Genomic DNA, 144179 nt, shown 5'->3' on the forward strand with positions numbered 1-144179 from the left:
TTAAAATTAATATAATAGTAAATACAAACATAACATTGAAAACACATGACAAATTTAATTTAAATTAAATAAAAAAAAAAAAGACATTTTTAATCACACTAGTTATAAACAGACAGTCCTAAGCCTGTAAAAGTGAGAAAGAAAATTTTTGAAAACAATCTTAAACGTTATTTTTGTTAATGGTTTTAGTAGATTTTTGCTATACTTTATGTACGCAAACGAGTCCTACGTTTTGGGTCATTTATCACAGGTATTAAAAATTCGTGTGCGCAATCGAGTTATACATTTGTACGCAAACGAGTCGCAAAAAAGGATAAATGTGCGCAAACGGGTATTGCTCATAAGCAGACAGTGAAAAACACAGCTGGTACTCGCAGTATAATCGATGTGTCCGCATAAAAAACACTATATCGCATACATCCATATGCAACTTATCGTATACATTTTTTAGAAGATTAAAGACGAATTGATCAATTCAATTATTTAGTAATAATTAAATACGTTTTTGTTATTGGTACAGAAAACGTGTCATTATCGTAATATAAAAATAACCAATACGATATCTCGTTACCACCTTAAGCTTGCTGCTGGTTTTTTTTTTATATTCAGTTTGCATTGTATATACACCTCAAAAAGCGGATCGAAATTATTGGGATCGCGTGGGTCGTGCTATTAACAGGGGTCGTTCATTTCAAAGTTTATAGTATGCAATTATTAATTTTTTAATTAAATCACCATTTCATTTAATTTCAATTATGATTTTTTTAAACTTTTTAGTTTGGATTTATACGTCTTCTTTGATTTTATTACTTATAAAAAAAAGTAAGTAAAAATTAATAAAAAAAAAAGTGTGAAAATTAGTGTTGGCCGGTGCGTAGGTCAATTTAAAGGAACTCAAAATCACGATTTTTTTTTTCATAAACAAAATAAGAAAAAAGGTACCTATACTGCGCATGTACGAAATGTGCACTCGTTTCTTTTTCCAGAAAATTTAATAATACAGTTCTTCTTAATCTAAATTTTTATGCATACATAATATATATATATAGTATATATTTATGTATCGGACATTGATTGCTGTAAGTACAAGTACCTATATGATAACTGTTATGAATTTATGACATCGAACAGTTCATGTGTTATGTGTAACTGCATCGCTGACAAATGATCGAAACGTTCGAATGTTCGACGATCGTCACTAAACTGCAATATCACGAAATTAATAATAATTATGTTATATTTGAGTGAAATTTCGAATTTTAAAGAAAACTTTTAGTCCTACAACGTATTCGAGTTGGTTCTCGACGCGTCTGTCCATCATCAGTAAATCGTACACGGTCGTGGGGTGCACGTAAAACCACCGAGTTAAGATTATGATAGTACTATACTCGTAATATTAATAATAATAATAATAATAATAATAATACGTTCCGAACGAAACCCAACCTTCCGCGCCCCAAAATAATTCCCTTATCGTCGGCGAATCGATGGGAACAAAAAAATTATGCTCAGGTTTTACGACCGAAAATTAATAGCTTTTATTTCGTTTACGATATTTTTATTATTATTATATTCGTCCGATGAGAGTGTTGTTCGTCCGACCTATCGGCGGCGGCGGCGCGATTAGATTATAATGTTATATTAAAGAACCGGGCGTGTACCTGTCCGCCGTACGCGTAATATACGAAATATATAATATTATTGTAATTATTAGCGATAGCGTATAGTGTACCTATATAAAATAATAGTACCTACCTATATAAATATTATAGATCGAATTTAATAAACCAACTATGGACTCGCACTGCACACGCGGTACGGATGGATAGGTGGAGGAGAGGTATTTCCTTTCATATTTATTTATGAACGTGTAAAAAATAATGCGTAACAATTCAATTACAGTTCTTTATTTTACTGCTGCGACCCGACACACAGCTTGTTAATCTTTCAAGAATATCTTTTTTTTTCAAAACTATTAATTATAAATGAAACAATTCTACGAGAATTCTCCAAAACACGTTTCATTAAAACCTGATTACTTTAATCGGTCAATCATTTTTGTCAGATAACGCGTATAAACCGTAACTATTCGTTTTCAACGTCAATCCGACGACTTACTGTCGCATTACTATTTATAATATAAAATAAAGAATAAATATTTTAGTCTATATTATCTACCTATATATATATATAAATATAATGTATATATATTGTATAGGGACTGCGTCTTACGCGCCGACCGGTGCATTTATTAACATGCGATTGTGCAGTGAAATCGAATAAAAAAAATCATGGACGTCGTCTTCGTGCAGCGTAAAACAATTTGCTTTATTTATTACTCTTATATGAGCCATAGGTACGTATATTCTAAGATTTTCGTATCATTCATATTACTTACATACAGAAAAAAAAACATGCCAAAATATCATAGCAAATTTATGTGTAATAAACAAATTTTTTAATTTTTCGATATTACCTAAACGTTAAAAAGAATAAAATAATAATCACCAATTTAAATCCAATAAATGTCCGTTGGTTTGGAGAGTCAAAAAACTAGTTTGCAGTTGTATCGCTTGTTTTGCTGACTTACGCAACGAGCTCACGATAAGTGTTTTAAGTCTATAATGTCAAAAATTGTGTTCTACAAATCAAAAGTGATCTCGAATAAAATGGTTCAGTAGGCCACAATGTTTTCACTGCTCGTCTGTATATATAAATCTTGTACAGGCGTGTGATATTAGACAATATTTATATTATAATAAGTAACCTACTACATCAGACTGCTGCATCTATGTTGACGTTGATGAATCAATAATAATATTATTTTACCGGTCACATAACATTCACTTATTACCGAACAGAAAAGAATCGTTGACAATAAGACGTGATATACGTGCTGTGGTTCGCCAATTTCAGACAATATTTTATTTTCTCAGATTCTGAGCAGTATATAGGCCTTATATTTTTAAGGTCGAGAATCTTCTTGATTAAAGTACCTAGGTATTATTATGCATTTATAAGTATGATTGCGTCTTCTGATCTATATGTGCCTACGATTGAAGTCTGTACTGAAATTCACTATTATTTTTACTACATAACAATAGTATAGACCGTAATTAATATTTAACAAAGATTTTTCTGGAAAAAATTCTGAATTTAAGTATCTCGAACTTGGTGTATATTATAAAACTCTTTACTCCATTAAAACAGAAAAAAAAAACTAAACAAAACTATTTACCAAAACAGTTACGCCCTACACCACTTGGAATAATATTCATCCATACAATAATTATTATGTGTCAACTGCCTTCGAATATTTACAAATATCGTTGAATATTCGCATAACATTGGTCTACAAAATAAATTATAATACAAGCAAAGGGTATTCGGTTTTTAACAATAATTATTGTTTACAAAATATTACTTTCATCTATATGATTATATATTATTATGTTGTAATGCGACGAATATTTTTAGAAAAAACATTGTAGGCTTCATATTGTGATGAGTATATGGAATGAGATGAGGTTTAGCTTTTTGGTTGATAATATCAGTGAAGTTAGTAGTTGTCTCCTGATGTACCTGGATTATAGACGTGAATGTCAATAACGGATGGCTGTAGCAGTTCTCTTCCTTCCCCTCAAAGTACTCAAGATTTGATACGTCAAAAAATTATTTTTTAAGATTTTTGTAATACCAAAAAAGCCTCATAAGAGCCCGAACCTCAAATATTCCTCCTAAAACAAAAAAAAAAAATCTCAAACACTATTAATAATTAACTGTGTCTGCGAGTATGCGTATAGAGTATACAACTATACGAGAACCTAACGTAACAAAAAAGATATATAGATAAAAGAAAAACCTTTGCTCGCTGACGTGTCTTCTTTTCGACCTTCGGAAATTTTTCCTCGATTAGGAGCGATACGGAGAAACAACGGAAGGAAATTGAAAAAAAGTCTTCCTCGAAACACCCTCCTGACTAAAGTTCCCTATACCTTTGAACTGTTCAAAAGTTCTTTTCGAGCTTTCTTCCTCCACCAAGCAAACTGTTTTCGAAGAAAAAAATTGTGAACAAAAATCCTCGCTTAGAACATAAAATATATTTTATAAATAAAAAGAAGTCGGGCTTCGGAGAATACCGATAGACGAGAATAAGTGTGTAGGTACTCTCATTATTTAATATGATCGTATTATTATCGGAAGCTGATACTGATAAAAGTAAAACTTTACAACCACTGATATAAACGCTGCAGATCGCATTACGTACGAACGCGGTGCTGTGCATCAAAAATAATAATATAGCCGAGGCGAAATATCAATAAAAAATAAATTCCAAGTACGACGGTTCTTAAACATTTCGCGTCCTAGTTCCGAATAATAGTAAAATGTTTGTCGTACCAGCTATATGTAAAACATATAAATATTAAATCATAAAGAATTATGACATTTATAACGATACGTACGCGTCGTTGTATCGACAAAGCATTTATATTAAACCGAAGACGCTGCAACAATGATGATGTTCTTCGCAGGTTCCGGTGGGCGATGACTATATTAATTCCCACCAAAAGTGTAAAAAATGCATAAACCGAGGGGTTTATTCGATTGCGGACGATCATGTGCCACGGAGATTTCACCGAAAGACACGTCTGTTTGTTATTATTGGACGTTTTGTACGATCATATATATATGTATATATATATATATATATATATGTAGATGGCAGGTCACCTACATATTATTTTATAATATAATGCGCGCACGTAACCGATGCGAGCTCATTAAAATAATATAATACATACAGTTCGACGATAAAATACGTAAAGGTAGGTACTCCCGAGAATACAGAGGTGCTTTTCGTGTCACGGCGGATATCGTATAATCGTATATCTATCTCGAACACCGCGAGAAACTTAAACGCATAAATTAGGCGTAGGTGCTGCGCCCACATAATATTTACAACACACACACACAAATATATATTTTAGTGACGATAACCCACCGTTAACTTTTCTTCGATCGCTTTCCTTTTCCGCACTATAGCGTCTTATCTATATAACAATATTATGCGCGCAATAAGAAGTTCGTCTATGAAAAATTAAATTTAGTTTCGATCGTGTGCGCGAGGTCTGAAGCTCCGAAACTTTTCCATCCGCTCACGAAACTATTACCTATATAGATTAAATATTATGTATACAAACGCGTCCGGTATGTGTGTGTGTGCGTTACTATTTCAGCACTGAGCACAGCCAACGATACTGTCGTCGCTTATAAATTAACAATTAACGCGCACGATATAATAGTAATAATATAGCGATGACAGTGGTCTCAAATCGAGATAAGTGATTTTTAGGTACCAATACATAATACTATCATGTTCAGAATGGTACAGCGTTAAAATAATTATTTGCGTCTTTCAAAATATTTTTCCTACGTACAATGTATAATATTATGCCTACGATGGCATTACAAAACTATACAAAATATTCACAGTTTTATCGTCAGACGTCTAAGTGTTGAACTACTTCTCGTTCGAAATTCGATATTTATATTGACGTCGAAATAAGTATCTATACAGAGTATTAGACATGATTAGTACGACTACCACATTACGGTATACCAGTGAGCTTCGAATGTTACTTGGGTGGACTCGCGAACGATATTGCGTAGTTATATTAACCTAAAAAAAAAAGCTGATCGATGTCAGTGTGTAAAACCGACCGGAGGAAAAACGTTAACCGAATTAATATTATTAAATGCTCACGAAATCCACACTGGTGGAAGACCATCATCACTGATGTAGATTGTAGGTCAACTGACCGCGATTACAACGCACAATAATATAGATCGGGGTGTTCGCTTCGACCGTGTGATAAATTCGGTGACGACGGTACACTGCTGCAACATTATGCGTAGGTACAACTGCAACAGTAAAATACTAGCGAGTTGGCGACCGCGAGGATGATTTCCGTCGTCTGTTTGGTATATACCGCGGTTTGGTTCAAAACCATAATTTTACGCGTGGCACAAAACACTCAACTCGGTAACGTCGGGTCACGTAATATCGTTATAAAATGTACGACGAATATGAACCACAAAAATGCGGTGCGTAACTCACCGCGAGTGTCTATAGTGCCAAAAACCATAAACGATTATGCGTCGATATCGATGTAACAATTCATTATTATATTTTTCAGTGAATTAACATTCTGGTCGGCACACGAAACGCACGTGATTCGGACACTCCAGGCTTGGACGTCCATGATGTGTGGTTCCACTATATCGTCACCTATATACTTCCTGCGATTTATAATATTTTTAATTAGCCACGTGTGTAAATGTCCCCTCGAATCGACAGTGTATAAAATAAACTTACATTGTTGAAGTCCAAGCGTCGTTCTGTAACAAACCTTTTTTTTCGAGAAGTTTAAATCGGTTTCGTCACTGTGAAGTATTGTCGAGTTCTCAAATATTATGTACTAAGAATGATCATTATTAATAAGTAATAATGTATTAATTGTGTTTATTTTTTAATGAGTTAGGTGCTCGGCTATATTGAAATGAGTAGAGAAACAGTTTTTAAAATAAACAATAAGCTGATAATAATATGTTATCATTTATTATTACATAATGTTATTGTCATGGTACCATGAATGTTTTAATTACATTAAATGCAATAAAAGACTTACACTTACTTGGAATATAGAAGAACATTATTATCCACTATGATAGTCGACAGGCTCACGTCAACGTCATTGTCTGGAAAGAGGGTGACGTGTTCCTTGGTCGGGGAAACGACCAGTTAAATATAAAATAATATCCAATGAGAGTGATGGTATATATATAGGACTCTGTGGATATAATTACCGTAGCCAGGGGTAGATGTGGATAGATTTCAGAATCGTGAATATATACAAAATTATTACCTATAACTATTCTATTTCGGTTTATTGTTTTACTATAATATTAATAATAATAATAATAATAGTAATATACTAATATAATGCTTACAAATATTATGTACTTTACCTTCTGTAACAGTGACAATGTAACTGCAGCTTATATCGCGTAGTTCTATACGCGGAGTTCAGAATCGGCAGTGTGTTGTGTGATCTAAGGTGTTCGCTGAACTGATTACTGTCTTACTCATGTTTGGGTCTATATACGATCTATATGATGGTGTGTGTTGGCCATAGGGCCTTACAACTGTGTGACGTGTGTGTGTGTTAATATTATATACATTTATAATTGGCGCAGTACATAGGCGGATAGGCCTACCGGGCAACCGGGCATTTCCCGATGGGCCCCGCTTCGTATTTCGGTAATGGGGCCCTTTAATATCATATATTATTAAAATTTTTTTCATGTGGAGGCCCATTTTTAAAATTTTTCGGTAGGCCAAAAATGGCCTATCCGCCCATGCCAGTAGATATTTCGTGCGTTTACGCATCATTCACGAAAAATGCATTAAACGCTTAATTAGCCAATTTTATGCGGCTACAGTTTTGCGGGCATTATGCAACGTCATACATTCCGCGCGCATGTATGTACCTACTGCAGGTACCGAGTGGAAAAAAATTCGAAAAAAAGTTGTGACGACACGAACGCGTATCCATGTACGGTACATGATGTACCTATATGATACACCCGTTTCATTATATTGTATAGTGTGATGTGCTCGTACGGTTGTGCCTCCACCACAAACGAGCTACAAATATTTTTATCGATTGACTATGTATAGATATACAAACACTCTGTATGCAATAATAATAATAATAATGCGTATGCGTATACAGAGGCCATAAACGCGTATTATAATCATTATGGCTCCGGCTGCAGGTTTGGTTATACCTCTCTGGTATCTACCACATCATATACCAGCTATCTATGTATATATATACATATACCTGCAGAGTATATCGCGCGTACATCATGGAATTCGACGAGCATTAGTCGGCGGCGGCGGATCGCGATTTCTTCTTGTTTTTTTTACATCCATTCTTTACGGAATCGTTTTATTTTATATTATTATTATTACGCGAAAAATGACGAGCTGTTCCCTCTTACATACGCACGACACAACAATACACATACACAATGATATGATATGTGCAGTCGGCCAACACGTTATTATTATTGTGTGTGTGTGCGAGCTGATATTCGCACATAATATGTGCGAGCACAACGATCAGTCACCGTCAATTTAATGGATTTATATATTATATATTTTTTCTTCTTCTATTTCGCATTTTTGCTGCAGTACGGCCCGCCGACCCATCCGCACACACTCAGTGTCGTGTATATAGATTTTAATGATCGCAATAAACATATACCGTCCGGTACTTTGATGATGGCCTGCACATTATCCACGACACGCATCGTCCGTGTCATTATATTATTATGTTGCGTATACACTATACATATACAATATACATATAAGGTGCCTATCTCGTACCGGACCGGGATCAAAGACATGTGCGACAATCAATAACGACAATAATAATATGATGCAGTGATACAACACATCGTATATATATATAATATAATATAATAACATGGCGGGCGCTGAGCTACGCGTGGTGAATACGTGTATACGGACGAAATATTGTCGTAATATTATTTATTATTAGGCATGTCGTTCGTATCCGGAAAATGTTGTAAAAATAGTACCCATACACCGTATTATTAAACATATATTATTGTTATAATATTATAGAGACGTCGTTTTGTCGCGCCGCAGCCGTCGTGTCATCAATAATTAATATCGTGTGTCGATGGCAGAACGACATTAAAAAGGTACATATAGGTAGGTACCTACAATAATATAGCCCATAGGTACCTATACCTATATATTGATTCCGGCCGACCGGAAATGGTCAGTCGCTTAGCACATATTATTATATTATAATATAGTGTCACTATAGCGCCTTTATTCACCGCGCGATAATAGCATTGTTATAATATTATATAATACATGTTTAGATGGTCTACGCGCTTTTTTCACGAAACCAGACGGGAAACCTGAAAAAAAACAGCCAATCTTTTTCCAAAATTACGTACACAACGATTTGTGTCGATTCCTCTCAACGCGTATAGATCGGTTGGAAGTCTTTGCAATATATTTTATAAGACGATGGTACTAACTGGTAACTCTTCATTATATATATATATATATAGGACATGTAATTAATTATTATATGTGCTAACAGTGCAAACCAATTACACATCACATAAACTAATAATTTTTAATTTGTTTTTATCACTGGCCGCACTCCCATCTTTTTTTGGGAGAGTGCAATTGTTACTTCTAATTTTAAATGTTGTTCACGATACAATATTCTATTTTCTATGGATTGACCAATTAGTTATTTTGAATTTTTTCAAAAATATTTTAGTAACATTAAATTTTTTAATGTATGGAAATTTAAGAAATAAAAGAATAATAAATTGTGTGAACTATTAGTTGTGCGATCTTCTATAAATTATTTATGAAAAAATAATTTAAAATATCGATTATGACGATAGTTATTTCATTTATCAGCTAGGATTTCATTCTGTTACATATTGTGGCTTGTACGTATATAGTTTACCTAGGTGTCTAGAAATTATAATAATAATATAAACGGCATCAGTTTTTTAAACTAAATCTGTATTCAAGTATTCTGGCTAACCTAATATAGAATATCTCATTTGTAAATCATTTCTAAAAACATATGACCACTAACACGCCAAAGTTGAGAACATCGTGATAGGAACATTTTAATATCACCCTCTTGAAAATTAAGAAAACTGTCACTTATCCCCTCGGTCGATTAAAATTCTACGCAGTGAGTTATAATATGGTTTGACTATAAATCGTTACTTAAACTATATATTATGATGTCGTACATTATATGTGATCTGCAGTGGGTCAAATGTTTATATAATATTATATTGCCGTGCGTGTGAACGTGTTTACTTTTGTTTACTATTTTTTCGGAGATCACATCAAGTACCTATCTATACATTACGTTGTATACGATACCGATTTTAGTCGATAAAAAATATTCGAACTCTTCTGACGAACAAAACCCACGCGTGCGTACGGTGAAATGTCAACCAAATGCATTTGGCTTATGGTCATCGCGGTTTGATTTTCGACACCATCGAGTCGTAATTTATACCTAAGCTTGTACTGCAGACAGTTGTCGTACACAAAATATATCAAATAAAGTCTCTACACGCATTATGATACTATACGGTTCAGTTACTGTGTACAGGTGTAGCGTGTATAGTTTAAATTTGAATAATTTTTACAACACGAAATACAATATTGCTAGTGTACAGCGATACACGAAAAATGCATCCAACACGTCCTGTACATGAATCGTATATACACGCATAGCATACATATTTTAATCTCGCCCATTTTTTCACATAGATTGGTTAGGAATAGTTATTACTACCTATAGGTACCTGTATAATACGTTCTAAGTCGTTCGACTGTAATAAACGATATTATCGTTATTTCCCGAGCACAATATTCGTTTGAATTTAGGTACGCACAGTATACCAAACAACATCGCCCCTGAAAAAATTTAATAATATATAAATAATATTACGAGGCTTCAGGGTATTACTGGAATTCGCACAGCGCCAACAACTTTAAATTAGCAAATCCTAGCGGAATTCCCTACAAAAAAACATACAGTCGGGGAATAAAAAATTCTCAAACAAAGTATAATTTTTAAGTTTAATACTAACGACTGATATTAATACTAATTAGTAGGTGAGCCTAGCTCGCAATAACAATATTGACAGTATTTATTATTACTATTATTGAAATAACCACGTCATAATAATAGCTCATGTTAAAACGCACACTTTTCATCGGTCATGACTGTAATAATATGGTTTTTATATTACAAAGGAAAAAATAAAAATAAATAAATAAATAATTAAGTAACCATAGAAACTGTCATCAATGGGTGGCTCCTTTTATCAAATTATTTTTATGTTTTTCCTGTGGATGTACTAAGAGTAGACATATTCTTATTGTATTAATGATACAGATTGTATATTACTTGTGAAAATAAAAAAAATATTACAAAGGGAAAACAGTAAATTTTACGGACATACAAGTAAGGAGGAAAAAAAATTGAAAACCGTCGACCCGGAACAAGACGTCGAACTTGACGTTTTAAACTTTGAACTCAATTATTCACAACAGTCGAAACCACAATACGCTCGTACAACATATTATGTATCAAAACGTTACCGTAAAATAATACGAATTCCCCTGTGACGTGAACAGTCGTGTCGCGTTTTTCGACGATTTTTCGAGGGGGTGTTGTCCGATCTAGCGACGAGCCGACGAATAAATTCTCGAATCGACAATGGAAATTATCTTTACGTCAACATATACGTAATATATTATATATTATCATAATTAAACGATATTTATTAATGTGTAATTTGTATGGGAAAAGAGAGGAAAATTGTGAATTCATTACCTATTTATGTGATGCAATTCTGCCACCGATAATATTATACTTAACGGTCAAGGCATTGTACCACGAAGGGGGCGTAGTTTCGATTACCGTGACGTCATAATAGACCTCTGTGATATCAATATAATTATTCTGTGTCATAATATTATGTCTTATGTCTTTTCAAGCAGACAAGCAGTTGCTAGTTTTCTAACAAAGTAAGTACCTATCTCGTAGACATTTCATTTTTTATTATATATTATTGTGTGACATAAATATGACGTATCACAACTCACAAACTACGTATTATGGGCCGTATACATAGTCGATGCTTAAGAATAAATAAGCATCGCATAAAGCTATTATGTACTTATGACTCAAATGTTATCCATAAACGGAGACTATATGACTTGAGAAAAATAAAATTATTACTCAAACTAAGGTTGATAAAGACCTATACCCTATTACATTGCTTTTAGTTATTGTAACACATTTTGTTTTTTTTAATTATTAAAATTAAGTTAAGGAATACTTATTCGTAAGCATTTATTCAAAAGTTTTTAATGACATGATAATAATAGTTGACCCTATGTGACATAGTATCAAAATTATGTGTGAATTAAAATGTTAATGTTAAACAATTTAAAAAAAAGGAATAATTGTAAAAATGTTTAAAATTTTAAATTTGCCATCCTTCTGCAGAGTTTGAAGTTCTTGGAGTTCCGGTTAATGTCCTTGATGAAACAGACCACATTTCAGGAGGGAAAATTGGTTCATTCCTTTTCGGTGTTCTATTATTGCGATATCGCATTCTAATTTTACCATTAATATAGTTCACGTCAAAATATGATACAAGTTGCTGTTCATTTTCGTAATTGCTAAATTGCATTTTTAAATTACTCCAAGCATCACGTACCATATTAACAGGAAGAAATGCCAAAGCTGGTATTTGACGAGCAAGAAGATTAAAATTATCGTCATTTAGGTACTTATTGCTAAGACCAACATTTTGAATTTTTCGGTAAATTGATTGTGTAAAATGAAAAAAACTAGGTGTACTGTAGCTTTGTGTACCAACAGTTTGCAAGTAACTGAGAAAAATGACCTTAACACTTCATATCATACATTTCCTAAAGATAAAAAATTGTGTGATCTTTGGATTAATTGCTTGTCGACGAAAAGATCACTCTTAGATCTTTCATTATAAAAATTAGAGTGAACCTGTTATCAAATTTAAAGGTAAGGATATTATCTAGTGAACCTCATAGGTTTTTTATTGGATTTTAATTTTGAGGAAAGTTATGAATATTATAAAATTGTAAATTGTCTGTACATTTTAAAATAATCATTAGTTTCCTCAAAATTCAAATCCAATAAAAAATATAAATTCACTCTAATTTTTATAATAATAGAGCTAAGAGTGATATGCTAAGCAGTGAGCGTACATTTAGCCATGTTTTGGGTTTGTAAGACAGAGATAACACAATATGCGGGTATAGCGCACTCTTAATATATTTTTGACAAGATTTTATTATTATTTTTATAATGTATTTAAATGTATTTATAATTATTATTCATAATTTTTTGACCATTTAATTATTATTTTTTGGTTTGATCTAATAACTTTATTGTATACAGATATATATATATATATATACATACCTACATAGTTTTTCATTTTAAAAATATTATGCTTAGTATGATCAAAATGTTAATTTTTTCATAACTATTATCAAACCTATTAGTTACATTAGGTAGGTATATTGCTTAATAAATATTTAAAAAAAAACTATATTATTTTGAAGACATATATAAAATTTGAGATTAAAATATTGAAAAATAGAGTTCGATGCGTTTTGTAGAATGTTATCCTCTATAACTAAAAAAAAAATTTGTTTGATTCTACAGAATAGGATCATTATTTTCGTAAACCGTATTTTGTGGATTAAATTTTTCAAAAAAATTCAAAAACTACACATTTAATTATAAGACCTTGTAAATTGTAATGAATAGATTCAAATATTTAACTTTTTCTAGTAGATGGTGATCAACATAATATACTATATATTGGTATGTTTAAAAATGAAATAAGAGGACGCTACACCCTCATGTGTTGTTTCCGTCTTACAAGTACGTAACATTGCAAAAACTGTTTCGCGCGGGAAAGAACCGAGAAGGCTACATTCATAACTAAGAAACGAAATTCTCACCACAGATAAAAGGGAATTTCGAATGTGCAACGTTGTTTTTATTTTTTTGATATTAGAACTGAAAAAAAAAGTTATTCGATTTTGAAAAACGCAAAAATAATGAATTTTGAAACAATAAGAACTTTTTTTCTATTTGTGATATCGAAAAATTGAAAACAACGTTGCACAATAAATGTTCTCCTTATTATGTGCTGAAAATTTCTTTTCTTAGTTATAACTGCATCTTTCTCGGTTTTTTCCTGCGCTAAACAGTTTTTGCAATGTTACGCACTTGTAAGACGGAGACAACACATGCGGGTGTAGCGTCCTCTTAATGTGTTTATATTTTTATTTGTAATATATTTTGTATATCACATCGCGGGAATGATGGGACTAGTGTGACGTCATAACCAGTAATCGTTTTTGATTGGCTAACAGTGATTGGCTTCGACCGTTTAGTATATAATCCGTGCAATTCTGCATCGATATAACTCAATAAGACGACATGTTAAACATTTAAAAGTTTGAAAGTGTCTTCTATTATTGAAATCGTAAAAACAAAAAAAAATAATAATAATAACTGTACAAATTAAAACAAACAGCATACATCTTATATTTATAATTACAGTAGCAATAAAATATATTCATTGATTGATAGACGTCAAAATCAAAAATTCCAACATTGTGCAAGACACAATAAAATCTATTTTGATTAACGAGATATTCATTTTTGCGTTTACATTGGGCACGGCTATAACAAACAATTATTAAAGATATTCAATTTAAGATTAATTATAATTGAAAGAAAATGAGAATAATACATTTCGAAATACTATTAAATCTTGTAATAATTCTTAGTAATAATTTCGAAATAAACGTATTATGCGTTTTAGTTGGATTTTTTTTTTTTAATTTGAAGCTTACCACTCACCAAACACGATGTCTACTCGTACAACAGCTTATCGTTGACAATATTTTTGTTTATAACACAACCATATGGTTAACCATCACGCATATATAGCTAATGCGCTTGGATAAACACTCATCGCGTTATTATTATTATAATATTTGATTATTTTTTCTTTTGTTAAAATTGTTCATCATTCTTTCGGGGGGATTCTACTAATTAGTAATTATCACGACAGTTGGTGGAATAAATGTGATAAAAATAAAATAAAAATATTTCATAATGTCGGTCTGTATATTTATATTTTTGTACTCGTACCTACATTTTATAAGGGAATGCAATTGTTGAGCTGTCTGACGACCGTGAGCTGTGGTGGTACCTACATATTATGTACAACTGGACAGACAATATAATATAATTGTTCTAAGTGGCGGTGGCTTGTCTACTGTAATATATGGAGCATGAGGTAGACATGCCATTGTAGTGAAAGTCACCATATTTCTCGATAACGAAAAAATATTATAATAATTTCACTGTTTTTCGATATTTTTATTACTAAATTTTGAATAAATTTGTCCGGTCGGAACAACCCATAGATACCTACATGAATTGCTATTCATGGTGTAACGATAAATAATATTATAATTTTCCGTTTACATTTTCGCTTTCCGAGTGCAAAATTATGAGCATACATGCCGAATCCACTTCCTACGTACAAATAATATTTTTGATCTTATGATGAGTTCTTATCGAGAACATGACATGATCATAAAATATCTATATTTAGTTAGTAAGTAATGTCATGCTCGACTAAATAGATAACCAACTAGACTCTATTTATATATTAATAATATAAAAAGATCAACAAAAATTGGATATATAGTTTTGCTGAAATTTATCTGGTTTGAAATCCGCTATCACAGATAATAATTAACGGTTTATAAAACCAGAATGTTGTGCTCTTCTGTAGCATTTTATTATTTCAATGCAGTAGTACCACGTAATATTATGACGAATAAATACGTTACAGTACATCACCCTCAGTATAATAATAATCTTATTGCATCAAATAATATCTTAGATCATATACCATGGACGGAGCCACAGCGTATTATACCGATACAAAAAAAAAAAAAAAACAAAAAAAATGATGCCCAAATTAGCCGACGAGTCAACGAATTAGGTGTTCGATATGCGCATGCGCGACGCAATTCGTCGTTTATTTACCCACATGTCATATTGTTATATTTTGACTTCGGGCATGGCCTATGAATAATTATGCGCATGCGCATATCGAACACCTTATTCAGAGACTGGTCGCTAATATAACAGAACAATATCGGCTTCGAAATAATACTCTGTAGCTCCATCCATAGTATGTATTATATTATGATTTAAGAATAATAATATGACAACGGTGTTCATGGAATTTGACGCGATTGCTGAATACTAGTGATCTGCATAGTTATGAATTTATGATCCTCGATAGTTAATCGCAAAAACTATTTTTCCAATAAACGCCGATACCGATATAATGCAGGTTTTGAATAGCTAATTGCTCACATTTCAGGAGAATTTCATAGGTAACTTGCATTCCAAGGATGTGCACTGTACACTATCTGGTTGCATATTATAACCTGTGCGGTTTCATTGGTATTAAACAGTTTCTGGAATTTATGGTCGATATGGTAAATTTAAAAATTAATCGATTATCACAATTAATACTAATAAATCAACAGGTTTAGATTATAAAGGAATACGATATCTACATGAATAGGTACGTCATATAATCGGTAAGAAGTAAGAACGACTTTTATTAATAACAGTAATAAAATAATTACAAAACTTGACGCGTGTCGGTTCAATTTACTATCCATTTTCACGATAGCTACCACGTTTTGGTTTAAAACACCGTAGTTGACAAATTCGGTAAATGTAGAATAGCAAGGAAAAAACCATCAGAGGCCTATAATATGTAGTATTGGCTAAACTGCAGCAGTCCATCGGATTTTAATTTTCTAATAATGGAAATTGCATTTTTTTTTTATTACCTTCATCGACGAAGAGAAAAATGTTAAACGTTTTATTTATTGTTATTTTTAATTACTAATTACTAATTAGTAATCTTAATTTAGATAGTCATTCATCATTCATGTATGAAATACGCCCCGATAACTTCGGTGGACGTAGAAAGATCCTTTTCGATGTACCTATAAAAATATTTTGAGTCCAAACCGTCAAAGTTTTACCGAAAACAACTTATTTAAGTACATGGTAGTGATTTTTTTTTTTTTTAATATCAACTAGTTAGTAAATTTAATTTTGTATTATATTTTTTAATTGCTTTTTTATATAAATTAAATACCTTTTTTTATATTTTAAATGCTTTTTTATGGACTATATTGCCTTAAAATCCGAACTCTATACTAATTAGCTACTTTTTGGTTGGTGATTTCGTTTTTAAAGCAGTGCAAATGGTCGAGGTCGCTCGGCTGCAGTCGATTTCCTGACAAAAGATGACATTTTTTGTTCCAGCGAGACGACTACGGACCCAAAACGATGACTTATATATTATGAGAGGTAAAAAAAGAGCCTCAACTCGGAGTGGTGCTGCGTCTCATCGAGCGTATTCACAAACGATCACTCACCCGGTCGGATAAAAACTATATGTCATAGTTGTGTTTGCGTCTCCGCCGCAGACGTGTGCCAACGAAATAGTTACTTCAAAATCAGCAACAGATTTTTCCTAAACGCAATCAGTGGTGAGCCGTCATCGTTTTTTGAGAAATCGAGAGGAGGAGAAGAGACTTCGCTGCTGCGGATAAAAATGGTTTAATTTTGCATATACGTGTTGACCAAATACAATATATTGTCGCCATATTTACCTATTTGTCGAAAATTTCTATTTCAATTGGTTTTGTGCGCATATTGAGGACATAATATACATTACGCGAAATAAATTATTTTCATCCTGCAGCAAGCCCGTATGACGACGGCGTGCCGATAATAGTTGTTATAAAGGTTTTGTCTTATTTCATTGATTCCTCGTGAAAGTTCAAAGTAGTTTAAAACAATTTTATTTTCGCAGGTATAATTACGGCAGTTTTAATTGATGCGCCATGATTTATATCACACATATACCTTGGCGTGCTATACATAACGTGTATAATGTACACAAATCACGTCATGTTATTTGAAAGCAGACGGTGGTTATTCTATTTTGCACATTTTCCACATATTTGGTTGCATATTTCTGCATATTTTTAATAAAAAAAACTCGTAGCATATTACAATCATTGCATACACGTAAAACGTAAGTTTTATCGTACATAATATTTTTGGTACCTAGTAGTAGAGAATGAAATAAAATATTATTCAACCGAAAAATACGCTAAATTGTAAATTTATAATTTTATAATAATCTAATTCTTATATCTTATCTCAATATTATTGTTAAATTGTATACTTTTGCAGCAATAGATTAGATTTAATTTTCAAGATTGTTTTAAAAACACACTACTTACCATCGCTTATAAATACTAAATAGTATTTAATAATATTAATATATTAATCGTTATAGATTGTCCTGTATTGCGAGTGCACTGTATGCGTCATTTGTGCATCAACAATTGTGTCAACAATTTTCCAATTTAGTTTTCTAAACCAATGTAAAATCCCTAGTATTAGTGTTTACTAGCAGTTTTACCAAATCGTAATATTTTTTTTTTTTGTTCATATTTTTGCATACTTCTAATAAAACCTCCAAATTCGATCATAGTTCACTAATTATTTTTATTGCAAATAAATCTTATAACCCTATAAGACGAATGTTTGTTTTTTCTTACTTTTTTCGTGTTTGTATACATTTTATTTGACTAATTTTGCAATTTCTTGTAAAAATTAGTTTTTAGATATTTTTTTCGGACACAATAACGCTCACCAGGAACGATAGTAAATTGCAAGTCGGACAGACGAATTTCAACGTCATCGTCTCATTTTATTTTGCATTTATTGAGTACAAAAATATTTGGTAGCATCTATGTTATGTATTTTTGGTATTGTCGCCAAAGGAGAAGAATATCTGGAAAGGATGCGGAAAAACGCAAATCACTAACCTCGAATTGAAATGTCTTTTATTATTTGTTAAAAATTAAAACAAATATTGCCTACTTTTTTATATAAATAAATAAATAAGTACAATTTATATTACAATCGTATTTAATGTCTATAATACTATATATTTAAATTATGTACAAAAGGTTTTTCGTAGTCTGATAAAAACTTAAAATAAAAACAAAATAATAATAATAATAATAATAATGATAATAATAATATAATAATAATTTATCGTAATAGTAACCTTGTAAACAAAATAGTAAATCCTACAATATTATAATATGATAGAATCAAAACACGAACGTAAAACATGGCAAAATATTATTTTTTTTTTTCAATAGAATATTGTTTTATAATCGTATACACGTATATTATATATTATTTATATAGGACAAATCGTTTTCGATAATAATTTACTTAACATGATTAATTATATTATTCGTATGGAAAATTTAAAATATTTTTTTTATTATTATTAAAAAAAAAAAGCATCAGCCACTATATATTATACAGTACCGGCTACATAATATGTTGTAGTAATGATAACGTAATAATTGCATTTTAATACGATGGATAACGCAACTAAAAGAACGAATCTAATGGAAATAAAAATATGTATACATTATATATAAACGGCACGATGACCTACGGAAATCTGTCGTATACTTAACACACGGCTCTCGGTTGGTTGTGGCACTCAAAGTCATAATAATATCATATTTTTATGGCCGCCATCCGTGGCTAAGAATACTATTTTTAATTATTATTATAGTGTTCCCCGTGAAAAATATTATTATTATAATAATAATAAAAAAAATTAAATTAAAAAGTACCTACGATACTTAACACGAAAAATGAAAACATTCCTCTTAAATTAAATAATAACCAACAAAACTAATAAAATTATTTAAATGGTAACTATTATGCTTACTGGCTGATTAATAATAATATTAGGTAGTATAACTATATAATAATACAAAAAAATCAAGTGCTTCGGGGAACGGGTTGAATAAATATTAAAATTTTAGTGTGCGAAACCGATCATTGGGTATAGGTACCGTCGTTTTTAATTATAGTTATTAATAATTGTTTTGTCTGTGGCCGAACGCAAACAAAATGAGTCGGATTAGGAACGCGACGTGTAATATTTTCAAAAAACAATATTTTAAGTATACATGTATGTTTTTTTTTTTATGGGGTTTTTATTTATGCTTAATTTTGTATATAATAATATAAATATTGTTTAGTTCAAAGTGGAATGGTTTCCGCGAGACGGAAACGTCTAACCGGAAAATGAATACATCCTTAACCTATAGTCGATTAAAATAATTAACTCTACACTTAAGCATTAATCGTTATACATAGTTGACGTGACAGCCTTTTAAAATGTTTTATCCTTAAAGTTACATCCGTTTTTAACACAGGAAACTTACATAGCGTATGAGCATAAACGTATCGTAAACGTAATAGTGTTACATATTATATCGTACTAAATAATTTAACATTTTTTATATATCATATTATTCAATAAGAGTTGCTAGTCTAACGACGCGGACAATAATATAATAATATTATCGACTAAACGCGTATACATGATAATATAAAGGACATCATTCGTTCGCGTATCTTGTTATAGTAATAGTAATAATAATAATATACAATATGTATATATATATATTATATTAATTTTCGCGAATTATTTTTCTTTTAAAAATTGTTTAACAAAATAAAAATAAAAAAACAACTCATTGTTTTTCTCATATTTTCCTAACGCGTATACAATTGTATTTTAGGTAATGGGTTTGACGGCACAATTCGCATACGTCATAAATGGAAGATTAAGTACATAATAATATTGAAAAATATCATTCTTTTTCTTTTCATCGCGCTAGACGTCTATAATTAATATTTAGTAATAGTAGTAGTAGTAGTAGTAGTAGTAGTAGTAGTAGTAGAAGTGGTTGTAGTATTGGTAGTCGTAGTTGTAGGTGGTTAGAGTAATAGTGAAGAAATTAAAAATTTAGACGTTTAATAATGTATTTTATGCGGGGAGAGTGTATATAATAATATAAACGTTCGGGAATCTTTATGTCGTATGTACAGGGGAGTTGTCGCGCGAGAACAATATTTTTGAAACCGATAAAACGGACGTACGTCGGTTATGATAATGTATAGTGAAATCAACAATATGTGTATGATACAAATTAATATTATAATATAATATAGGTACCGCGACGACGACGTCATCAATCGTATACACCGTGCTTGTAATAACGAACGCCCGTTAAATGTGCGTTGTCGCGTTGACTAGACGTATTTACTGGACAGCTGTTTGGCCAACTCTGTATATTTGAGGAATTTCGAATGCGGACTCTCATCGTAACCACCACCATTTTTGGCTTCGGGACTCTTGACGCCACCCGCACCGGCCGAAGTCGACGGCGACCCATTGTTGTTGTTATTGTTGCTGCTACTGTTGTTGTTATTATTGTTGTGATTTGGCGACGACTTGTGTTGCGAAGAGGAAGACGGCGAAGGCGAAGGCGAATGAGCCGTGGACGACGACGAAGACTGTTGGTGGCCGGAAGCGGCGGCGGCCGAAGACGACGAGGCAGGTTTCAGCATGATCGGTTCGGGCGTGATGCCTTCCTTGACGAAATGCACTTTGGACAGGTGATGCCGGTATGCGCCTTTCGATATAAACGGCGTGTCGCAAAAAGCGCACTTCATGATCGAGTCGGCCGTGACGACGGCGTCGTTGCACGCCCAGCTAAAGGCCAAGATCGCACCGGGCGCGGTGGCTCCCGTGATGGACGCGGGCGGCGACATGGATTGCGCGGGCGCCCCGTTGGTGGCGGACGCGTTGGACGACGAACGGCTGCTTGGCCGGTGGTGGTGATGATGGTTGTGCGGGTGGTGGTGGTTCTCCGTCTTGTCGCAGAGCTTCTGGAGAGCGGCCAGAGGGTGGCTGCTAGCGCCACCACCACTCTTGCCACCGCCTCCGCCATCGCCGTTAGCGGAAGACGACGAACCGCCGCCTCCGCCGTTGGCAGCCGATGTCAGACTCTCGAACATCGAAGACAGCGCGCCCAGGCTGCTGGACGTGACCGGCGTCTTCTTTCCGTTGTCCGTGGTGGACCTGTCACTGTCGGCCGGACTCGGCGGGCTCTTGACATTGGTGGGCGTCGGGCCCCGGCTCGATCCGTTCGTCTCGTCCGCCACAGAACCTTCGGCCGATTCCCGGCTCCTTGTCCTCCGTTCTGCCGGGCTCTTGGCCGCTACTTCGTCTTCGTCCACATATTCCTTCTTCACTTCAAAGTCACCGGTGACGCAACCTTCGTCGGGCCCGCCAGTCGGTTCGGCCTTGACTTCGACACCGACAGCGATCTCCTGACCTCCTTTGCCGGATGACGACGACGACGACTTGGGCGAGCTGTGTCGTTCGGGAGTCGACTTTGGCGTCAACGATCGCATGCGCTGGTAATCGGTTGGTTCGTATTTGCGGTCCGGCGTGGTCGAATCGCTTCGCATGGCTGCCAATTCGGGTGACATGGAGCTCGACTCACTTCCACTCCGCTCGTGTCGACCCAGTGACTGATAGCTGCGCAACAAGCTCATCGCTTGCACGTCCATTATGGGCTTTGTGGCGTCCACGCTCTCGTCAATGCCCAAACGCTTGAGTATGCTCTCGCCGATCGAAGCGCCCGTGGCCGACGTTCCGTAACGGAGCCTCGAGTCGAAGCTCTTTTCGATCAACTTCTCGATAGCGTTGAGCACTGACGGCGACGACGAACCGGTGGTGGCTGCGACTGCGGTCGGTTTGTTCATCGACAGGTCGGCCGCCGCGTGAGATCTGTCCTGCTCCTTCTTCGGTTTTTTCTCCCGGCCCGATTCCGCCACTGTCGCCGACATCGAGTTCTGCGACATCAACGCGGTCTTCAGTAGATTTTTCTGGTCCGTCGTCATCGTCACGCAAACCCGCAAGTGCTCCATGAAGCTGGCCACGTCCACTTTTTCACCGCACTTCTCGCAGATTATCCTGCCCAGTCGGTGGTTGGTATCGTTGACAGCCTTAAACCCACCACCGGACGTCGGATATCCTCCGTCGCCGTTCTTCACGTCGTGCTGAGCTCGTTCCAGCTCCAACAGTTTGCGCACCGGCAGTGATTTCTTCCGCTTCTCACGCGTCTGCCGACGCCTGTTGCTACCCTCCGTGATCGAACGCATCATGTGCTCCTTGTAATGTGCATTCTTCACCATGTGAACGCTCAACTCTTTGAGCGAGTTGAACGCTTGATCGCACACCTTACACGTGAGCACGGCACTGACGTGATTGGCGGACGTGTTCACCGAGCCGGCCGGCGAGCTTGTGGACGCGGCGCTCGCGTTGCTGCTACCTCCACTCGACGACTTGTTCTCATCCGCGGACTTCCACGATATGATCTGCTCTTGTGAAATGATGTTGGTATAGTGTTGCGTCTGTTGCATGTGCGTGGTCATCTCCTGTAGCGACCTGAAACTCTGGCCGCACCACATGCACTTGAGTATCTGTCGAGTCTGCTCCGCGCCCTTTCCTAGCCAGACGTCCTGGCCCCGCACCAACTTCCTGGGAAGTGGCATTGTTTCCTTGATCAACATGTTGAGATCATTTTTGTGTCCGGAAGACGTGGACACGGGCGGCGGTGGTGGGGGTGGAGGCGGTTGGATATTTTGAGCGGAAGCGGCGCCGTGTTTGGTCTCGGCTATGTGCGTCGACATGGCCTGCAGCGTGGGGAAACTCATCTTGCACCAGACGCACTTGAGCACGTCTTTGGTCTGGTCGGCTCCTTTGTTCAGCCAGTGCGACTGCCACGCGCTATGCCGTCCCGAACTGGGCGCTAGCACTGATCTCGGTTCGTCTTGAAGTTTGCTTAGTTCGCACATCTTCTCCAACGCCTTGGTAGCGTCGCTGGCCGCTGATGGGAACGATCCGTACGTCAGTTTGCCGTGTTTTCCGTTCCACATGTGAACCGTGTCGCTAGGCGGCGTCATCATCTCACCCCTGGATATGGGCTTGATCACCGGTGTACTGTACTGTGCCCACGGCCTGCTCATCCGGTTGTATGCATCAGCGGATGGCGATACGGGCGACGGGTCGAGTTTTATTTTCTTGCTTCTGATGGTTAGATCGATCGGCGAGTCATCGTTGCTGCTGCTGAAGTTCATAGCTGCAGGATGGGAAGAAGCCGGTGGGCTGGCCGGCCTTTTCGTACTGAAGTCCAGCACGTCCGATGACGGTGGCGAACGTCCGGGAGACACGGTTGCCAACAAAGGGACTTCGTAAGGCGGAAGACTGGACTCGCTCCTCGGCGATCCTCTACTCATTTTAGACGGACTGTTTGTTTCTCTGTGAACATAAAAATAAATACATTTACGTTTTAAAAAATAATCATCATCGTATTCACATAAAAACAATAAAACTATTACTCTAATTTAATTAACAAGATGTCGTGATCGATGTTGTATTAAGATGTGGCGTGAATATATCAAGGTGTGTAACACGCTTATTTTGGGACGTTGGATAACTTTACAGTAATACTCAAAAATATATTGAAAACCTGAAATAACACGAGACTAATGACCCGGTGACATTTAATGTCGTCTGAAAACGATACGCACAATAAAATTGACACGAATAGATTGACCAAATCCTTGATTTAATGAAGGCGTTTATCAAAATTATTTGATATTTTTTTCTCCTCTCCATTAATTGCGACGTGTTTTTTTTTATTATTACCATCTGCCAACTACACATTTCAGTTAACCGACTGCATAATTATTATTTATTTATTATTATTATTATTTTTTATTCAGTTTAATTAATGGAAACAATTAGCATAACCCGACATTGAGTTGGCGACAAGATTTCAATCCGAATGATTAGCACGCGGCCATTTTGGCTCTGTGCCTAGTGACTCCAGAGCATAATATTATTTACACACACAAACATACACTTTCGCTCTCACACACTAACGTATATATTATTCAGAATTTGATATAAGGGCCTTTTTTTTTGATGTGGGTTGGGACGGCGTGTAGTGGCGGACACACAAAGAGTGAGTGAGAGGGAGAAGGAGAGGAATGGATTTGCACGTCCGGAACTCGATCCTCCGTCGGCAATAATTTCCGGCTAACAAGACAGATTAATGAACAATATTTCATATTGGCAAGACTTTTCTCGCAAAAACAAACTCAGTCGAGTGCCGCATTAAAACCAATTTATGGAGTTTGCAGTGTCGTCTCCGGCGCAACCGGAATAATTGTAATATAATGCCGTCACGAATTCAAGTTGACAAGGTGTATCTTTCGGTAGCACGCGCGGAAGGGTGGAACGACGACGTTATCATGGTGCCCCGGTGGCGGCGGTATATATAGTCGAGTCGACGTGAGCTGCAACGGGCGATATATTTTAAAAATTATCGAATCCAAAGTACAAAGTTGACGTTCCCAGCGGGGAGGTCATAACAGTTTTTTCCCGCTCTCGCATTCGCCACCCCTATATTATGTAGCACCGCTCTACACACTGTCGGTTTCCACTCCGCACCCGGGGAACTTCCTTTCGTGTAGCGTAGGCGAAAAAAAAGAAATTATCCGCCGCTGCAGGAGAGGCGGCACCCGAGCCATTATCGTAAATCAGTCGAAGAGTCCCGCCATCTCTCCGCCACGAACCAAGACTAAATGAAAATTCAAATGAACGGGCAAAACCAACACACCCAGAGCACATTACGGGGCGCTCGATGAGGACGACACTAGCTGTTCATCGTCGTCGACATTTGGAACGGTTTTTTTTTTTTTTTTAATATTTTAATGGCACGATTGGGGCCGCCGCCTGCAGTATCTTGTGTATATATATATATATATATATATATATATATATTATTTTTTTTGAAGAGTTTTCGGACGAATTATTGTTATGTATATCGTCGCCCTTGGTCGAAATTGCATTACTGATTTTCACCGAGTTTTTCTTCATTTAGATTTCTTTCCGTTCAAATAATTTCTGAACTTGCAATGCAATATTATATTAATTTATGTGCACCACGACGTGATTTGATCATATTTTTGTGTGAACACGATAAGTACCGTTTGAATACATCATATTATAAAAAATATTGATAATACTTTAATGTAATAAATTTACTGAGTAAAAGTAGGTGCTTTAATTAACGTTCAAACACGATTCTCAAAGACATTTTTACATTTGTACATACATTTTTTCACAAATTCATCAAATTAGATTTATGATCGAGGCGGTTTCGTTTAATCGACGAGACGTGTGTGACATTGAGTAAAATTGGCCATTTTACCAGAATAAATTCAATGGCATTCTTACAGAGGATATAATGTCAAGGCCCAATTAAACGAACCGTATCGATGGTAATAATAATTATTAGGTATCACCGTCTTTGAATATTATATTTATAGAGCACAACGATATTATTCGTGGGTGATTAAATTATAAGTTTTAATTAAGATTGCGGTATATACGACGATCGAGATCAGAAAACGATCGCCTAAATAATAATAACAATAATATTAGTTAATGACTGTTGGAAAATTAATAATCTGTTGGTCGTTTTATAAATTATAATATAATATGTAGATCTCTTTGATACAGAACGACTGTAAATCGTAATATTATTATTTTAATAATATTTTTAGCGCGAAGAATATTATTATAACACAATCATTAATTACATTTTGAATCGGATAGTGTGTAACGTTCACACGATTCAAGAGACATAAATCCTAAATACAAAAATGATCGCCGCCGTAACGCATTTTCGTGTCATACAGGTGAAGTGCAGGGGGGGAAGAATTCACTTACTCACAAAGTCTCAATTATTTAAATAAACAACATCAAAATAATATATATATTATACATGTATCATGATAAAACGATAAATCGTAACTGTATATTATTTTTATGTTATTGGGTCCCTATATAAGATATAATCATAGATAATACATAATGGATAGGCCCTGTGTATATTAGTTACATAACGGGCATCGTTCCCGAATAAAGAAGAGAGACAGCAATATTAAAAACGTATCTTCATCCTACTCAGCAAAAAAGTTATCTTTTCTTCCAGGGTTTATGTGTTTTGCATGCGTGTTATAGCACAGAACACTAATAAGTGATAACCGATATTCTATATCACTTGCATTGTGGGATTTGAATCGTGAGTTTAACGTTGACTTAAGAGGACGCTACACCCGCATGTGTTGCTCCGTCTTACAAGTGCGTAACATTGCAAAAACTGTTTCGCGCGGGAAAGAACCAGGAAGGCTACAGTTATAACTAAGAAACAAAATTTTCACCCCATAATAAGGAGAACATTTACTGCACAACGTTGTTTTCAATTTTTCGATATCATAAATAGAAAAAAAGTTCTTATTGTTTCAAAATTCATAATTTTTGCGTTTTTCAAAATCGAATAACTTTTTTTCAGTTCTAATATCAAAAAAATAAAAACAACGTTGCACAGTCAAAATTCTCTTTTATCTGTGGTGAGAATTTCGTTTCTTAGTTATGACTGTAGCCTTCTAGGTTCTTTCCCGCGCGAAACAGTTTTTACAATGTTACGTACTTGTAAGACGGAAACATCACATGTGGATGTAGCGTCCTCTTAAGTCTAATTGTTATACGTTTTCTTTTGTTACTTAAAGTGTTAATTATTGAAGTATAACTTTCGTTAATAACCAGTCCATCGATTTAATAGTATTTTAGTTAATAATTAGTAATTACCTATATATATTTATGATTTAATTTTTAAAACAATTGTATCAATGTGCAAGAACTTAAATATATTTCATATACTTATAAGTTTTACATATTAATAAATAATACATAGATTTTTTATATACATAAAATAGCAATAAATAATTAATAGAAAATACAGTTAAATGTTTAAAAACATTAAAATAATACAAAATGTTTCATTTTTATTATTTGCCTGACTTTAAATAGGCATTTAGTCAAAATGCCTAGTCATTTTATTAAATTACTAGGCATTTGGCTAAGTGTCTATGCGGATAGTGAAATTGCACAAAAATTAAATTCTTTGAATATATGCCTGATAAAATGCCTGTTTTGACTATATGCCTACGGCATATTCACTTCTCTTATAAAAAATTCAAATTTAAATTAATTTTTATAGAAGGAAATTTTTGAAATATCATGGAGTGTAAACTCTTTTGCCGAGTGAGACAGAAAATCGAAGAACGTCTGATAACCAATATGGCCTATCCATTATGTATTATCTATGGATATAATAATCTAATTCCATCATGGTAATAAGTGTATAAACTGACCTCAGAGGCAAACGCTCATTAGCGACTGCCGCGTCTTGTTCGACGTCCGTGCTCGACGGGATTGGAGACCTGGGCGGCGAGCCGGACGATCCGCCGGACACGCCCTCCTCCTCTTCTTCCTCTTCGTCCTCATCGTCTTCCGGACATCCACCGTCGTCTTCCTGATAGCCCGCTGGCGGCTCTTCACCTTCACCACCTTCCCCTGTAAAAAAAAAAACCGAATGAATTTCGTGTTAAAATACGGGTTCGACAGTAACAAAGTATATAAATAATAAAACTTGGGGGGCAGATAATAAGTGATGAGAAAGAAGTCGACGCGATACTGATAATAAACTCGTATGTAAGGATCTACGTGCATGAAATCGTATTTGCAAGGATCGAGATGGTTGGCGGTGGAGTCTCTCGTTGTACATTAAAATACTTGCAAGACGTGTATAATCTAATATGCGTGTGTGTGTGTGTGTGTACCATGCACACAATAGAGGATCGTCCGTCCGATCGGCCCGTGCCCGTGTCGAGATGAGAGTCTAATTTGAAATAATGGGCTGCCGTCGAGTCGACGTTTAGATTAACTGTACGCGTTGTCGTCGTCGTCAAACACTCGCCCGACGACGACGGGTCGTTTGTACTTATTTGTACGGCATTGGCTGTCAATGATTTTTTTTCCGAACGATACGTGCCGAGTTCAATCCATTGCGCAATACAGTTAGGTCTGTACTACTTGCGATAGTTCTCTTCCATTAACGAGCCATCGCCGCTTCATCACTTAAATTATATTTATGTTATTATACTTAATACCGCCCCGCGAATTGATCGTAGAGGAAAGTTGTCACGGAACGAACACGCAGTACAAAACAAAACGAGCAGTACAAAACAAAATGAGCGCTCGAGCACTGCAGAAAATAAAAATTTACCAAAAAAAAAAATTTTTTAAAAAACGAACCAGAAAAGAGTTTATTATCTCCGCAGACGTTCGTCTTTTTGATCAACGCGTTTTATTCTTAGACGTCGCGAACGGGGTAAAAAATAAAAATAAAGTGAGTGAGAGAGAGAGAGAGAGATATATATATAGAGCGAATAATAGTAGTAGTAATAATAATAATAATAATAATAATAATAATGATATAATGGTATGGTATATAAGAAGAAAAAAACTTTTGCGCGCAAAGACGAGACGAGGTCTCGGTGCAGCGGAATTCATTATTTTTGTGCGTGGATTGTGCAGTGTAGTTAAAAGAAGAGGACAATGGGGGTCGCGAATTTTCCGGGCCGACAAACCCTCAAGATCGAACGCGCTAGATAACGATATAAAAACAATAAAACCTGCAGGGCGGATCTCTCGAACCTGTCCAAAGTCGTCACGACCCAAAGCCTATTGTCTTAACGCCTTGCAGATGGCCCGATAAAAACGAATGGGTTGTTTAAGAAAACTTAAAACCGTCGTCGCGGTCCTGCCAACCCTTCGGCCCGCGCACCGACGCCCAATCGGAATGATGTCCGCGACCATTGTGCGTACAGCGCAGCGTGAAAAGTCCGCATACACCGCCGCCGTGCGAAGAGCAAAATAGAAAATATGTGTAGTATTACGGTCACAATGGTGTACAAGTATTTCTATTATAACGTAATGAAATTAACATTTTAGAGACGACACGTCCAATAAACCACATCACGCTTTCCTCGATATCATTAGTCGCGAGTGCGTGGTTTTTTTCTCTTCTCTCACACTATTTATTTGTGCCGTTTAAGTATAATGATATTCTTCTTACCGAGACGTGCAGGTACTTGTTAATTTTTTTTTTTTTTGCCTTTTTTAAATCCGTCGCTGCAGCGGCGACGGTGGCTAATATATATTAATATAATAATAATACGTGTGCGCGGAATGCGGGGAAAAAGAAAATATCGTTTAATTGGTCTGATTTATCGTCTATTGTTCACGTGCTGGTCGTGATGGTCCGTTTTTTTTTTACTATCATTATTATTATTATTATTATTATTATTATATTTATGTCTTTCAGCGCCACCGGTCAGCGCCACTCCTAGTTGGTCATTACCCGCCGCCGCCGTTGCCACCGCATCTTATTACCGCCAAACCTATCCAAAGGCACACACGCTCACTATCGGCTTGTCGGTTATATTATGTATTATAATTATTGTATGGGTGCGCGTTTGTGTTATCCAGGGCCCGATCGTCGGTCGTTCGTTTCTAGTGGCGCACGCGCGACGCGTAATGTAATCTACGCAGAAATCGACGCAATTATTACTGCTGTACACATACATAATATAGGTAAGCGGCGTCATACGTTACCGCGGTCGCGGTAATGCCCGAGATACCTAATCAATATACGAAAACATGTTATAAAATGGCAAAAAGCGACCGCAAACGAGGGTAAAATATAACGCGTACATAAGTATATTATATACAATATTATACTATATGACGTGTTGTATATAGCGCATGGAACGCACAGCAGTCCGGTGCGGCGACACAATCCGCTTTCGAAAGGTCTAAATTAGGCGGTGACGGCGACGACGACGGGACCACCAAAACAAACAGACTCGTAAATTAATTGTCAACTCTGGTAACCGCACCAATTAACGTGATGTCATTAAACATTAAGTTGCCAGTGGTGGCGGCGGCGGCGGTGCCTGCATAACGTCGTTACGTTTTCTACCCTCCTCGACCCTGTAGAACCAGGACTCCCGCGCCCCATTGCTCGGGAATCGCGCGCGCGAGCCGTCTGTCTGTTTAATTCTCATTTGTCACCTCAAACCCCTTTTTCAGCCATCCCGCGCACGTTCCTCACCGCACCGCGACGCGCGTATACGTCATGTACTGCACATGATTGTTCAACACAATATAAACATAATAATAATCATAATCATAATAATAACAATAATATATTCTTCTGTCTCGGATACAGCAGCAGCCGTTCGACGTCAGTCCGTCCATCAGTCATACCGACACGCGCACGTGACTATAATATTATACGTAAACAGAGCCACTGCAGAGGTACCCATTATGTATCAGTGGTTTTCAAACTTTTGACTCGTGACTTAATTGTCTTGCCATATATTTTTTGCGACCCATGTCAGCTTTGTTAACCAAAAAAAAAGTTCGAATTGCTTAATGACGACGTCTTGGTATGCCATTGCAGAAGATTTTTAAAATTTTAAACAGTATAGACTTATCGCGACCAAAATTGGACATAGTTTGAAGACCACTGCTATACATTTAATATGCTGATTGCTGTATAATAAGACTACGATCGATAGATCGCGCAAGACTAGCCTACCGCTTGTAGTATTTATCTCGCGACGACGACGACGATTTAAAACTCAGGACGCATGACGACGTGCCTATACAATAATAAAAATAATATATTTTATATAAACGGACGGCAACGGCGACGGTACGTTGTCCTCGAGTCGGATCGAGCACACACACACACACACACACACACACACACAGAATAAAACAATTTTTTACCCAGCACACCGCTTCAGGTGTATATATGCACATTATAATAACATATCGGCCGCCCCTTTTTTTTCTCCTCTCGATCGCCATACCGTACAACGAACGCGGCGTTTGTATGCAAATTCCGTGGCACATTTGCATAAGTACGAGCGCCCGTGTAGCGGTATTGTCTCGTTGCATGTCGTCGTTAAACGCTTTTCGATTTTTGCGACGGACTATCCGAAACAATGGCCGCACTCTCATGTTGCGAGCCGCATTATATATACGTAACATACATCGTAGCTATAGGTACGCTCATATTATTATTATTATTAAAGATTGCGTGTTTATAGTTTTATACTGCATGGCAGATAGGTGACTGTCCGACGACCGCTGCACGTGAACGCGCGAGGTCGTGGCCAGTGCATTTCATATACTGCAGTTTAAACAGCAAGAGGAAGATCTACGTGAATAAAGTATGTATTATACTATTATCATAGGCGTGCAGTGCTGCACTCGTATTCGTCCGAACAAACGTGAGGAAAAAAAACAGGCGCGTAGCCTTAATTTTCTATTTAAATACTATTTTATGACTTGTAGGGAGCTTTAGACTCTATTGTAGGTAGTCATATACATTTTCATGCGTTACTACAATGTCATATGTGAAATATAACACCATTTGTCCATTTGAAATATATTTTTGTCATATAGAAATATAGTATATTGTAACAAATATATATTTTTCCATAATGATCTCAATTCTATAAAGTCACACTGAATAACAGATTCTGCCGGAACGTTCTACATACCAAATTGCATAAAATAATTTATAAAACTTGATTCATTCGGTGGATCAGGGAGAGAAAAAGGGCGCGATCGACACCAGTCCGATGACCGGACCATTAGCATTCCTCGGAGTATCTCGGTCGCGTCAAATTATTGCCCGGTGACTGGCGTCGCCGTCGATTGATTAATATTGCGACGACGACCTGCACCCTGCACGTCATATACATGGGTACAGTTCGCGTACCCAGTTCGGCCGAGCACAAAATAATAATATAAAACGGCCAGGTAAGCGAGTTATGGGGTATATATTATATATATATAATATTATACACGACACGCGTGATGGCGAAAATAATAAGAAAAACGTCCGGCCAAAAGGTATTATAAATGATGCGGCGGAAAATCAACAGGGGCACACACACACGAACGCGTATAATATAATACCTTACATTATATTATATTATTATTGCCTAAGGTGTGCAATAATAATAATAATAGTAATAATACGATCGCGCATATTGTGCAATCCCGAGACGCGGCGGCGGCCATTGTGCGCGAACGTTGTTCAAGAGTGCTGGCGGCACGTGATTTATGGCGGGGTACGATGGGCCCGTTCAAACTGGTTGACGACAAAAGAATATAAACGAATAAACGCGATATTTGACGTCTTATGTGGCGGCGACACGTTGTTGGTCGGAAATTCCTGCACCTTTTGTCAATCAGCAGCAGCTATCTTCTTCTGGTCGTCGATGATTTTTTTAATAAAATTTTTAATATTAAAAAACGCGCCCGGTCATCGGCAGGCCAAGGATTTTTTTTCTGACCACTTTCAATCGTCGTCGTCCACGCATAATATACGCACGCCTCAACCCCCCCGCACTCGTCGTCTCCACCAACCGACAGTTCGACAACCGACCGACACCGACGCCAAACCACGACGCGTCCGTCTACCGTAATGTGGGTAAAAAAAAAGAAAAAAAGACACTCTCGACAGACTTCCAGTATAGATGTGAATATATTATGTGATATACCTCATCTGTACGTATAGTATCGACGACCGTCACGGCCATAAATCTCCTGTACGCGCGCGATGGCTCGAAATTTATAACCCGACAGCGTGACATATATACATATATATGTGTATATATATATATACAGCGCAGGTATATATATTATATAGACGCGATGTTTATTACCGGCTCGCGTATTTGGTCCCATTGAATTGTCAAAATGAGCGATGACCACGTCGTCGCCCGGCCGCTATGGATTTGTTGCGCGAAAACGAAAAAAATTTTTTTTTAATACCACAACCTGGTCGGGAGATGAGAAATCTGGAGATTTCGGGCGGCGGTGGAGAGGTAAACTCCGCGTAGACGCGATTCTCAGCCGCGCGGCAAACCGGTCCGCACGAGATGAGATAAATATAAACCGTATGGATATTATATGTATGAAAACGATTCCACCCCCTTTCATCCGCCATACCGCTTTGCGATGACAGTCAATAATCGCCTTATCGGATGAACCACGGAGAGGAGGAACCTATCAGGCGGCGATAAATCGATTAAAAACAAAAGCGACGCGCCGATGTACCACGCTGCAGCAACAACACAATAGATGCAGCGCTGCAAGTCTCCACACGACACACTGCAAGCAGCATATACCTGATATATTGATATGTATATAATAATGTATAATAATATTATTATTGTGTATACGTTCGTATATAAACGACGCTTAACTCTCGGCGCAGCACCTCATTACCGATGCAAACGCCGCCACCGCCACCGGATCGGCGTGACGCGGTGGCGAGTGGATGAATACGTCTGTCCGTCCATCGTCGGTTATACGAGCAACGCACGGCCGGCCCCCCGCCCCAAATGGACGGGCCCGGGTCGGCCAATCGGCACAGGCCCCGTGTAAATATATAACGTAAAGTGTGTTTGTTTGTATTTAAGTGTGTGTGTGGGTTTGTGTTTGTAGTGTGAGTGTGTGTGTTTTTCTACTGGACAATCGTCGTCGTGTGATACGCGCCGATGGTGCGGTGGCGATGTATACAGATGTACATTGCACATATTATTATTACATACGACATGCGTTATGGCGCAGCAGAGAGAAATATATAATATCTATATATATATATAGGTACATTATATGCAATATTGTTGTGAGATGGAATTTTATATACGCGTCGCATACCTAATGTGACCGTCGAGAGGTCGTTTACGGGTAATCGAATTTTCATCCACGTAGCGTTTGCTGCAGCAGACATCACAAAATAAAGTCGTCGAGACTTAACTCGATTCCACCGAAGTTGTTGTCGATGCAGGAAATTACGGCTAATTATTATTATTATTATTTAACGTGTAACGTCAGATGGTCTCCCGCGTTTCGCGGAGAATGCGAATTTTCCGCCGGTTCAGCGAAGTATCAGTCTGCAGACCGTATACAAATACGATTATCATCGGCTTGAAACGAAACCCCATGTACGTATATACTGTACTTTATATAGGTACCTATGATTTTATACCAGACGGCTGTGTATAATATACGTGCTCAATAATCAACGTTGTTAAATCAACGGTTAGGTTAGGTGGTTATCTCGGGCGGCGGACGAGTGGAGGCAGGTCAGACGACGACATAACTCGGCTAATGAACACGAGCCGGTACACATATACATGTACATAATATGCAGTATCATATGCATTATTATAAGTACTAGAGGTATGCGCGTGCGCGGCAGGTAGATCGTGCTTTCTTTCGCGTCGGCTATACTATTAAAATATAATATTATATATTATATACATTTTAATGCGACACAAGAATTTATAATGAAACCGCAAATCGTTGGGTGCCCGACCGACTGGCTTCGAATATTGTTAATCGTTCCAAATATAACACATCATAACTAGCGCGTCCAAAGCTGTCATAGCTGGTTTCATAATATATTATATATTTATATATATGTACCTATAGCAAAGTGAGAATATTATTATTATCATTATTTTGATTTTGATGTTTCGCAACCGAGTCGGCTGCATTTCGCTGTCGGGGCATAAATCTTCGCGCGCGAAACAAGTCATATTATATTATTCGTGTTCGTCGGCCAGGTTGATTTATTTTGATTTCCTGCCACCACCGGCGCGGCCTGTCAAACACGTGCACACCAGTTAATTTTACCGACCCAATTCACCAATATTCCACAAACTTCTTGGTACGTTCTCAAAAAAATATGGAAAATAAACACAGGCACGCTCGGAAACGCGTTCATGTATATCGTATTGTGCATATTGTGCTCCTCTCGATAGGACGTCCAACTGCTAGTCGCCGTAACTCGAGGTAAAGCAAAAAATAAATAAATCGTCAGTAAATTATCATCATCGTGTGGCGTGGCGTGTTTTTCGTGTCATTTTTTTACGATTTTACTGGCCACCGCCGTGAACACGGTATAGGTACATGTATATTTTATTATTATACAACGGCGTATATTACACATCAGGTGAACGTCAAGAGAGCTCCGAAATCGTTTTTACCTTCTCTCTCCCTCTATCTCTCTCTTGCCATCTATCTTTCCTTTATAGTCTTCAAAAAAGCATCATTAAATATTATAACGTCCGGAGGACGGGAGCACCTGCGACACGACTAAAAACAAACAAGTGATGTGATAAAATAACAAAACAATGTCATACAACATAAACACATGGTTTCCTAGTGTCTTCGGCGGTGGTAGCGGTGGCAAAAACGATTATTTTTACGATGGACACGTAGTTTTAGTTTTAGTGTGTGTGTGTACACTGTACACTATTGGTGGCTGACCTCCTCTCAAACCGATCCGAGTGTACACTGTGCACATTAAACCTATCTAATATAATCCTAATACTATAAGCAAACGTTAAACACGTTGAGCAAATTCGATTACACTCAGTTTTTCCATTTAGTTGACAATATATGTCGCAGGGGAAGTATGGAGGACCAGAACCAAACGAACATAATAAGCGATTTGTAGAAGTAAAAATATGTAGGTACTTACAAGTCATAACGAGCGATAAACTGAAATTTACATCTACGCGTTTGATTAAGTCAGAAATTAATTTAAAACGAAAATTAATTAACATTACCATCTCTAAAGGCACGTACCTACCTGACGTATATTCCTTATCTCTTGAGAAGTCGGTTTTTTAATAAATACTTGAAAACGTACAGTCATTGACGCCGAATATGCGTGAACAACGTGGTAGCGATGAAGTGTATTATAATAAATACGGGCCAACTTGACACACGCGGGTAAGTATAATCGGTCGTTATCGGGGATTTCAATGGGTCGTCTAATTATGATCTATATAAAAATATGATATTATATAATATTATATCAATGCGTTTTATGCGTTTGAGGATTTCGGAAGGAAAAAAAATCGCTTTTTTCCCTCGAAATTCTATAGAATCACACGGAACCCCGATAAAACGGTGACGTCGCTTAAATATATATATTTATATATATATATATATTTACTCGATAATAATATATATCACGTGGGCACACACGATCGAGACAAAAGCGGCAGGCGCGCGCGTTATAACATACAGTAGTGCATTTGAAAATATCGTCGCGAGGGGGGTGTCGCGGGACGGAAAAAAATTGTGTAATTTATGTCCTATCGGTTTGACATCAAAAGATTGTACGTGTGTGTGATACAGTTGGGGTGAGAGCCCGCGTTATTTATGTAATTAATAATTTTAATGGCCATCCGTCCGTCGGGGTTCTGACGAACTGCTGCTGCTCGTACGGCGCTGATCGGCCGTGGCGGTGGCGGCGGCCCTGTCGAAAATATCCTCTGACTGATTTATGTCTTTTGCCGCAACAACGGGGCGAGAAAAAAATATATATATTACACGCACACACACACACACACACACACACGAGCGTATATGATATCATAAATAAACGGCTTCCCTGCCACCACCGCCGCCGCAGAAAGCTGCTGCAATAAAAGATCAGCTGTCAACCCCCCTGGTACACCCGCTCCACGACAGCGTGGCCCGTGCAAAATCCGAATGTACACGCACGTTTGTTATATTACATTATACATATATCATACGTACAGGGATTGACGTCGTATAGTCGTCGTCGTCATAGTCGTAGTCGTCGATGCATATGGCGGGAAAAAAATCGTTAGATCTCTGGACTTCGACGCACCCGGAGGCTGCACGACAATAAATCTATACGTTCTTTTCTGTGTCTAATCCGGGCCAACAGTTGGAAATCGCGTCCCGGTCGACACAAACAGATCGTCGATACGCAAGCACACATACATTAAACCAATGTATAAAAGTGTACACAACGAGATCAGTGGTCTCAAATATCCGTCTTTAACAATTCAATAATGATCACAAGTATGACAAGGCAATTAATGAAATGCTATTGAAAATTAGCAATCTGCACAAAATCACTATGAAAAATAAAACCATAAAAGAAAAAATTCCAAAATTGCCAATCATCTCTTATATATTATAGGAATATTATATTATAAAATAATATGATAAAGTACATAATATACCAACTATTGAACTATACCTATACAGACATGAACTTTAATACATCGTACACTTACGTTTGATCGAGATAAAATATACTTACAGAATGAGTGTTAACGAAAAATAGTAACCTAAGCGCCTTTACCTAATGTAAATAATGCAACCCGTGATCGTTACAGGTGCCAAAAAAATTTACAGTTAATTCATAAATATTCAAATGATATAATTATATGAAAATATTGTAAAACATGCTAAGCAATCTTGCAAATTATAACAGAAAAATGTCATATTTCACTGTAAGATATCGACTTTTGAATATTCTTCTTGTTTTCAGTTTGAGAACTTCACAAAACGCCTTGGATTTCTAAGAATAGGTCTAACTGTAGAGTGTAGGTATATATTATAAATGTATTACTGTTCATGTAAAAATTACTCGGTAGGACCACTTGTACAGCTGACCACCTCTCAGTCGATCCAAATTTGATGGATTCGGCGGAGAGACGTCACCAAATCACCTTATTTAAAATTCAAATATTGTATATTTAATTCATGAATGACATATTATTACTATATTATTTATTTTTATATATCTAAGTCATTACACATATAGATAACGTTATCCGTTCGAGAGACTACTGCTGCAAGCAGCAGAGTAGTACTTTGGCTTTGGCATATGATATTATATAAAAACGTTTAAATATCATCATCGCAGCACAGTGTATACACAGGCGAGTAAACTGTGACGATGATGTTGACGATGACGATGATGATACACACGACCTCCGCTGTCACCGCACACGAGGGACATCTGCCCCTCTTTTTTCCACTTTAATTACCATCGACATCGTCGTGTCTATAAATCAAGAGGTGACGTGTGCGCGCACACACACACACACACACACATACAAACGTATACGAACGTAATGCACTCTCCCGGTCTCTCTCCAATGTACACGCGAGTAGGAACAGAGAACGACGACAATATACAATAATAATATATACTATAAAATGTGACGACTGTGACTCCTCCTCGTGTACATTATAATATACATACCCGCAGCGCCGCACACACACATAATAATATTACGCATTTATTATTATTTTTATTACACGCGGTGAATTACGTTTTTTTTAGTTATTAAATTTATGAAATTGTATATTATAATAATATTTACGCGCGTACCCATAATGAAACTCAATTCCATCAGGAACGACGTGTGGCGAATATTATATTTTTACGATTATGTATAAAAAACAAAAAAAGTTTGTGCGTTTGTTGACGAAGTGCACCAAGCGCGATCCACCGAAGACACGAGAGCGGAATCAAAGCGTATATATGTATAATATTAATGTATTAATATTATTCTTACGGGGCCGCGGAGAGTGACAAAAGTGCAGTGTTTTTATAACATAACATAATGTTAGTCACTTTTCGGCCGGCGATAGCGGCACGGAGGAATCAAAAAACGTCACACACACGCGCAATTAATAACCGCCACCGCCGCAGTGTGTGTGTCTATGTGTGTGCACAGCGCGCGATGGACATGTGTTTGTCGAATTACACATATATTATACGGAGGCGCATAATAATGGCTGTCAACATTTATCACCGAGCGCCGCCGATGCGGCAGATGTTCGACGAGAAAAAATATGGAATAAAACGTGTATGCACTTACGTATACCTATATAATAATAATAAGAAGAATATTATGTATAATATAATGTGTACATACGAAGGGAATCCATGAGACGTCGAGGAATTATGGTGTTCGTCAATAAATTCAATTTTCAAAATAAATCGGAATCGGCCATTTTCCATCTGTACATCGGGAGAAAAAAAATTTCGCCACCGATCGCGTGTACACTAATGCGATAGAAACGACCACGTCGTAGATCGTCGCGTGCCTCCCTCATCCCTTCTTTGCGCGCTGCTGCCGACCTTACATGCAACCGTAATGCACTCTTATAATATACTACACCGACACATGCTCACGATGTTTAAACGGAGTGTGTGTGGTGCAATTATACGATAGTGTGAAGTGTGAGAGTGTTGTATATATATATATACGAATATAATAACATACCTTCTCGGTGCGTTTAACCCGACCCCGCCGCAACCCTGACGCCACCGCCGCGGCGCATTCGGTTGTCGGCGGCTAATTTGTCAAGAAACCCCTAAACGCCGCTGCCGCCACCGGAAAACAAACTACCGTTGAGGTAGTGAAATCGTGTGCGGTTCGATGTTATATACGATGAGAGCGGTGGTCGTGTTTACGTGCTCGGTATATTATGATGTGTATATACTATAAATCGCGAGGTTTTCGTCTCAGCATCATCGCATTGTTTTTGTTTTCCGCCGTCACCCCGTCGATTATTCTCGCGTTGTTGATATTATTATTATTTTTATTTTTCTCTCGTCTTTTCCCTCTTTATTTTAGATTACGCGCACTTTGCTCCTGGACCGCCCGCGGCTAAGGACATGGTGCCCGCGAATCGTTACATTTTTTGCGGAAAAATACGAGAGCTGTCACCGCCGCGGGACGCGCGCTGCAGCGCCTTGTTTTTTTTCGATTCCCTACTCTTTCTTCCGTCACTGTTCCCATCTCTCCGTTTTCTTTTTCAGCCTTTGCTTTTTCGTTTTGATGGACGCTGTCGATCAGCGACCGCCATGGGGACGCGGCTCTACAGGAGAGAAAAAAAACTGTATATTTAATATAAAAAACAGCCGACTACGCGCACCCCTACCTCGGACAATGCCATAGAATATAATTAAACGCACGCTAAACACTCTTCTCTCTCGTCCTCCCCGGTACGCAATACGTCGTGTAGTAAAAAAATAATACAGAATGATTCACTGAACATCATCACTCTCCATTTTATCCTGTAGTAAAGTTGAAGTTTATTCAAATTCTGATTATTAGAGTTCTGAATTACACACGTTTTAAGGATCATTTTTGAAATACCATTTACTATTGAGGGAGTATCCTGTAGCGATCCTAACTTGTTTTATTCAAATGAATACCTATCTATTTTTTAATGTAAATTAACTTAATATAAATTGACGATTTTTCTATAGTGTTGTGTACCTAGTTTTTGAGTTATTTAACTTTCAACTTCAAACTTCAAAAATTATGGTCTGAGATAATAAGCTTGAAGATGATGGGCGATGGCTTAGAAACTATAATAATTAGTACTACGATATAAATAATTTGTAACTTTAAAAATACACTATTGTATTAAGCTTTAGATAAAATGAAAATAAAAAATTTTAGTACTTAAAAGTGGGTTAAAAAAAAAAAATTAGCATAGACATTATTCGATTTTAAGATTAGTATATAAGAAATATGTGAGGACAACAAAAGGGTCAGTGGTGATGATCGTGTGACTCGATTATCACCAGATTCCGCGATTAATAAAATGTCAACATTCTTTGTTTCTTATATTGAATACTTTCGAGTAATCATAGTATACAATAGCACATAGGGGATTCCCTCTATATACTATTTAAATTCTACGACATTATGATGTTTGACGATCAAAACGGCGCAGCGGTAGAAAAATTGAAATCGAGTCGAATTGTATGATGGAAACTATTTTAATGGTTTGGGCGCCGTCGTGTGCGAATACCTATCAAGACGTTTCGAGGACGTTAATTTGTCGGTCTTTGTCTCATTAATATGTTGCTTAATGCTGGTGGCGGCTGTTCGCTCGTTCATGAAGAATAGATAAACCGTAATAATAATGCAAAGTCTCGTGTACAGACGGTTATTGTATACACACGGCTTAATATTTTAATAATATTCTGCAGTGCACTACATTATATAGAGGTACGAGCGCCGCTGCAGGACCTACCGCATTCGTGCTAATAAAGAAGGCGAATTATTACCTCGGGACGCGTTTACGAGCCAACCAATCATTATTATTATTACTATTGCTATTCGTTTGGCCATTATCCGACGTTTTTTTGTTTTGTTTTTTTGGCACATGTCTTATAATACCGCGCGTGTGATTAGTTTATGTGCGCCCGCGCGTGTTTCAAGGTTTTTAGCGAGTTCGCAGTGTACTGTACTCGTATTATATATAATGGTAGGTGCCCATGTTGAAAAATCGTATTTTTTTCTACAGGGCGTCCACCAAGACCAATATTATACACACCCGCCGTCAGTATATTAGATCTCCTATGGAGCCTGGAGTTACCCAATATCGAACGCGATAAATCTCCCTCATCCTCCCGTCACGTCACGTTTTTTTTTAATATTTTTGAATAACGTAGCTCAGAGAAAAGAGTGAGAGAGTGAGAGAGAGAGAAACCAATTGCAGAACGCACTCTGCAGCTGACCGCGGGGACGACTATATATAGGCGTGGATCGAAAATCCGACGCGCACAAACTACTATACATGTATAATATACATATATATATATATATTAGGTACTATTATCATCATCATCATCATCATCGTATTATTATTATTATTGCCACGAAATATGCACACGTGGATGGCAATAAATCAAGGTTTTGTCTGTCAGCCCCGGATCATCATAAACCTACTCTTTCCATCTTTCATTATTGTTGTTGTTATATTATTGTCATATGTAGCGTGGCCATAAAAAATAAATAATACACACACATATACATTATATATATATTATATGTTAAATATATAGTTTTGGCGTCGCGCATATCATTGTTAACACCACGCACGACTCTAATCCTCGGGCCCGATGCGCAATCATTAACAACGAAAAAATCAACACACACACCCGATGTCACATAATTTACGTTGGTTCTGATGTGTTTTTGTCGTAAATAATTGCAGTACATGGTTCGAAAAAAACATCGTATACACCGCGGTTAATCGAATAATTTTTTTTCCATCACACAGATGAAACCGTTGATGGGCGATGGCGATGCACGGAATTTAGTACGAGCGCTACACGAGATGAACTCGAAAACATCCAGACAGTGTCCGTGGTGACGGGGTAGGAGGATGCTGCAGCTACAGAAGAAGCCACTCGAGTGAAATTCGTTAGGAAGAAACGATTTTACGTTTTTCTCTTAGCGATGGCGACCGCGGAGCATTTAATAATAATATTATTATATTATATATATACGTCCAAATATAAACATTTTCATTTTGTGAAAAAGGTTCAGTGACTGGCGGCAATCCATGCGCGTGTGCGTGCGTGCGTGCGTGCGTGTGTGTCCGGTCGTCTTCGCCGATGCCGTCGACGTTACACAACGGTTGACAGGGTTGTTTTTTTTTTGTTTTTGTTTTTTTTATTTTGTTCCGTTGCAAGTGACGTTGAAGCCCGGCGCGACCTGTGCACGTCACCCACAGATCACCGGCGGCAGACGTACACATATATATGTATTCTCTCTCTCTCACGCACACACTCACAGAAATACGGCGTGACGGTGGTGGTATAGTCGAGGAAATTGCTTGTGGACGTCGTCCCCCGGAAAATTGGAAAACGCGGATTGCCCGGTCGACGGAAATGAGTGACAGTCTTGTCATGCGGCTTTCTTTCTTTCTATATACCTCTTCATTCTCGTCTACCCACCCCCTCTTCATCACAGCCGGGTGTATATTCTTTTCCTTTTCCCCGGTTTTTTCGTCTCCTTGTCCCACCCTTCCCCATGCAACCAACTAGTACAATATAATACTACTATACTGCTCGCTACACGCAGTCACCCGCGAGTCCTTCCCGTTTTTCTTTTCACCACCACCTCCACCACCACCACTACCACCCTACGAGTAACAGTGGCGGTCTCCTATTTTCCTATACTCGCGCCACATACACCCACATTTAAGTATATATTATATATAGAGAGACAGCTGTCCGCCGTTTTCCAACGGCGATGGCGGCGAATCAACAAAAGAATATCCGACGCGAACACGAGGAAATTCGTTACTACGAGTGAAAAAAATAGAAAAAAACAACGCGGCGTGCGTATACGTTGAAATGGCATATAAAGGAAAATCGATAGAAACGGGTCGTGACGTCTGTCTCATTGATCGATGACGAAAAAGAATAATAATGATGACAATAACGCACTCGTATTGGACGGTGAACTATATATATATATATTATTACGTTGATGTGTATATATAGTGCATAGACTACGACGCAAAACAGAGCGGGCGACAAAACGAACGTAATAATTCGAGTAAAGCGATATGATTGAAACGGTGGCGGAGGCGCTATGGTGGTGGGTGAGAACTCAGAGGTGGTGGAATATATATATATATAGAGAGAGAGAAGGAGTAGCAGGGGTCGGACGTCCGGTTGATGTACGGCAGGCAATGAGCGTTACGGATGGACTACCGACGACGTCCGCCGCGCGTTTATTTACCGCGATGCGCGGCCTTCGATCAACGTCCGCAGTCATAATATTTTTGCGCACCGGCCGGCCAACAGACTTATGGCATCCCATCAAATCGTGACGGGCTCGGCGGCGGATTTTTTCGACACCCACCCATATGTGTGCGTATATAATGTATAAATCCCATCTCAAGTAGATATACATATTATATATGTATGTATAGCTGTGCTGAAGTATATATAATAAAATAACGGCGAGAGAGATATAACACATAATATAATACAATATTATCATACATATATATGCTGTAGCTGGCGAGTGTATACTTTACACGCGAAAAATAAAATAAAAAGGATATTTTTTCCTATTTGTTTTAACGAGCTCGTTGCCGCCGAATGTTTTTTATCCTCTCTACCCATCTATACATACATACATATATATATATATATATATATATTATATGTATATAATCTCGAACCCGCTGTCACCTCGGTGGTTAGACGCGGAGACTATTGTTTTTCCCCTCACTGGCGGCGTAACGTTAGCGGTGACCCGTCTGTTCCGTTCACGCGCGCGTCCTCGGGCAAACGTCAGTCCGCCGTTCGCGTTATTGGGTTTCGGAGGAGGCGTTTTTGGAAATCGACGGGCGCGATAGACGTGCGCGCTCATTGAATATGCAACGGATGGCGGCGGCGGGAAAAACCCTTTGGAATGACACAACTGTCAGGCGACTGACAGCGTCGAGCTGCATACACACACCCTCCTCCGCCAACGCATATAATATACATAGCTACACGGCCGACCTACTCCCCCTATCACTATACCTCTGTCCCATGTTGTCTCTCTTCAAGACGGTTGACTTATCCGATTGTGTCCGTGACGTTTTGCCCGGTGGACCGACTCAAATTGACAAGGATTTTCTTCTGCGATCGACCGCACCGCCAACCCACTGCAGCAGCGATGGAAATTCCTGCTACCGCCCCACACCCGCTATCGTTCTTCAATAAGATTGTCGTACGACCCACCCACCCACTCCGGACTAGAACGACACAACGATTTCTGCTAGAAATCGACCGGACACGATTTACACATACATATATATTTATAAAATACACAAACACATATAAATATATATTGTAGTCGTAGCAGTCAAATCTCTTTTTGCCGACACTTTGTCGTTATTGCGGTGTGCAAGCGTCTACATATATACACATCTTATTATCTATACACCGACCTAACGAAATGTCACACCACGCGCGCTTTACCGCCCGCCACGCCCTGGGACCACCACGGCTTCGGTAGTGGTTTTCTGGCGTTTTATTACCGTCGTACCGAAAAACAGGGGGTTAATATTTACTAGCAAACGCCGCTATATAATACGCACACTACTTGTTATGCATGAGCACTGCGCCGGGCGTATATATTGCTGCAGCATCAGCAAAAGATTTCCTACCCCTACCCACCGCCGGAACAAGTATTGCATTTAAACACCTCATTGTGAGCGCCGTACCGTACCGAGGGTTAAGCAAGTTATGACCCCGGTCGGTTCGCAATGATATTTTCGCACTTAACGTTTACGACGGTCGTAGTCGTCGTCGTCGTCGCAGTCGTCTTCAAATGGCATCCCTCCATCTAACCACCTACCACCCATCCACTAGCCGTCCGCCGATTCGTCGGAAAATAATAAGAAAACTTCTTTGGCCACAAAACCCACGTCCAATTCACAGTCGTTTTGCATAACCGGACGCCGTCTCTAAAATTGGTTTTTTTTCCTATTTTATACACCCAAAATTTACTGCGCCCTTATATTCTTATCGCGCCATGACCACGATCGTATTGTTATTATTACTGTATACATATATTACATCAGTGGTGGATTTTGTTGGCACATAGGCATAGGTATATAGGTATTATATAAATAAATATATATATTATATATTAAAGTATATCTGCAGTATTCTATAATAGTGGTAAAGGGCTCGAACGAGTTATGACGGTGTGGGTACTTCGTTCCAGCTCTCTCATTTTCTCTCTCACTCTCTCTCTCTCTCGTCCAAGAAAATAAGTTTTTTCGACATTCAGCTTGACCGCGCCGCCGAGAGTTGGCCGTAGAAACTTAATTGGACCGACGGGGCGATTCATCAAAAGTTTCCACTGGGTTGACGGATTTGGGTTTTCTCGGGGATGCCCGTCCGATGGATGCAAGTGACACGTCCGCCGCCGAGCGCGTTTTGACGTTTGAGAGCCACGTCCAGACCAGATTAATTAAGATTCGGCTTTGTTTGTGGTCGCCGGCGAGCGCTTACCGCACTCTCCCGTCGCCTGTTGCGGTGGTCGGGCCAGAAACGACGACTTTATACACACAACACACATATACATAATATTATGTGCGCACTATTCTGCAGTATGCAGGCGATGAAGGCGCGGCGATGTGAGCGAAATGATTGACGGACGGTGACGTTTGGCCCTGCGGCAGGGTGCGAGGGGTTGGTCTCGGTTGATTGATATTCCAATTTGGCGAACACGGCAGAATGTGGGGTAGCGCAGCGGTTGACGTACGCCGCGCAAAGGGTTGACGACGGCTGCAGTGCGGCGGCAGAGGCGTTAGCCGGAAGGGCAGCCGCCTTTGATGTCAAACCCAGCAAACTTCCTTCACTCGTGCAGCAACAGCAGCAGCAGAGCAGGTACCTACCTCACGTACACATTTTACGTACCATTTCAATTATTGCCACATATTATTATATTATGATTACATAACATTATAAACAAAAATGGAGCCCTAGGCGCAAAAGGTGTGCCGCTATATTCATCTTTGCCACGCGTAGTCAGTACGCAAACACAAATAATAATAAGAACATTTATTATAATATAATATATTATGTATTATAATATACGGTCGTATATACTATATAGACGGCAATGCGGCAGTGTAGAATAATATATATAATATCTCGTAGGTACACGTGTGTATATGCCTACGCGACGTTTTATATTTGGAGAGCTAATCAGATTTATCTCGCTAGCAACCGCCCGAGGAAATAATAATACATCCAACACTGCAGATGGGGTGCGGCGTTTACCGCCGATTTCACGAAATATTGCGTCCTGAGTGTAGCGATTTTTTTTTTGTACAAAAATAACACACCACGTCGATCGCGACTCTATATACAGGCGAGTATAGGTACCTATTATTTTCTAGCGACGATAGATTTACGACCGGCAACGTCCAAGTCCATCACCACACCGTAACATAAGCCCATATATATATATATATATATATAATATATTATATAGACTATTGCTGCCCACGTTTCCGCATATATCCTGTCCCGTTTATCATCGAAATCGATCTCGGACGTATATATCAAACTGCAACAGCAGCAATCATCGCGGTGTATATTCTTGCTGTTCACGAACTATTATATTCACGCTCTCTTCGCTCGACGACCATAACAATAAATTGTGAGTTGTATGTGTGCGAAAAAAATCGGCTTACGTCGTTAAAGCCGCGTATTTCTATTATTTTTCACCGCTGCAATTTCGTGTGTCCCGGTCGTCGTCCACCTCAGTTAATTTATTTCCTCCCCGTCTGCGCCATCGCCGACTTTCTCTCGGCCAAAAGGTGTATTATAAAGACAGTCCGAACTACTACATACGCGCTTACACAAACGAATACACGAAATCGTGTCCGACCAGAGCGCTGGGGTAGGAGTAAATCGGAAACACGCGTGATATTGTACTATGGGGAAATCTCGGCGGAAACCGATCATCCGAACTGTATATATATGTATGTATGTGTGTGTGTGTATCACAATCGGTCAATTCCCCACAAGCCCATAAGGCTAAACGCGTGTACTCGTTAATTTCGACGTGCTGGCCGGCTGTGATATAGTTTCCACCTTATTAAAATAATAATATTCCTCCAACTGCAACAGGGAAAAATAATTTATAATTATTACAACAATACGCACGCGCTTGGTTACACGTGCTGCAGCAGTGCATACCTACGAAAGAATAACTATTTTTTTTTTATAAATAATTCCCATATACCTAGGTACCCACTAGTTAAAATATATTACAATAATTACGACGAGGTTAGGCGAGGTGTTCCGAGTCGAATCGGTTTATAATGAGTATACACGTTGAGTTATCGATGTTATTACCGCGACCCGCAGTGTGTGTGCTGCAATGTACGTATAGGTATTAGGTATGTTTGCCGATCGCTAAAAGGCCTTAACGTGTACCGACACGTATTGTTTATAATAATTTATCGTATATATATATATATATATATATTTTCATTTTCCGGTGGCCCCGACGACGTGCCGGCGCTAACGAGAAGAACCACATCAGCTTATTGTTTCCGGCGGTGGCGGCGTCGACTGACTATAGACTAATCGCGGTGCGACCATCGCCGCCACCGTTCGACCTCTTTGGTATTCACGACAGGCGCCCCGGAGACCACACGCGGGTGTGAGATCCTATGCATCGTCCATCCGAAGAGAGTAAGTTATTGACGCCGCACGTGACCGAAGAAAAAATCTAGTCCCTAGACGCGAGCCAAAAGCGTCGCGAGCCGGTCAAAACGCCAGCGGTTTACGCGGATATTGTATATATATATATATGCATTATGTACGGAATCGACGAGCAATATTACACGTGCCAAAAACGGAATTCGTTTCTTCCGTGTTCGCATTTTCACTGGGAGCTTTGAACGTGAAAAAATAAATAAGAAAACACACACACATACACATTACACATAATCGGTTTCCGTAGCTGTCGGGCTGCACAACAGAGTCCGTCTGTCTGTCTATCTGTCTGTCTGTCGGTTCGTCGGCCGTCGTCCACCACCGCAGCGGCGTTATAATAACACGCGTAGTGGATCAGTGTCAGTCACGAGTGTCATGAATGACGGAATGGGGCCCGGAGCAAGGTGCTATTTGTCAGTCGCGGTGAAAAAAATAAAAAACACGTAGGCTAAAAGAAAAAAAATAATAAATAAAAGAACTCTAGATAAAAAATAAACCCCGTGCGTCCAACTGACGTGCATTATAACATGAATGACGTTTGAAACACGTCGATGTCCGGTTTTTTCACGTATATGTATATAAGCATTTTTATTTTTTTGTTTCTTGAAAATTCATGAGTTAAATATATGTAGTTGTGTATTCGCTGTGTATACCGCGGGGAGATAAGATACATTTTAATAAAATATATTATACGGTTATTTCATACTACGCGTCCCGTATCGGAATACTTATCGAATAATATATGACCGACGACAGGTGTTCGTCAAGCGTACAATATTATCATAATTTACGTATATCATATAGCTGAAGCTCGTCTATCGATGGTCGTGTGTGCAATACAATATGAAAAGACTCCAGAGTCAATAGAAAACAACGATGGTGGAAAGCAAAGAAAGGTAGAAGATAAAATTTTAGGATCAGATTAACATCGAATGTAGTATTATGTGTAAGGTAAATTACGCAAGCTACGATATAATAATAACTTGGATGATCTGAAACTGAAAGTTAACAATAGTCAGGTGCTGACCATGCCCGGTTAAAACAACGCAACGAAATTATCATCAAATTATTTACACAATAATCATTATTATTATAAATAATAAACATAAAAATTTTGTGTAAACAAAGGGATCCTAAATATTTGGTTTCACAATTTATGTATAATAGATGCTTATTTTCATGATTAACGATCATTAATTGATTCTTGATTATAAAACACGAAATCCAGAAATTGTTAATATATTTTTAGGAATGGTTCTAGGTACCTAAATACACAATATTTTGAGATAAGCGAAAAATAAGAAGGGTAAACTTATTACCTATAGATTCGAAATAGTAAAATAGTGGTACGCAAAAATTTTCAAAATTTGAATATGGTTACTTAGATATAATAATATTAAGAGCCACTGATCAAGAGAGTTACAGGAATTATAAAATAAAATATAAAAATCACGGCGAATTGTCGAGTTTTAAAAGCGAGAACGATTATAATCAAAAAACAAAAATTGTCATCATAATGTTATACAATCGATACAACAATAATGTAATATTATGTCCGTCGGTTCTCAAGGGAGTTTTGTATTTTTCTCGCTGTGTAACGATAATATTATAATAAAGTCGCAAAAAACAACTCGGTAGACGTAGCACAGATCAACACACACTAAACACTACTATAATAATGTAGTGTCGTTGTCTCCGTGAGTGGTGTATGTGTGCGCGAGCATAAAAACAATACGTCCAGCACGACGGCGGTTGATTATTATAATATTCGTAGGCGCCTCTCGTCGTTTTGCATTTTATGTAGCTGTACACTGGTCGCGCGCTCACAGACTGACACACACACACACATATACACACTGGCACATAGTTTTAATGCCAACACAGTGTGTTTCGTCATGCAATGTGCATATTATACACGCATAATAAAAAAAACTGGCCGGCGACCGTACGGCGGCGGCCGAGAGCCGTTAAGTGATTTATGTGCGACAACCGGTATTGTCAGTCAGAGAATTATTGCGCTTGAATTCAAATGTCAACGAGCTGTGTGTGTGTATGTATGTGTGCGTGCGTGCGTGCTTGCTCGTACGCATATGCGCGTGTTTTTATTTTAACGCGTGTGCGTGTGCACCACGACGCTGGTGTGCCCGCAATCGCAGGTTTTTTAATTCGTAAAACAAACGCGTACGCGGATAGTATATTATTATACATTGTAGTATTATTGTATTGTAGGTGATATCCGTGCCGAGACGACACCCATGTGGTGTTGGACGAAGGAATAAAGGAAAACTAATTTCTTATTTTATACCATCTGCAGGCTGTTTTTCGGACACGTTAGATTCGAATCGATTTTATTTTTTCTCTCCATCGTGAAACTATACTATAATAATACTGTTTTAGTCTCAGAATAATGTATACGTTCCATATAAATTGACATTTTGTTTCCAAGTGAGTACGACATCGCAATGGGTACTAGCAGAACTAAAATCGGGCATGCGCATATCGTTTGATATTGCATTTTGCGAAAAAATTGACACGGCGATGAGATGACACGTACGGCGCGGCGACGTTATAACGTATATTATATACGATAAGTGGTGCAAAGAGATCTGTTGCAAAACGGTCGATCTAGCAAAAAAAAAAGCCCGGCGGAGCCAATAACGGCTAAGAGTTTTCTGGTCGTAATTTACTCGGGCGCGAGCGTTGTAATTTCTACCACCCCCTCCCCACGTCAACCAGCGAGTCGACGGGATACCAAACGAGCGCCACGGCCGATCGTAAAAATTCCCGCCCCCCTCACCACCACTTTCTTATCACGGCGGCTGATTTATGCCGGACGAACCCGTACGTACGTCGTCGTAACACGAACGACCAAAAGAAGTATAAAAGTAGGAGAAAAAGAAGAAGCAGTATATAGTCGTGGTATAGTGGAAAACGTAGGACCCCTGCGAACAACCCCGGGACGGCCTGATTCACGGTGGACACACGGGGTGGAGCAGGATATTTATTAAATACATCTGTTCGTCTTGACATAATGTCCCTCTATATATCGTTCACATTGTGAGCCTCCCCCCGCGCTCTTAAGTATATACCTCCCCGCCGAAGCCGCTTTATGTGTTCGCGATGCGTGTTCATGGAGGCGAGGGAGACTGACGGACTGACGACGGGGTGGCAGAGTGGGTGAACTGAGGTCCAAAAGTTTTCGCCCCGTCGAAGGTATATAGAAGCTCTAATGGTACCCGAGGCCATTCCGGGCGAGATATACGACCGTTGCCCGCAGTCGCCGTTGCGCAGTTTGGCCAGCCGTGAATGACAAACTCCGCCATAACTCTTCGCCGGATCTCTCGCCCCGCTCTCACCCGAACCACTCGCTTCAATTAAGCGCGACTCTTATCGACGGACGCAGAGTCGAAAATTTATTATTATTATTGCCCCCTTCCCCGCGCACTCGATCAGAGCCATTTATTTATTATATATTTATATATATACACATTACACGTGGTATAAGTATATACTATGTGTAATATACGATGAGAAGAAGAAATCTTGGTCGTTTTCGTCGCCGACCAAACGGCCCGGTGTCGACCGCACTGCACATAACATAATAACGACGACGACGACGCACACGGAGAATAATCGATTTCATGGTCGGGAGTAGTTAATTCTGGAAAGTTTGACGGGTCGCGTGACAACAACATTTCAGTATAGGGACCACACACTATATACATATTATAGGTACATTTATATATATAATATGTATATATACCGCTCTCACACACGCAAAACAGTACTGCACTCAGGACGGAGGAGTATAACATAATTAGGGGCACCCAGTCTTTTGTCAACGTCGTTCAACTCGGTCCGGCGAACGACGGTTTTGAATTAATTGCGTTTTATAATGTGACGTGTAAAGGACGACGACGGAATGTGACTAAATGCCGGCTACAAAGCTGCCCAACCCGCTAGTTTCAGATCCGTTAGGGTAGTGGTAGTAGTATATAGTGACGTAGTCGCGTAATACATGGTGGAAGTGGCGGGGACGGGGGAGCGACGAATAACAAACGAGACCCCATCAATTAGCGAACCGAAAGTTCGTCATTATATATAGAAAGATACGAAGGGGTTATAGTCGTATAGTAGCAGGTCAAAAATATATATATATACACATTACACATACAAAGGGTGAGTGGGGGTGGAAGTGAGGTGACAGGGTGAGAGAAAGGTACCTATAAGAGAAGCGAAAGCAACTGATGAATTGTCCTAATGACCGCGTGCCCCCGCAAAGTCCGAACGGCGACGGCGATTTGTTTGCAACGGGGCTAATATGCACGCGTGCGAGTCTCCCCATCTCCCTCAATCCCCCTACCCCCCACACCACTCGCGCGCTCACGACCGACGACGTGACTTTTGACATATACTCGCGCACTAGCAGTGTGCAGCCGGTCAGTCCGGCACCAGACACCCGTAATGAACGACCCGCTGGGGATTACCGTATAATATTGTCGGCCCTCTGTCGTTTTTCGACCGCCACTAATAATTCGTCTTGTCGCTCGAAAATAATATTGTCACACAACTTACCTGCAACAAAAAGACAAAAAAAAAAATAACATTAGCACACGCTCTGCAGATATTGATTGCAAGCTAGACAGCCACAGGCTGTATATAAGTATATTAATAAAAGTTTACTCGGGGTGTCACGCGTCACACAGCTATATAGCAGAGACACGGTCACCCATGTTATCTTTTAACGACAAAAGCTCGTTACGGAGTCGTACGACTGCAAAGACGGCGACACGGTTACTGGCGTGTGTGGGGATATGGCGGGAACATCGGTGACAGGGTTGGGGAGGGGAGTTGGGGGTTTGACGGAAACCCCGCCGCTGTCTATCACGATGTCACTTACGGGGTGGTACAAAAGCGATGCTCGTCAAACGTCAACCCGACGACGGACGTGCGTGTCACGCGAAGGTATATAATATATAGTACATATACCTAATACCGAGCACTGTCCCCGACCCGACAGTGCAATAATAATACGATATAATACTATATATATTATATAATACGATGAGCCTCTATTTAATAATAGATTTCAAATTATTTAATATGATACCAACATATCATATACCTACCTAATATACAATTTTATATTTTTTGTCTGTGCGCAGGTGCAGTAGTTGTTGTGATATGATAGGAATAATATGTATTAAGTATACAATATTATATTTATATTTTTTTCGGCACAACACAGTGCATACGGCCGTGTTGTATTGCTGCATAATGGTCGTCGCACGGCGGAGAGAAATAAAAGAGAACGCGTCGGCGGCGGTGGATTGGACGCCGACAATGGGCCATCACGAAGACGGGACTTAGAACCGTCGGTGCAGCGTGGTGAGGGGGTAACCGATGTGAGTAGGGCGTGGGGGGGATGCGTGACAAAGAGAGAACCGGGTGAATTATATGGCAGCGGCCCACCCTCAGGGACCATATCTCACCCGTTATAGCCGTCACAGGACAATCCCGGCCGCCGCCTACTCAAGGTCTTTTCGTGCCGGCGCGTACATACAAATATATATATATGTATACACATAAACCCGCCCCGGCCAAGACTTTTGACTGATTTATGTCAAACCGGACTAGGGCGAGGAGGACGAGACAAGGGGACGTGGATCAGATTTATGGGCCGCGCGCGGATCTACTCCGCCACCGTTGCCTGTAGCTTTTCGATTATTGCCTCACCCGCCGCTCCGACACACACACGCACGCACACAAACCGTATATTCATGTATATATACCAAATGGTCGATTTGCCGGGAAACGGGAGTTATTTTGTCGACATCGTGGACAGTGACGGGGGAGTAGGGGAAACCTATAAAAACGCAAACAGCACGCGGCAGCGGCAGTGGGGGAAATGTTAATCTGTTACAACTACTACTACTGCTACTGCTGCTGCTACTGATGCCGCTACCGGTGCTGCTATACTGTTGTTGTCAAAGTTGCCGGAGGGTCGACCGAGAAAACGGGGATTTGGCGCTTTACGTTTCTCTAAGTCTTATCGCACACGGGCCAAAAAAAAAAAAAAATAAAGGTATAAATAAAAAACAAAAACGAGTAAAATCTCTATCTCGATGCGTACATGATATAATATGCGTAAACAGGCGCCCGCTGTGACAACGAAGAAATTATGATTCAGATCGACAACGACGACTACGACACCACCACAGCCGCCTTACGCGTATAATCACCAGTGTTTATGGCGCGGTGGGGATGGCAGTGTGACGAATCGTGAAAGAAAAATAACGTCAAATATCGAGCATATTCGTCAAGAGATGATGAGAACTATAGAAAAGAAATAAAGGGGAAATACCGAGACAGAGAGGAGCGAAAAAATGAGTGAAAGTTTTTTTTTTATTATTATTATTTCTTGCCGCCTTAAAAGCTTCTCTGCGAGTTCATATCAAAAGCAATTGCCATCTTTTCACAACCCTCCCCCCCTCATCAACTCACACACACACAAAGCTTCGGGTTTCCCATCGATTTATTTTTTTCTGCAGTTTCGCGTACGCACACCACACGTATAGTCCTCGATCGTGTGTGAGCAGCGCGTGTAAATTATATTTATATATACATATACGTATACACTATATACAACACAGGCGCCGCGTCATGTTTCACATATGTACAAATGACAGACGGAAACTTCAAGTGCGCGGCGCATTTTCTGTTACGTTTATAGCCTCGTGAGTGACGTCATTTGTCAGTTGTCAGTCAACTCCGAGGGAAAACGCGAGCGCGATATAATCAATATCGGCGTCAAGCCACCCCCGTATATGTATACACATCGTGCGAATATATATACACGAAGTGTCTTTTAAACTCTATGCAGCACGGCGCACACTATAAATATATATAGGTGGTAGTGTGATACTATATATATAATATAATAACAACTGCACGCACTGGTCGTGTCCGAATGAACTCTTTCTCGGTGCTTGTGTGTATATATAGGTACCGCGATATTGATAGTTCATATATATGCAATATAATATAGTGCAGTACGCTCTGCTAAATAGACGTGTGACTGTATATACACGGCGATATAGAAGGCAGACACAAATCACAACCACACGACGACGACGACGGTCGAGATCGAACGAAATGTGCATATTCCAATTAATATAATAGAAAAACAGTAATATTAGATATATATGGTTATGTAAATATGTTCCGGGCTTCAGGCTATCTATTTTCGTTATTTTATTCTTAAATAAATTGGTTAGATGTTTCTCGTCTGTATTACTGACATGTAATAATAAAACGATGATAAATGCAGCATCAAAAATGTATTACACCAAACTATACGAAACAATGACGTGTATAAAATAAAAAAAACCTCGTCGCTGGATAGGTTAGGTGGTTAGGCTGGTAGCCTCCAAATGAGTTCGAGGAGTCTTTTATAAATATATATGACAGATAAGAAAAATAAAGGTGCCTAACAAACGTAATGTCACCGGACCTTAAATATATTCTGGATCGGCGGATAAAAAGCCTAGTCACGCCTAAGAGTAACTTTAATACCCAAGCACGTCGTCGTTGCGTTTTGTTTTTCGCCCATCCCTCAGTATTTCTTTTTGTATATTTATATAGTAGGTACGCGTGTGTGTTACTGCTCCTGCTGCTGATGCAGTGCGATTGAAGTTAAAAACTACGACGAAGACTAAGACGAGGAAAAACTGCAAAACAATGGCAATAGGTAGCAATAATAATGACAATAATAATAATAATAATAATAATAATAAAGAACAAAAAAAAAATAGAAAAGAAAAGAAAAACCTTTCGCCTACGGCCGAGGCTAAGGTGTGCGTGTAATTGGACCATTTGAATTCCGTATCGGACGCGGCCGTTGTTTTCATAGGGCAATTACCGAAAGACCGTTTTCGAGTCGACGGGACATATCTTGCTGCTACCGCTGCATCGTATACATATTATACGCCGGTCGGGCGTGGACCCTCGCCACCCCCCCTCCCTCCGATCAACATCAGGCGCTGAATTAGTTTAATGCGCCGCCGGGACCCCTCGACTGAATTAACGCTCGTCCGTGTTCCATTACGTTTTATTGATATTGCGTTTTGCCATCGCTCGTTTTTACGACTACGACGACGACGACGACGACGACCAGAACTGGCGGCGGACGACAATACTCCACTACCACGTTAAAAGCATCGACGTACATAAATATATATATATATATAGGTATACTAAACATATATTACTATATGTACGCATAATACGGGTGCGGAGAGGAGGCCGCAAACGTGGTCTAATCCAGAGTTATTGAATACGCAGTAAAATGCCTCGCGAAGTCGTTTGAAACGTCCGACCGACCCTTATTTAGACGATTCGGATGCGAGCCGACACGCTTATTTATTCGCCTTTCGCCGCGGAGTTTTGAAAAAGAGACAAGATAGATATATAATATATATCTATATGACGAGTTGGGCTCCAAGTTTCAGACTTGACCGCGTGTGTCATCATCATGTTATTAACAAGTTGTATTTCTATAAACGAACAGCGAACACTTTTATTCAACATTAAAATTATTGCACTTAAACGTCTTAAACCTGAACAGGTTAGGTCTCCGTATAGTAAATATTTCCAATCGTCAATATGGTTAATAAATATTTTTATCCGTGCGTGATTCGCGTTACAGGTTAGTAATCGTGACGACCACGATTGCAGTGCGAGTGTAACCTCTAAAGCTTAAAAAATATTTAAAATTGAAATCGAGAATGATTGAATGTCTTAGTAAGTTTAGCGATTGAATCTACTCTCCTCTGACAATCAAAATAGGCTAAATATCGGCCAAACTCAAGTATGTAATTCATTCATATCATTCAAATAATTTATGCCTAACACTATGGTTGGTGTTCAATGTGTTCATACCTACACGTATAACCCAGAAGTTCAATCGGCGGCTAAAGTTAACAGGTTCCGAAATGCACCTGAATTGTCATTTTATAAACATAATATTCATTATTTCTCAATATTTTTGAAATTATATAAATACGATAGTATATTTAATATTAAATGTGATACGTAGATATTAGCCAAGACGGAAAGTTTCTGTTTTTTTTTCTTAAACAAATATCATAACCTTTACAAAGATTTTAATTTTAACACGTGTGGCGATAGAGTATGGTAAACAAGTCAATTCTCAATGCTTTAATGACCCGGAGATAAACAAGCAATTAAATATATTTTTTCTGTTTTAAATATCTTATATTATATTATTATTATAATGTATATATCATATAAATTTATTATTTATACATAAAGCATATGGTTAGCTTACCATCACACGACCGGTATTCAAATCAAGAACAAATACACAATTTATTGCATTAATGTTCATTTAATGAGGCTGTTATTTCATATCAATCGAGATTAAAACATTCCAATATAATATAAAATTTTTCCATCTGAAATAATCAGGTTATTAATGTGTTCGTTGTCACAACTCACAAGCGCCCATATATATGAATAATTATATTAGTAAATACTGATCAATCTCGTTGCATTTACATCATATATGCATATATACGTATACACCTCGCCGGACATAGTGGATTAAACCGCGGGGAGTTGGATTATTATTTCTTAAGAATTCCTCAACTCAACATTACTTCAAATTTAACCGTAGAAACGGTTGATCATTTCGGGTTACGGGATAAATGGTTTTAAAAATTCCCAAAACTTTCTGCTGACAATTTATATTCTAATAACAAAATTATGCATGTCGCGCCGCGGCGGCGAAATACAAATAATATTTACTCATAAATTGTTTTTGAAAAGCAGACGGCTTTATCGGAGGTGGGCAAGCAGAAACCCAGTGAAAGCGACTGTTTCAATCATTATTATAATATGTCATGTACACCGAGATCCGGCAAATACAGAATAATATTATGTCTTTCTCGATCGACAATTATAATACAGCGAGAATATCGTGCGACCCGTACACACATAATCGATATCGGCTTTTGGCAACGTCGTCGTCCGTCGTGTACACGATAGTGTGATATGTATATATTATTCTAACTTATAAGGTACCTACGCCCTGTCCGCTATACCTACGCGTCGGAGAAATCCGGTACGGAGACACATGACAAAAGTACACGTAAAACGTCATATTATTATCGTGGCCGTCAGCACGGTATATATTATATTACTATTGAACACAAACACAGACAAGTGTCGCCGGAGAAGTTGGAAATAAAAGCAAAATCCACTTAACACGCACGTGGGCGCGTCAACGACGACGATAGGTGACAATATTTCCCTTCGAAAACTCACAGACGAAAACGAGTTTCGAGATTGATGGATGGCGGCAACGCGGGGAACTGGTTTTCGTCCGCCTGTATTTGGGTTTACGTGTATGTGTTGTGCGTGCGTGTGTGTATGTGTTTGTGTTAAATTATTGTGAAATCGTTAATGAACTCGCAACCCAGGCGCCGTCTGGATACTGTAGTGTGACTTTACGGAAAATTATTATATTACATTAAGAGAGGGCCACCGCCGCAACGGGTTAGTCATCGTTTTATTAGCGGTGTGACTGTTCAATATTGTGATGTAACTCGTCCATATATTATTATGCTACAGTACATAAGTTGTGTATATATGTACGAGACACGACGAGCATTGTCTCTGATCGATGGATCTCCTGCCCGGCGTCGTCGGTACAAATTAAATTTAATTGACATATTGATGGAGTAGTAGCCGCCGCGTGATGGCCAATTGATTGATCTCGAAATATCCAACGCATACACCACCCGCCTACCCTCACCCAGTCATGAGGGCTCGAGAGTGTGTCACGACTCACGACCGCTTCCGCGATACACCCTGCCACGACCGCCGGTCGGCTACGGCAGCATCTGTCTTCGCAGGAACTATTTTACCGTTACCGAAAAAACTTTTTTAAACGATATAGGTGGTTATTTATATATATAGGTAGGTAATACCTATCATATGCATCACGTAACGACGTTTGCGCACATCTAACGGGGTGTTGTTTATAGCACGAATCGCTTTTAAAAATGTTTATGAAAAAACATTATAATTTTATCATAGTACGAATAAATTATATTATTGTTGACGATACGATCAGAAAAATAGCCCAGTCGATTTCTCAAATGTTTGATCAAAAGTAAAGTTGTGACAAATTTATATTTTTCAGCATTATTTTATCATTAAACTGTCGAATTTAATTAGTAATCAATTTACAATCAAGATATAAATAAATAACCGTACTATTTCTTATTAATAATTTACTTAGAAATTCCAACTAGTACAGCTACAAAATAAGTCGAGGTCAACATCATAAAATTTGATAGATTGATTTAAATTTAATTAGAAGTTATAATATGGTGCAATTAATTATATTCTTATCATACACATTTACAAAATGCATTGGCAGGTAATGAGTTGATTTTTACAAAATTCTTATCGTGATAACAATTTTATTATCTAACTGTTGTTGTACTGGCGTTCAAATCAGGATAAAATATTAAATAAACCACACAATTTTATTTTTATTTCTTTATATTATGTGAATTGCTTATAAAGTTGAATATCCCCTGAATAGCCAGGATGTAAAATAATAATGAGTGGAGAAAATACTTAATTAGAAATGGATTATGCATAAATTTAATTTTTTATTTGGTGCAACGTTAATTTTATTATAATCTATAGGTAAAAGAAAAATTGCTTTAAACCGTATATTACTATTTTTGAGTTGGCTGTAATCATTTAAAAACAAACTGTTAGCATACCGCTGCAAGTATCTCGGGTCGAAGGAAAAAATAATTTTAAACACACGAAGACACGATTACGATTTTCATGCTGAATTCTCAACGATAATAGGTTTTAATTGAACACATCTCGAACCCAATAGACGTTAGAAAATGAAAAATATTACGCGGGCCCCAAATAGCTTATATCTACATCTCATCGATATTATGCATAACATGTGTTATCATATACAAAATATGGTTGAAGAACTACCGACCCGTTCCCTGTACAAACGACTATGCTTGAAACCTATGTGTGTATTATACGGTCGTTTACATACACATAACGCATATATCATACATATGTATATAACAATGCATATAATAATCGATTTTTTTTTCATATTGCAGTTTCGCACTGCACGGTCGATAAAGTGCGAACTTTATGAAACATGTGGGAATGAAAACTACGCCAATATCACGGAACGATAGTAAGTAGTAGTAGTAGTAGTAGGTATGTAGTATTGTTGGAGGCAGTATAGTAGTATTTCCCGGGGAACACACGTTTTACGGCCATAAGTCAAAGGGCTCCCTCCTCGTCCACGTATGGTCGGTTGCAGGGTGGTGCGGGGCCACGGGCAAACGGGACGGCATCAGTCAATCGTCTCTTGCTATACTTTTTCCACCTTCCGCTCTACCATCCACTCTTCAATCACCTCGGGCTGTCGATTGTGTGTGTACATAAAATATATACGCGTGAACGTGTGAGTGCGTTGGCGCACGCACACCCCCGTAAATTTGCTTCAGTGTGCAGTGACTGGGTGCAAATGTATATATATATATATTATATATGTATGTGAGTGTGTATACACCATATATGTGTAGGTACCCCAAACCCAGAAATAATAATATCTGTGGACGCGGAAGTGTGGGCGGGCGGGCGGCGAATGACGGTAAGAGTTTTTCATCCCCGTCAGAACGCCGCAGCGTCATATCTCACTCGCTCCGCGCATATATACCGTGCAGTGCATCATATACGTTCTGTATCTCTCACCGTCTCACCAACTCCGTATCTCTCTGTCCGTCGCTCACGACTAGATTTATGGCGTTAATATTTATTTTGGACGCGTTGTTTACCGCGCTCTGCTCTCGGTGGTGGGTGTGCCAGATGACGTAGCGGGAAGGAGGTGTATACGACGAGCGAGCAAATTTGGCGTTTTGGCAACGAAACAAGTTATCAAAGATTCTGCCACGACCCCTCCCTCCTCCCCAGGCGTATTATGATATGTAGTCGCGCGACCCCGGCCAGGCGTTATCTATCAAAAGTTCACGGTATAGGCGGCGAGTGGATTTGATTTGTGAATACATTTATGACGTGTATACAATATCGTATACGATCCGTCGTATTCGTGAGTGAACTGAGTGAGTTACTCACCCCCGTCGCATCCGATAGTTCTCGGCGTGTACACCACTGCAGTACCTACGCTGCACGCTCTGCACGAAATCGGTAGACTATTATAATGTCTTCGAGGGGTGTGTTTTTCGCATCGCGCATGCATATACGTGCCTATAACATGTATAAATCTACCTATCACATTTCATTGCATATATTATATATATATATATATGTGTGTGTGTGTATATATATACTCCGTGTGTATCACCGAGTAGCGAGACACCGACTCCGCGTCCGTCGGCGTCAGTGATTTACACGACAGCTCCGGTGGCGGCTGCAGTAGTCTCGAGGGAAATCGTCGCGCGCGCATGTATACATATTTATTATAATTGATTTGAATGCGCGTATATATGTATATACATTATACCTATATACATAGATCAGCAGGACATGATATGGTTCGTCGACGCAAATCAAAAATCGAAAATATTTTGACCGTTGGTCGACAGCGATTTATCGGCGAGCGCTGCGCAAAAGTCCATAACTTACATTTACATAATGCATATAGGTAGGTATATATGAGGGCGTATTATATATCATTATTATTATAAGGGCATATACACGGGGGGTCGTTCGTCATTTATTATGACACAAATTTTGGACGACCCTGTATATATACATATTATTATTATTATTATTATATGTGCAATTTAAATATATATATAAATATATATATATATATATATATATATATACCGTCGATAGCACGTTGCGTGGCCGCGGCTAATTTTTACCGCTAGAGCTCGGAAGTCATAAATCTGGCAACGAGGCGGCGGTCGTCCGTCGACTGCCTCGCCGCCGGTGGACTCGTAGGCTGCAGGGGCGCGGCAAAGTTCTTCGCGGTGTATATATACTCGGTGCTGAGGTTACATGCAAATGGGAATCGAGGAGCGAGTGGTGAATAAGTGCGGCGGTGGTTGTGCGGGGTTTAAGGGGTGGCGGGGAGACGCCCGTTTGTACGGTCGGCCGAGTGATATATTGTTGACGTGTGTCAACCGGTGATGTATTGGGCCCGTCACACACGAACTGCACAACGTCGGAGTGGTCGGTACCCGTCAAGTGGGCGAGAGGGAGAAGACGGAAGACGGACGGGCGGACTCACCTAGCCCGCCTGCAGTATAGGTATATGTATATACGTGTGTGTGTGTGTGTATAAAACTTTGGTCCTTTGCGCAAATCCCCGTAGGCCACCGCTGCTACCTTTTCCTGCCCGCTCGGTGACCGGACGAGCGAACCACCCCCTCCCCCCACATCATAAAGAAAAAGCACACGCGAAGGGATGAAAACAAAGCATTCGCATTGCACACGAGATTCCAGTGACGCCACGGGACGTGCCGAGGCAGACCAAATGATTTATACGCGTTCGCCGCACGTCAACTACGTTATCGCCACCGCGCGAAAAGCTTTTCATGGACCTCGTGCCACTGCCGCCGCCACCACCGCCACCGATGAATATTATCTCGGGGACGTGATGCACGCACGCCGTCACGTATCTATACACATGAGCCGGACGTGCGTCAAAAACCGAAGAAAAAAAATGAAAATATCTTTGTCCGTCCAACGCGTATTAAAGAAGTAAAGGTATAAAGTACGTGTTGTTTTCGCGGGTTAATACAACCGGTTTCGGTGTTTTATTATTATTATGAGAAAAAAAGTTGACAGTTTCCGTCTCGAGTTAAAACGTATACAAAACGACAAACGATTGCAATGAGTGGAAAGAGTTGAAAAAACAGTATATACGACAGATCAATCACTATCATATTTCAAAACCGGACCACGAAGGTGTAACCGGTTACACGGTGGCCAAGAGCGGTGTGGTGAGGAAACGTGAAGAGGATGGGGGGCGTCGTCGTGACGGACGAGACTTTTTAGTTTTATTAATATTTACTACCCGCACACGCCGAGTATGAATCGCTTAAAGTGTGTCGCGCACACGATGATAAGTTGCAACCGAACATTAAAATCACACGCCTTTCAATATTATTCGTAGTCAATCGAGGGAAAATGGAGATAATGATAAAACATAAAAATGTGAACGGAAAATGCAGCAACGACCGCCTGGCGTCAAAACTTTTTATTATACATCCATATAAGAACCATCTAAAGTTATAACATTTTCGAGTAACTGCAGCACACATGCACGCCAACGGTTCGAGCCAGCCAAACGCTGAAAGAGGGAAACAAATATTGTGTTTTCGTGTTCGTATAATATATTATATATTACTATAATAGGTATATAATGGAACATAAAATTGTACACGAATTTTCCTATTTCGTCCGCCTCGCGTTCGACCGAGTCGCAACATAGGTAAACATTGACGGTGATGGGGTGGGTGGGTGAACGGAAGGAGTGGACGAAGTGGTTTATCGGTTATCGTCGTGTGTGTTTACGTCCATTTACGGACATTAATTACGTGTAATGTATATATATATATATATATATAAAACTAGAGCAATGATAAATAATCGTGGGCGTCAGTGTATAACCTAAGCGCTTGTGAGTCCGCACAACAAAGGGACCAGGCCCGGGATTAGTTGTCCGACACGATGATGTCTGGAACGTGTCAGCTGATAATGGCACCCATCAATCACTCCCCTCCCCTCAGCATCTATCCCTCTCGGAGCATGGTTACATGCATATACCGTGACCGTATTTCAATCACCTAGTGACTCAGGCTCATCAATGTCTCCCCCTCCACCGACCTATACCACCGATGATCCACCGTCACGTCCGGACAGCGCATATATACCGGCTACCACGCGGTAATCGATTCCCAGTACTGCAGACCACCACCACCACCACCACCACCGGTAAATACACGCCGTCCGAGCGCGCGCGCTTGTATCGTACGCCATTAATAACTTTTCTGGTTACACCTTCGTATCGTGATCCTTTTTACCCGGCCGAACATGCGATCGCTATTTATTTCTCTTGCTGCTGCTGCTGCCGCTTCAGCATCAGTCTTTCGCATTAATTTGGGCTTTAACGATTATATTAAACCATTTCACTATATGCCCGCCGAGAGCGATCGTCTACCGGTGTCGAACACCACAGATAGTTTAAACAACCATAACGGGCTGCACATACGTGGATAGACGTTTCGTTTACAAATCCGTAGAACTAGTGCGATATAGAATGCACGCCGTGTTGAAACAATAACATAATAACATATATATACGAAAAACGGTATCATCAAATCCGATTTCGGCGTGCCGGCGATGTGGTCGTCGTCCTATACCTATCCGCTGGTACCTCGTCCTACACGATTGTAAACAAACGCGCTTTGGAAAATACGATTACATATACATATATATTATATACACGAGTACGTGTATGCGCAAGGGACGTCGTTTTGCGTATCCGAAGGAGATATACTTTCTATATAAATATGATATATATGAATGTGTGTGTGAGTGTGTATACAACACCGGGACGTTATCGTGTTGCGACGCCGGAATCATTAAACTTTTGTTTCGTTTACCGAAAATAATAACAGCGACATAAAAGAGATCGGCAGCGGCGGTAGAAAAGCGGTGGCGGCAAATCCTAGGCCGCGGGCTACGTTCTACCTCCAGCCCACCACCGTGATTCCACAAAGACTTCAAATCAATTACCCGGACCCATAACGAGATCCAGTAACGATGTTTTCGTCTCCACTACATCGGAGAGAACTCGGGGGTTGCTGATCAAAGAATACGCTCGGAGGCCTATCGAGAGAATATATACCGTGCACGACCCCGTACTATATATATATATAATACGTACGTCATATGTAAGTACACATACACGACGAAGAGAGGTACATTCGGCTAGTGCACACACATTACTACGCGTATACATAAATTGGACTAGCGTGCTTGTGTGTGAGTGAAGTAGTGCGTGTACACGGCAAAACGTCCGGGGGGTAATTTATTTGCAAACACGTTTCGCGTCGAGCACGTCAGAAACCGTCCGTATCCTTCCTCACCAGTTTTGCATTTGTCTTCCTGCCAAATTATAATGACGTTTATTAATGCGCCGCGGCAACGGTTTTTTTACCACTTCCCAACTCGACACTCGGAGGCAGCGCAGCGACGACGACGAATTATTTAAGACGTACATTTAGACGGTCGGTTTTCGTGCCGAAAACGCGCACACTCGATCTCAAAAGAAACGCAAATTAAAACCACCTCATCTCGACACGACGTACACACTCATTATAAATAGGTATCATGACAGGACGGACGTATTATAGATACTGCAGATTATAGGGTTTTGATTTCAATAAGCCACTCGTAATTTGGTTTCTTTCAAGTTTTTCTTTTATAGGTACTTACATGCATACTATTATTATAATACGTGCGTACTCGTTATATTATTATATTTTTACCGGAAACGCAGCCGTTCTCCAACATACATTCTCGACGCACGCGTAACGTAATGTTTTTCAAGACAGTGGTGACCACGTCGTTCGGTTGTTGGCAGCAGTAAAATCGCGTACGATATCGTCGTTGACGTTGTAAATTATTATTAAGAATATATATAGTCGTCAATCGAACACTCGTAGGGTGCTGCTGCCAATCGTGATCCAACGCAATCGTGCGCATCAGCAGGTCGTGCAGTATAGGACGATGCTACAACATACAGGACGCTGCAAGTCGCTGGACCATAAAATCCGACGAAATGGACTTTGAAACGTGACGTGCAAAATTTTTTTCGTTATTTATATTTGGTTTCATTTTTTCACATGATGATTGATTAGAGCTGCTGCTGCTGTTGCTGTTGCGCGTTATATTGTGTTTTAGGCCATTCGAATAGTTCGTGTGTGTGGAACGTGTGTGACGAATATTTATGCAAATATCAAAAACTCGATGACTGGGCTTTGACGTACGGCCAAAAATGTAATTTTAATTTCGCCATCGGCTGACGTTCATCAGTGTGGTTTAACGTTTTCGGGCGAATACATATATATATATATTATATTATAATACCGCGTTACCGGCACGGCGGCAGCGAGAAAACACAACAACATAATAATATTATCTCGTCGGGTAATAAAAACTCCAAAAATAAAATCCAAAGCGCATACATGCGGCGGTCCAGCTCTCTTGTTGGTATTAAATTTAAATCCAGGGACCACCGCCGTCATCGCCACCTGCACAGCCCAAGACCGAGAGATATAGACGGACGGACAGTGAGTGAAAGACTGACGGAGGAGCGGTGATGATTTATTGCGTTATTAAAGAAATGGGACCGGGATTAATGCCTCACACGCAATGTGTGGCGCGACTCTCCAACGATGATTCCAGCTCTCTCGAAGTCTCGAACGTATATTATAATATGTGACCAATGTTGTCGTCTAAAGCATATATGATATACACACTCGGTACATGTATATTATAATATTGTAGTCGTTCAGCAGTTGCGAAAGTATCCTTTGGAAACGGGAAAAAATGATTTCGCACCGACGACGTTTATTCGCGGAAGACAAACAGCCAAGTGGACCGAAATAATATAATAATAAAAAAGGGCTGATTACGATTGCTCTCGGGGAGGAAGTTCCCGCCGTTCGTTCATTCAAATTACGCCAGGCAGAAAATTAGTCGCAGCGAGTATACATTATTATTATTAATATCGTCGTCGTCGTACATTATATTATTATTAAGCATATTGCGCAGCATGTGTGTACGATGCGGAGAAATAAAAATTCGAGCACAATAGTCGACAATCTGTCAACCGGTGCCCGCCGTCACGACGACGAATACACGACTACTATTATAGTAGCCTCGTACACAACACACAATTATTATAGGTACCTATATAATATAGGTAATACTACCACGCCGCCGAATATGTGTACATATTATATTATTATATTATAATACCTGTTCTGCGCTCGTCAAGCTCACGTCAAAAAGCAGTTTAGAAGTATTTAACAACTGGTTCTCTCGTGCAGCACTCGCACAATTAGAGTGCGACAACTCGTTCTCGTAGACAGCCCTCGGCCTAATAGAGATTTATGAACCGTGAAAACGATCAGGACCGTTTCGAAAACGCCCTCCGCGAACTCACACGGCTGCTGCTGCAACGGTGGTGTTGTTGGTGGTGGTTGGGCGAGGGGAACGCGTTATCCTCCTTCACACACACTGCGCGCAGGTATTCTATGAGGACAGAATATTCCGTAGTTTCTGTGATGACGAAACAGTCTTCGCGTTGATGCACAGAAAAAATATTATGCAAATCGCAGCGGCCCTCGTCATAAATGAAAAATCATCCGTTCGCAATCTGCAGCGGCGCCGATGACAATTTCGCGTCAAACATGGTGCATACACCCTAACCGTAAAGACGAGCCATAGCTATAGGTATGTGTTCTCTTATATTGCATCACTGTCGGGACACTTGACGACGACGACGTGTAACATAATATAACACAAATGTGTATAGGAAAAGCGGGAGATATTATATTTTGTAGACGGCGATATCGACATATCGTATCAAATATAATAATAATATTATTAGGAGGTATTATATACACGCACGCGACCATAATATCGTAACGTTGTGCATTCGAAACACGTCCGGTGTAGATGCGCCTCTGTTCGCTTTTAGCATATGTGTGTTCGTGTGTGTGTGTGTCGTATAAAAAGACACGCCAGAGGCCGGACCAATAAATCCATCAGTCGCTCGTACTACAGATAAACTCTTCAGCGTCGTCGTCCTTTCCTTCACGAGCGGCGGCAGCGCCATGCATCAATGTGTCAAGTCTCGTGCTGCACATGTCCCTCTACACTCTCCACCCGACCATCGTCAAATCCCCGACCAGTGGTATTACACTACTCCTTCACCGCCACGTCACTAGCGCGGTATTCAAATTCTTCACCGCCACTCAAGCGTTGCAGTTGTAAATTATAATATACACTACACAACTACGTCGGTTTTACGATATCATATTATAATATACTATTATACCTACACGTCTTGATTATTATAATATCATTATTTAATGCGATTTTCACTCGTCCCACGAAGAGATTTTTAATATAATAATAATATTGCTATCTCGCTTAGGTACCCATTTTTGGCCACCGGTCCGACGACGATCGCCAATCTCTTTTCGCACACTTTAACGACCACAGTGTCTTGACGGACCAATGGATCGCGTCCGTCAACGCGTCTGCCGCAGACCTCAAATCTCGTCGTGCAATAATAATTAATTATAATATCGCATGCGTACACACGCTAGACGCCGAGTCGTTTTGGCCGATCGACGCATCGCGGCAGTCCGTATAGTGTCTAAAATTAAAACTGTTTCGAGAAAGAAAGGAATATGATCTCAGTCTCCTATAAATTATACAGTTTATATATATTAATATGTACTACGCGGTATATAATATTATGCTGTGTACGGCATCCGTCGCGAACAACAACGCATCGAACAGAATCCGTCACGATGAATAATTGCGTAATCCGTGACGACCATTCCGGACACACGAACGCGCAACCAAGAATTCCCGCAGCGTTCGCTGGAATCCGAAGGTCCTCCTCATGGGGTTTTCGACATTTCGGCCTGCTACTGTCCCTGCACCGTAAATCATTATTTACGTTTTGGTGTACATATTATACTATTGTATGGGTGGGACGAGCAGTCGTGCATCAATATAATATTATTATAGGTATTTTATAATCGTTTTGGGGATAATATGACGCAACGACCCACCCGTCATATACTGCATACACTCGGACGACACCCTGCCGGTGCGTCAACGCTGTAGGTAAATCGAAGCGCGGCGATGGGATCCGAAAATGATTCGGATTAGATGCGGTCAAAAAATGCGCAACAATCAATAGAATTTTCTTATTTTTTTTTTTTTTTTTTTTGCATCGAACGTCCGGTGTGTAACAGTTATAAGGCCTATAAGTACAATATTACAATACATCGAATATATAGTACTATGTCTGTAATATACCTACTATAACAGTGGATGTTGTATTAACGTACTATATACGTTAACGAAAACGCACAAACAAGCAAACACGACGCGCCTGTATAATATAAAATCACTCGGCCGGCACTAAAATCGTACGCGACAAGCGAACTGTGGTGCGGCGGCAAGTAATAAAGTAACCCAATCCCGAATTAAAATTTCGTAGGACTCGTATATATAGGTACATGTATATGTTGTACGTACATACTACATAGGCGGACGTGACAAGGAGTGACAGGCGACGTCAGACTTTCCACATGAAACGTTAGTAACGGATTTAATTTCAAAACCGAAAAAAAAAATAATATATATTATTATTATTACGCATATATGTAATGGTGGGTAGGTGTATACACTATGATATAATATTAAATTAGCCTTGCCTTGGCGAACACTGTCTCGTCACTCGGTTGGGGAAGCACGTCACTCCGGACGACAACAACGACAAACACGAACACGTGAAAACAGGTTTTTGCTCTCTTGACCGCAACAGGTATATAAATATAATATGTAATCGACAAAAACCCATAAGAATTACACCACACACACGCACACAGACTTACGATACGATCCATCAACGCGGAGAAAGAGGAAACCGTCATGATAAAATCATATTAGGTACCTATATCCCGTCTCCAAAGCAAGTAATTACAGGGCCAAAAAAAAAAGACAAAACCGACGAAACCCGGCACCGAAGCCGGATAAAACTTTCCAGGGGTGGCAGCGGTGGCGACGGCCATGATGCAGTCAGTAGGAGGTATATATTTAGGTGTGTGTATACAATTTTTTAGCTTCTGCTGCAGGTGATTTCGTTATGTAGGTAAGGCGATCGGTCAAGGGTTGGCTGGGCACGGTGATAAAAAGGTCAGAGGGACGGAAACGAGCAGTGGTGGTGGTGCCGAGGGCGATGGACGGACGAACGAACGAAGACCAGGCGAGTGTGCTCCGCCACGGAGAGCGATCGAACGGAATTAGATTGAAAATCGTGCGCGAGAGTGTGAGTGTGTCGGCCTCGTTGTTATTTATTTCTCTTGAGGGGCATCCATCCATGTCTATCACTTGGCAGTAGCCGTGCGAAATGTCTGTTTACGTGGACCCAGCGCACCAGGTCCTCAGGGCATTCCCCCTTTTTCCTATCCCCCCTACCAACCACTAGACGAAAACAACGACCGGAGGGTACGAATATATATCCTTCATCCTTCACCTCTCGTAAAGGCCGAGAAAAATATAAAAACGCGTTACGTTCGTTTATATTACTATACACTCATATAGGGTAAATATATATAAGTTATATATATATATATATATATATATATATATACATTTCTAATACGTGCGGTGGCGGTGGCGACTGACGCAATCTTCGACCTGCTCTCCGCCCGTATTATTTCCAACGAATTTCCGCATCGACTTTTTAAGACGATTCGTATTTTTATTTATTTTTACAACTCTCTCCGCGGTTTATATAAATATATATACACAGATTCTTTTTCGTTTACCAATTGTTTGACCATATAGTATAGGGCACGTAATAATGTTATATAATATAATATAGTATTTAGGCGCATGTGTTCGAACAGTACGGTGGTAATAAAATACTCTACAAACTGACTGCAAACACGCTGACGAACCCATTCACCGCCGATAATAATTTGTGTATACACAATACTTTATTAGTTGATAAAAAACAGAGGACCGACTGTCGAAAAAATAAATCTCTATAAAACCACCTCTCGCGGTTTCTGCTGCCCGCCTTAACTATAGGCCTGTCATTTTCAGTATATACGAATAACCTAACCTTTTTACAGCAATTTCAGAGACCACCAAAGTCTGGTTCAAAAAATACATGTATATTATTATTGATCAGTGAACGTCCGGCAGTCGATATCATACTATGATTGTTCGACGTCGCCCGTACACGTATAATATCAAACTAGTGAATCATATAAAACTGTGTACTCAGTGCTCTCCCAATCAAGACGAAATGAAAACCACGTTAACGGGTAAAATAAAATATAAATTACACAGTCAAACGTTATCATAAATTATTTTATTATATTGTCTATAATAGGTACTTAAATGGATTTTTCATTCAACCGTCACCGAATAAAAATCGACCCTCAAAAAAGAAGGAGCCTATTCCGAGTACATTGGTTTTAGATTCTACAACAAACGAGGAAATATTTTGGTATATTGTATTTTGTTTACGCGACGATATAGAAAATGGCATGCACGAGTCGCGCATTTCATGCCACAGCGACGAAGGACGTTTTCCCGAATAAAAATTAATATATTCGTCGTCAAGGCGCGTTCAACGGAGGCGAAAAACGAAACCAGTTTTGGTGCCTCGGTCAAGATTTTTTTGACAGATTATCGAAATCTTTGCCGAAGAAACGACACCGTATAACACACAAACACGTATACGTTGACATTGTGCTTGTGTCTTATAGGTCTCCATTGTTCTGTATGTCAATCCCCTTCGAGGCGGAGGCGGATATCGTGATCCACCGGCTCGCGCGCGACTCTCTTTGGACATGAAACAATAATATTATTTATTTAAATAAGGAAACGGACAAAAAAACCTGGTATAGAGACGACGTGACGGTCTGTGCATACGAAAAAAACCTGCAGTAGGTCTAAATCCATAGAAATAATATTAACACGCATGCGTGTGTAAAACAAACGTCGACCTCTAACTGGAGTTCGGGAGTCCACGTAAAAGCGCACATAAATTAAACCATAGCACGACATCACATTATTATTATTACCTACATATTGTTTTAGAATCTACGGACAAACACAATCATATAATAATGATAATAAAAACCACTCCGGCGGCTTACTAAAATAATAATAATAATAATATTATAGTCTATAGATGAGGTGACAAAAGAGAGGTAAGAGACAAGCGAGGCACCGCACGACGGCTATGACAGGTGTAAGCGTATATATACGTAACCCACACGTGGATACTATAATAGTAATTATTATTGTGCAAACGATTGAGCCGATAAATAAAATTATGTTGGTCCAAGCAGTGTACATACCTGTACTTATTCCATACGTAATATCACGGATAGGCATTAAATATATTCGACGGGCACTGAAATCGCGTTTTATTGGAAATGTCTGCCATGTCAAACCACTATTTACACAGTATATTAAAATGATTTATAATATTTCATTCTACCAAAGCAGCAATATATAATATTAAAATGTACATTTTACAGTATTATAATAATTATGTAATATGTGTATACAGCGCGAATGCATTACACAACGCGCTCAGCGACAAATATAGAAAAATGTAAAACACCTGTAACACATTTTTACATGGTATGTGTGTGAGTGACAAACATCAATTTTAATGGGGTTTCGACGTAAAATTGTCGAATGATATCGGCGACACGCCCCCGTAAATTACCACTCCAAGCATAAACGTATAAATAAATAATGTTTAAAAAACCACATATCGAAATCAGATTTGCGTGTGTGGGTCGTGTGGGCGCTCTTCATACAGATATTATATGCTGTGCCGCTGTCGTGGTCCATTGCCGTCGAAGATAATAAATTACACAGTAATCGGGTAAATTATTCGAAAAAATAACTTAAATCAAGCTAAATTCTTATAACAGTATCGAGCCGTAATCCTATTTCGGTGTAGTCAAAGACGGCGACGAATAACCCACGTTAAATATTATTATAAACGCGTAGTCATATTGAGCCGAATGTCTAACGACGAGAAAGGTCATATTATTATCGTTGTCGTCGTCAATGATGATGATCATCATCATAGTCATACTATTATTATTAAAGGTTGGTAAATGTAATACCTACCTACTAGGTGTAGTACCTATAAGGCTATAACTAGTAGAGAGGTAGGAATATGCGTATATAGACGAAATTACAATTACGGCGGTGGCGGTCTCGCGCAGGCGCCACGGTCTATTATTTAAAGCAATAAAAATCGGGCCAGTAAACATCGGGTTGAAATTCTTTTTTTTTCCGTTTTCTTCTGGCGGCAAAAACTGGCCGGAGACAATAAAATACACAGCACACACCTACAAAATAATGACGACGTCCCCGACTACACGTATTATACATTATATGTTTGGGTGTAAGTACCTATTATATTATATCGACATAATGTATCATCAACGTCGATTTCGGAAAACGATCGGAAAAATATCTTATGTTATAATACGTTCATACACTCGTTCTGCGTGGGTACGCGGCTAAATACCTAAAGGTATATACAGTGTGCCTATAATACACTATACTATATTATTATTTTCATTATATATATATATATATATATTATAGAATTATTATTATATAGGTTACAGTGGCAATGGTTCAGCCTAAAAATAAAATAATAATAATAATACTGTGCGCGTGTATAGAACGAGGTCTCGTAAAAATATTAATAAAAATAGCCCATTTTTGTAGTCGCCACTGCACGCCCTAGGTTTCCGATGTATAGAGCGTCCCGCGCTAGAGGTTGCCATTTAATTATACAGTAATAATATTTTATTATTGTTATTTCCTTATGTTATCCTATTATATTCGTCTTATTATTACTATATCGTCGTTGTTCTACTATCGTTCGATCACAGTACAAATCATCTTCGGGAAACTATATTATTTTCATAATACACATTCACTTGTATACAGACATGGCTATTATAGCATTATGTGAGTATCAGATTATATATTATGTAAGTCTGTGTGTGTGTGTATTATATCGGGCTAGATAACAAGTAACGGGCGTGTAGTCGATATACATGGCGCACGCATGATTTATATTACCGCCGTTACATTACAAGTCGAGTTATTTGCTGAACATTTTAAAAACAAATTTATTGCACATCGGCAACGTATTCAAAGGAAAATTGAAAAGAGGAGCTCCTAAAATATAACAATAATAATATTCTAAAACATATTTCAACATATTATGTGCTATATAGTTATATCACATGCATATAGGTATGTGCAGTATCAAATGATATGTTATGAAATATAATGAGTATTAGTTATAGGTATATGAGAATAAATTGTGAATAAAATGGATTTTTTAACTGTAAGTTCTAAGAGGCATCGATATAATCGAATGTCGACATAAACATGTAACACAACTGCGACCGCACGTAGAGACCTAAAGGAGATGGACAAAAAAACCACCAATACTCACACACACACACACACACACACACACACACACACACACACACACACACACATACACACACACACACCCAACCCCCGTATAGTGAGTAAAACGCATATATATAGAGAAAAAACGGTCCTCAGTACGTTTGACGAGTAGGATCCATTGTCTAATGACAACGAAAATAGAGATCTGGTGCGATCTACTAGGATATCATAAATGATAAATATGTATATAATAGCCGTGTTGCAGTGTGTGTGCCCATCCGTCCGGATAACATCTGTCTCCCATCGGAGACACAACGTTCAATCCGGCGCTCAGGACACGTATTTTAAAAGCATGCACCCCGCACCACAACGTTTTCATTACCGGTATAACTATCATATATTATATATATTATATATTGTATTAGTTTTGGATTGACAGCGGTTTTTTTTTCTACAAAGTACCGTTTCTCGGTAGATAGGTATATTATATCAGATGTACATACAAGCCATGTATTATTATGTTACAGTGGAGGGTATACGTGAAACAGTTTTTTTTATGATTACTATTTTGCTAAGCAAACAAGTCATGCGGCGGCTGCTGCAGCGGCTGGGATAAATATAATAATTATTACTTTACAATTGTAATTGCGCGATGACGAGACACCTGCACATGAAGGGAACACATATTATGTACATCATAGCTAGATTACTGACATACTGCAGGCTAATCAATTGATCCATGTGCAATGGAGATAAAATGCACACCGGTAAACCAATGCTATACAAGTGGTGACCTGAGTATGGGCGCGAAACTACATTTTTTATATTCCTAATTCGAAACTATAAGACTACATTCCAATGTCAGTGTGTATTATATGTATATGATAAGTTTTCGATGAATCATGCATTTATCACCGTTTAAAAAATAATTACAACTGTGAAAATGTCGTAGAAAGTTCAACGACTGACGAATATTCTATAAGCTTTTCGAAATCGTTGCTTAAAAAACAGTATATAATCTGACCCTTTCATCAAAATTTTAGCTCACATTTCATATATAACGGAAGCCTAATTAAAACTTTGCCCATACTGGCCCATTGACTTACGGCTACACGCTTATATGTTGCTTATAATAATATTAGTAATAATATGAAACGAAAAGAGAAAACTTGTTTCTCTAATTAATTCAATCGACTGTTAATTTGAACGGATTATTTACATTTGCCGCGACAACTGCTTCCCTCCCCGCACACCGCCACGCCAAGAATGGAAAGGAACTGCGGCAGTAGGATACACGCGTACCCATATTAAAACACATCTAAATATCTATGTACAAGTTACATGTGTGTATATATTATAATAAAATTATGCACCAGTAGTCGGAATTAATTTATACGTATAATTTTATAGCATAACGCGACACTACGAACGAAATAGTAGTAAAAATAAAACCATAAGTAAGTTACGTAATCTTTTTAGGAAACAATTTGGAAAAAAATGATTAAGTACCTACGCGACGTACTGAGGTCCAAACACATAAATAATTGTTATAACCGTTATTCGTTTATACTACTGATTATTTCGAGTATGTAAGCATCGACGACTATATTATGTATTAACTACCAACAAAACTACATAGCCAGTTTGATTATTATGGCGGCAAGCATTGACGAGGGGGCAGCAGACGCACGTTCAGCTGAAAAAATAACTGCCATGCCGCGTGTGTGTATGTGTATGTGCGGCGCGCGTGACATTGTACACCTAAGATAGTAAGATATATATTATTTCCTTTTTCTTCCAATTCTACTTTTTATTTTGACACCTGTATAAATGATGGAAGTCGGAGAGACGCACGGAGGACGTATTCGCAATATTTGTGTTGATGATAAAATAAACAAAGTGACGGCAAAGGTGTGTGGCGCGCGATGCACGAGGAATAGGCGGAAAAAAAAGCGAACGAAAGGCCCATATTTTTTCAGCGTCCTTTGCAGCGGCGCGTGAGTCTCTTTTTATGTGTGCGAGCGACCGAGCGTGCGACGAATGATTTATAGAAGTCGCTCGAGAATTGATGCGAGCCAACACCAGGAGGAGGCGTCGACGTCGAAGACGAAATATAGAAAGAGAGAAAAAAGTCTCTTCCGAATGGTTTTCGAAAGCCAGTGATCGTTCGGTTGACTGTATATTATATTATGTATGTATATTGTAGGTATATTGTACACGCGCCATAATAATAATAAATAATATACATACGCCGCATAGGTATGTAACACATCGGTTCACTGGAATAATATGAATAAATATGATGTGATTTATTAAAAAGTGTGTGTAATGGTGTAATGCGTAAAAGATTGAATCCCGAGGCTGTTATTTAATTTCTAAGAAACAAAATAAATAACAAACAAAGAAAAAACGTGATTGACGTATAGTTACTGCGGTGTGTCCGCCCGAAAATTCGTAATAAAGTATATAATATATAATAGGTAGGTAAAACGTATTACGCGTATAAAATATTATAATTTATAATATTATAAGCGTGTCTTCCAGTACCGATACTTTTATATTTGTTTATTTCTCTATTGATGGAGCAATGTTATATGTTCATTATTATTTAGTTATTTCCTTTAAAAACTGGTCTTCCAGAAATTAGGCCAACGGTTATGCATAATATAATATTTAATATTATATTGTATTTTTGGCTGTGATATCGTTATCACGTTATCGGAAAGCCATATAAATACGTTAATAAGTATAGGAAATAGGAATAATTGGTACGGTGTTATATTAAAATAGTATGATGTAACTAACCAATAAATACGTAAGCGTTTTCCAAGAAGGGATTGAAAAGAAGATCTAAAAAAAATAATAATAATGATGATGACATAACAATACAATCGATTGTTCTGAATTTGGGTGATTATCAATATTAAATCATTGTTGTTTGTTTTTTTTTTATCAAAATAACTCTTGACCGAGTTTCGTGCGCTTGTTGCACGAATGCCGAGGGAGGAGAACATTTTGAATGGAACACGCGGCCACGTGAATATAAATGCCCCAGCGTAGAGGGTGGCGGTGGTATCGGTGGAGGATGTTGTTGCGGGAGCCGGTGTGTTTACGTGTATAATAGTAGTGTACGCGAACCGCAGTCCTGTGAATGGAACACTGGCGGAGCGCCGGAGGTACCCGACTAAAACTCCCAGAGGAATCTAACGTAGCACCCGCTCAACACACCACCCTTCCTGTCATGATTAAATATAAAGTCTTAAGTATATTGTCACCACACCGAGTTTAATATACACAATTATATTTGAATTATATGGTTATAGGCACTTGTCAGACACGAAACGGAACAAATTTCGTGCGTTTATATACGTTAAAATCATTATTTATGTTGTATTTTATTTTCGATTTTCGATTGCGTGACAAAAAATTTGTGTCAAAAGTGTAAATATTTAACAGATGTGGTTATTAATAGCCGCGTTGGCATTACAATAATAATATATCCCAATATAATATGAAGTAGACGCACACGAAATATACATTACTACAGCGCGCGCCGGATAGGTACATATTAAGTCCGAAATGATTGATGTGTAAAACGCACAAAGATATGATTGCAATAATGTAGTATAAAATGTCTACATTATAACTAACCGACGACCAACGTGTCATCTCATGATGTGTCCGGTACAACATGATACAATATTATTATACTACTATATATTTGACGACGTAAACAGGCACAGCACTAGTCTATCCTGAGACAAGTACCAATATCATTCACACTACACAATTGCACCTATCGTAATAATTAATAGCGTGGATCGAAATTTTTATATCACGTGATGTATATTAATCGTTATCATGGTACTACTATAATTGTATAAAATTTGATGATCCATCTCTTTTCAATTTTTGCAATAGTATAAAAAATAGTAATCATTATTATATTATACAATATTGTTCATGCGGTATGATAGTCTTCATCAGAGACGCTGTATCGCGTAAGAAATAGGAAATTAGATTAAAAAAGAACTCGGCTTGCTTATGCAGGTATATTGGTTTGTTATCGTCTGCATCGAACGCAGAAAAATTAATAAAAATTAAAAATGAACCCAATAACTCCCCGATTTAAACAATTCATAAAATTATTCATGTGAATTATTTAGTTGTGGTGGTCATTGGTCAAATCGATTAGGTAAATAGTAAATACTTTTATCAAACACGGTTATAAACGGTTACAAAATATAATATACCGTAATAATAAATTACATAAACAATCTGGCATCGGCGCACGGCGGTAAAGCCACGTATAATAGGTAGGTACGTCCACTGCATACGCCGTTAGGCCTAACGCCTAACGACAATGTTGCTGCGCTAAAGTAAATTGTATAACTCTTTTTTGTTTTTTGATCATCGCTGACCAGTGTAAAATGTGAATCCGGCGCAAATGCGATTTATCATCAAAGACAAAAAAACAAATAGCGCAGGATAAATAGAAACGAAAAAATAAAACCGTTTATTAATTCCCAGTTCTCCCCGAGTGCGTAAATATATATATGTGTAAATAAGGTACACTCGTATTTAAGTATACGCGCTGCCACGAGTGTAATCGAGTTTTGATCGACCGTGTCTGCCCACTCTCTCTTCCCGTACAATATGAAGTAGATAGGTAGGCAGACATATTATATGTGTGCAGTTAACGTGTCCCCTCTGTCGTTGGTAGACATGTCAAAATCATTACGTCTAAAAGAGACGTTCGTGTGACACACAATAATAATAATATAATAATAATAATAATAATAGTAATAATGCTCGGCGGCGGTCTCTCCTATCTAATCTGTGTGCGTACAAGGTAAGGTAACGCATCAATCATACGCAGTGAGACCGGAGCACGCGCACTCGCACGCACAAAAGGTGAGAGACAAAACGATACCAGGGTTGGCGTGTTGGAGTGAGACGAACATAATATGTAGGTACGTGTGTCACTGACGGCGCTTTCGTATTATATATAAATCGCTGTCAATCAATGTCGCGTTCCTTTTTAGTCTAAACTGTCATATGGGAAAACATCGTCTCCAGGCATGGCACACAAATTATATATATATAGTATTTACTCGCCCAGTTACAACCCTTGGTCGCGACAGCAGCGAACACTGCACTGCAGACAACAAAACAATATAATATGTAGTACCTATATACACATGTGTACTTATCGTTATCATCGAGTTCCCGCTATAAATACCTGCACCGAGGTCTATTATTTTATTATACCGCTTAATCTATACCCATTTTATTATGTATATTAATACACAAGTAAGCGCGTCCTCTCACCCTGTCACCGTCATTGCATAGTAATAGGTATAGTCGTTAACATAAAATACACAGTACATACGATGTATATTATATATATATATATTAAGTATATGTGTCAAATCGTCCGTTAATTTAAACCACCGTTTTCTTAGATATTTCTAGTGTTTTTTCCATAACGTTAAATATTATATTTTTGAAATGCATCATCAACGGACATATTGTATCACGGCGATATGAATAAATATTTGATAACCAAACTACATCATTTGCCGATTTTTGTACCTAATATATTATATTACATAATATGTGTGTATAATAATATTGTTATTAATCGTGTCGTATATCCGATGTCATTAAAATATACACGTCGCTCTATATATTATACAAATGACGTGATTATTAAATAAATCACATTTAATTAGAAATTGTTATTATTCATGTTAATAAAAGACATATTCACTAACATCTTTTAAAGATATTCAACTGATCGGAAAATGTTGTGCAATGATTAACGCGTTTAACGAATACCTGTGTTCTGTCCACCTTATTATCACACATAACAAAAAATTGTTATCGGTTGAAATTAATTTTAAAAAATTTTAATAAATTTTTTTAATATCAAATACCAATATCATTGAGTTGCTTTATATATAGAAAAAAAAATTCAAGTATCATTAATCTTTTACTATGAATGAACAAATTCAACCATAAAGATAATTTAAATATTAGATTAAATTTTATTAAATTATTTTCACTGGAAATATTATTATTATAATTGGACGTAATACGGGGATTGAGAGAATTAAAATAGAAAATCTATACATATGTGTGAGCAAGGTTTATCTTATCAAGATATTTCATATTGTGGACGGAATAACTTATCATTAATAATTGATGTATATATAAAATAATTTCAGTTTAATATGAAGGTTTAATTAAATAATTTATAATATGTATTAAATGTCAAATATCGATATAATAATAAAACGAAATTAAATTAAATTACCAATATAACGGATTATCAAGTCGCATTGGTTTATAATATAAGTATTAAGTATAACTATACAAGGACTAAGTATAGACTATAAACATTATAGAACTGATAATAAGCGACAGAAAGGTGCAGCAAACCAAACCAAGAGTGCAGGTAATAATAAAAGACAAACTGTGGGCTAAAAACAATTTAAATAAACAAATGCGCCATCTACACCCATGTGGCCTACTATACACAATTTCAATTACCGCTGAACAACAATTATTAACGTTTGTATACGAAATTTACTTAAATATGAGTCCTATACAACATTTACGACTAGACTATTAGAACATCAAATTGTACTTAATACTTATAGGTTTAAATTAGAAATTAATTATTCATGAAATAAAATTTAAAGATATAATCACCATTTTACAATAGCTACTATATAATTACTATTTTTCTTACAACAACGGCATTTTTAAACTGACGTGGTTTGTACATTGTACTTAAGTCTACACAAATATTATATACTATATGATTGAAATTCGACATTTACAATTTATGAGAAAATTCCTTGGCCCCAAAATATTGTACACAATATAACATTTAAAATTTAAAATTGTTCTAAATTAGAGTAACTACAATTTTTGTCTGTGTGCAGACCATACATTTTTTATGCATTTCTGTACAGTAACATTTACTTTATTTCTAAAAAATAAAAACAATTTTGGAATAAGTCCAATAACCTATCTACACACTTCGAGATTAAATTTAAATGTAACGTGAAATGATGTAATTTCCGTGGCAAGTCGTCACAACGGCACACTAATATTTTATTAGGACGTATCATAAAACAAAAAACAACGAAACGCACTAGATTCAAAAGTCAAAAATTAAAAATGAGCAGATATTAATAGGTATTAAGTATAATAAGTATAATTGACTTTCATAACGGATTTTCTAATTTTATACACACAAGTGATTAATTATTTATTGAAAAACCAATAGGTATTATTCAGATATACGTGCGCGAAGTATACATCACAAGTAATAAATATTGCAATATAATATTTTATTTGCACGCACAGACACACCTAATATCACAAGTATGTACTTAAATATCATGTAATGCAGTGGGAGGGGGTCGCAGAGTGCGCTTCCGCAGTACTTACGAATTTCGTACGCGATCGTCACGCCTGAACGTGAGTGAGTGCGACGGCATTCAAATAAACTTTCATAGTTCCATAAATCTTCGCAGAGTCAATGTTAGGCGCGCAGTTTTTCGGCATTAAAAAACGTATACCAATTCTATAGGTAGATGCAGATATAGCTAAGAAAAGGGTGACATTGGCGACGACGACAACGTCAAATGGCTGATAAATGGCACACGTGCTTCACGTTCAATTCGCCGCTCTAAACACTTTTCACACACACTTTTGGACGTGCTACTACTACCTATACTGTTTATTTCTCTTTTTTCAACCTTTAGCCCACGATTGAATTTCGTGTCACATTCTCGACGCAACCAATCTCATCCTCCAGTGTCAAAAAATTTTTAAACAACAAACCAGTAAAACGAACTACTCGCACGCGTATAAATCAAACCAAAAAAAAAATGATACTCGTATATTATTATATACAAGTTACGCGCACACTTGTTGATTTAGGCACCCGGAAAGGAGCAATAATCAAGCTTCATCGTGTTTATATACGCGCATTATATATAATGTATATATATATATATAATATACGTGTACGAGAGTGGTGTATACGTATATATAAATATATTGTGGCGTGCTCTTTCATTTATCAGTGACAAGGAGAGAGATGCGCTTTACCCCCGGCTAGCCGCACACGCGGCGTCGAAAGCGGTGGTGGCGTTTCGCCCCTCGCGCGCGCCCTGCTCTGCCCGCGACGCCGGTCTGTTGCTGCCGCCTGCACGGCAGTCTTCCCCAGCGGTATAGCTGGCGGCGGACCCGCCGAAACACGCTGCCGGCTGCAAAACACCGGCTCACCCATCAACAGGTCCCACCACAAAATCTCATACATGAAAATATACTATATAATGCATACTATAATACACTTTAATATAGGCACCTACCTACCAATACTATATACACTATACGAACACCCGAATATTTATAATAAAATATTATAATAATAAGTCGTGGACGTATTATCGCGTATAGTAATATCGGCGAACGTGTGTTGTTGTATAACGACTATTATATAAGTAGTCCTAAGAAGAATGCGTTTTGTATTTCTCACCTGAAGGAGGGGACGAAAATGAGAGATCAAAAGGAGGCGCCGAAAAACGTGCGTGTTTACGGGGAAAAAGTGTTAAACATGGTCGCGGTCATCATTAATAACGCGACGCCGCCGCCACCACGGTCCCTGCAAGTCATTGCGCGTATCGATATAAATATATATAATATTTATGTGTGTGTGATGTGTACAACAACCTGTGCCCAAAATTTACGACGCCTTCTTAAACTATTATATGGTTTCCTTAAAATATATACCCATATTATATAATATATAGTACACCAACATAAACCCGAATAACACCGAGAGGGTACGTCCTATATAGATAGTGCACCAGGTGGAATTGCAATAGGAACCGATCTCTCGTCATCGTCCACGAAGAATAATGTACTTAGATATAATATAGCGTCCAGAGGTCGAAACGTCATTATATATACAACGACGAACAACTGCATAATATTCAACCACCATGGATCGCACAAAAAAAAAAATCGCGTCTATATATATTTGAAGATACGCACCTACATTTAGACGAACATTGGGTGTCCTTATATTATTATAGCGGCGACCTTTGAGGAATAATCTCTCATATCATAATCATAAATTATATATAGGTACAGTATATTTACTGCTTATACCGTATGCAAACAATACCTGCAGCTTGTAAGGACCTATAAAAGTCACCTATATTTTACGATAACGCTCGTAATATGACCTTAAGGTTTATCTGGAGAAGAGTAAAAAATCTACCCCACGGTAAATTTATTATTTATTTTAACCAAATAATTTTGTTATTATCATTAATTAAGTATTTATCTAATTTATAAATACGATTTGAAGTGTTATATGCAATAGCCACAGATTCTGCGAACAGTTTGCAAAAAAATTTTTAAAAAAATTGGTATGGTGCATCCCGTTAATTTTAGGAACCTATGCAATCTTCCTATTTTTTCTTTAGACAAGTAATTTTCGATCTTTTAAGTAAAAACATAAGGAGGTAACGAAAAATGATAATTGTATATTACCAAAGTAAAAAAAAATGGTGATTTTTTTACTCACATTTCATCCTTTTGGGGCAGTGTTGCTTCCTTCTGGTCATGATCTTGATGGTGTTACTTAAGTCTGGTGGCTTTTGCGACGTGTGGGATACTTCCTCCAGGTAAGACACGATGAAGCGTGGGATACGCAACTTCCGAAAGCGCGCGGAAGACGGAAATTCGCGTCTAATAATCACGAACAGCACTGATAATCGTCAGACATGACTCGTCTCGCGAGAATCAAAATCTTAAAACAAATTAAAAAATTCGTAGACGTAACAATATTTTTAATAAAGACTCGCGCGTAAACAGTCTCGAAAAACAAACACTATATTATTATCATACGAAACGATCGACTTACAAATGCGAATAATGATTTAAAAAAAAATTACAACAATAAACAGTGTAGACTACGAGTACGATATTATACAATTAGCGATCGCGTTCGTGAGACGTGTGTAATATTATATGGACGACTGGCGAAACAATTTAAAAATCGTCAACCAACAACAACAGCGGTGCAGTGTGTGTCGGAGGTGGTGTCGGCGGCGGCGGTAGCTGCGGCGGCGTTAGTGACGACGGAACCCTCTAAAAGCACAAAGACCACGGACGCGGACACGGCCATCACTGACTGACGGGTGTCAACAACGCGGACCGACGACGGCGGCAGTAACGCCGATCGGAGAGCGCGGTCCGACGGTGGCCGAACATGCCCGACCCTGACGTCACGGGCGGCCCGGGCGTGGTCTGGGCGGCATACGTGACGCCCACTCTAGGGTACGGGCACATAATTCATCCCCGCCCGCCACCGACCGGAGCCAGTACCACTCCGGATCACTTTTTCGACCGGCGGCTGCCGATTTTCCTCCACGACGGCGGTAAACGACGCTGCGTTATACCGAGCGGAAATCTTTTGGGTGCACGTCGTTGCCGCACGCTAAACAAACAAAATAATAATAAAATGATTGTTGATATCATAATTAATAATAATTATTAATATAATTCAATTAACTAGCTTGATTTTTTTTACCGGTTTCGTGTCTATATTATAAAAATTAGGATAATCAGCACTCATAGGTATTTATGCTATAATATTAAATACCTGTATGCTGTATCCTATATTAATTCATACAATTATTATATTACATATTATTGTTTTTAACTTTCTGTTATTTAACCCTGTAAAACCGTATGGTTTCACGACCATCGACCACGTTATTATTTTTACTAGGTATGCACTGATTTGTAAATAATTAAGTTTTCTTTAAAACGCATCGAGTTCACAGCTATATAATAATTATAATACGTCATCTGTCATTTGGTTTGGTTACTATATGTTATTCGTAGACATGATATCATTCATTTGTACTATAACCACATTATCTATATCGGATATTTCCAAGAGTTGGGCAAAGTACGCAACTTTTGCGGACATGACACGACAGAGAACGTAGTTGCAACTACTGTATGTAGTAAACAGCGCTGCCTTGCACATCACATACTGCGAATTGGTGTCTATATATATTTATAGATAGGTATAAACCATATAACACTCTATATATATTTAATAATATAATATATTATATGTACCTATACTATATCTGCTAGACTCGTGAACAAACAAAAACGCGCTGATGGCTTCGCACATTGCTTCATCCATGCCACAGCAGCAGAAGTATATATCAATCCATTTACTTATAAAATATATATAAATATATATACCTATACACACACAGAAATGCGCCAGAACAATTTATAGCTCGCACCGTGCGACATGCGTGTGAGTGTGTGTGAATTAAAGAGCTCCGAGAACATCTCTAACTCGTAAATTTTGTCCGTTTCTTTCTCTATATCGCGCGCGCGCGCGCGCACCCATCGACGGCAATAAATAGAATAACGCGAGCGCGGACTGCTGCTGCAGCAGTGTATATAATGTGTTTGTGTGTATGTGTTTGCGTATAAACACGAACGACATTGTTTGGGAGCCAATTGAAATAAATATATTGCAAACGTTGACAAAACAACTTCAAAAATGTATGTCGATAAAAAAAAATCTGTTTTTAAATCGATTGTAATCGCAAATATCCTCATCGTTAAAGAAATATACGCCAAAGATATTATTTTTATGCGACTTGTCTTGCAGGGTGTGTAATTTTATTATCAAAACGGTATAAATGTATTTTAACGAAAATGTAAAGGTTATATTACTACATATACCTAATACCTAAGTGTTCGACAAATAATTTTCCACAAATCATCAAATCTGTTCATCAAACTAAATATTATAAAATATTTTATTAAAAAATGATTACATATTAATGTTGGTTAGTACTTAGCTATATAGGGACTATACACTACTACAGGTTAAAAAGCTGTAACTGCTATCTATAATAATAACTCCTTCGTAAAATAAAAATACTGACGTCTATTATAGGTACATGCAATATAATCATAATATAACATGATACATACTACACATTATAAAAATCTGAACAAACAAAAACTTTCTGATATAAATCTATTTTCACATTACACCTGTAGATATAATATATATTATTAAATGCCTATACCTATGTCCTATACATACTTTATTAAGTATAAGTAACACGTACCTGCAAAATAAATAGCTATTTATAAAAAATGTAGAGACATATAACTATTATATAAAATACAATATTATATTATATCTATACATCACATAGATTATAACCTATAAATAGGCATACCTAGGTAGTCTTATTTTTCTAGGTGAATTGTTGTAAGTATATACTTCTTTATCAGCAGAGTTTTAAACTATAACTTATATATTATTTAAACTTCCTATAATAATAATTATGGCTGTTTAAATGATTTACTTACTATAACTTAAGTATCAGTTATCTATTTTGGAATGTTTTATCATGTGTTTTAAAATCATATTACATTAAATAATATATATTAAAAGCCTAAATAGTATTTTAAAATGTTTTTTTAACCCTTTGATTATATTTAATAGCATACACAAATAATGTCTAAATTAACATTTGAGGTTTTCTATTAAAGTATTAATGTTAAAATGTAAACATTGAAATGCCTTTAACCGCTAGTTATCAACCAAAATAATTGTATTATACTCACTCCAAGTCAAGGTGGTTTCAAAAACGTATAATAATTACATGCTGCAATAAGAACTGTATGTTCCTATTTACTATAAAATATTAAATGATATGTTTGTTTGCAAATAACAATTAGTTTAATAAAAATTAATTCCAGATATTAAAATATTCGTTAAATGTATTATGCCAAATTAAATTATTCAAAATAAGTTATAAGTTATGATATTTTAGGTACTATTTTAGTCAGGTTTATCAAGTGGATGACGAGGAGTATGCTTAAAATGAGACATTGAAATAATTAATGATATTTTTGGTACTTATATCTTAAATACTAAATAGTAAATAATAATGTAACTCTTTAAAAAAAAAAATCGCCATTTGAAACGTTTCGCTATTACATTAACTATGAGATTATATAACAGCCAACATAAAATAAGAACCAGAGTTTAGGTACATATAATGTAATATCACAATTTCAAATAAGTATATCCCGTCGCCGGCGTCCATTATAATATAATAATAGCTAATAGCCTATAGATCATATTCAGATAGAAAAGTACAGTTAGGTCAGTATTTTCACGAACAAGATTTATTGTTAAAAAATATTACACGAGCAGGTACTTGGTACCGTATAGCATTTACACAATACGCACACAAAATATATGTCATTGTAATCGTCTAGTGATTCTTATAAGAACATATTATGTATATAGGTACCTTTAGAAAGTGTATCGGACAATAAAACAGTTGTTACAATATTATCTTTTTTACGGCTTTTAAAAAAATAAAAGATTTTGTACTGAAATACACATATATATATATATACCATATGTAAAGTTTTTTTTTATTATTAAGTAGGTTTACAGCAGTGATGGTCAAATAATTTTATCATGCGGGATGGAGGACATGAATTCATTGAAAAAATCAAAAAAGGGCATATTATGTGATTTAACCCGCTCGTCACAACGTTTGATCGCCGCTAGTAGGTATCCATGTAATATACATGTCTTGTGTAGTGTGTATTCAAACGTCAAGAATGTATTTACCATGTATTAAATGTTTAATTTACGTTTGCATTGCGCGCATGTGTGTGCAAATAATTGATTATAAGGTCTTATTACCTTATTATAATATATATTATTATTTATAAAAAGGTCTTGAAGAATCGAAATAATGTATACTTAATAATATGGTATGTGGTAATAATAATATTATGTGCTGTGTATACACACATAGAGTATAATATAGGTATAATATATTTAATAAATTATCAATGGGACCTATGTATATTTGAACAGATTTCCCAGAAATAAAATTCGCTGTAGAAACTATACTTGCGTTTCAAAATAGCCAGATTTTGATTCTCTGTTTAATATTATACTGCACATTTTACAAACCGTACCGACATCCGATCGTCGAAGAGAATCTATATTGAAAAAAAAAAACGGCCATTGATGTCAATTCGAAAGCATTGACTGCTGCACGATGACACGATGCTACTATTTAATATAATATAATATTACGAGTATGATGCCCCGGTCGAATGACCTTCTCGCCATCATGTGTCTTTTCATTTTGTACTTCATAAAGGTAGTATAAAAATACCTATAATAATAATAATCCGTGAAACTACAGTAAATCGTATATAATCCGAAAAGCGCAGGTAAATTACGACAAACCAGCACACTTAAACGTAACCAAAATCGAGCCAAATAATAACTCCTATGCCTATCCATACATAATAACCTCATGGGTCGCGTAACAAAATTTTCAAATACCGTTTTATTATATTAAATGAATACGTCCAAAGGTATGTTGTACCAATTACGTTGCTGTTATATTATACACTTGCTGCGCTAAGCAGCTCGACTACAATAATATATTCCGTATTATTTGTACAATAAAATTGTATAATAATATTTTATCATCATGTTTTGTGTACAAAATTTTAAAGTCAATATTCTCGTTTGAAATAACTATTAATAAAAGGTTAGGTATTTACACGCGTATCTTATCGCCACGGTTCACAGGTAGGTAGGACAGGTATTATTGGTTATTATTATTGTTATTTTATGTACTGATATGATCTAAAATATACCTCTACACATGACAAAAATAGTCAGTAATACGGTAAATAAATCTGTGCAAAAAATTATATGTTTCTTATGGGAAACGTCAGGTCACCATCCAAGATGATTGCGGTACATCATAACTATGACTAAATAGTAAAGAGATAATACGTATATCAGATGCGTAGTTCTCCTTTAGTTCTCCATTTCCAATTAACGTTGATGGCAACCAATGCAATGTGGAGAACTTTGGGCATCAAATTAAATGGCGTCAAAAGTATGGGGGATGAGTTATAACTGGATAAAAACTGGATTTTTGCTAAGATATTTATATTTTAAAGCATATGGCAAAATGCTTTATGGAAATTTGAACCGTAGTTCATGAATAGTATACATATAAAAACTATGTTTTTGGTATAAATACAATTGAGAGAGAGAAGGATGTTATAAATTTATAATACCTATAACACAGCCCAATTGAGTTAAACTATACTGGGCATACCTGGTAAACTTTGTGCAGAGCAAAAAAACCAATTATTAGTTTAGATATAAATATTTTAGGTCGTAGTTTTTATTCTATGCATTCTTTATTTGTTGGTAATTAACATTTGAATAAAAATAATAATATAGTATTAATAATAATATTTCAGGTTGAATTTAAAATTGGTTTAAAAACAGTTTTATATCCTTATATTATAAGCACCCAATATAGTATAATTATCATTAATTATTCGTATATTTATGTATACTGTATAGGAAACTATATAAGTTGTTACACGTGTAAGTGTTGCAGGGTGCATGCAGAAATTACACGGGTGGTTTTATTCTTATTTTTTAGGATTGTGCATTACATACAAAATATGTATTAGGTAAATATACTTAACACCTTATTCTATTTAAAAATATATTAACATTAGATACGATACTTAATACGGTTTTCTGCTGCTGTCGTGTAGCGTTAAATTATTATGATTGTTCTAATATGGCTATATTAGTTACTTATATTCACCGTACTACAATAATATAATAATTTATCATTTACCTTACGAATAATACAAGAATAGAATGTCGCGGTTGACTAATATTGTTATTACTCAACCATAGTCGAAAATTTGTTCAAAAATAATTTTTAATGGTTCAAAATAATTGTAAAACAATAATCTTTCTCATGTATTTTATTTATGTATAGTTTAAAATATTCTAAAATATTTTTTTGGCGCCCCTTTAATCTTTATAAACCATGCTCCCGGGGCGTATGCCCCCACGGCACGGCTCTGACACCGTCCACATATACACTCACACCATTATATAATTACAGCCACTGTTTTGTAACTAACAAGCCTCAAATGATTCGATTTAGTTTAATAGTGTGTAAGTATATAAATAGCGATATACATCTACCTACTTCTAATATGCCTACCACCTACGCGTCGCTAATATACCTATATGCGTTGAGGTTCAAACGACTCACGTTCCTATTATACCTACATTGGTACATCGCACATCAAAATTTCGAATTTAAATCTCCCCAAACAGTATTTAATGTAAATGACCACCTGGTTTTTCGAGAACTTGATTTGAAATCAGATATTAATTTAATATGTATGATACACGTACTGTACAGTAGAAAAAAAAGTAAATACATATTATATATTACACATTTATATAGGTGCAATATAATATACTATAAATAATAATATACACGCGTAAACACATTATTTTAATAGTGATATATCCTTTAAAATGCATATCAAAATTCAACCTGAAACCAGATACTTAGCTAGCTATTCGTTCCGTACGCTGCATCATAATATAGAGGTACCTATTACAATGATATTAAATTTTTTATGATGATTTTATGGATTCCACAAAAGACATTAAAAAAACTAAACTCTTTATGTTCTTTTATTTAATATGCACCACTGTGTATTTACGCTTAGAAATATACTCAACTATACTTCTAGTTTAAATAAGCATGCTCTGAAAATATATAACAAGTATATTATTATTAAATGCTGCTGCGAGACGTAAATACACATAACATACCTACGTACATATTATTATTCTATAATTATATAAAAAAAAATTATAATATAATATATTATCATCCCTATATTACTTATTTACAAAAATCAGGATAAATATTATTACAGTAGTTTTACACCGATTCTTCGTTTTTTTTATTAACAAAAATACATAACAAACATTTTATATACCCACACACGTATTTGATAATTATGAATATAAATGTAAGCTATAAGCCGTAAGGTATGAGGTGATGTAGATATCGTAATAAATTAAACTCCTACAATATGTGTTTGTTCACCTACTTATTATAGCTATTTATTTTGGTTGCAGGCTTAATATATAGAATATTGCCCTATTTATTCGTAATTAATAAGTGATCGCGACTTACAGGAATTGAGGAATTTGGTATTTTATGAAAAAATCATTATGCCTATATTTTTTGTGTTATGTTGTCCTTTGAAGACCATTTATTTATATTTTAGCAAATTCAAAGTAGTGTAAGTGCATAGGAGTTTTGAGAAAGAGTTTAGTATTCCTCATTTAAAAAACTTAACCTTAATGGACTAGTTAGCCACCATAGTGAATAATTGATTAGGTAGGTATTGGTGAATGTTTTGAAAACATTACATATTATTATGTACAGTTGCACAAGTTGTGGTTTTGGGGGATTTATATATTTTCAAATTTAATCTTGAAATTTTTTACTCATGTATTATAATTTTTAATTTGTTATTAATGCTATTATACTGGATATGATTTAAATCAATAATACAATGTAAATATATAATAAAATAAACATTTAGTTACCAAAAATAAAATTATGAACAAATTATTTCCTGGATGAAAGTACCTACCATATAATATTCGTTCTATAATTAAATCAATTGTCATAAATGTTTATATCACCTTATGACGTAAAATATTTAATCATAAGAATAGATGGATTTTTTTAACATTTGGGATATTATGTTTTTTCGATGTCTGTTATACAAATTTTATAACTTGACATTGAAACAAAAATGATAAGTTTTTCTTCACAAAAAGTCAAATAATTGAAAATTAGGTATTAGGACGCAATTTAAAGTGAATAATAATCTATTAAATTTAAAATGTAATGTACATATGTGTAAATTGTGTGATATAATCTATCACAACTCATATATTTGTCCGCGTAAATAATGAAGACTGCTTCTGATAAGTAATGTAAATAATGAATTTTAAGAAAAAACGAACGTGCCAGTTCGAATTCGGCGGGACGTTTGTATCAACTCTATTACAGGATTTTCGAAGACTCACACTTGTGCAGTATGTACAAAAAGTTAGATATAATATTATTATATTATGGTACCTGTACGGCCGCCGCCACCGCAGTTGGCGATGTGCGCGGGATTTTGCGTAACCTACCCACTACGACACACCCGTGAAGGTATTTTAAGCGTAATTACGAAAGGTATAAGTACGATTTCAACTCTTGGGCACCCGTTCGAGTGCGTTTAAACGAACCGTGAAAAGTATATACACGCATATATCACGTATTATTATGTATACACACTACACACCTTACACAATTATCGCGTACGTGTAGGTGCAAGTGTATCCTCTACCTGTATATAATGTTCCAGATGGTGTCGAGGGGGTAGCGGGGTAGCTGCTACCGAGCACAATACAACAATGTGTATAAACATATTACATATATATATATATATATATTATACGTGCATTTGGTATTGGAATCGGAGTGTACACGATATTATTTGGGGTGGGTGGACGTGTGTATAACGAAGAGGAGATAGTAATAATAAAGCAAGAAGTTAGTGCGTTATATATTGTTATTTTACTTAGTTACATTTTATATAAATAGGATAAGGGAAAGAGCATATAGCAAGAGTGCCTATAAATTGATTCACTGAGCATCACATTCACTTTCATTTTTTTAATAATGAATTCTTAACAAATAATGTATTTTTTTAGTATTTTTGAGTATACATGTATACATGTTTAAGTACCATATAATATTCGATTATTTATATTTTTTTATAATTTAATACCAATCTATCCTTTTTTAAATCAAAATCACCCCTTATGCTGTAAATTAAATACAGCTTTTTTGAAAACGTTGATTTATATATATAAATGGAAATTCGAATGAGTATATAGTTTTAAATTTTTTGACTTTGTGTATATACTAAAGAGGTAATACCTCAATGATAATAGATGTGGAATACTTAGAGGCATTATGATTATTTAAAAATTATAGTTGCTAATTATTTTAATCTATCAATGTTTTATGTTTTTTATCTAAATTTATCCAAGTATAATATATAGGTATTAGATAGGAGTTATTAGATTCAATGTTATATGTATATTATATTTATGTAAAATCATCATTTAGAATTATTATAAGAATATAATAATAAATTCATTAGGATTAAACGGAAAAATTGGTGTGAGTATTGAATGTTTTTTGTTTTTATTGAAAGTATTTAATGCTTGGTGAATCACCTTGTATACAAGAAAAAGGAAAAAAGTAGCAAAAACACATGCACATACATACTCATATACATTGTGATATCGAACAGTAACATCTCGTCCTGAAATCCTTATTACCCCGTCGCCGCCCTTTCCCTTACCATCTGCATAGCCCGGTCCAAGCCGATTTCACAATCAATTCCGTATAACCCTCACTCTCTCGTGCGACGGCGTCTGGCTCAGTCCTTTTCCCCATACACGAATATATATACGGATACGTATATTATTATTATTATTATACGTATATAAAGAGGAGGAGGCGGCGGCGGTGGTGGTGGCGATGACTTTCTTCTCCGCTGCACCCCTCCGCCGGTTTAACAGCGTCCCGCGATGCGCGCATTTATGGGCTCCCCGGGTCCGGTTATAAATCTGTCAAAAACTGACTGAGTTACGCGGGCCTTGGGTCTCTTTCAAAATATCTACACGGGTCGTTGTTATGCGCGCGCGAGGGATCTACCGCGCCGCCGCCTTCTTCTCCACCGCTCCGGCCGACCGACGAGAATCGTCAAAAACTCGCCGAATATTATAAATCAAACGGGGCTAACACAACACCGTATCGCCGCCATAGTAGGAATATAACACGACGAATCCCCGTTTTTGCTGCTGCTGCTACGACGATACGGCGACGACTTGCCACTCACTTTCTCTATTTATCTCACTCACTCTTTCTCTCTCCGTCTCCCTTTCTCTCTATTTTCTCTCATTCTCTCCACCGCACTCTATCACTCCTCCCTTTATAATTTATACTCCCACACAATCTCCGCATCGTCGTTGTCGTCGTCGTTGTTGTTATATATAATATAATATACGTATAGGCTTATTATTTTTCATAAATAACAAAGATTTATCGGCTGCATGTGGACAAGGTTCAGATATAATTAAAAAATACGATATCTGCGAAACGCGACGAACGCGGGGAGCGACGGTTTTTTATGTAACGACTCGACTCGGCTACACAATCGATTGTCGACGACAAACATCATCTCAAAATCGCCGATAGTTTAACAATACTATTATTGTTGTCGAACGACAGTCGGCGAATAGAAAGATAACAATATGTACATAATATTATAGGTATGATAGAAGCTTTATTATTATTATTGTTATTATTATTACTATTGTGTAACTCACAACAGCTACTACTACAGAAGCAGTCCCAGACGATGATGCTGCAGTCGGTGCAATATTATAATATTGCATATTATATATAATATGGTTCCAAGGACATGCAGGACTTATTATCATGTGTGTGCGTGTGTGTACGAAATGCAGTTAGTGCACTAACCGCAATAGTAATGGCCATCCGTTCCTCCTCGCGGGACAGTGGACATGGCGCCAACCCAAAGATATATAATATAATATAAATTCGAACATCGTAATACGCGTATACATTTGAACTATAATCGTAAACATATATTATTATATAACATTATTGAATGCTGTGTGAGTGACGACGTTCACAAAATACTCAAACGTTTCCGTCGTATAATATCATTTAAATCGAGCATATTATTATTAAGTACCTACTGTCCTGCAGTGTCCGGTCTACTCCGAACGTCTATTTTTTTTTCTCACAGATTCGTCGAGGTCGACTAACGTCACTTGAGTTTGAAATTTTTTCAAAATGTATTCTAACATTCCAATCATACCAATAGCCCATTGAAATTATTATATACTGCCCAAATTTCTAGTGATATAATAACTATAGGGTCAACGTCAGCTTCGACTACCATAATATTATTCATATTAATACGTGTTTAATATTAAACATAATATTATTTTACTTGAACAAAAAATTCATAAGTGTGATTTTTTCGAAAACAATCGTACTTAATAATAATAATGTTTTAATGGGTCGTGTTTGAAACTGACAGACGCTGCAGTATTAATAGTACAATATAGTGTTATTAGTAATATAAAATATAGTCTTAATGCCAATGACATATTATATGAATAATATATAGTTATGTTTAAATATTTTAAATTGCACATACATTTTCTATACCTTTAAAAAGTCTCTTGAACTAATCAATATGCGCCATATGGAATGTCTTCGTTCACATCCCACGCGGCGCTAGTATAATATAATTAATAATTATATTTCATAATATAATATATTATATTATATATATATATATATATATATATATATATATATATATACGTTATAGGTATCGTTAAACTAGTATATTGTACCACAAGATCAATAAATTTTCAATTCTTTGGATTTCCTTGTTCCTCCGCGGTCCTTCATCGCTAATACAACATGTACAACTATACAACATAATAGTATATTAAAACAGACATTTATTAGGTATATTTGTTTTATTCATAAAACAACTTCAAGAACATCAATTATGGTATAATTTACATAATTTAGTTGTATCGTATAGGTACGCTATGTGTTTAAATTAATTTCATTGTTTAATTACAATTTTTTTATGGTTTCGTGTGCAATCGACATTTTTTGGGCACATACATTCTTTCCCCCTATACCGATATAATAATAATTACAATTTATTATAATTTATATTACTTATTGGGATAAAAATATTTATTAATAAGAATTATTTTGTACACCTACCTTCTGTTATATTTATACACATTACCATATTACTATATCTGTTACTTTGATAATTCTTAAAACAAGGATTTTCAATTATACGCAATCAATTATTGTGATTGTACATTATTTGCGTGTGTGCGGAATTCGAGAGATGGTATCTGTACATAACATTGATTAAAACGTTATATCCATATTCCTCTGTTATAGCACAAATTTATAATAAAACATGTATTCGACATAAATATAAAACGACATTATAAAAAATGTGTTTGATTTCATACGTATATATGTGTGTATGTGCTGTGTGTGTGTGTGTAAGCCATCGATGAGGTTTCGTCTTTAGGACATAAATAACTCGTTGTCTCGAGTCCATTAAATTTAGTTTTGCATGTCGGCATAAGTAATGATCCAATAAAAATACGCAGTATGTATACATACTGCACAACTGATATATTTATTCGTAATTATAATAATAATTTAGCTTAAGACGTTTTACACACGTTGCCTTATGCGGACAGATTATAATATTATATGTGCTCGACGTGTCCGCGTTTTATAATAATAATAATAAAGTATAATGAGCGAACCTGTCAGCAGAATCACATCCATTCGCATTTGAACGTCTAATCCTTTACCGCGACCACGCATATTATTCGACGTTATGCACACCACTAGACGTTAGTGTTTTCTTTTTTACGCCATATTACATCATATATAATATCGTATATACGTGTATAACCATGTAGGTTTCTTTATTATACACAAGTGTTAATATTATTATTATTATTATTATTCACATCCGAGATGCGTTCGAGACCATGACAAATTTTATTCTGATTTCTGATATCATATAAATGGGCAAGTGTCGAGAGATATCTCTTGTGTTATAAATTTATAATCAAACATTTAACATATTATTATTATAACTACATAATATTGTGTCTATATAATATTTTATAAAATATATGTGTACCTAATCTTATTCACGGTACGACCAAGATCGTATAATGTCAATATATTATTAAAAACTATGTATTTGTAACAAAATTAGATCAAAACCTTCCACAGTGCACTATAATAGAATACTACATCTTGATAAATAACAGATGCGAAAACACTTACGATAATTTTGATACCGATTATAATAGTATAATAAGTTAATTGTCCGCCGTAAAAATATGCATATTTTGATAAACCTACCACGTCGGAATTATTATTATAATATATCTCATACACCAACAATATTCGCGTATGGCGGGATAAAATAGACATACCTTCTATGATTTTTTGAGGGTTTTAGGCTGTATGTTAAAAATAAAATATACTTATTATTGAGTTAAATATAAATCGCGATAATAAAAATAAAAAACACATTACATGCTGCAGCAAGCACACTATCTCAATAGTTGGGAATTTGGGAATACAAATATGTAATGTTTTGATATAGAAAGTTTATGTCATGGTGTATCGTGTACAGGTTAGGTATATATACTAATAAATATATAAAGTATAATAATTTGATTACAAGAAGAGTTGGCTTTAAGTCGAAGACTTTTAGATTAGAATGAATGGAATAATTCCAAGTCAGATATAGATCCCCAAGGTTAGTCGTTTAAATTATTATAAGTTATAATGGTCTTCAACCTGATTGTAAAAATGAATGACCAATTTGTAATTTATTCTGTGCCATATTTTATTTTACGTTCATTTTATGTGTTTCGTACAATTGAATGATTTACATTTTAATTGTATTTATTTATTTTTAATTATAAAAAGTACTTATATTGTAACCCAGTTCTGAAGATCACATCACGTGACCCAAAATCAGGTCCACGGGGCACCCCGATTGTAAACCACTGTGTTAAATTGGGACGTACTCGCACACATGTGCGTACGGATTTTGATTTTTTCTTTCTGGACGCATTCCTAAGCTCATTTTAAGTTTTCACTATTTATACGATATATGACGTGTGTTTATATAATATATACATATATATGTATATAATATAAATTCCCGTCACACGACATTGTGGTAACCTATGATTTTTGATTAAAACTCGAAAAATATAATTGTATGTCGTTGTTAATTTTAAATAGCTAATAGGAGAAAAATAAATATATACATGCATGTATCAATTCTATACGTATATGAGATGTTCGTGCCAACATATTTAACATAAATACTTCGGACAGAATTTAAACGCCGTTTATTATACCGACGGCATACAATGGCTCTTCTCTGACACAATGGCAGTCATGTGCGCATAATGTCAAGAGAAAACCGAGAGGCTAAATCACACGTATCGTAAAGCAAACGTTCCTGTGAACTTGATTTGTTCACTATTATAATATTATACAATACCGGTCGGCCGTAAACAGTATTAATCACGGACTTGGTATAACGCTATGTATAACCGACAGCGTTTAGATTGCATTACCGAATCGCCCGGTGTGTACTATTACCATATACCTATAACTACCACTACGAATATTCTATATATTATATTTTATTATTGTCGTCGGTGATTATTTTAAGTCACGTAATACACAAATCATTGCAGTACAAAAACTCCATTATCCAGGAAGAATAAAATGTTACGTATTATAATTCCTAAACTTCGTGAAATATTCCCTTTGATCTGTCAAATATACAACAAACATAATAAATATATTTTATGTGTGTGTGTGTGTGTACGCGCGTGTATAATATGTAATAGTTAATAAATAAACTGCAGTGACGTTACATTTAATAAAGAGCAAAGACGAAACGAATGGTTTAAAGATATGGACGGAAGCCAATGCTGTATTACTAACGACTAACGAATATATACGAGAAAGGAAAATAATTCTGTACAGTGCATAGTATATCTAATTTTTGCTTGTTTTTTTCAAATTTAAATCGATGGTATACTGACATAAACATTCGTTTGGATTTCACGGCGTATAATTGGAGCAACCCTGATTACATTTTTACTTCTGAAAAATAAAACTAAATTAAAATCTGTGTCCAATAAAAAATTTAAAAAATCAATGAGTTGCCGCTACCAATGTAAAACGCATATATATATATATATATATATTATATATATATATATATATAATTCTATGTCTATAAAGTTATAAGAGCCAATATAAATACAATACCAGATGGCGGAAATTCAAACACATAAACACATGCGATAAGTTCGTCGTAATATTGTGTGGCGAATTGTCATGTGGACTACTGGTGTAACTAAGTTTGCGATAGGGGTCTGTCACTAAAAAATTCAAAACTAATTATTACAATATGAAAATTAAAATATAATTTTCAAATTTTCAATCTGTTAACCTGCAGTTAACATAAATGGGTGTACAGTTAATATCATTGCTAGATTAATTTACGTTTTAAATTTGGTTGGAAAAATTATTTCAAATAATCAAGTTTAATAATAATTTCATTGATGTCCATCAATTTATTATTGGGTTTTAGCAATATAGTCACAATGAATTTAAATATAGGATCCAATAAATTAATACCGATAAGTCCTTTTAGAGTTATTTGGGATGCTATTCATCCTCACTTATCACTAGACTCGTGATTTTATCAATATCACAACATAAAATTATCGCATAAATCGATGAATATACTGTACTGGGTACTTATAGAGTAGATAATATGTTGTGTTCTCAAAAGAGTTATAAATATATCAATGGTTTTGAATAACTTGTAAGTGTATTTAAAGCTTTCAACAACTCAAATATAAACTAGAATATATTAAATATATATGTATGGCGCATACGTCTGATGCACATGCATTGATACTGAGTGTGAATTATATGTATTATACTTATTAGTTAATATGTAACCAATATTAATGTTTTTGAAAATATTTCTTTTACATAATTTTAAGTCATAACGATTTTTTTTAAGAAAATTATGCTTTTTAGTATTTTTTAAGTTTTTACTATTTTGAATAACGATTTCTTAAATTGAATGAAAAAACAACAACAAATATAGAAGTATGAAATTTTGTTTTTAACGACTTAAAATGATTAAACGTTTTAAAAACGTTATCACTCAGTATACTACCGAACAATAATAGGATATAATTATATTTTGGAGCAATTTAAACGAACGACATATTATAATAAAATATAATATCATGTATCTATAATATGCCTTTACATCATGATGACGTCGTCAGTACGTCGTCTCAGCCCGTTTATCGTGATAATTGTAGTACAGAAGTATTTACAGTAGCTAGCAATCGTGGGCACGTACCTACATATCGGAAGTTTCCGAGCGGTGCAGGAAGAAATCGAGAGACGATCGCTTGTGCACGTTTTGGCCGATCGCATACGCACTATATATACGCACGTACACGCGTACCGGAAGCTAGGCTCGAGCCGCAAAGAAGAATATAGAGACTACACCGATTCCAGGCACCCGTCGCTACAGTGTATGGCGGATCGTTGTTAAACCGCCGCGACTCACCCTTTTACGCGCGGCCTGTCCGTCCGCGTGTACATATATACAGAAACGAATACTCGTCTTCCGATTGCCGTTTTACCGTTTTGGCATCGGTTCGCGGCGCACGGTCCACCGGTTCCCATACATAGTGGTCCGGAACGGTGCGATATACTCGCGATGTACATTTGTGTATATTATTTTGCAGTGCACCTTTTAACTCCGAACGCCGGTTATCTCCCCTCTCCCCCTTGGGTCAATCTATAGCTCGCGCGCCCACTGTAATGGACTTCACGGACATATTATTAGGATATATCCGTTTTACAAAAGTGCTCTCGTGCCAACATACCTATACCGACTCACCTATACCAACGACGAAGACGACCATATAACGATATATTAAAATTATTTGCGCCGCGTGCGTAGGTACTGCAAGTGTGACGGGCTCGGGCGCGAATGTGCTGCAGTGTAATAGTACATGCGTGATGATACCGGCGCGGTACGCATCGGATTGTGAGGGGGTGGGGAGGGTTATTTTTTTCCGTCGGCCGATCGAAAGACGACTACGACGAGTGGCGGATCTCTGTAATAAAAGGGTCTTAGCGGAACGAGAGGACGAGGAAAAGAGCCAAAGAGACTGCGGCGGCGGCGGAGACCCGGCAGAACGGGGAACGGCGGCGGTGACGGTGGCAGCGGCGGTGGTATAATAACACGAGGTCCGCCGCCGCCGCCGCTGCCGGTGAATCAATGTGTTTGCGCCACACGGATCGCAGTCGAGAGCCCATTACGCACCTTAATAGCCGGCAGCCCGCCGCCACCGCCACCGCCTCTGCACGAGTAAAAAGGGATCGAAATCCGCCGCCGCCGTGAACGCGAGCGTGTGTTTGTTCGTATAACGCGCATATTATACGTGGCCAGAGCGTTACGTTTCGTTTTTGTACCATCGGAACAATGTGCAGTGATACATAATATATATATATATACGTGCATAATACACCGTACACTCGAGCTTATGATGTAATAGGTATACTCGATATTGATATATATTACCAAAACTATACTATGAATAAGTTCCTAAATTTTCCTAGAGTTCCTTATATTTATATTATATTATTAATAAATGCAGCATATCACCTAATTGGAAAACAACTCGTCTACCCGACGCCAAATAAATTGTAAGAAGTCGGCAACCACGCGGCACATGACATACGTACCTATGTGAAACCGAGGTATTTACCTTGGTCCAATTTTACCAAATTTACTTTGCTCTGCGGCCTGCGCAGATACCGTGTTTATACCGACTACGCGCGTCGTTATTGTTTAGCCGACATTTTGGCGTCAGGCGCGTTGTCAGCAGGCTATACAAATAACCACCGCCACAGACGTTAAAAGAACATGCACCACGGCCGCTTTTATAAAGACAGGCGTAGCCTGTATTATATTTTAAATGCTTATATATTATAAAAAACTAACATAACAATCGACGATTGATTACGTTGCCTACATTTTTTTTTTTTAATGTACACGACTATTTTAACAAGTTTTTATTTCGACTTTACAATATTTAGGTAATAACTGTATATGCACATTATACATACAACACACGCGTAACAATATACCTAAATAGTTTGAATACTATATAAAAGATTCTAAACATTGGTAATATTATAGGCGTATATCGAAATCGATGTTCTACAATAAGGAACCCGTGAATAACACCAAGTATAACGAATGATAATTTCTTACCTTTGCGGCGGCGTGTAATCCTCGTGAAACCGGCGAAGCGTGTATGTTGCTGTTGGATCTAAACACCATCATACACGCGCAGCATAATTAATGTACGAAATAATATGTTCGTCTGGAATTGCGTCGCACTGCAGCGGCAGTTATATAACACGCAATACGCGTTCGCGGACTGCAACTCGATAATGGTTTTTGAGAATTTTGAAAGAAACGTGAAAGTCGCGGGTGTAGAGAGAACGGACGGCGACAACGGGTTTTTCTCGGGACTGACCGACGGTAAGTCGTGTCGTGAACCGTGGTTACGAGCTCGTCTTCGTGTTATGTACCGTGATTGGCAATATGGACGTAGGACCGCGACGGTTTAAAACTTCCACGGATGTAGGAACAATTTCCGCCGAAACCGGTGAATTGGAAAACTTATCTTTGGATTCAATACCTCGTCGTTTTGGTAGACCTGCGTAAAAGTAATACCGTGGTAATACATGGGCGTGTGCGTTGTATAATGTTAATGGGCACTTATTAAAAATGAATATTGTAATGAATTCACAGCACTCGCCCTATCAAATTCTGAACCACAGTCTAAACGTTGTAACCGTGATAACCCACAGTATCAATAGGATGACAAAATAGACATAAAGTTTTGATATGCATCCCCGCCCTTTACTTCACCTATATATCGCAGTTCTCCTCATCTTATTGATTGTCATTCATATACAGACTGTAGGACATAAGAGATATGTGCGCATACTGAAAACCTATTTATTTTTCTATCTGATTGACACAGCTATTAAAATGTTATTTCAATATACTAACACTACCGAAAATTCTTTCAATGCGAGGTAAACTTCCATATGGGCATAATCATGTTACTTCTTTTTGCGCCGTCAATCGATTACGTATTTTTAATAAATGCAAAAATGTCACATAATTGCAAAAATGAAGCGGTACATTAGTATTAAAACTTGACATAATATATGTGTGTGTGTTTGTGTGTACAGTGTAAAGTGAAATGGGCACTCGATTTTCGCGGAGTTGTCGACAAGATCACGACAGCGACAATATTTTTTGGTTCTAAGTTTTCTGCACCGACGTTCTCGCATCCTTCACATTTAATTTGGATGGTATAATGAGTGCTTATTATATGATGGTATTCGATGCATATCATCGTCTGCTGTTCGGTGAGTATAAAATCGATTATTATGATTGTATGTTAAACTTGATGCCGAGTTCGTAGTACGTTCGATGTACACGCATAGGGTAAATATAATATTTTCTAATGGTTATTACCGTGAACGTCATATTCGTCGCATAATCGAACATAAATAATATTATAATGCATATAGACGCACGATGTAGAGCTACACACGTTAAAATAGTATAGTATCTCATTAAGATGTTCGGTATACGTACGTATACGGAATATATATGTATTAATATTTTAAGTTAACTCGTATTTTACACGATCGATATAAGCTCTTGCAGCAGCGCGTAGGATATTAGGATATAAACTGTCGGTAAGTCGACATTTTTTTAAATTTTTCATTCCGTCTCACGCTCAGACGACACATTCTACACATAACACATAACATTATAATATTATTATACCCCGCATATATTATGATTGTGCATAATATCATAATGCGCGCAGATATTATATTATATGCGTTCATATTTTTTTTTAATCTGATGATACTTGAATTTTGAAACGCCGTTGATTTTTATGTGGTTTATAATGTGTATAATAATAATATGTACCCGTACCCCAGTTTATCGCAGACACGTTTTATTTCATTCTTAGTCAAATATTGTGTATACCTACACGCTATTCGTTTTGACACGTATATCGATTAAATCAGGTGTTTTCATCGAACGTGCCAACAGTTGATAACGCACTAATATTATTATTATTGCTGCAATATTATTGATTTTCTTAATTTTACCGAACACCTGGTGTACCGTGTATGCATATTATACGCGTATCGTAATAATTTGAAATTGATCGGTTATGCGTTTTTTTTTAAGCTCTACGTGCTTTTAGTGTGTACATTAGGTATACAAATTTACGATATATCGTATATTTTTTATACACTTTTATAACAACTACAAAGTTCGTTTAATAGTACACCTATATATTATTTTACAAAAGTTATTGAAAACACACAATTTTTAAAGAACAAGCATCGTTATTATGAATTTCATAAGTTTTTGCTATATTATATTATGTATCCGTTGTAAAATCGAATATCATATTATCAATAAATTTTGACTTAAAAAAAATTAGACAAAATGTAGTTAGAAAGTTCAGATCATAAGTTCGGTTGAGCTAAATTCATATCATAAACTAAGATTATAAGATTCTGAAAAACATTTCATTTCACTGTTGTCGGTTGTTTTTTTTTTTTTTTTTTGAAAATATAAGCTACGTCTTTGTCGTATTTAAAATACATTTGTAAATTACTATGACTTAGTTCTCCAAAATAAAGAAAACATTATTCGTTTTAAATATTCATGAACCATGCAATAAAATTTCCAGTCATTTTTTTTTTTACTTCTTATACTATAAAAAGTAAAATAAATAAATAATTCTTATACTTTTACTTCTATGCTATTAAAATATATAAATTCAGCTTCAATGTTTTGTGCAGAATATAACGAATTATGTATTAATTACATTATTCTTATGTAGTGTAGTGAAGTACCTATATATTTTATAATATATCCAACACAATGCGTATATATAGTGTACGGTTAATATTATTCGATGATATTATATATAAATAATGTTTGAAAAATAATAAAACGAACAGAACATCACTGTACAATTTACACCTAATATGGTGAAATAACAACGAAATAATTGATGTGCATTAACGGGCATGGACCAGCAGTTGCGCCTAGAACAAAATTTATATTTTAGCCAGGGTCTATATAGGTACATGACAAACCGGCTATAGGTACAAGACGTATCCGTCGCATATTCCGTCAAAACGCAAGCTGGCCGTCGTTTTCCGGGTTTCCGCAGCAAATTTAAACGCGGCGTATTACATCTGTTGTGTATAGCTACATCAATATAAAACAATGCGTTTTGACTTCAACGGAAAACGTCGCGAAATGCGTCGGAAAACGCCTGTATATAGTCCCGGCTTAGATTTCTCATGCGTTTGCCGTATATAGCCGTAGGTACCTGCAATAATAATACCTATAACTTACAACTATAAATACACACATTATATCGTGCATATTATATTATAAGATATAAAGCCGTGTCCTACGTGAAATCCGGAAAGTGCCGCGAAAAACAAAACACCTTGTACATTTCGCCGCATCGGACGCACCGCATCACTGCGGCGGAACAGCATGGTCAGAATAAGATTCGTTCGCACTCGCTGGATTCACGACACGGCGTTATAAACAATTGCTGTCAAAGCGTTACTGAAGTTAAAATGGCAAAACGATGCACTTAAAATAATGGTTCCAAAGTATACACTATAACTGCCACCCCCCAAATGGTGCCCATGCGTGTAGGACAGAACAACATTTATATTTCAGGTCAGTATATCAATTGCACTTCTTAATTTTTAGGACATTTTTTATAATTGTATATATATTAAAATATATTATATATAATAATAATATACATATACATATATATATATATATATATATATATATATAAACTATTACAATAATAATTTATTGAATTTTAATTATATATGTATGATGTATGTGTATTATTAATAGGTATAGATTTATTTTTATAATGTGCAAATATTATTAATATTGACGTTTATTGACGTTTATTGAATATTATGTTTTATTTTATTGAGCGCAATTTAATAGTAAACTAACTCCCAGCGTTAACAATTAACATAACACTGTATTAAACTAATAGAACAGTTATTATTATAAGTATCTATGTGTATTTTTTTTCAGTAAGTATACCTACAGGGACTTCATTTAAAATGGTTTCGAGAGATTTTAGGTACCAGGTACGTATAACCTACGTAACATTATAACAAGTAAATTATACACATTATTCACTCACCGTGAATACGTTTAATGGCTCTTGTGAAACGATCGAACACGAAGTCGCGAGGTGTTGTCTGAAGGACGATGATTAATGATCTTACGGATTTCGATTCTTTTACGAAGTGTAAACCTCTATATCTACTTCTCACCGTATGTAGTACCGTACCTAAATTCCAAAGACATGACTACTGTGTAACATAATATACCACGGGTGCAGGGCTCATGGAGAATGGCGAATATATAAGACCCTTTGGACGGACAAAAGAGAAGAACTCTGACCTATTGTGGGCAGCTGACTTACATGATATACGGCTGTGGCGAGTTTGGGGATCACTCTCATTCAATCACGGCTTTCCCAAATGTATATTACTATACGGTTACCATTACGAGCTATAATATAATAATAATAATAATAATAACGTTCTTTTATAATATATATCGATTATATCGGTTGCGACGGGATCACTTGATACTTTTGAGCTGTTAACAAATTTGAAATGTAATCTATAATTCTGCAAGCAACACCGCTACGTAAATGTATATAGGTAATGATATGGGGGTAAGGGTATATTATATCGTCAACAAGTCTGTATAATTATGTATATAATAATCCGCCTTTTTTTTTTCAAATCAACGCGTTAGACATACTTACTATGCCAATCAACATAATATAAAATGTAATCTCGTCACACATGTATGACTCGGTTCACTGGAAATGCACTAACATGCACTGGAAATTATATATAAAATAATTTTACATATAATATGAAAATGTATTTTTTTTTTTTTTATTAATCATACTTTAGAAATTAGATTCTGATAAGCATTTAAAGGGGACAGGAGTTACCCACAAATTTATAATAATCTAAGTGTAATAGGTACCTACGTAAAACACTTAACATAATTTCAAAAAAAAATTCTATATAAATATACCTAATTAAAAAAATTAATTAAACTACACATAATAAAAATATATAATATTGTTTTTTTATAATAATTTTAGTTATTAGTTTTGATTAATTATTTGAATTTTACATTATTAACTTATGTTTTTAAAATGTAATTTTATTAACGAAATCGTTAAAGAAATTAAATTTTTTCAATCGTACGTAATTCTAATTTTTATTTTATGTTTTATAATTTACTGAAATTGACAATGGTAGTTCTAGAGAAGTTTAAATATTATAAATTAAAAAATTAAAAGACTTTGCATCTTGCCAGGAACATAATCCGCAGCGTGGGCCAGGGGCTTCATACTTGCTTTAGAATTTTATTTTTTAATTTAAATAAAAGAAAATTGTTAATATATAAAATCATTTTTACAAAGATCTCTATAATCTTTTATACTTTGAAATTCCAACTGTATTTAATATTTATTCTTATAAAAATATTTCCCTATCCCTACATTTCCGACGTCTGTAGTTCCGCGTATGTGTCCTGCTAATTTATTAATCGCTAGGCTCACGTATAACGTATTTCGCCCATACACGGACTACAACGGTCACTTGCACACGCTTTCCCATAAAACCAGTTCAGTTAAAATCCTTTCGAACGGAAAAGAGTCAAATGAGTAACGCGCTACTATTATAGATACTATTATATATAATGATATACAATAATATTATAGAAATACTATTAATCAGTATAAGTATACATGAAGTTCAAGAATGTTTGAAAATTGAGTAGCAACTATATACATTATGACTCTTATACGTTATAATATATCGGCGGTGAGTATACATTTGTTTATTTAACGTACAACAATGGAAATGAATTATTTATGCGCACGTTATATATATATATATATCATACGCCTAGGTGCTTGTTTCACGCATGGCGGTTTATGTGCGCTGCAGCGTCTTAATCTCTTACAAGCGCCAGTTTAATTTTTTGAATTTTAATGTACGCTCGCGGCGGTGATGTACATGCGTATTTTGTATTGAAAAGCCTCGGGTGAAACTTTACGGCGATAATGATGATAAAAATATATAAATTAATTATGACGAACAATTCGACGTCGCCCTCGTACGCTTCGTTCCACAGCCACCGCGTATATACATATATTGTATATATTCATATTAAAAACTGCATAAACGCGAGCCCCCCGGGACCGCGGATGCTAGTACATATATTATTATATAAAGTGTGTATACGCATGTACGAGTATATACATATTACATATAACTCTACCAGTGGTACACATTATATACATTATATACTGTTATAGTGCGCGCATTAGGCCGTATATGTGTGTATGGGGCACGGGGCCGATGGAAGATGCGTTGATATAAAAACGTCAAGTTTGAGTTATTCAATAAACTAATAGAAAATCGAGATGGTCTCTCTCAGACTCTTTCTCTATCTATCTCCATCTATCCATCTATATCTATCTCTCTCAACGCGCACGCGCGCAGAACCCATAAAGATTCTCTCTTCATGATGGCATATATATATATGTATATATAATGGATTAAGTTGAGAGATGAATGACATTTGTTTCGTCCCCTTGTAATAAAAACCGGAGGAAAAGAATGATTAGCTATAATTCCAAAGGCCGATCAATCGTTGCGGCAAGAAAAATAATATTTCATCGGAATAGCCCTCTCCCGACCTCCACATCACCACCCCTCTACACACCCCTCCCGAATCCTCTAGTCCCACCACGTCCATCTGTATACATCTACGTGAACGGCGCTCGGACCAGGCTGTGTGTGTATATGTATGTATATATAACTGCTGCAGTCGTCGTTTATAAATATATATATATATGTAACATGTTATACACAGTAGTCCGCGTAAATAGTTGTGTTGTATTGTATATTATAGTTGCAGTGCCGCCGCCGATCGATGTGTTTAATCCCGCGCGGCGTAGAGTTTCGGAAACAATTTGACAGACGGCCCCGAACAAATCTATTACCGTCTATCTGTCATATATATTATATATATAACGTGAGAGCGTTCGCTGCAGTTTTGTCAGTTCGGTGTACGTTAATTACCGAAAATCCGGAACACTTGTGCTCAATCACGCAGCCGATAATCCAATAATTCTTCGGTAAAACTAATCTTTACATCCGCGAGTCCGCTCGTTTTCGACGCGAATCGGAAGGAAAAAGGACCGTCCGTCCACCCGTCCGACAGCGGTTACCAACTACTCCACTACCACCACAACAACCGTCTATCACCATCACTATACTACTACTAATACTGCCAATGATAGTAATAATAATTGTTATTATTATTACTATTATTATAACGACGACAATATAGTACGACCGTTGTTATATTATTATCGTTTCAATTCGTCCGGATGGCCGCTGACCGCTGGAGTATAAATGTCATATCAGCGCCGAACATGATTACTATTTATACAGAGGGAGTATACTTGCGAGTGGAGGGTATAATATTAAAATATATAAGCTGAACGCGGTCCCCTCTGATTTTAAAACGCAATATTTGGACCACCCTGTGACCCATTATATATTATACGTACACACGAATATCATAATATGTGTATCACCAATCTGTATGATAAAATCTAAAAAAAAATTGTGTGTACTAAGTGTGACTAATGGCCTTTGCTGCTGATGTCAAATATGTTCAAAAAAAAAAAATATGGGTATCACACGGTGTGTATATTGATATTAGTTCCATAACATGGATATGAAAGTCTCGGATCTTGAATGTTTCAGAACAATTTATAATATAAGTATACCTAAATGTTACGAAAATAACATTATTACTATTATATGATTGTCAGAATTTAGATTTATTTACTCTATTCGCTGTTTTGATTTGGACAATTAGATCTAACATAATATCATATTTAATTTGCATTCTTTTACAAGATTATTAGGTTCAAAAAATGTATAGACTATAATTCAGATTACACAGGTACACCGCATTATTGATAAAGGATCAAGTCCGAACTTTTTGAAATTTAATCCTATTTGATATTGTTGTGAATAGATCACTTCAGACTTGTATCATAATATTATTATGTTTGTCTCAAAAAAATATTAATTTTAATTTTTAACGCGTTAAACGAATTAGGTAAAAGTTCACACAGAAAAAATTAAAAAGGAAAACATCAGTGTTGGTAGTCTTGAAGTGCTGAGGGATGTAGAGGTAGAAAAACTTTTGTTGTTCCAATAATAAAAGCTGTAAAATTCTAAGAATTCCATCAGTTGCGTAACTGTAGGATGGTAAGAGGGCACATGCATCTTCTTACAATCTCTCTGAAAGGGAAGTAAAATTATCATTTTGCTCCTCCATATAATACACCAACCTTTCTAGTTTTTATTAATTAACTCTTATGGGGCGTATCCAAGTTGGAACTTAGATATCATTTATGATAAAGATAAACTACTAATTGGCTTCGTCTATAAAAGCGATAAGTTATTAGTAATTGGGTTCTACTATAAAAACGTTAACCCTTGGTTAGGTCCAACTATAAAAACTGTAACTTACAAGTTACAAGTATATGTATGTATAATATTGTAAAAATATTGTGGAAAATGCGTGTATACCTTATACCGATGCGACGGATTTAAATTTTTATTTCACAAGTCTCTGTCAAAAAATTTTTAACGTTGGCGTTGCTTACAATTATCTTGTCAGTCTTTTTTTAAATAAGGCCATAAAAAATTATTACAAAGTGAATTAAAAATGTTCGAAATGTAATGCATAATGATTGTATTAAAATTCGAAAACATATTCATAATACTAGAAAAGCTATATACAGTCAAACATTCCGTAAAACATTGAAGATGTTCATAAATATAATGTACCTACTATAAATGATTAAAATTAACAACGAATCGAGACGAAATGTTCTTATTAATTAATAATAAAGCTATATTAATATAGTTTTTATTATTAATTATACTCGTATATTAATATACGATTTATAATATAATGACTTCATTATTAATTAATAAAAATATTTTGTCTCGATTCAATGTCAGTTTTAATCATTTAGTTTATTCAGTCAGTCAGCCAGTCTTCAATCCTTAGATTGGTTTGCTGCAGTTCTCCATGCGTCCCTATCATTACTCAATTTCTTTAATTCTTTATAACTATTCTTCCCCATGTCAATTATGATTTGCTTCATATATACTCCATCCTTGATCTTCCTTTTCCTATATGGCCTTCAACGTCGCCTTCTATGACGGTTTTTTGATATAGACTCTCATGATGTAGTAGATGTCCTATAATTTTAGCTCTTCTAACTTTTATGGTATATGCCATAGTATTTTATTTTATTCTATTAAATACTGCTTCATTCGTTATTCTACCAATCTATTTAATTCTTAACATTTTACGATAACACCACATTTCGAAAACTAACCTAACGAATTATTTATCTATTGAAGTAGATATTTAAAGATATTGAACACCGATGAACAAAAAAATCTTTGTGCAAAATTCAATAGATTGTATGATATTAATATTATTATTTAACATAATATTTTTTTTATGTATTTTTTTTTTTTAATAATAATTTAAATAAATTTATAATCTGTAATATAATAAAACAATAAGTAAATATGAGATTTTTTTACTAGGTTTGGAGTCTTGATTGAAGGGTGTGTCCATTGACACTACTTCAAACGGGTTTTAATTAACAAGATTTATAAATACAAGTTAGAAACAAAAAAATATTTGATTATTTTGACCCCAGTAAGCAATTGCTTGTGGTGGGACAAAAGAGTTAACAACTTATACAAAGGAAATTATCGGAAGAAAAAAAAGACACACATAAAACTTAAAAAATAATTACAAATCTCTTATAGTATTATCGTAATATTATTAGTAGTTATCTATAAGTTATAAACGTATTTGGGATTAATAAATATTAAACATTGTTCGAGCAGTAGGAGATAAATTTGTCGATTGGAGCGAGAAAATTTTTTTAGGTTACATACCTACCTATTTTATTAGTGCGTATACCCATAAACAAACAATTAAGTAAAAATAGAGTAAAATATATTTAAACAAAGGGACTGGAGGGCGTAGGGTTTTTATTTTGGTCATCATAACTTCTTTTACTCTCCCTATAGTGTTTTATCCAGCATGCCATTGCATGCCAACGTATACATGATGATTCTGTGCAGAAAATTATCGAAAATTTAACACGCGGATGAAATGTCTAACAACGGCTTTCCGTTTTGACACGTCGCAAAAACAATGATTGTGATTTACAATGGCGCGTAATACAAATTGACGGCGGAAAAAACCTTGGCGTGTATAGACAACCGGATCGCACCACTCATATTATATAAATATTATAATAATAAAATAATAAATAACAATATAATAATAATACCTAAGAAGAAGAAGAAGAAGCAGAAGAAAAAAAACAACAATAATAATAATAATAATATAAAATTTGAAAGTTCCATGGTTTACGTCCTGGCCGCCGCACGCTGATTTCATAATATTATTATAACGTTCGTTCGTTTGTGTAATCCGCGCGTCTATCCTTTCGGTCGCGGTAATCACCGCATCCGCCACCCCACCGCCGCGCCGACCCACCACTCGACCCACGACTGACAGCACGGTGACGTGTTTAATAAACTTGCGATGCGTTCAAGTTTTAATCCGAGTGGTTTCGATGTGCACATTCAGCCGCGGAACACGATTTATCGCACCCGCCGCACTGTGTGTAATATTTTCCAGACTGTACAATTTTTGTATGATGTTATGTTTATATTATAATCCAATATGGATCCCCAAATTAGTGCAGTATTGTTTCGTTTCGTCGGTACAAAAAGTTAAGGTTCGTGTTATAAGGTACTTGTGTTTTCAAATTAAGGTTTCTCTTGATAGGTACCGCGGTATCTACACGGAGACATTATTGACTGACTACATTTCGACCTTTTAGACATTAAAAATTAAACGCGTGATATGAATGCTAATATACAGTTGTATATTATAATAGCACTATTAATATTTTAGTCTACTTTTAAACACGAAATTTTATTTACAAAATACGTCTATAATCGTATACAAATTTTGGTTTAAGTGTATTGTAATGATTTGTTCAGTAACATATCACATAATATATTATAATGTGTCACCGTTACATGTTACTCAATTATAAATAAGAATAATAAGGAAGAAGGCTTATATACACAGTATAGTTATTAGTTATCCGTACAAAAACACACAAACAACTGTTAACATATTATATAAGACACACCAATGTTAAGTTCATTAGTTCTGGGTCCAGTATAGCTACCCGCAAGCCAACGAGCTCCGGAAGACCATACTGCGAGTAAGCCTTTCGATATTTTTGTAGTTATTGCGTATTGCGTATTTTATGAATATTATTGTTATGTGTATTAATGAATATTGTGTATGTATTTAATAAGAATGGTGTTATGATAAAAAACATATCAACAAGAGCTTAATATAATTTGATCTATCTTTCCTGAAGCTCCCGAGTTACGGTTAAAATATAATTCATAGGGCTCTGAAAACCCTCATATCTAAATATAACAGGTTCCCTAACCCCGTTACAGTTGCATTGGGTTCGTAAAAGTAAACACGTTGCTATGGTTTTATCATCGGTAAAAAAATCGTGTGATTTTAGATTAATGCGCATCATTCAGTTAATAAGTAAATGCCAACTCGGATTAATAGTTATTATCATGAATGAATATATGATTTACTAGAAATAGAGGCGTCCTGCAGTGGTTGATACGACAAAAAAAAAAAAAACAATAATATTTATTATGGTTGCAGTTTGCTCGCGTGTCACCGCCGCCGAAGATCCATCACGTCGCTGCTGCAGGCGTGGATTTGTGTACCTATTATAAGCTCCGTCGAAACGGAGCACAAATCGTGGGAAAAATCCGTAGTCATACCTAACAAGATATTTTATACGATCCGCAGCAATAAATCGCGCAACCGCGTTCTATTTATTATATTACTATTGTAGGTAGGTGCGTATTTTACTATTTTGTCATCGATACATGTTGTTTGTTTACACGTGTATTAATCGTTTCTAGCAGCAGCAGCAGCGGCTACTTCGTGTTTACACTATTTGGCCTGTTTCGTTCATGCGACGGACGCTATACACGTGTTGCTTGCAGTGTTGTCGTTTTCGAAACTATAAAATAAGTTGAGGTAGACAAAAAAAACTAGAAATGGCAAGATCAAATTTTTTTCAATATAAGCTATATATAAGGTTAAAAAATATTTAAAAAAAAGCTAGAAATGGTCAAATCAATTTTTGTTTTTAATTTAAGCTATATAAGACTAAAACAATTAATTGTATTTAATGCATTTTTAATGTATATTTATTTAAATTATAAAATATATTGGTATTTAGTGATTACAGTTGTTGATTACAATGTAACAGGCGCGGATTGGGGGGGGGGGGCTATGGGTGCTCGGACAACCCCTGTCATCTAGCCACCAACAAAATAAATTTATATTATAAATTACATAATTTGTTATTTTTCAAAATAAAAATAACAATAATAATAATATCGGTGCTTTTCGTTATCGCCGTCACATACGACAATAATAAATATTGTTAATTGTTTTCGAAGTATACTCGTATGTAACGACACGCGTCGACGACGGAAAGCATCGATAACAATTATTATGAAAAAAAAGTTAGCACTAATAAATCAAATAGAAAATGACAATATTTAAATAAATAGTAAGGTGTAACAATTTTTTTTTTTTAATACCCCCTGTTAAATTTTTCTGGATTCGCGCTTGCAATGCAATTTGTGATTAAAGTGTACCTATCCAAAATTACCTTACCAAATTTTTTTGAATAAATATTATAACAAAAAAAAATTATTATTATTAATCAGAGATTCAGTTAAATACACAGGACTATAGATTAAAATATTTTATATTTCAAATATTGCGCGGAAAATATACCACATTCTGACATTCACGCTTCTGATAAGTATAAAAACCATTGATAAGAAACTATATTGTCGAAATGTAGTCCTGACTCCTGGCGCATGAGGATAATAAGGAAATACGAATAAAAAAAAATAAGAAATAAGAAAATAACATTATTTTAACGTTTAATGCGGCTAGTAAAAGCAAAATTTCAATGAACAATAAGCTAGAATATAAGCTATTGGATAAAAGCTATGATTTGTGGCTAGATGGGTTTCTAAATAAGCTAGATCTGACCATAAAATGGTTAAAAGGGCAACAATGGTTGCATGCAAGGTCGACTGCAGCGACTAGTACCTACTCGGACCGGTACTATATATAGTTATGTGCACTGAACTGCAACGTCCGTCTATGATATTTCTACCACCTACGAACGAATTTTTTGGATTTAATACTTTTAATTACGTCGTCGTAGATTTGCACGAGCATTTACTAGACCAACCTGAATTTACCCTGCACTTTGAAATGTTCACGAATAATACATTTTATAATAAGATATAACAAGCATATTATAATAAGTATTTTTTAAATGGGTAAACAAATTAATTATTACAATTTATCGAGGTCGTGATTGTCAACTTCAGTGATTATTGGTACTTATAGAAGTACCGGTGGACAATCATAATAATTGTGCTCCTGGTATACTTAAATACTCCCTCGAGAATTTATCACATTACTTATTTTTACATTTTCAAAATTCAAATGAGTATTTTCTGAGTTACTCAAATTTATATACTTAGCACAATATTGAATACATTCCTTAAATATCGTTTCATGAAAAACATAATTTATGTATATAGTAGTTAAATAGTATTTATCATAATCGGAAGATTTAATTTTTTTTACATAATTTTTAATGTTTATAAATTAATATAAATAATTAAAATTCTCATATCATCATAGCCTCAATTTATATTATAAATCTATATGATGAGTTCTAATAACATAAAGTTAATGACTTGAAAATAGCACGTTAAAATTTTGATTTATATATATCAAAATATTCAAAAATATCTGAATACTGACTACTGCAATCTATATAGAAACAATGGTGAATGGTGATCCTCATTTCATCGGCACTGAAAACCTATACTCTTTAAATGATATGAAAATCTAGCTATAGTTGAAAAATGAAAATATGATCCTTAAATATAGTTAAAAGATCCAAAAACCATAGAACCAGCTGTTTTAATAAGTTAATTATTAATGAAAAAAATGGAGACGACTCATCTCAGATGAGCATGGTTGGTGCAATACTGCAGTGTGTCCAGTACTGTCCAGTCCACAATGGCACTATAGTGTGCTTATATACGGCCAACGCAACGAAACAGAAATAGTTTCTGATCGTATTTAAATGTTATTACATGGATTTGTTTTTATATAGGTAACTCTTATTATCATCAATATCGCATTAAAAACAAATTAGCGCTTATTTTTATTCAATCAATCGTGCATGATATTAATTAAATTCAAACTAATTGACGAGAACAAAAGAAGTTAAAACGTAATAATAATATAGTATATACTCGTATATAGTCAGTTGGGCAAAAAGTCCGCCTGCAGTTATTTCCGTTGCACTCGGTATATACAAACTGCAGGCATACCGTAATCGTGGTTATAGGTATACTCATGTTCGGACGTAAAAGAATAATAGTTCCTATATATATGCGGCGCGTGGAAAAGAAAAGGGTCCCCTGGCTCGTGTTTGATTGAAACTGTGACACGCTGGAAAAAAAAAACGGTAGTATATACCTACGCAAGTATAGGTACATGTACGCTCTCACATCGAAGGTATATAAAATGTATACATGATATATATATATATGTATGTATACTATATTATATCATTGTATATCGGTATATAATATGTACACAACGACGACAAACATTGATTAATTGGCCGCCGTTTTACGGAGCGCATTTACAATATTATATTACATATACGGCACGCACGGTGTACATATATATATATTATTATATGTATACAATATATAATATACATATGTATACACGACGTTTTCGCCGTATTTTACACGGGAGTTTTGCCATGTATAAACAGCAACAGCAGCAGCAGCAGCCGCTACATATTATATACAATAAGCGAATTATTATAAATCGCCATAGGCGTGTTGAGTTAATGCGCTCCCTCACGCGCCATATATACATAATATACCGTTTGAAAAACCCTTACACACGCCGACTGCAAAGGAGGCTGCACTGCTGCAGCACCCGTCGCCGTCGCCCGCCGACGATGTATACGAGTGTGTGCCTAAGTGTGATAATAATGATAATAATAATTTTATCAATACCAATTCTGCAGTTTTGTCATATTATATTACTATAATACGTATATGAATAACTGTTGTGATGACGACGCGTGTGATGCGTACTCGTTATTTTATTCAAACATCACTTTATAACTACGTAACGTTTTTAAAAATAATTTTTTTTTTAAATATTATTTCAAGTTTCATTTATTTAAATATTATACCTATACATTTTTTTTAATTCCAAAACAGAATATTTTTCCGAGTTTCGATTTATGAAAATCAAATTTGGACGATTATTACATATTAATTATTATAAGAGATAATTTTATATTATTTAAAGTTTGGTTAAACGGAGTGGAGTGGTACAGACCTGCACATTGGCACCCCACAGGCCACAATAATAGCTCATCTAAACCTAAAAATTTAATTTCGAATTCAATGTTAAATAATATACGTTGTCGTTCGAGTAAAACACACGATAACCATAAAAAATAAAATAGTAAAAAATAAAGTTGCAATTTTAAAATTATTTAATTTTCTGAAACACGTTGGTGCTTTCTTGTGATGTCTTACGTTATAAAAATGTATATCACACCGTATAATATATCCGGTCGTGTGCATTTGTGTGAGCGATTTCGAGAAGAGGATTATAATTTTTGTATTACCCACCGCCATCATCGTTGTTATTGTATACCCATATAAACCCAAGACATTATATATATATACATATTATTGTGCCCTGCTACAGCGTTCCACGCTATAAAACCATTGCGTTGAGAACTCGCTCGTTGTGCAAACAAAATATTTATCACTATAAACGCGTCAATATGCGATAATATTCCCTCGATGTACGCAGCGTGTGTACAGGTATATGGGTATACGCCGATCGACGTCTCGCCGGATATATCGACATCGTACCGGATATCGATCTCTCGCCGTCGACACCACTATTTATATACGATGGTACTATTTATATTAGGTATTATATCGTTTCCCACGACGCATTCGCAACGTGTGATGACGTAATACGCGCGTATGTGATGTATATGTAATGTTTATATAGTACCTATATATATTAATGTAAGTAGGAGTATATATGTATATAATATACATATATAGGTACATCACCACGTGGTATTTTTCGCGCTGCCAGTACTGTATAGAGATGAGTAATATACTCATATAGTATATATATATATGTATTATATATAATAAATAATAATACGTTTTCGACGCGGATATTTCGTTTTGAAAAATGATACTCTTGTCTCTTGCAATAATGATAATAGTAATAATAATCATCCAAGCCATGTATATATATATATATATACCACACACGTTACAGCGCCGTGGTCGTTGTTGTTATTGGAAAAACGTCTCGTGGGGGGAGGGGGCGGTGGCGACCGTGTCATCATCCCTTTGTTTATTAGATACCGCGGCTGATGGACAGTGACGAATGGTGGCACGCGCGTGGGATACCCGAACACGTGTAGTGGCGGCTCGGCGTGTAGGTCCGAATAGCCGTGGCCGCCACCGCCACCACTCGACGGTATATATATTATATTTTTGCAGCAAGTCGCGGAGAGTGTGTGATCGTTTATTATCTATGTATTATACTCCTATGTAATACAATATACGTTATTATATTGTATCGTGTTCACAGTTGATAAGTGAGTTTTTAAATCTATGTAATTACGCGCACTGTACGCTGACCGTCGGAACGGTATAATGTATACGATGTGTTACGTAATGAGTATCATTTCAATTATTGTACAAAATAATAGTTTATTATTATTATTAGCGGCGTGATCAGATTTATTGACAGTAATATACGCAGTAGGTGTATAATACGGAATATACAATTAAAAATTCATCAAATTCATCATATTCATCATATCGGTATGCGGATTTAATTATTTTTCTTGTAATAGTTCATCACCAACGGTGGAAGTGAAAGGGGCTGCTCTCATCCCTCCTCTCGAGCACGCTATATATTCTCTCATTTGCGGACTTGATGCTATATTACGCGAACAAAGTTCGGCGGGCGGAGGAGACCATCATAATCATCATCGTTGTCTGATAACTATTTTTCGTTTCCGCCTCGAAACTATTGTAATTATTACGTTTAATATATTACTATTGTGTTTCGACGTAATCTACGCTCCACAGTCGAGAGCTGTTTGGTTAGGTACTTTTGATTTTTGGACGATGATTGCTCCTATATTGTTATACTACACGTATCGTACACACGCGTTATATTATATATATATATATATATATATATATATATATATATATATATATATATATATATATGTAGAATAATATAACAAAATGTACACAAAGTATCCGACGTGCAGTATTGTATATGGGGACTATGGGCTACTATATGTATATAGGGTTCTCTTCATTCCACCTGCACCCTTGTTTTATCGTTCGGAATTATTTCGATATTTAAACTTTGCTCACTTGCTGCGACGCAGCTATGTACGTATTGCTATTATACGTATACATAGTACATTATTGGTACTTAATCAATAAATCGCGTTCCGTTTTCATTAGAAATCATGCTTTTGATATATTGCATGGTATTATATTATAAAGGGACGACAAGTTTTCAGAGCCGGTAATTTGTGTTTTGTTTACACGTTAAAATCGTTTCACACATGATGACGAATCGCGTACCCAATATAATCGAAAAACGTATAACTGCAAGTTGCAACAAACTTTATTATTTTATAGGTATCTATCATAATTACAGTAACCTGCGATGTTTGTTTTTCTATATAATATATATATAAATCTGATTGTAAAATATTGTACACTATTCTTTTTTAAAATCATTTCGTGTTCGTTAGATGTTCATATATGGAAAAAAAATTATAGTGCGGATAATACGTATTAATATATATTTATATAGTAATTTATAATACCTACAACGGCTACAACCTGCACATGAATTAAATTGAAAGTTTTGGATGATATCTATTATGTGTTTTTATTTTTTTTATAATTTACACTCTTGAAACAATAAAAATAGAGTATTATTATATATATATAATTATTTGTATAACCTTAACCTGACCGAGCCCTTATAAAATATAATTTACTTTTAAAAAGATCTTGAAATAAATACAGTTCGTTTAAAAATTACACCCATACACGATAAGTGATAACATAGTATACCATAAATTAATCAGACATTTTGCGAACTATTGAAACGATATTATTTTTACGGTAGTGGTTCTATATCTAAATAAGAAAATATAAAAGACAACCTAATCGTATAATACCAAACAATAGTTTAGGACTCTAATATATAATATTATGTCTATACCAAATTAGTAAACTATATCTATACTAGATATTAAGGATTAATCTATAAATATTACCACAAGCCTAAAATTTAATACATGTATTGTATTATCTATAATAGTGATATATTATGTTTTAAAAATTGTTCACCTCGTTTCAGTAGCACGGGCGTTGATGGACTTCTCGAAGAAGACGATCTAGTATGATAGTATATATTATATTATGTTTAGGTACATTCTATTTAGTTCGACTGCTGCTAAATAAAGTTTGAACGCACTAAAACCTGATAAAACGTACTAAGCGACGGTTTCCCGTTCTGGGGTGGGTTTCGTCGTTTATTCGATCGATGCGCGTTCGACTACCGCAAATTTCTAAAAGTATCATCGTAACATCACAATCCTACGGAAACAGAAAAAGCACTCTATATAAATGTAGTCAATATGGCTATTGGATAAGATATCTTATACACTTAAGACAGATATAGTGTTAATTCGTCTTTACGTATATCCCACATTAACGGAGATAAAGTAATGATAATATTTTAATATTTTGATTTAAGTTCCGATCATATGAATGATGGTAGAAAATATTTTTACAAAATTTCGCGAAGGTTCAATGAGCAAGGTATAGATCAACTAATATTTTAGCTTGATGAAAATATGAAAAAAATGATAAATTATGAAAAATACTGTCAAGAAAAATAATATGAAATCGAAAAATATCGACTTAAATAAAAATTTAAAAATCAAAAAAATGTTCATTTTGCATTGTTATGTGTATAAAAAAGAACAAATTTGTACCTCACTATATATGTAATGTAATATTCCTAAAACTGCTATGGCAATATTTTTAAAAATCGAGAATTACGAAATATTAACATATTGGTATTTATATACAATCAATACGACTGATATTGTAGGATATACCATATTACCATGTACATACCTTAATAATATAATAAGTCTATATACTTTTACATACCTAAACATAAATATACCACATATTAGTATTTCTAAACTGATTTGATTTTGGATTCGATGAGGAAGACAACATTCAAGGGTGACACTAAGTGATAAGTTATCACTGCATATGATAACTATTTTAATAGTTGTGAAATTGCGTGGTGGTACAATTTTCGCAAAAAATTGTGCTATAATTTTAGAAAGTACATACTTATATATAATACATATATACCCATTATAATATCGTTGTTGCGCGTATAAACTTTTAGGTCAGAGCGTTTGTCATGATACAAAGTCAGTGTTCTAATACCGTTAAATAATACGGATTTATGTTATACTGCTGCGCTATATACAGTTGTTATTATCTCTGTGGATAGATAATAATAATAATAATAATAGTTTCAAAGTTCCTATAGATGTTGTTTGCGTAATTGAATTCCATACTCCGATCGTCGCAGTTAAAATTCCGGCGATAAAAACGCGGGTGGGCTTGACAAAACGACGTTATACGCCGTATAATATAATAGACATTTCTATAACTTCTACTGCTGCAGCGTGGTATGATATTTATTGCGGAAAAAAATCAAAACGAAATTCGCTCGAGTGCTTGAAAGTCGATCGATCGCAAAAACGTCTTTGACGCCGGATCTCCTATCTCACGGCGCGCGTTTATACATATATACTGACATAATGTTATTACGTATAATGCATGCCATTATAATATATAAAACCACAACGCTGAGTGTGTATGTACAGGGCAATTCACTAAGCATGATTTCATTTTTTTTTTTTTTTTGAAATTTAATGATGAATTAATTAAAATTCTAATTTTTGGTACTTTAAAATATACATAAGGTAAGGATTAAAGATCAATTTTCGAATTATTAAAATTTGTTTGTCTGCTTAAGAAGTGTCTTGCATGTGGTGATACGAACTTCTGTTTTTCAAATGGGAACTCCCTTGATTTTCATATATATATATATGAAATGGTTCATTTATAGATTATAGATTAAAAAAATAAACTTATTTCATAATATTCATCTGGTACTTTTTCAGTTATCAAAATGCTTACACGAAGGAATCGGAAGGATAATAGTTCTAAAACGACCTAACTAATGACCTAGCTAGCTGTAAAAAAATAAAAATAAAAACAAATTAGTTCTTAAAATTGTATTTACAAAAGTATAAAATATATTACGTAAAGTTAAATGCCTAAAAACCTACTTACTTGAATTGAATTTTGATTTCGATCATACCAGGACTTTCCAAAAAATGATTCGCTTACCGTAATTTGTATTAGGTAGAAACAGGGGGGTGAGGCGTTCTCATTTGAAAAAAAAAACAGAAGTTTGTACCTGTACAGGACTCTCATCGCCTTAAGTAGTACAAACAATCTCGAGAATTTGAAAATTCCAAAAATCACTTACCTATCGAATTACCGCATTGTAATTTTCATTATTGAAGGAGAAAATGGAGGCGGGCATACTTGATAAATCATTCTGTATAATATATATATGTATACTATTCTCGTAATCGCCAACGGGATTTTACTTTGGCTTTATCGCCACCGCGAAACGTTTGTTGTATTCGAAATTGTCTGACTTGAAACACTGCGCTAATTGCGTTACGTACTATATACGCTTACGATACACGAAATAAAGGTCGACCTGACGTTCGTCTGAAGAAACACCGGGCGAACTTAACAATTTTGCCGTTGACTGTCACGGACAAACAATGTATATATATATATATACTCCACGTGCTATTATTGTTATTATTATTATTACCGAACACCGACTATATTATACGTATATATATATTTATATATTATACATCATATATACGACTTTAATACAACAACACACCGGAGGCGAATTTACTTTCTATCCGTCTTTATGCGCTTTATCCAAAGTTTTAACAAATAAAATAGCGTCTATAGGTGTGTGTGTGTGTTGTATAGGTATATACAGCCCCATATATAGGGAGAGTGCACATCTAAAATAAATTATGCATTTTACAACGTTCTACGAGTTTAATGTTTAGACGTTATTTTTTATTTTCCCGCTGCACAGTTCATATATTATACGCGACGACTGTATAATGTAGGGGATGCGCGCGGGCGATTACACACACACGCGCGAGTACGCACGTAGCGGTCTGTATGGCACTATGGCTACTGTTCGCAACTATTGTATTTTATGTTATTTTGTAGTAATAATCAAGTTAAACAGTCTATTCTGTGTATAATAAGTTTATATATTGTATAATATTACATTTAAGTACGTGTAATGAATACACTGAAAAAATTATTTGGCATTATAATGGACAATAGTTATAAATTGAATCATACCATCTCTACTCTATATATCACATTATTATAGTAGCATATAGTAATTTATGTGTTATTTCATCTATTTTAAACAGCTTTCTCGAATTTGCTTGTTGATATACTAAAAATGTCGATTAAACGTATTAAATGTTTTGAATATTCTTCTTAATTATATATTATAATATTATTTTAATATAAACCTAGAAGGCTAGAAGAGAGGAAGTAATCATCAAACGAGCTACAAGGTGACCACTGACCACTCCTACCTAACACACTCTCATCATCTCATCAGCAAGAAACCAGCACCAATATGCGATACTTGCATTGTAGCTCTAACAATAGAACATTGTCATCATTTGCTTCAAATACACGCTTCAAGCTCACAAGATACTAAAAAATCCGATCTCAAAGCGTTCAAAAATGAAAACATAACAGCTGCAATCAGTATACCTACACTTTTCTACTGCAGTATAAACCTTTAATAGTAATTCACTTTGAATAATTTATCAATATTTGTACTAAAATGTAATGTATATTATATCTTCTATCTTTTGGCTAAATTTTAATTGGATGTTAGGCTATAGAAACCTGAGTCGCTGAAAACTTATAAAACAAAAAAAAAATTTAAAAAAGTATATACCTGCTTTAGATTTTTATTTTTTTATTGTGTATCGATCACAATATTGGTTGGCATTCAACCTAATCGAGTTTGTTATAATTTCAAAGATTTTTTTGAAAAATGTTTACCAATGTGGGGAATGTTGGCGTGTCCAAACGATTTTTGCTGCAGTAAACTATCATAATATACATAATAAATAATAATAATTCAGGCGAAAATTTGGACGGAATTTTTCAACGCACCCCGCATACGCGTCACGAAGAGCAAACACCCCATCGGACGAATGTCACGTGTAAGCGATTTATATGGAAGAAGCGACGCAAAGGCAGAACAAAAAATACGAAAGAATACCTGACGCGCCCCGCAGGCCAAAGGGAGGTTCCGGTGAATCAGTGCCACACTAAAGATATACGCATAAATCGCATTCATCGTTTCCCACAATAGTGTATAATATTATACAAAGATCCCCGACGTAACCTTATTTATTTTTATAGGAAACGAAAAAAAAATGAGAGAGAATAGTAGTTATGTATATAATGTCTATGAGCCTCATCATACGCACATTGTTAATCGCAATTGACGGAATATATATATATATATAGGAATATCAATAGCGTTTGGTGCATTTATATGCGACGTTCTGACTGTATCGAATTTTGAACGGTATTTTCCACGCCGGAGACAATATTATAAAATACATAGGAAGTCGCGAAAAAAGAAACGAAGAAAAAAACGAATACAAAATATACGTAAGTATTTCATCGGCGATGGTTTCAATAATTTTCGACTTGTCACATTACTTTATTCTCGTGTGTATATTATTATTGTGGACGTTTTAAAGGCGATTTACTCAACATCACATCTTAACATTATATTATATGTATTATAACACAAAGTAGATATTCATATTTTTGATGGGTATAGTTAAAAAACTATTAAAGGGACATGAAACTACGATTAAACGACTTCCCGAATTTTTTCACAATTATAATATTATTTTCATACTACCTATATAATACTATCTATACACAATATATTGCATACTTATAGTTAGCAAGTACATTGGCGTTTGACGTTTTCACTTTTCACACAAAAACCATCGATGGACGTGCATCACCCCAGCCCCACCCATTTGGAAATTTTGAAAAATTTATTTACCAATATTTAGTATGTAATTTGTATGAATTTGTATGACAACTTTCAAAATTTGTGCGGCCTTGGTTTTCTCGTTATCAACCAAAAACAATGGGTGGGGCTGGGGTGATGTGATTTCAGCCCCACCCAAGGTTAACATTAAATAATTCATACTCTAACCTACACCATAATTTAGTATGTAATTTGTATGTCTTTGTACAACCGTTTTCAAAATTTGTACGAACGTCGTTTGCCGGCAATCGCAAATACTAAAAAACCGGCGTCACCCCAGCCCCACCCCGCGGACAAATTTTAGCGTTTTCGAATTTTTTCCAGTCCTATGTTTTAGTACGTAATTTGTATGAATTTGTACCACCGTTTTCAAAATTTGTACGATCTTCGTTTGCCGGCAATCGCAAGAACTTAAAAACCGACGTCACCCCAGCCCCACCCCGCGGACAAAAATTTAATATAAATTATAACAATATGAGCAAAAACCTACTGTTGTTGCGACATTATGAATAAAAAATTTAAATCGTAAAATTATGATAGGTAAGACTTAAATTTAAAATTTCCAACATTTAATATAATATATACATATAAGTCTCGTAATTATTATGATAAATCGTTAAACGTATTACAAAATAATATTGTAGTTAAACATTAAATTTATGGCAAAATAACAATATAGTATAAGTAACTAAAAACATTAATTGTTAATGTTTTATATTTTAGATTCTGAACGAAGTGATGAATGTATTGATTTTACAATGATGTGTGTGTGTTTTTTTTTTTATGTTTGTTTTTGTGTCTGTGTACAGCATAACTAGTCGAAATAATGCTTCGATTTCAAACTTGGGGGGGGGGGGGGTTCCGATGTAAAAGTGAAGATCCTTGGTGCATTATAAAAGTCAAAAGTAAACATTTTCCAACAGTTTTCAAAAAAATCAAGAAAAACAAAAAAAAAATGACAGAAAAACGGGAATTTTTACGCAAAATCAGTTTTCGACCAAATCGATTTTATTATATGGTTGTAATTCAAAAACTAATCACTGTAAATACTTGAAATTTTCACCAAATATTTATGATAGTATTATCTATATATTATACAGTTTAATTTTCAAAAAATTTTGACTTTTTTTGAGATATTTATAGACCATTGAAATTTACACTTTTTTTTTGAAGTGTCGGTAAAAAAATGTTGGACGACCAAAAAAACTTGAAAATTTAATACAAGGTTCCTTATGAGTTTTTCTTATTGTAGCTAAAAAAAATTAAAAATCGTAAGTCACAATTTTTTTTAATAAGCTTTTATAGTTCAAAATTTTACGAAATCTGTCAAAAAAGCGAAAATTTGCAAGTAATTTTGAAGTTGAAAAATCATAAAATTGTTTGCGTTTATAACTAAGGATTAAAAATACAACACTAAGTTTTCCATAAGTTTTCCTTCAAGTAGCTACAGAGAAAACTCGAAGCATTGTTATAGGAAAAATTTTAAGTGCGTTTGAATTTTAAATTTTTACCAAATAGCGTAACGATAACGATTTATCCTGAAACGATTTTAAATATTTGTTATTATTCAAAAAGTATAAGTCGTAGATATGTGAAAATTTTATCAGTTATTTAGATTGGCATTTTCTTTACGTGATTTAATTTTAAAAATATTTCGACTTTTTTTGAGATATTTATAGACAACTGAAATTTTCAATTTTTCTGAAAAAATTTTTTGAAGGGTTGATACAGTTTTTTTCGCCCTATCAAAATACTTGAAAATTGAATACAAAGTTCCTCATAAGTTATTCTTATAGTAATTAAAAAATATAAAAATACATAGTCACAATTTTTTTTTTATTAGCGTTTGAAGTTCAAATATTGACTTAATACGTAACAATTACGGGCAATGTTCAAATTATCTTAGATAGAAATTCATAAAAGTTTTTCTTTTTAAATCTAAGATTTGAAAATTGAATACAAGGCTCCTATCATATTTTTACAATAGCAGTTGAAAAATAAAATAAATATATATGAATTATTTTTTTTTTAAAGCATTCAAAGTCTGAATTTTGACTAAATACATAAAAATTACGGCAATGTTCAAATTATCTTAGTTAGAAATTCATAAAAGTTTTTATTTTTAATTCTAAGATTTGAAAATTTAATACAAGGTTCCTATAATATTTTTACAATAGCAGTTGAAAAATAAAATAAATGCATGGTCACATTTTTTTTTTACAAGCATTTAAATTTAAATTTTGACAACATACGTAAAAATCACGAAAAATCGCAAATTATTTTAAGCTAGAAATTTATACAAAATTTTCTTTTTAAATCAAAGATTAGAAAATTATTAATAATCTATAATATATCCTAGACTGACAAATCATCTCCGTTCAGAATCGTTTTTCGTATACAATGATACCTATCATTGCATTCAAATCTAACCTACCCTAATCAGAGATCCACCCCACCACCTAATGTACAGCAGAGCGACATCCACTTACCCGCTTTTTTATATTTTTTATTTTGATATTTTGTTAAAAAATTTCAAACAATTTGAATTCAACAAAAGTAATAAAATTATTTTATAATTATTTTAAGCAAATATATATTTATAATTAAAATAAATTTATAATATTATGCGAACAAAGTATTATAAAATTAATACATGAAGATTTTTAGATTAAAATGTTCATTATAAGATTTTAAAGATTTAATTTTAAACGAATTTAACAAGATATTGCATTTACATAACCCCTAACGTAATATATTATATGTACATTATAACATTTGTAATAATTACCAACAATGATTTAAATAATAAAAACAGTTTATGGACAGGAAACAGATATGTTACAAGCAATTGCTGTATAATTATTATCATTTTGAAGGCAACCATCATAAATCATGATGTTCGAAAAACGATTTTGAACGGAGCTCCGTTTACCTTCTATAATATATTTAGTTTTAGTGTTTATAGGACGCATTTACAATTTTAAGTGCTCATAAAAATTATTTATTAGTAAAGCCGGTAAAGGCATTCAATATTTATTGAGTATATTATAATGAGCATGATATATACTATATGGCGTTTAAATGCCAAGTCTCAATAACCTGAAAACACAAACTTAGTTTCGTCAGTTTGTCACAGTAATAATATTATCATTCCCTATCGAATAAGAAAATTATTTTATTAATTTATGAAAATAATTCATTTTGATGTACCTGACGAACCTATATCATTTTTCAAGAGATCTTAATGAATCTCAAGGGCATTTTGGGATATTCTTATTTCTTAGGTATTGTACATTTGTACCTCACATTTGCGCGCGCAATAAACGCGTTTGCACAATAAGATTTTCTTGTTGCGTTATTCACGATATACAGAGTGATTGATTTATCAAACAACACTCATTTTTTCAAAAAGTATTGACTTTTTTCAATTATTTTTTTCAAAATTGTAGATTGACAATCTTCTTGAATTGTATATTTTTTTTATATTTTTCACCCTTATATTTATTAGGTAAACCACTAACAACTTTTTATTTTCAAATGGTATCCTATACTTAAAATTTCATAAATTAATAAAGCTATTTTTTTTATTAATTATTACGTTAAAATTTCGAATTTAGCGCTAGTAGTTTATGAGTTATAGGTATTTAAAGTTTAGATTGGCGGAGTGGTGTGGTACGGTGTTACCCCGCAAAATGTTTGTCCACTACTCCGCTTGTCTAAACTTAAAATACTCATAACTCATAAACTACTCGTCCTAAATTTTTATGAATCAAAATACTTAGTAAAATATTCTGCTCTGGAATATGAAATTAAAAAACTATGTTGTTATTCAGAAAAATAAAAAACTTAAAAAATGATAAGGATAAAAAATATTTAAAAATATAATTTTTTAATAAAAGCGTTGGTTTGAAACTTGAAACTTGAAACTTTAAAAAAAAATATTTTGAAAAAAGTCAATAATACTTTTTTAAATAATGAGTGTTATTTGATAAAAGAATCACCCTGTATATACTGCAACAGTGCAACACCATTATATTATGCGTGCTGAGTCGCAGATACAAAATAGAGACTGATGGAGACGAACAACCTCAAGGAGCCAACACAGTAAAGGATAATGTCTGGATGTAGAAATTAGATACGGTATACCTATTAGTATACCTAATGTGTGAAGATTTAAAATTGGTTACAACAATTATTTTTATTTATTTGTCATTCATTGTATTCTTAGTATACTACTTTGCGTTTAGCATAACGCTAGGTTATTTTTATATAATTGTGTATAGAATTACTTATAGATAAGAGACGACACGAAATAGCGGAATAAATGGATACCTGATTTTGATCGAGAAATAAAAATAAATTCACTGATGAGTGATCCACGTCGATAAAACAGTATAATATATTAAGGAATACAACACTGCAGATATGATATATTATTATGTAACGTTTTAGTGTCGGCCCGTGCTCATTCCGTACCCGTAGAAACATTGATGATAGGACATTATTCAATAATTGTACTCGGTGCAGTACGACGAACGTCTTGTCATAATATATCATAATATTATGTATACCGACTCTCGTGATAGGTGGCCGTCTAAAATAGAGCGCGCGTAAAATGTTTACACTGAATGCAACCCGCGCGCGCCTTTGCCCATTAAAATATAGTTATATATATAGACGTACTGCGTAACAATAATAACAGTAATAATAATAATAGTAATAGCTGTGCCTTTATTGACGCAGCTTGACAAAAATCCAATAAATAACCTCCTGCTCCAGGTATACAGGGTGTAACAGTACTATTTGACAAATATAGTAGTATTTATGGGGCTAGGTAAATGAGTCCAAGATAAGTTTGGTACATTTTGAAAGCGGTAGATTGGGTCCCGAGTAAAAATAGGTAGTAGGTAAGTTGAGTCCCAGAAAAAATAAGGCAGTAGGTAATTTGAGTCCCAGGGAAAAACGATTTATATGCATTTGAAATTTAAAAATGTGCACTATAAAATTTTTATTTGTGATTTGTGGACAATTCATTGACTGCATGTATATGATTTTGAAAATAGCAACATGCATTTTTATTAATTATATAATTATTTTTTATGCAATAAAAATGCATGTTGCTATTTTCAAAATCATATACATGCAGTCAATGAATTGTCCACAAATCACAAATAAAAATTTTATAGTGCACAATTTTAAATTTCAAATGCATATAAATCGTTTTTCCCTGGGACTCAAATTACCTACCACCTTATTTTTTCCGGGACTCAACTTACCTACTACCTATTTTTACCCGGGACTCAATTTACCGAGTTAGGGTCATTTGGGACTCAATTTACCAACTCCGGTATTTATAATGGAAATTTGTTAAATAGTCCTGTTACACCTTATATAGGTACTTAGATATGTGTATGTGTGTGCGAGCTTGCGCGCCTTTTATACATCGTTTGATGGATAATAATATCAAGTTATCGTTGGTTGTTAAATAACCATGCGTATTCTGTATACGATTCAGAGTTAGTATACCGTTTATACTTACAAATTACAGTATTATTATTATTATTTGTTATTGCTATCGTCTCAGCCACGGAGTTACTTATTATACTATGGTCTGAGCTTGGATGCTTTCGCGCATGTTTTTTCCTATATATTTTTGGCTTATTAGATTTATCGCTTCATATGTAGTAGCGCTTGAATAGTTAAATACGTTTAATGACTTCACAAATAATATATTATATTAAAAAGATTTTAATGCATGTTTTACGATTTTAGCACGTATTTGATGATCATTAAAATTTTTAATAGCATAGTATGCAGGTAAAATAATGTCGTAAATTAAAAATAAAAGTATTGATTTGAGACTTGATTTTTGTTTTTCGTTTTTTTAAGCGCATTTTGTACTTTTTATAACATTCAAGTTTGAGTACTACTATCATTACAGGTACAATACATCAATGTGCAACAAAATAGTGTGTATCCTATAAATATAATAGTATGATGTCGGCGGTGGTGTTTAAATTTTTTAGCGACTGCAATTTAAGAAGTTGATCATCCTGTGGGCAGTATCCGTGACATATAAATCGCATATCATATTTTATTTTAATTCACTTACGCCTTGTTAGCATATTAATAACATATAACAATGTAATAAGTAAGTATATTAGTTTATAATTAATCATTAATATATTCAACTATACATGCTTCGAACGCATGCTCAAGGAAAGACCATGGAAATATTTTGTAAGCACACATATGTCATAGCTGCACCACTACAACAGCAGTATATACCTACCTAGCTATAGGTACGGGCTAAATGCATTAGGACTACATTAGTGTATAATATTAACGAACACGTAGATATCAGCGTAAATGAATAAAACGCGTTAAATTACAAGGTAGATATAATAATAATTACATGACCATTTTTTTCCCACAAATTGTATACCTACACATACACGTTCCATAATATAGGTTGATCGGTTTCGTTTCACGCGCGCTCACACTCGCGATCGCGTGCCTCTTACAAAATAAAATAAACACTAAACGTGCATAATCTGCAAACACGTTCCAAACAGCTTTGACAGTGCAAGGACAAGGTAGCACATAGACTTAGCTTCTGGCGACGCACAGAAAAAATAAACAAAATTAAAATGAAATATTATATGTAGGTACTCACCTATATTGCAGGTAGATATTATGATTTTTGTAACAATACGAAACGTTAATTTGGTTGACGCGTATAAAGCGATTTTGAGATAAACAAAATTAGGCACAGCTTTGATCCTGAATTGCTGCACAGTGCAGCTGAATATTAAAATTAATCATTAAAAATTAGACAGACTTGCAGCGCATATGGTGTTTTGATAACTTAAAATAGTAATTATGGGTAGGTACCTACAGGTAACTATAATAAATACAGATATTATAATGATATGTAGGTACTCCTGTCGAATATTTTTCATTGAACTACATATTATAATATTCAGAACTTCATGACATATTGCGCATGATGAATTATATTCATATAATAAATAATAATATGTAAATTATTATACTGTCATAGCATAGAGTTTACACATACAATAACACGCTGAATTTATATTCCTCGTTAGTATAAGCACTATAAGCTATAAATAAATTGTTTTTAATGAAATTTTACAGTGTTAGATAAAATTTTAAATCATTAAAATGTCCCACTATTATTATAATATATTACACTACTGCACTATACGGTGCGAAACACCTTTAAAATGGAGACATCATGATTAATGTAATTTGATTACGCCAGATTGCCAAGTTTATTTTGCTTTAATGGAATGGATTGATAATTAAAATAATAATATTCATTATGATTATTATAGAACCTACCTATAACTTTTTATTTTTAATACTTCTTGTTCGTGGTTTTAATCATTTTTCTTATCGCTGCAATGAAACCACAAGGCATTAAAATAATAACTAACTATAATATTATATACAGATGCATACAATATAATATTATTATACTACCCCGTTAGCTACCACAACCATAAACATGGTAAAAAATTATTGTTAAAATAAATTATGTCATATTATATTCTAAGTATGATAAATAAAAAAATAATATATTTTTTATAATGCAGTATGAATACGATTTTACAAACTTGGAAGGCACATAACATCCACCTAACTTTATCGCAGTTGCACCTCGTACCTGTATATATTTCGTCGGATTTTTCATCGATTACCATCACGCATGCTACACGTCATGTCCGAAGGTTATTTCTAGAAAAAATTTAAACCACGTGATTTTTTTTTCCCGTAGATACCTATACGGTTTTATTAACCGCGATTGTTGGTCATTATTTTTATTGACGGCGGGCTCTATCGCGATGACATAAATCAATCGAACGGTGCATATTATAATATGATTGTCGCGCCGCCCTACCCATCGTTCGTATATATATACAGTCGTATCGCAGTCATACCTATCTATAATATTATAATATACGACATATACGTATAGGTGCGTATTTCTAATGTGGTATCTCAAAAGTATATTATAATATATAATTGGAAGGTATAAATTATCACTTCAATATGCTCGTCTTAAAACGACTGCTAGCGAGCTACACACTCTTGCGCACGCACACACACACACACACACACACACTCGACACGTCACGTTTGAATCACAAAGCTACGATTTATATACATAATCGCTGAGGACTTTTATTGTATAGGAGGTGCATAGTTAATGGTCAATGCCCAATGGCTATAGCAATAAAAGGCGCACCCACGCATGTTATATATAATTTTGTTTAAAACAGCTTACCTGTTATAATGTTAATAAAATATATGTATGTGGATGTGGACACCTGCAGTAGTGACTTAATCGGTACTTGGTGGATTTTTTGGCAGTATTTTAGTCGGAAAATGCCAATACAGGTATAGAGCCTAATGCTAATCTCTTTAGTTGCTGCTCCCTCCTTGGCCATCACACCTATAGACAAGGTTTTGAAGATAATATAATAAAAAAAAAGTAATAATACTGTCAATCTAATTTGTTAAAAAAATTAAACAAAATTATTAAACATGCCTATGAATCCTTCTTACTATCATATGCGCCAAAATTAACTTCATGAATCTACCGTTATGGAGAAGTTTTTCATATTAAGCAATCTCCTCTAACTCCCTTACACTCTTGATTTAATATTTGATTGAACAAAATACACATTTTGTCATAAATATGATTACAAATTTATATACACTACAATAAAGAAAGTACCTATTTAATTATTTTCGATATTTCTTAGGAATTATATTATTACTTGAATTATTCAAGTTCTTTATTAGGGTATTCATGTTATAAACAATAATCTTTAGTAATATTGTCGAACTGAAATTTATTTTAATTGAAGTTGGTCTTTAGAAAATTCAACGTGAAGACGTCATGTCAACCAAAATGTAATAGTTATACGTACTCGTATACTTTTAACTGATTCAGAAATATATTGTCTACATGCAGTTGACTTTCTTTTTTAATTAACTAGGGATCATTTTTTAAAGAATATGACGACCGCAATGGAGAATCGGCCGGATAAAACAGTATATTGTAGCCACAGTCATCGTGATCTGCAGTACCTACACATCCGTATGGGTTTATACTATACATCATAATATATTATATATTCGTATGGGTATAATATAAGGTCCGAGCGCATATATGTGTTTATATAAATAATATGCATAATATATGAAAATACGGTGGAGGGTTTTGCTAACCGTGAGGTCACTGCAGCGGTACCAGGCGCTCGTCGTTTGGTGTTCATTACGATAACTTACGGATTATATTTTATATATATAGAGGTACCTACCTATATCCACGCGTGCATGCGTCAAGTCTGCCATCGCGAGTATAACATAATATAATATAACGTACATGTCTATCTCTCTCCCCTCAAACCCGTCACTAGCTAACGCTCGTTATCCCAAGGGAATCGTGGCTGTGTGTGTGTGTGTGAGCGCATGTGATTTGTTTATGACGAACAAGAGAGTCGGCCGATTCGATACTGTGTAGTAATACATAAATTTTGAGTCGGAGCCAGCGAATAACGCGCTCGCTCACCGACAAGTCTCATTCCATAATAATATCATATATGTACATAGTATATTCATAATAATATACGCTCTGACTGACAACGCCGCCCGCCGCCATATATTACATTCATATAATATAATATACTAATACGGTAATACGGGTAAATTTATACATACAAATACATATATAATATATATAGGTATATATATTTAGACACACGAGGTCCGTATAATAATAATATATGTGTATAATATACTGAAATTCGTTTATTTATTTCCATGTTTTTTTATTTATTACAGGTACGGCGCGTATGACTGAATCGTTTCGATTAACCAAACACGTTTTTTTCTTTTTCGTTATTTCAATAATATACCGTCTATGATACAAAATATAATATAAATGTATGTGTGTACCTTATACTACCTTACACTATTCCATTTGCTCACAAAACGCGATTGTTTAAGATGACCGATAAAACACCGACCGCCTGTTCATAATATAGGTACCACGTGTATAGATATAAGTATAATAACGAACAACCATACGGACGACGGCTGTGACGTGATTTATCGACGATTGACCAGGTTTAGTATATGACTGGATAGGTCGAAATATTCAAAGGAAAGCATCGATTAATAAGAGTTGGTTGAACTGCTTCGTTTCCGAGAAGACAATAATATAATACTATCATATTATTATAATATGCATCTATATAATAGGTATATAATATATGTACACGGTTTCAACCGCCTTGAAAGTTTCGTTCAGATTTTGCTACATTTCAGTAAAACAAAAAAATTAAAATACCCGAAGTATGTGGTTGCGAATTCAGGTCAATTCACCACTAAGTTCAGCACAATTAGGGGACGAAAAGGTAGCCGACTATCTTAATTTTAGTACTTCCATCTCCACCTGCCGAATTCCAAAACGACAACCAGCGCCGGTGGAAGGGTACCTAGGGCATAAAGTACAGCTACCCAGGGCCTCGCAATTTTAGGGGCCCTGCAGCGCGCCTTTGACTCGCATTTTATGATTTGTAACTTTTTAAGCCTATTATTTTGATTTCAAATTAAAAATGCAAGTGCCGTCTGCAGATCCAACGCTTTCTTGGTTCACTGCAGTGGCGTATTTACTGGGGGGTATGGGGGATAGATCCCCCCTTGGTCTCTTATTTATTACTTATTTATAATATTCTGATGTCGATGGTTATGTCAACTGTACCTCCTTCGCTTAGGGAAATTAAATGTTTGCTATCGTATAACCCCCCTCCCCTCCCCAGACAAAATCCTAAATACGTCACTCGTTCACTGAATTCCTATCATCGTTTTATTCTCTATACGCGGCCGAGATGCGACGCGATTGTCGCAACTGAGCCCTGGCGCCGCGCTACGCCTCAGCACCGACGACGCGCCAAATATCGTCGTGGGAGTTGTCCTCGAACGGAGCGCCAGCGGTCAGTGGCAGCCGCCGGGATTTTCCCCAAAAAAGTTATCTCCCGTCGAATAAAGATACAGAGCGCACGACCGAGAACCTCTTCTGTTATATCTTCGTGTATTTGCAGGGCGTGCGACATTTCGTCCATCACATCGAAGGGGCGCCTCACAACACTATGAATGGATCACAAGCCGCTCACCTACATGGTTACACTCGAGGCAAAAAAAAATCACCGACCTAACCTATACCCCTACGATAAATTTCATCGTTTCCGTCTCAGTTCATCACATGCACATTTCGGGCAAGGACAACGTCGTTGTCGACACTATTGAAATCAATGAGACAACAACGCGCTACCGGAATTACGGCACTGGGCAATCGGCTGAGCTAACGATCCGCAGCTTCAGTGCATAATATTATTGTCGCTGATAATACAAGTTCGTTGTCGCTGAAGGCGCGAACCCCTCCGAACCGCCGTTCGGCTGCATTCGGATCCTTCAACGGGCAACGCGCTGCACACGTTCGTGGCGGCGATACATCACCGACGTCGAGTTCTCGAACCTAACCTATAAACGGTCGCCGCGACACGCTTCGTCTTATCGAATTTCGGGTATGGCTGCAGGACGGACGTGGATGTAGAGAAATCACGCGAAGGACCCGCTGAGCCTTTCGAACCGTGCCAACGCGCCAAAGTATACAACAGTGACGCCAAACCTTTTTTGTTCAGCGCGCCACTTTGGTAAGCGATCATCTTTCGAGCAAATATATGTATTATTTTTATTTTATTATTATTCCATTGCTATTATAAAATAAATAAATATAATTTTACTTTTTTTTAGAATATATTGTTTGATTTAAAAAATTTTAACCGGCCACGGGTTGGGCACCACTGGTATACAAACACGTCATAACGTACAACATCACACCAAACGACGCGTCCGTCACATTCACCTTGACTTGATTGGGCCACCGTCCAGCGGATATAATAGTATCTAGTAACCGTCGCGCGTCGTCGTCCGATTTACGCGCTGGCCAGAGGCGTGGCCGATCGAGAATAATATGTCAGCCTATGTAGCAGCGCAGCTTTTAATAACGAACTGGAAACGAACAGTTCGGCGTGCCCGACGTCATCACCATCAGCACCGACCGAGGCAGACAGTTTGAGTAAGATCTGATAAAATCACTCGTCGCACTCGAACGCCGGGAGAAGACGTTCTTCAAGGTGCAACGCGACCTGTCCGCGGCGTGGATTTCCATCGATCGACTTAAGCTAACTGAGCATTCGTCAAGCGGGAGGATCCACTTGTCGACCATCGCGTCCAACCGAATTTCGCCCCGTCCTTTTCGTTGTTGTATATTCGTTACCGACCGACGTACCTACCTGTTATCTGTTCGCGCGAACAGTCGCGCACGCCTCTTTCTCTCTTTCGCTACCGACCTCGCGCAAGCACGTCTTTTTCACGCCGCTCGCCGTAGCCTTTTCGTGCAACGATTTTGCAATCGCGTTTTTGTCAACCATACAACTCGATCATGTTTTTATTCTCGAAACATCCGATCATCAACATTTGTTAATCCGCTCACGCATATCTGACGATCGACGTTCTCAATCTGTTCTCGCAATATCACCGAATTTGTTATCCCAATTTGTTGTTTGTATAATAAAAATTATTCCTGTCGACACACACGTGCCCAACACCCGTATATTAGAGTCACTTTTATTATTTTTTAGTTTGCCCGCGTGCTGTTCTCCTTCTGTTCGGAGTCCAACGATAAGTTGCGTAATTGTAGTCGTGTATTTAATTGCTCTTATAGTAGCCCTTGCCTTCTAATCTTACCAAAGAATTTACGATAGTGATCAACGAACGTTATTATAGCTGATAATCGGAATTTAATATTAAAATAAACGAGTGAGAGTAAAATTCACTAAAAAAAATGTTATTTGTTATGCGCACATCAATTCCTTTTTTTTAGAAAGGTTATATAAATAAATTAGAAAAATTTCAAACGAATATTTACTATAATGTGCCAAGAAAATTTTTTGTGCCAATGAATCAAAATTTCAAGGGCCTTTTTTTTTTTTTGTTTTTTTATTAAAAATTTAAAATATTTACAATCTATACATGTAAGTGTATAATGAGTAAGTGTGGTGACAGAGTAATAAGTAATATGTGAAAAAAACAAAGAAAAGAAAAAAGTAACAAGAGGAGGAAGGCTCCCAGCAGTGCCACCTGACCAGAAATTAGGGTTTGAGTTTATTTATTTAATGTTTTTTTATTTTTTTTTTATTTTTTTAAGTTAGATGTTGAGGAGATCTCTTGGCCATTGCCTTTTTAACCTTCTAGGAATGATGGTAGAGGATAGGCTTTTAATGATGGGGTTTGAATGAGCGCGGAGCGTTGAGTGGAATTTTGAGTAGAAGGATTTGGCTAGGTCGTTAAGGGTTGGCATGTTCAGATCTTTATGGAGGTTTTTATTGGTAACATACCAAGGGGCAGAGGTTATTAGGCGTAGGCATATGGACTGGAATGCTTGGAGGGTTTTGGTGTTTGATGGTTTTGCTGGCCCCCATAGTTGGATGCATAGAGCCAAGCCGTGCGGATTATCGATTTGTATATCGTAAGTTTGTTGGTTAAGGAAAGTTTTGATTTTAGTAGGGGTCTCAGAAGATGAAGTCTGGAGTTCACTGATTTACGTTTTTGTTTAATATGCGAGCTCCAATTGAGGTGTTTGCCGAATGTTAGCCCTAGGTATTTTACTTCGTCTGACGAAGAGATTACTAGGTTGTTAAATGTGACAGGAGGGCAAACAGATTTGCGCAATGTAAAAGTTACGTGAGTAGACTTCGTTTCGTTAATTTTTATTTTCCATCTTTTTGTCCATAGATTTATCATGTTAAGGTGACTTTGGATCATCCGACAAGCGGTTGCCGAATCCTGGTGTGATGCTGAAATTAGTGTGTCATCGGCATATGTGCCAAGAAAAGTGAAGGATGTTTTGGGGATGTCGTGAGTGAACACAGAATATAGAAAGGGAGCGATATCACTACCTTGGGGAACACCTGCACTAATACGATGGCTGGTTGAATAACTATTTTTTAGACGAACCTTGAAGGAGCGATCAGATAGGTAGGATTTTATTAATAAGAAATAAGGTGCTGGGAGAAACTTCTTTAGTTTGTAGAGTAGCCCCTCATGCCAGACCCGGTCAAAAGCCTGTGAGACATCCATTTCAAGGGCCTATGAAAAAAATTTGCCCCGTGCCCCGCAAAACCTCCCGTCGGCGCTGACGACAACGTTTCAACTCTACTCACCTCATCAACTCGGAGTTTCTAGAAACTATAATAGATGGTTAACATTACTTGCATTTTTTGATCCCAAAAATGCAACCCCGCAAAAAATGTCGGAAAAATTAATCGAGCGATAAGACGTCTTCATCGCATTTTATATATTTTTAGTGGCGTCATAGCTAACGAACAGAGTACACCATTTCGACACGTTACATGCGGCCATTTATTAAATTCAATAAGATTTTTTTTTTTTTTATTATTATTTAAGAGATAATATACAATCTATACAATATAGCATAATAAGTATATGTGAAAAGAGTAGTTATACATGAAAAGACTTGATTAAAATGCAATAAGATTAACAATAATTTATACTGAGTACGGATTTATAACACTATAACCCCTTTAGCCCTAATATTACGTGTATAAAATACATATTATCTGAGTGCTAATCGTCTATATAAATAATTAAAAGTAATTGAATAATTTATATATATATATATGTACGAAAGAGCAGCATTTAGTAGGTGACAGTCTCGAATTTTTAGATTAAACAAAAAATAAATAATAGACAAGGGCAGGCTGCACGCGCTGAGACATCTCGTGCATATATATAATATATACATTGTAATGGTACGAACAGAGTTTGACGTGGAAGAATCTAATTAAAAGGCGCTCGGACCCGTAACGGTTGCACATATATGTATACTATACAGTTTTACGCGTGCTGTAGGTACCGATACAGCTATACATAATGCATATATATTTATACATAACCTAAATACACACACGTGCACACCTCCAAAGTTCCACCAGCAGCAAATGAATCTATAGGGTGTGTTTGGAATGTTATTACATATTTAAATGTAATTTCAGTGTATAAACGATGGAATACACCCTGTAAACTCACACGCCATGAAGTCAACGTGCGTGTGCACGCGAGTTAAATACTCTCAGCACCTCTGCAATGCAGAGATCGTTGTCGGCAGAGGATATAGTGTGTGTGTAGTGTGTGTGTGTGTGTGTGTGTGTGTGTGTGTAGTGTGTGTGTGTGTGTGTGTGTGTGTGTGTGTGTGTGTGTGTGTGTGTGTGTGTGTGTGTGTGTGTGTGTGTGTGTGTGTGTGTGTGTGTGTGTGTGTGTGTGTGTGTGTGTGTGTGTGTGTGTGTGTGTGTGTGTGTGTGTGTGTGTGTGTGTGTGTGTGTGTGTGTGTGTGTGTGTGTGTGTGTGTGTGTGTGTGTGTGTGTGTGTGTGTGTGTGTGTGTGTGTGTGTGTGTGTGTGTGTGTGTGTGTGTGTGTGTGTGTGTGTGTGTGTGTGTGTGTGTGTGTGTGTGTGTGTGTGTGTGTGTGTGTGTGTGTGTGTGTGTGTGTGTGTGTGTGTGAAAGTGTAAGGAAAATTAGCTTTTATTATATTTATTATACTCACATACGTGCCACCTCGTTACCGCAGCGAAACGAATTGGAATTCGTCGTCGTTGTCGTCGTCTGGTGTTAATATTATATATATATTACTTTAAAAAAATGACATAGTATAATATACGTGATACCTACGTTTTTAGGGTGCAATGTTTTCGATGGACCTAACCAGCAATATTGAGTCTGCCACAATAATAGTCATGGCGGTGATATTATAGGCCGTGCCGTAACTCCCCAATCTTTCTCGCATTTGTTATTCAAACGGCCCGAAAGGAACATCTCCTGTTTAGACAAAACTTATAATATTATTTTTACACTTTAATTATAATTGAAAAAAAAAACTATATTCATCAATACATGAATACTACCGGCATGCGGTATATGCACACATGTACACACATCCGTGCTACATACTGTATCATTGCAGTATACATTACATACCTACACTTGAACAATGAATGAGTGACGGGTATGAAACGTTTCTTATTTTTTGTCTTACAGCCTCATACAACAACTACGGCCTACGGGTCTCGAAAGCATCCTTACCAAATGACCGGAACTCATGTCGCGCCAAAGGTCGCCCCGGACCACGCAGGGTTTCTCTCTCCTTCCTGCCATCTCTTTTGATATAGCGCATCAACACTCATCATCGTCGTCATCGTCGTCATCGCGTACCTATGTAATATACCTATCTATTATAATACTGCGTACGTGTCGTTCACCAAAAATGTTGGCGGCATAACGCATTGTCGCCTCGTGCACTATTATATAATAATATAATAAGTAATACATATACATAATATGGAACGTCATTATTTATTGGGTCGGACAATGGGGGGGACAATCTTCGGAGTCGGAGAAAAAAATAAGGGCAAAAAAAGGAAACGAACCTAAATAATAATAATATACGGTCGTCTTTACACACCGACCGTATAACGTCGTCGTCTTGTCCCTGCAGGTACGCATCATTCCATATAATAATACAACATAAAAGGGAAAATGACCCAACAGTGAAACTTAACGTTGCGTTATCATATTATTATATACCATATGTTTTATCGCATTGTATTCATTATGTGTTTGTGTTGCACGCTTCGATAGGATATTGCGTGGAAATGATGAACGGTGTCCGACGCACACGAAAACGAAGGAGATGGTATCCCGCCAACGCCATGTCCAATATTCGCATCATCAATACTTATAATTCTAATATATACCTCATAGGACAATAATAACGCAACTTATTGTACTCGCCCTTTTATTATTGATATTTGCGTACACTACAAACTGCAGGGTGAAGATTATCCATCAATACTGTTCCATTCAGCATTGCGTGTGTTAGGACTTGGGTTGGGTAACATACAACAATGCGACACAGGACGTGGCCTTGACCTGATGCAATGTATTATTATGTTATACATATTTGTTGTAAAGTTATTTGAGGAGAAAAAAATTAAACCAAACTATTGTATACAAGTATATAATATTATATACGATTTTCTGCACATTCAATACGTAGGTATTATTATTATATGATATAGCGCGTTTTGCAGATATTTCATTCAAATTATAAATTTTATATGGCTGTATAGCTCTATGCTCTCGAATGTGACATATTATATAGTATCACGTATGTGTATATTAATACATGTAAATACATTTTTACAACAATAACGAAAAAACCTCTACCAGTCTGAATGCTGCAGGTTTAATAGTAAAACATAAAAATAGGTAATACAAATTCTATATAATAATAATAAGTAGAATAATTAATAAACAT

The 144179-nt window shown here is 36.1% G+C and overlaps 1 protein-coding gene across 1 annotated transcript; it reads right to left on the bottom strand.

Annotated features, from left to right (window-relative positions):
• Positions 1–18680: 18680 nt before the first annotated feature.
• On the bottom strand, positions 18681–85255 carry LOC107164985 (protein tiptop-like). Its single transcript, XM_015513033.2, has 3 exons — positions 84633–85255; positions 28035–28236; positions 18681–24066 (listed from the first exon to the last, which is right to left on the bottom strand). Exons 1-3 carry the CDS (start codon positions 84670–84672, stop codon positions 20988–20990), a joined length of 3321 nt encoding a protein of 1106 aa, XP_015368519.2. The 5' UTR covers positions 84673–85255; the 3' UTR covers positions 18681–20987.
• Positions 85256–144179: the final 58924 nt, after the last annotated feature.

The sequence above is a fragment of the Diuraphis noxia genome, unplaced genomic scaffold (genome assembly GCF_037042655.1).
Source record: "Diuraphis noxia isolate RWA-SAM2 unplaced genomic scaffold, SU_Dnox_SAM2 contig0005, whole genome shotgun sequence".
NCBI lineage: Eukaryota > Metazoa > Arthropoda > Insecta > Hemiptera > Aphididae > Diuraphis > Diuraphis noxia.

Bases quoted from the DNA above. Each gene is read 5' to 3' on its own strand.
- LOC107164985 (XM_015513033.2), bottom strand. From the start codon at position 84,672: ATGACCAGAAGGAAGCAACACTGCCCCAAAAGGATGAAAT. The intron at 28,237-84,632 runs GTGAGTAAAAAA...TTTTTTTTACAG, and splicing joins CTGCCCCAAAAGGATGAAAT to GGGAAGGTGGTGAAGGTGAA. The intron at 24,067-28,034 runs GTCAGTTTATAC...TTATGTTCACAG, and splicing joins AATGAGCGTTTGCCTCTGAG to AGAAACAAACAGTCCGTCTA.